At 44.6% G+C, this 144,179-nt stretch overlaps 4 protein-coding genes across 8 annotated transcripts; 3 read left to right on the top strand and 1 right to left on the bottom strand.

The window, feature by feature from the left end:
- Nucleotides 1-13,450: 13,450 nt before the first annotated feature.
- On the top strand, nt 13,451-23,410 carry pskh1 (protein serine kinase H1). Of its 4 annotated transcripts, XR_005710123.2 has the most exons (5): nt 13,451-13,668; nt 14,445-15,030; nt 15,868-16,740; nt 20,644-22,141; nt 22,803-23,410. XR_005710123.2 is itself a non-coding variant. In XM_040163603.2 (4 exons), exons 2-4 carry the CDS (start codon nt 14,962-14,964, stop codon nt 20,959-20,961), a joined length of 1,260 nt encoding a protein of 419 aa, XP_040019537.1. In that variant the 5' UTR covers nt 13,453-13,668; nt 14,445-14,961; the 3' UTR covers nt 20,962-23,410. The 4 variants fall into 4 exon arrangements, 3 of the variants coding, with proteins under 3 accessions (XP_040019537.1, XP_040019538.1, XP_040019539.1); XM_040163603.2 differs by having other exon boundaries at nt 13,453-13,668; nt 20,644-23,410; XM_040163604.2 differs by having other exon boundaries at nt 13,465-13,877; nt 20,644-23,410.
- A 612-nt stretch (nt 23,411-24,022) lies between these two features.
- mbtps1 (membrane-bound transcription factor peptidase, site 1) lies at nt 24,023-37,822 on the top strand. The gene is made up of 23 exons (XM_040163374.2): nt 24,023-24,359; nt 26,899-27,497; nt 28,224-28,490; nt 29,614-29,811; nt 29,901-30,011; nt 30,140-30,249; nt 30,616-30,732; nt 30,868-30,935; nt 31,434-31,536; nt 31,881-32,032; nt 32,743-32,904; nt 32,991-33,135; nt 33,220-33,408; nt 33,801-33,973; nt 34,071-34,186; nt 34,309-34,465; nt 35,330-35,454; nt 35,539-35,616; nt 35,707-35,847; nt 35,939-36,070; nt 36,217-36,343; nt 36,615-36,745; nt 36,863-37,822. The coding sequence occupies exons 2-23, from the start codon at nt 27,302-27,304 to the stop codon at nt 37,066-37,068; spliced, it is 3,204 nt and encodes a 1,067-aa protein (XP_040019308.2). The 5' UTR covers nt 24,023-24,359; nt 26,899-27,301; the 3' UTR covers nt 37,069-37,822.
- Nucleotides 37,823-42,274: 4,452 nt separating this feature from the next.
- slc38a8a (solute carrier family 38 member 8a) lies at nt 42,275-52,536 on the top strand. Its single transcript, XM_040163873.2, has 10 exons — nt 42,275-42,545; nt 44,310-44,508; nt 44,931-45,087; nt 46,051-46,155; nt 46,896-46,953; nt 49,917-50,031; nt 50,207-50,354; nt 50,506-50,708; nt 50,787-50,838; nt 51,393-52,536. Exons 1-10 carry the CDS (start codon nt 42,297-42,299, stop codon nt 51,493-51,495), a joined length of 1,389 nt encoding a protein of 462 aa, XP_040019807.2. The 5' UTR covers nt 42,275-42,296; the 3' UTR covers nt 51,496-52,536.
- A 5,076-nt stretch (nt 52,537-57,612) lies between these two features.
- On the bottom strand, nt 57,613-134,929 carry necab2 (N-terminal EF-hand calcium binding protein 2). 2 transcript variants are annotated; one of them, XM_078082600.1, is made up of 13 exons: nt 134,573-134,929; nt 130,811-130,835; nt 107,846-107,954; nt 105,883-105,908; nt 105,553-105,650; nt 91,794-91,930; nt 91,405-91,514; nt 84,321-84,400; nt 79,248-79,304; nt 65,253-65,365; nt 60,505-60,582; nt 59,658-59,749; nt 57,613-57,713 (listed from the first exon to the last, which is right to left on the bottom strand). In XM_078082600.1, exons 1-13 carry the CDS (start codon nt 134,897-134,899, stop codon nt 57,685-57,687), a joined length of 1,281 nt encoding a protein of 426 aa, XP_077938726.1. In that variant the 5' UTR covers nt 134,900-134,929; the 3' UTR covers nt 57,613-57,684. The 2 variants fall into 2 exon arrangements, with proteins under 2 accessions (XP_077938726.1, XP_077938727.1); XM_078082601.1 differs by lacking the exon at nt 79,248-79,304.
- Between the last annotated feature and the right edge of the window lie 9,250 nt (nt 134,930-144,179).

The following is a 144,179-nucleotide window of genomic DNA, read 5'->3' as shown; positions in this document are numbered from 1 at the left end:
ACTCCTTCTCCTCCGAAGAAAGAGGCGCTGATTGCAAATTAAGGGTACGTTACATGGAATGTCATTTATGTGACACTTTTATCCAAAGTGACTTACAATAAGTGCATTAAAGGGCAATTTCATCAAATCATTTATACATATTTTGGGTGCTTGTTCTGCCCTTTCACCACATTCCGTGGTGAGCAGGGTGCCGCTAAAGCCCAATACTGAGACTTCTCGTTTGCGTCAGATAGCAGTGTGACTGTGAGGCCATATTTAGCACACAGCCATGGCAATGCTTTGTACCAACTCGATCTCAACTAGTTTGCATCCAAATGCATGGAGATAAGAAGCCGGTGGCAATAATTCTCCAGCCGAGGTTTATTAAACCATTGCAGAAATTGTTTCTGTTTGTTTCATTTAAAAAATTCTCACTCGACACCGTTGTTAAATTATTTAACAGGACATTTAATAATACTTTACACATGTACACAGGGAAAAATCAATGTTCATCTTTAAAGAAGTGCATTTCTAAAACGTAACAATTTGTTAAAAAGTTTATTTTTTCTATATCCTGTAGAATTCATTATTTGGTTTTGTTTCATTGTTTTCCATGTACACTACTGTTCAAAGGTTTGGGGTCTCTTAGAAATGTCCTTATTTTTCAAAGAAAGGCACTTTTTTTCAATGAGAACAACATTAAATTAAGCAGAAGTACACTCTATACATTGTTAATGTGGTAAATGAATACTCAAGGTGGAAACGTTTTAATGAAATATCTTCCTAGCTGTATAGAGGCCCATTTCCCATGTGAGGGGATCTACTCACGTCAGACGAGTCTCCAAAAACCCACACACAAACCCGCAAACAAACGTGAGGAGATCCGCAAACAAATACATCAACAAATATGAATACGAATCGTAATTTTTTTATGTGTGCATTTGTAAATCCAATATATTTCTGAATTGTTCTGTTCGCATTTTTGAATCGAATACATTTGTGAATTGTTGCGTGCGCATTTGTGTCTCGGTAACGTGCGCGAGAGCATTTCAATAGCGAACGTACGAGTGTTTCATTAGTACGTGCAAGAATGTCTCAGTAGTTAAGTCCTCAATGGCCCCTCATACATTTCCAGCAGCTATCACTCCGGTGTTCTAATGGTACATTGTGTTTGCTAATCGCCTTAGAAGACTAATGGATGATTAGAAAACCCTGGTGCTATCATGTTAACACAGCCGAAAACAGTTATGCTGGTGAAAGAAGCTATAAAACTGTCTTTGCTTTGAGCTAGTTGAGTATCTGGAGCATCACATTTGTGGCGTCGGTTATACACTCAAAATGGCCAGAAATAGAGCAGTCATGTGAAACTTGCAAGTCTATTCTTGTTCTTAGAAATGAAGGCTATTCCATGCGAGAAATTGCGAAGAAAAATTCCTACAACGGTGTGAACTACTCCCTTCGGAGAGCAGCACAAACGGGCTCTAACCAGAGTAGAGGGAGAGAAGGCCCCGGTGCACAACTCAGCAGGAAGACGAGTTCATTAGAATCTCTAGTTTGAGAAATAGCCGCCTCACAGGTTCTCAACTGGCAGCGTCTTTAAATGGTACCCGCAAAGTGCCAACGTCTACAGTGGAAGAGGCGAAAATAAAAAGCCATCCAGTATCTGAGACTGGCCAACAAAAAGAAGAGATGGAAGTGGGCGCGGGATGGTCCGGGGCTGCTTTGGTGCTGGTAAAGATTTGTATAAGGTGAAAGGGATTTTAAATAAGGAAGGCTACCACTACAACAGGACATTGACCCAAAGCACACCTCCAAATTATGCAAGAACCATTTAGGGACGAAGCAGGCAGCCGGTGTGCTGTCTGAAATGGAGAGGCCAGCGCAGTCACCGGATCTCAACCCCATTGAGCTGATGTTGGAGCAGCTTGACCGTGTGGTTCTCAAGAAGTGCCCATCAACCCAATCCAACTTGTGGGCGGTGCTTCAGGAAGCGGCCGGGGGTGAAATTTCTACACATTACCTCAACAAATTAACAGCCAAAGGTCTGCGATGCTGTAATCGCTGCAAACGGAGCATTCTTTGATGAAAGCAAAGTTGTTATTTCAAATAAAAATCATTATTTCTAACCATGTCAATGTCTTATATATATGTATATATTTTTTTCTATTCGTTTTGCAACTCATTTGATAAACAAAAATGTGAGTTTTCATGGAAAACACAAAATTGTCGGGGTGACCAACTGCTTTTGAATGTTTTTATTTTACAGTAGAAAAGTGTGTAAGTGTGTGTTGTGACATTAACTGTGCTCCCAGTCCCTCCCTTGGTGTTCACACTGAGAGCCACTCGATCTCTGATCAATATTCTGTTTATTCTTTCTCTCTTGCGGGGAAAAAAACATACACACACACACACACACACAGACACACCTCTGCGGAATCGAGTAGAAATTGCGAAATTTGGAAACTTCCCATCCCCCTCCTCCTCATCTCCCTTTCCCTGTCGCCTCTTCTCTGATCTTTCTCTCCTCTCATCTGCTTCCCTTTGCCATCCTTCACCGTGTCACATGTCAACCAGATGAAAAGCTGTCAAACAATCTCCTCTGCAACAAAACACCCGAAAAAATCAAATCTGATATCTGTGCGTGATATGTAACAGCCGTGTCTTTGTCTGTGTGTGTGTTTTTCTTCTCGCGAATGGACAATTCATATACTTGCAAGCTACGGCTATTAGGATGGAGCCTCAGTAGACCAATGTAGCCATACATTCTGTCGTTTTTTTTGAAGGCGCACCTTTACAAAATGCAAATTTCAAGTGAATGAGAGTTGAATGAAGCAAGAGAGTAAGTGTATAAAAAGAGAGAACAGTTAAGGACAACGTTCGCCTCTGTGTCTGAGTGCATGTGTGTGTTTGTGTATACGATTAGCACAAGGTGGCTGTGATTAATTTCTCTCTGTAGTTCTGGCTCTAATTCCCGGCTGAGATGGGAATGGTCCCTGAAAGGGTCCCGGTGGAAATCACAGTAGGCAGGCAGCAGCTCTGAGAAACACTGATGAATTATCCATAGAGAGAAATGGGGGGGTGGGGGGGGGGGGGGTTGAGAGAGGGGGGGTGTGGGGTGGGATGCAAGCTGGGGTATAAAGTGAGCAAGTGAAGGCATGGAGGAGGTTATGCAAAGATGGAGAGGACCGAAAATGAGAGGGGAAAAATAAGTTGGGAGGGATATTAGGGAGGAAAAGGAGGAGTGAGAGAAATTTCAGAGTGGGAGGAAGAGAGACACAGTTTGCAGGCGGATGGGTGGTAAGGTAAAAGCCACAACATGTTTTCCCTCTTGGAAAATCCACACTTAGACTGCTCATCCACCCACCCGTGTGTCAGTTCTGTTGTCTGTGTGGAAACACACACTTTCCGGTTACACTTACACATCGGCTGTTCCAAACCCTCCCAGCTGTATGGGGAGTTTGGGGTCATCAACCCTGAAGTGGCAAAAAGTGGTTACGTTTCTCTGTTCATTTAGTGAGGTCGTTTTGTTTCTCACCTGCGTGCAGTGGAACCACGTTTCAAACTAACTTACAGAGAAGTCTACATGATGCTAAGTTTGGCACTTTTTAGTTCTACCATGGAAATACATTTTCGGAAACTGAATACGTAACCGATTTAAGACAACCCAACTACTTTAACACAAAAACAATTACCATTGAGCCCTGTCTACTAAAACTCATCTTTATAACCTGCTGTCATCTTTTGCATGCCGTCCCAATGTACATAGATGTACTAATCTACTGTTCATCTGACCAAATTGTTGAATGAATTAGCGTTAGCGAGCTAGTTAGCACATCCAATGTCCCTTGGCGTCTCTCGGCTGCTGGCAGACTGGTGAGTGAGGTGCGCCAATAACTCCAGCCAGCAGCTGTGCATTGAAAAAGTAGAACAGGAGGAAAAGCCACGAGCCAGTCAAAGCATCCTCAGCGGCTGCAAACAAACTCTGAACATACTGAACTTACTGAACATATTGTACAGCCAGTGGTGGAATGTAAGAATATTTACTAATGCACTTATAAGACATGCACGATGCATGTGCAATGTACTGGAGATGTTATACATTTTATTTTTTGGTATGAAGAGCAGAATATCTGCTTGGGTAGGAAGTTGCATCAAATGAACACAGACTGACATCTTCAACCCCTCCTTGGAGACATGCCACGTACCACCTTGCCTCAAGACTTCCACCATCATCCCTGTTCCCAAGAAGCCCAGGATCACAGGACTCAATGACTACAGGCCTGTCGCCCTGACCTCTGTAGTCATGAAGTCTTTTGAACGGCTAGTCCTGTCCCACCTGAAGTCCCTCACCGACCCCCTCCTGGACCCCCTGCAGTTCACCTACAGAGCCAACAGGTCTGTAGATGATGCTGTCAACATGGCTCTCTACTACATCCTCCAGCATCTGGACTCCCCAGGAACCTACGCCAGGATCCTGTTTGTGGACTTCAGCTCTGCCTTCAACACCATCATCCCGTCTCTGCTGCAGGACAAACTCTCCCAGCTGCACGTGCCCGACTCCACCTGCAAGTGGATCACTGACTTCCTGTCTGACAGGAAGCAGCACGTGAAGCTGGGGAAACATGTCTCAGCCTTTAGGACCATCAGTACTGTACACGAACAGCTGCACCTGCAGTCACCAGTCCGTCAAGCTCCTGAAGTTTGCGGATGACACCACCCTCATTGGACTGATCTCCGGTGGGGATGAGTCCGCCTACAGGTGGGAGTCTGACCATCTAGGAGACTCCCCCGTCACCACTGTGGATTCCTTCCGTTTCCTGGGCTCCGTCATCACCCAGGACCTCAAGTGGGAGCTGAACATCAGCTCCATCACCAAGAAGGCTCAGCAGAGGTTGTTCTTCCTGAGGCAGCTGAAGAAACTCAACCTGCCAAAGACGATGATGGTGCACTTTTACACGGCCATCATCGAGTCCATCCTCTGCTCCTCCATCAAAGCGTGTCATCCGCTCTGCAGAGAGGGTGATCGGCTGCAATCTGCCGTCCCTGCAGGACTTGTTCGCTTCTAGGACCCTGAAGCGAGCTAAAAAGATGGTAGCCGACCCCTCTCACCCCGGACAAAACCTGTTTGTGCCCCTTCCATCTGGCAGGAGGCTGAAGTCCATCAGGACTAAGACCTCCCGCCACACCGACAGTTTCTTCCAGTCGGCAGTCGGGCTCATTAACAGAGCCCGGTCCCCCACTGACTGACTCTGACATTCCACCGGTCACTCTCTTTCACACTGCACACGTCACTTGTCACCTTCTGTTCGCTGGTGCACTTTACTTTTTTATTTTTAAATATTTGTAACTTTAACTTTTATTCCTTTATTCTAAACTAACCCATAGCCTTATACTACTAAGCCATAGCATTATTTTATTCCTCGTGCACTGTTGTATTGTCGTCCATTGTACTGTCTGCTGTTACGCACCAACCGCCAAGTGAAATTCCTCGTATGTCTGACATATTATGGAAATAAATGTTTCCTGATTCCTGATTTGACGTGGACATTGTTGTGAAAGGCCTACATTTTGAATGTTTCATACCCCTTAAAATACTGTCTTGATAAACATCATGTTATTCTGTAAAAAAAATATGGACATGGAGGTGCAGAATGAATTGCAAGTGGGTGTGCAGCACGTATGTGTGGTGTATATAACATAAGACACCTGATAGTGATATTTATCACTTACCAGACATTATAGGAGCTCATTAAAGCACTTCATTGACCAGTTAATAGGCTCTCTGGGTATTTCTGTGTGACCTGAAGTCCTTGGTTCTCATTGAGTGCAATGTTGCTCTTCATTATTATTACATTTGAAAGTTCCAATCTTTCATCCCATGTCACATTATCGATCTGTAATGACTGCGCTAAGAGGGTGTTACCCACCCGGTTCCTTCAGTCGGCGCTCACTGCCCTCAGGTTTTAGACATTGTGCAAATTGCACAGAAGATTATTATATCATGGTCATTATGCCTGTAATGAACTTGTAAGCTGATTTTAATGTCTAATGACTGGTGCTTAGAAAAAGGGGGCACGAGCATTTACTAAAATAAAAGGGTATGAGGTATTGTTCTCCTCTGTTAAGGCTCCAGAGATGGCACTTGCTCGCCGTGGGGATATTAGGTCGATTTTGTAATAGTAGCCAGTAATTTAACAAAAGCAGTGAGCAGTATGACTGAGTGTCAGTGTTTTATTCCTGGACCTCAACATCAAATTCTTCACCAAATAATGCCTATGTGCTTTCATATTTGGAACAAAGGCCGTCTCAGAAGATGCTTTTGTGGCCCATGTCAAATCCTTGACTACAAACCATCCACTCTCTTTGCTATGTAGATGGGAATACGTCCACTAAGCTACATCACCCAAACACACAGGGTTCACATTCAGCTCAAGATGTGTTAATGCGTTTCAAGGTGGGCCAGGGGGGTCATGTCAGAATTTAACAAGAGACAGTCTTCACCGAAATTAATAAGTGCATTTGTTGAAATACCTGCCAAAAGTTGGATAAGGAAACCGTTATGACTCATATTCCTGTGACAATTCATGCAAAGCTGCAGATAATAGATGGTAAATTTAGCATTTAAAACATGAAACACATGGAAAACAAATTGCATAAGTGTGGTGTCAACCTTGTTGTTTAACTCCTAATAATGAGACGCGGACTGAGCAGGCTTCCCAGGACTATTCATCCTATAAACAACTATCATTTCTCTGACAAGCAGCATCTTAGAATAAATGAAAATCAGTGTCAATTGCCTCCAAAGGTAGAACCATAGAAATGGAATAGGAGTAGAAGGGACATCCTCATTCAGATCCACCAGCTGGATCAAATAGTTCAGGTACAGAAGGACAAGTTAGCCAACGAACCAGCCAGCCATCTGTCTGCGAAGCGGCCCACTGGCATGTGATGCCACCATGACAACTGAAAACAATTGCCATTTTCTTTTGTACTTGTCAAATCCCCAAGGGGAAATTGCGGCCTAAGCTGTCCACTGTACACATCATTCACAATTCAGAGATCAACTCACTGGTTTAACCTTGAACCCAGCATACGTTACGGCTGTGCCCACTTTCTGCTTTTGCCCATCTCATCTGTGGTATCGGGAAGTGGAGTAGCCTTCAGGTCCTAGCCGGGTTAGCTTAGCTCCCACGTTCAGCTGGTTGGTCGGCTGTGATTGCCTTAAACTCCGCTGCACTGGAACTAATCTCCAAGCTTCCTTTTCAGATGTTTATTAATGAATCCCGTCATATGTCATTGGCAAGGACATAAACCGCCATTTTCTCGGCAAAGTCAACGCAAGATGAAAGTTTCTCGCGGTAGCTTCAAGGGAGGTTAACCTTTTGCCATTTTGCCGTCTGCACAACTTTACACTTGTCTTGTATTATCACCAGGTATGAGTACAAATTGTTCAGAACTGCTTCTTCCTAGTTTAATTTCCACCCGGTAATGAGATCATGCACCCGTGCTGTCATTTCTTCACTCCGGTGGCATCAATTCCAATCAAACTTCAGCACATTTGAATTTGTACACTCTTGGAGACAGGGGGGACTTAACGACTTCACTGCAAAGAGAAACCAATTCCAAACAAATTAAATAATCATTCTCTAATTTAACATTGACCTTACGGCCCACGGTTTTCTCTCAAAGCATCGCTTCCTATGTTCATATCTTGGAGGAGTCATCCAACCTCTTATTCGCCATGGCCAGCAAGGGATCACTTCACAGCGGTACGGAGAGTAGGACCATAACTCTTTCAATGCATGGGCGTTGCGGTGCAGTGTTGTATGAAGATGTACTTCCACATCTGAACTTTATCCTTTTTAAGAGCCACATGAGCTGAATACTGACGGTGGAATATTTAACGATTTCAGTACTAGCGTTGATCTGGTGTGCACTATTGTCCAAATTGTTCCCTCTATGCTGCTTTCACCAGCTTCCATAAAAAATAACAAGCCATCGGGTGCACTGTGTACAGTACAGGAGACTCCATTGGTTACTGCTGCCGACAACTCTTTTATGTGTTGTGCATCATGTTGTGTCCCTCTTACTATTCACTGCCAATTGATTTAGCAAAGGTTTATTTTTAAATTTAAAAGAAAGTTTATTGCCGTGAACCTTCGCACGGTGCACTCCATTTTCCACCTACTCCCACTTGCCATCAATTTCCATTCAATTTTGCTGGTGCAGCGAGACTAAGATCGCTTAAAACTGAACTTCAAGAGTTCCAAAATTGATTCCTTTTGACCACTTTAACATTCAAAGTAACCTCTGCAAATAACAAAACAATGAGAAGTCAGATGATTGAACTCAGTGGGTTGTTCGAGCTTAGACTTCTGCTGAGAAACAGTGAGGAGAAAGAAATCGTTATGGTCGAGGGACGTTCAGAACATCCTGTCATGTCTGACCTCATGGTCTTTATTTTCCCATTGCTGTCTTCTTAGTATTTCAAGGATTGCCAAAAACTCTCCGACTTTAGTTACCAAGTCAAGCACACACTCCCATAAAGAATAAAATGGCTGAGCCACAGCAATACTATGCAATAGGGAATCAAATTGCTTTTACTTACATGAAATGTTGGAAGTTGTACGTTGAAGCAGAGAGTGGAGTAAATGCACCTGAGTAATGGTGGTCCTTCCCCCCAGCTGCGTCTGCTCCATCTATCTCAGTCTGCCGGTAGATCCCGCTGTGCCTGCTTCCCATCTCCTAAGCTGCGAGATAATGAATTAACATCTACCCACAAAGAGTTAAGTTCTTAATCAAAAGAGTACTTCCTCATTCACTTCTACGAAAGTATTTTTTTTTCAGGCCTTAAGTTTAACTGGGGTAACTTTTCTTTCACTTAAGGGTAATAAAGGTAGTGCTGTCTTGCCTCTGCCTGTCTTTTCCCTTTCCAGTGTTGTCATTGGACAGAAGTTGGTCCAAACTCGCTTGCATCTGTCATAATCGCTGTCTGTCCTGTCACTCCGTCAGCTGGTCTATTTTCCAATCTGTTCTTCAGTCCATCTTAACTGTCGGTTTACGACTCCATCGCCCGTCAGTCTTTCCTTCTCCATCTTGTTCATTTGACATTTTCATCACGCAGTTTGGCACCGTAATCCAATTCATATTATTCTATGATCAACTTAGATATCATTCTCAATCTGTTCTCATGTGTTGCGGCGTTCTATCTACCTCTATAAAGGGATGTGGCCAGGATTTTAGAAATGCTGTGGTCCTCTTTGCATTTTATTACTCAACACGCTGTGGTTGGGGAATATAAATTGCCCGTAGGTGTCTGAATGCAAGTGTGAATGGTTGTATGTCTCTGTGTTAGCCCTGCAATTGGCTGGCGACCAATCCAGGATGTACCCTGTCTCTCGCCTGGGATGGACTCCAGCCCCCCCCACGACCCTGTGTGCAGGATAAGAGATGTGAAGATGGATGGATGGACTCCCGTACTGGTCATTTGAACATACTCTACCTTGTTAATTGGATCAAACCATGCATGACCATACATTCATCAAACAAATGTGGTATAGGTATAGGGCGTAGACTGTATAGTAAAAGTGAATGGGTGTTCAAGGTGTAAGACGAAAACACAGACTCTACTTAAAAGCTTTAATTTGACATTTTGATGTCGATGTCTTGATTTTTCTGAACAGAATTTGATTGGCAGAGGAGTGATGTTGTGATACGTACACCTTGCAGCTCTGTTACAGCGATCCGCAGAGGGTATACCCTCCGCGATAGTCTTTCTGGCTCTAAATGGTGCCATACTGTCTGACGTAGTTTTGCAACCAGAGAGATTTCTGCCGTATGGCTACTAGAATGCAAATTTAACAGATTTTCCTTCTCAGGCTTGGAGTTTCACATTGTTTTAGCTTATCTAGCGCATCACTCTAGTTCACTCCGACTCTCATTAGCGTTGTTTCAGCAACATCAGCTGGCCAGACGTTTTCAGCAACACTCTATTTCTCCTTTTCTAGCGATCCTTGTCCTTTAGTGCATTGGCTTCTCTTTTTTCATTTCGCTGTAGTGACGGTGCTGGTTTGACAAATCGAAACAAGAAAAATCTACCTGGTCAGATGCCTCCCTTGAATATGAAGGTTTTAAGGACAATCTAAGGAGATTGAGAGGAGCAGTAACTTACGATCGGGGTAAGTTCTTCAGGTGTTCTAGGCGTGCACACACCTGCCATGATTACCTGACAATAATAGAAATACCACAGAAATGTTTTTGCAATAACTCTCCAGAAACTGATAGTTTACCTGAGGTGGTCAATAATATCCTCGCAATGGGTGTGAGGTTCTTTATGATCTTTTTTTCAGTATAGGAGACAATATTCCTCCTGGGAATTACACGTCTGTGGTAATCAATACTGGCTTCACTATGACCAGATTGTACTGACGGCATGCAGCAGTGTTTTCTTTCTGCCTCTTCTCACTTGTGGGAAGACCCCCTCCCCCCCCGCGCTGTAAAGGACGGGACTGAGAGGGTGAGAGGCAGAAATGGCAATTTCTTCCAACAACATCTGACATATAAACAGGTTTGTTTTTCGCTCATACGCCTCATAAGTGCTGCACCGGACTGCCAGTAAACACAGATACTTAAAGTTGCTCATTTTATAAACCCTCCCTTTGCTTCTGGCACACCGTAGACTTAAAAGTTAGCACACAAATGAGGGGGTGGGGGCATCAAGGGGATATTAATGGTGGACGGGACTCAGACAGAGTCAATTGGGCTTTTAATAGAGCAGGCTTCTCTTCCTCTGTATGGATAAATAATACAGGAGTCAGCAAATCTGGATCTAATAGATGATATTGACCTTTTGGGGAGAAGAGGGGAGGGGGGGGGGCACGAGGGGGTGTAAAACCGAGAGCTGAGCTGGGGAAGTGTCAATAGAAGCAGAGCGCTCAGACAAAGCGTCTTAATCCGAGTGTGACGAAGCGGTGATCAATCACTGGGATGACGATGTGGTATACGGAGCCCGAGAGGCCCTGACCTAGGATGGGCCCCCAGGGACCCCCTGTGACGCTTTCCTCCGCTCTCTTCTCTCCCTCTCCTGCACTCTCTCGTCGGCGGTATTGTGTCTTCCTTTCCTCCTCCATCTCTCTGCATCGCTTCGCCCTCTGTTCCATTTTGATTACTCTCTGCCGCCTCACACTTTCCTCCCTCCCTTCCGTTCTCCCTATATTTCTGTTGGTACCCACCATCTGTCATCCGTTGTTTCTTTTGTCACCCCCCCCCACCTTCCAATCCCACTCATTTTCACTCCCTCAATCCAATTCAAGGAGCTTTTTATTGGCGTCATAAGATGAATTTTACTGTCTTGCTGACTCTCCTTCGGGAACGGTTCTTTTTTATTCTTCTTCCTAATTCCATCTACTTTTTTTTTTTCTTCAAATGCTGCTCCGCAATACTGCAGCGCCTCACAAATAAGCCGGCCCGAGAGTCATGGTCGGAGTCCAGCGCACTTCATCACTTCACATGGGTATTGAAGTCGAGGCCGCGCGTTCTTTATTACGCTGCTTACGAACAGGCAGGGTGAAGCTGGATGCCACTCATATCAGACAGTTTTTGTGCGTGTGTTTTTTTACAAGCGTGGTGGAGGGCATGAGTGTTGGGGAAAAGCCAGCCTAATAAAATGACTTCAGATAACAGCCTTGTATTTCCAGAAGGCCTTCAAAACGGACTTTTATGTGTATAGTGACACCAAGAGGACATGTCGTGCAACCGATCGGAACACCACTACAGTGTGCAGCCAGGAACCACTGTCCTCTTCTGTGAAAGGAAAAATAGATCCAAAGCACAGATTCAAAACACGATTTGTGAAACACGTGTCCAACGACGAAGCTGCATTGACGGTGTATTTAGACAGTGAATTGAAGTGGTGAATTGAAGTTGTTTTTTTCTGTATGCAGGGTTTAAAGAAACGGATCCATCTGCTTCTCTGCTGCGGATGAACTCAGTGTATATATATGTGTATATATATATATATATATATATATATATATAAATATATATATATATATATATATATATAATGAGAGAGAGAGAGAGAGAGTTTGTATATAATTCATATTTAAAGAGTCCCGCTGTACTGTACCTGAGCTGGTATCACGCTCTCCGGACACACACACACACACATATATATGTATATATATATATATATATATATATATATATATATATATATATATATATATACTGTACCTGAGCTGGTATCACGCTCTCCGGACACATATGTGTGTGTGTGTGTCCGGAGAGCGTGATACCAGCTCAGGTACAGTATATATATATATATATATATATATATATATATATATATATATATATATATATATATATATATATATATATATATATATACACACACACATATATATATATATATATATATATATATACACACACACATATATATATATATATATATATATACACACACACATATATATATATATATACAATGAGAGAGAGAGAGAGTTTGTATATAATTCATATTTAAAGAGTCCCGCTGTACTGTACATGAGTACTGTACCTGAGCTGGTATTACGCTCAGTATTATAAGTACGGTTTGTACTTTTCCAAAGAGGAGTCAGCACTCTGTCCGAGGAGACTCTCCGTATCCAGGAAGTGACGGTGGGGACTTAATAGGGTCGAAACAAGCTGAGGGAGGTCGTCCCGTCTCTACAAAAGAAGTTGGAAGAGAAGAGGACCTCCGCCGTTTGAGAAAGAGACCGACAGAACCACACGGGAAGTTAAAAGGTTGTGACTTCAAATTAAAAGCACTCAAAGTGGGTTGTGAGAAAACAGATGTTGGAGTTATGTGGGTTATCAGCAGATGCATATTTACATTTATATATATTTTTTGTGATGTAACTGATGCATGGTGATTGGCTCAAGCCTGAGGGCTCTTGGGTACACAACAATACAATAACCGCCCCATGCATTCCCATTGAATTCCTGTGGAATTCTTGGGAGATGTTTCATTGGTTTACCACCGTAGGTCAGCTCTGCTCTCTGGTAATTTGTTCAAACTTGCTCATTCGTAAATATGCAGCACACTCAAGACCGTTAACTCTGCTGTTCGGATCCTTAAGCAGTCAGCTCCTAATCACGATCACGTTTTCAATGAATCAGAATCAACCAGATGTTAGACAGTATCAACAATACTAGACCTTATTGTGCACCACAAGTTGTGGGGCCTTAATGAAACTCTCTGCTTTGAAGCCATCACAATGCTTGATATTCCTTAAAAGATGGAAGATGGTGACACTGTAACTGAATACTTCTCACCAATATGACATTTCCGTACAAGTAAGTACTATCCTCAGCAGTATTTGTTGGTCAGATATGCGGTTTGGTTTAAGTTGTTAATTATAATAATTAAAAAAATCAGAGCTCAAGCTCTGCAAAGGAGGAAAAACAACACATCATGATCGTAACACCGCTCGTGGTTTTATTTTGAAAGCACCGGAACCCGTTGGCGTGCGTCTTTCCACTCTCCTGTGGATGTGAGACGGCGGTCTCGGGGCGAAAAAACATCGCCAGAAAAGCGACCGACAAGGAGGGGGGAGAGATTAAAAAAAAAATACATCGTTTCCCATGTTTCTCCACAGAGCCTCAATGACCCGCCGGCGGAGTGACGCGTCGCGTCGCTGACAGGTGAAGCGGCGGATTTCACTTGCTCGACTTGGGGGGATAAAGTTGTGAAACTGCGGGGGTGAAACCGGAGCGCGCCGCCGAGTGAGAGTGGGGTGAGGAGGCTGGATTTGGCAAAAAAAAAAAAGTTGGGAGTCCTGCCCTGCTCGCCGCTAGCGGGCTAGTCCGGTTAGCACGCTCGCGCGCCGCGAGCCCTCGGAACCGCTAACGAGGTGAGGAGGGTCAGCCGCTCGCGCGCTGGCAGCGTCGGGGTCAAGGGTGGAGGTCTGCGAGGAATGTCCTGCCGGAAATAACGGTCCAACGGGGTCTCGGCTGCAGAGAAAAACATTGACATGAGTAGGGCCTGGACTTTTTTTTTTCTTTCTTTCTCATTCTACCAAAACTTGAATGCAACTTTCTGGTGAAAGTTGTCCCGGGTCCTTTTAACGGGTACCGTTTTTAGCGGTGTTTCCCGTTAATGTCCCGTTGCTGTGACTGGGGTGTGTTTTAAAACATTTTGCCCTCACAGGTTTTATCAATATTGAAAAAGCAGCTCTCGATACCCGGATATAAGTGACCAATGGCAACGCGTCTCCCTCTTTTTTTTCTGAATTCTCAGAACACGTCTGAATGGCTGTGATCATATTTTGGTTTCACAATAATGGCCTCATCACACAACTACCACAGGAAACCGCAGTGTGACTTCAGTGCTGCTCATCTTGTGTTTTAGATATCCGCCTCTGTTACTGGCCCTTGGGCCTTAAAACCACCATCACTCATGTTTCATTTCTGTGTTTCAGAGCTTCGCTCCGCTGTTCTCCGGCCTCCAGTGGAGCTGCTATATCTGTATCAAGACCGCTGCTGACACTACAGCCCCCCATCCCGAAAAAAAAAAGGATCCCGGCACTTCTCCTAAAGGCGATCGCACTTTCAGCTGTTTGATAGAACCTCTGTCGCTCCCTGACACAGTAAGCCGTCTGGACATGGTGCCCTGGTAGGTACTTCCAGGGGCTCGAGGTACCCAGACCCCCACCGATCCGTGCCGCCCCGCGCAGACACACCCGCCCGCAATAAATCCAGCCGCCCTACACCCTTTAAACTGGGGTCGGGTGCATCGGGTGCTTCGGTGAGGTGCGACTGCCGATGCCGCCTCGCGGGGGGCTCGAGTGGGCGTGACCCGGCTTCATTCATGAACCCTCCGCCTGGGTGCGGCCCGGATGCTGAACGCCCGCCGTGTGTTGGATCAGCCGTTGCTGTGATGAGGCAGGTCTCCTGGCGGCCTGTGCGGCTGGCTGAGCAGTGGCCCAGGCTGATGTGATGGGGTGCAGGAACAGCAAGGTCCTCCCGGAGCCTCCAGGGGACGTTCAGTTGGACCTGGTCAAAAAGGTCAGTGGGTCGACAATGCTTCTGGTAATGGGCGGGGGGGGGGGGGGGGGGGGGGCGTTGAAAGCTCCCCTGATGCTGTTGTTTCTAGAAAGCAGCAAAAGTAGCAGTAATATGTGTGAGAAGCTGAAAGTAGAATATTATTGCTACTTAGTTTATAAAATGATTAGTGACATTGCAGCATTTGAATATTGGAAGGGTTCAAATATTTTTAGTCGTTGGAAGTTGGAGTTACATTTGGTGCCAGAGTGTCACAAGATGTTGCAATTGGAAAACCGAACAACGGACACCAATCATAAACTATTTTGATAACTGATCATCATACCGTCTCTGATATTAATTAGAAGATATTTGGGTTCTTGACTGTTGGTTGAAATGCGTCTTTTGGGGATTTGGGACATTTTTTAAATTTTTACTATTAAGAAATGTTTCAAAAGATAAATTTGTTATATCAATAAATTTACTTTTTTTCCCACCTGTTCAGGATTCATCTTTTTAAGGAACAATCCATATATTCTTCTCTCAATTGTCGTTGACTAGTTTTGTATATATCGACTGTACACATGCTAGAAATATAGGATCAAAGATCTAAAGAACCCTCAAATCTCAACAGCAATTAAATAGTGAGTAAAACCTCCCACTCAGTGTGTTTGGCCACAAAAAAAGTATGTGGTATCTGTTTCAGATTCATTCATGTAAAAGCTGATGACTATCAGCCACATATTGATCTGTCTGAGCCTTAGAAGCCTCATATTGGTCAGACTAAACAAACTATAGACTAAGAATATGTACATTGATGTCTAAGGGTTAATTATGTTTTTTTTTAATTGTATTTTTCAGGTTGATCCTCCTCAGACGGATATCTATAAGCACTTCATACGGGGCGACGGCACTAGGAGCAAGACGGGCGGGGCCTCCCCGTTTCAGGCGCAGGCCCAAGCCGCCGCTTCCGCCCAGCCCCCAAAGGACCCGTCCGATCCGTCGGACCCTCAGCGGAAGAAGGTGGCGAAATATCGAGCCAAGTTTGACCCCCGGGTCACCGCCAAGTACGACATCAAAGCGCTGATCGGCCGCGGCAGCTTCAGCCGGGTGGTCCGCGTGGAGCACAAGAGCACGCGGCAGCCGTACGCCATCAAGATGATCGAGACCCGCTACCGGGAGGGGAGGGAGGTTTGCGAGTCGGAGCTGTGCGTCCTGCGCCGCGTGCGTCACACCAACATAATCCAGCTGATGGAGGTGTTTGAGACGGCCGAGCGCGTCTACATGGTGATGGAGCTGGCCACCGGCGGGGAGCTCTTCGACCGCATCATCGCCCGCGGCTCCTTCACCGAGCGGGACGCCACGCGCGTGCTGCAGATGGTGCTGGACGGCGTCAAGTACCTGCACACCCTGGGCATCACCCACCGGGACCTGAAGCCGGAGAACCTGCTCTACTACCACCCCGGGTCCGACTCCAAGATCATCATCACCGACTTCGGCCTGGCCAGCAGCAGGAAGAAGGGGGACGAGTGTCTGATGAAGACCACCTGCGGCACGCCGGAGTACATCGCCCCCGAGATCCTGGTGAGGAAGCCCTACACCAACGCCGTGGACATGTGGGCGCTGGGGGTGATCTCGTACATCCTGCTAAGCGGAACCATGCCCTTTGAGGACGACAACCGCATGAGGCTCTACCGGCAGATCCTCAAGGGGAAGTACAGCTTCTCGGGAGAGGTGAGGAGCCATCGCTCACAAACACTTCCCCCCCGTGTTTGTTCAAGTTCAATTTTATTTATATAGCACATTTAAAAACAACCTCGGTTGAACAAAGTGCTTAACAAGCTCGAAAGGCAGCGATACAATAAAACACAGACAGAGCACAATGTACAATACAAAATATCTGACAGTAGAGAAAGAATAAAGTCAAAATATCAAAGCTCAACTTGAATTAAAAGCCAATGAATAATAGTGGGTCTTAAGCAGGGACTTGAACGTTGCAATGGTCCGAGCTGTTCTTACACGAATAGGCAAAGTATTCCAGAGGTTTGGAGCAGCCACTGAAAAGGCTCGGTCACCTCTGGTTTTTAACCTGGATCAGGCACATCGAGGAGCATCTGATTAGACGACCTCAGTGCTCTGATGTGTGGACAAGTAGGAAGGCGACAACCCATTTAAAATTTTAAAAACAATTAATACAATTTTAAATTCCATCCTGAAACAAAGGAAGCCAGTGGAGGGTGGCCAAAGCCGGTGTAATGTGGTCGCGTTTTTTAGTCCTGGTCAAAAGTCGAGCTGCTGCGTTCTGGACTAACTGCAAGCGACGAAGGGATGACTGATCCAACCCAACACGCAGTGAGTTGCAGTAGTCTAAGCGGCACGTAATGAATGCATGTATGACTCTCTCAAAGTCTTTGCGTAGCAGGTAGGGCTTGACTTTAGCCAGGAGTCTCAGCTGGAAGAAGCTAGTTTTGACAACAGAACTAATCTGTTTGTCAAGTTTAAAAGCACGATCAAAAATCACTCCCAGATTTCTGGTAAAAGGACGAATTTGGGAGCCTAAAATACTGAGAGTATCTACACAGGCACGGAGGTGTTCAGTACGTCCAAACACAACAACCTCGGTCTTACTGTCATTAAGACAGAGAAAATTCTGATCCATCCATACTTTGAGATCACTCAAGCAGTTTAACAGCGGCTTGATAGTGTCCTTATTGTTTTTTACAGGCAGGTAAATGTGTACATCATCAGCAAAACAATGGAAAGATGTTGTGTTTTTTAAAAATGGACCCTAAGGGCAGCATATACAGAGAAAACAGCATTGGTCCCAAAATGGAACCTTGGGGGACCCCACAGGACAGAGGGGCAACAGATGAAGAGCAGTTACCAATGTGGACAGAAAAACTCCTATCTGTCAAGTAGGATTCAAACCATTTTAGGGCTATACCTCTAATGCCAACACTTTGCTTGAGTCGGGATAAAAGGATAGAGTGGTTGACCGTGTCAAAGGCAGCAGGCAAATCTAAGAGCACTAAAACAGCAGAATTTCCTGAATCGACAGCTAAGAGGAGGCCGTTGTAGACTCTTAGAAGGGCCGTTTCAGTGCTGTGGCGGGGCTTAAAGCCCGACTGAAACTTTTCATGAATACTACAATCATCTAAAAATGATTTGAAGTTGATTAAAAACCACCTTCTCCAAGACCTTAGATAAAAAGGGTAATTTAGAAATAGGTCTAAAGTTAGACAAAACTAACGGATCCAGATTTTTCTTTTTTAAGAGTGGTTGCACAGCATGTTTAAACAGCTGAGAGATTGCCAAGTTAACCAAGCATAAAATACTGGACCCAACAGTGTTAAAAACCTCTTTAAGTAAGCGTGCAGGGATACTATCCAGTAGGCAGTTAGCCGGACGAAGCTGTTTGACTATGTCAGAAAGAAGGTTTAGTGAAACTGGCTCAAACTGCTGAAAGACCGCTGGGCATGAAAAAGTAACAGAGGGGCCATCGGAAGAAACGGGGGATGAAAAGCTCAGGCCAGCAATTTTATCTATGAAATGTTTCAGGAGGTTTTCACACAACAATGTGGATGGCACAGCACAGTCATTTTCACAAGGATTAATAAGTGAGTTAAACACTTTAAAAAGAACCTGAGGCCTCTGGGTGTTACTAGCAACCAGGTGAGATAGATAATGAGTTTTAGCAGATTTAACTGCTCCCTGGTATTTATGTAATACAGGAATACAATCCTCACGCCGCACGAGGCGCCGTCAACAGGTCGCTGAGTAGAAGTGTGGCTTTTTCCTGCGAGGCGACAGGGTTCGTCTAACGCGCTCTCCTCTCTCTCTCGTCGCCTCGCATCGCGCGTCCACGTATGCCTCTTCTTCCGTTTACCGCGGCGCGCTCACTCGCGTGTGTGTTTGTCGACGCGCCCTCCCTCCGGCGTAAATGACAGCTGAGCAGTTCTGTAATATTTAATAAGTGGTTACATCCTCTCGCTTGCGTTGAACTGTGCGTCTGAGCGACGGGGTCCATACTTCCTTTTATAAAAGCTAATTTTACATTACATTACAGGTCATTTAGCAGACGCTTTTATCCAAAGCGACTTACATTACACTTTAAACCCATGGCTTTTTCACATTTTTGCCCGGGGAGCAATTAGGGGTTAGGTGTCTTGCTCAGGGACACTTCGACATGGAACATGGGGCAGCCTGGACTCGAACCAACAACCTTGTGCTTCCCAGCACACCTTCTCTAACCCCTGCGCCACAACGACCCATTTCTGTTTGACAAAGGGGGAGCAGAAGAGTGACGTGGCTCACGTTGAAAACAATAAGTCACGTTCTACTGAGACACACTAGGAACACGCTGCCCTAATTCTATTGGCCAATTCTAACAGTTAATGTTCAAATGGGGAAACGGTCGCCACATTGGCATTGGTTCGGATTCTAGTGTGGAATGCTGGCCCCTCGTCTCTGACCTCTGGCTCGGCTCTTTGACGCGTTCCCCACAGAAACGTCTGTCTCTGTCGCAGCGAAATGCTCGGCCGCTGATCAGCCGCTCTGTCCGGGTGGCGTTTGGCGGCGAGCGCCTAGCAGACCTCTCTGCTGCGGCTGGAAAACGCGCTCAGCAGTGGGACCGAAACCAAGCGTAGCTGAAAGACGCAGAAATGTCCCGTAGAAGGCCAGCGGATCGGGGGCTGATCCTCTGGGGTTGACTTTACGAGTAAAGGAACATTACGTAGTCCATTGACCCGGTTTTGCAATGCAAACACTCGTGGAGTTTTCTCGTAAGCTCGGTCGTGGTGACATTTCCGCCAACGTGCATCGTGTAAGTCATGCACGGGAACTGCAATTACTTTTTAGAGCCTTTCCTCGTCTCCACAGTTATTTGTCGGCTTGCCCGCAAAGTTCTCGCTTATCTTCTGTTGATTTGTTGGCTATTTCTTTTGATCCATTACCTTTCAGTGCTCTAAATCGATTGGAAAGCAGCAGCTTGAATCTATTGTTAAATACCACTTGAACGCGTTCGTAGAGCTGACGCCGTTAGTCGATTCATCAGTAAGTCACTCCAAGTGAATTAAATGTCCTTCAATTTACCAAAGAATAATAAATAATAAAAAGACAAAATTGGCTCAAGAAAAGTTACAAATTGTTAAATAATACACATAGTATAGTTGAAACAGTAAAGTAAAGATGTGTTTGGGCCCCGCTGGTATCGCGATAGTGACTCGGTACCAGTCATTGTGCTAAATAGACCCACAGAGACGATAAGGTACATTTTGGAAAGGTTATGCTGCGGCAAAATTGCATACAATGAATAAAGTAGATCGAATGATTACAGAATGTCTTATCACATTAAGTGGAATAAATCAAACTGTTTAGTTCAGTATCTCTCTGCTGCCACCTAGTGTCCAATAGACTGAGCTGCAGCACCATTGCTCACGCGGCGTATTCATCGAATAAAAAGCTGTAGTTTTAACGCCTGTAAGTGTGATGTTGAAACATGCGTCCAAAGACACCAACACTGTGTATGTGGAGATCAACTGAATAGAAATGTCCCCCGAATGAAAAGACCGAAGCCATCAAAAAGGACATGTGCGCCATCAAAAGTGTCTTAATTGACGTCTTGTCTCCCGCCTCCAGCCGTGGCCCAGCGTGTCCAACCTGGCCAAGGACTTCGTGGAGCGGATTCTGACGGTGGACCCCAGCGAGCGGCTCACGGCGGGCCAGGCCATCAAGCACCCGTGGGTGGTCAGCATGGCCGCGTCCTCGTCCATGAAGAACCTGCAGCGCTGCATCTCCCAGAACCTGCTGAAGCGGGCGTCCTCGCGCTGCCACAGCACCAAGTCGGCGCAGTCCACCCGCTCCAGCCGCTCCACCAAGTCCAACAAGGCGCGCCGGGTGCGAGAGAAGGAGCTGCGCGAGCTCAACCGCCGCTACCAGCAGCAATACAACGGCTGAGGGGGGGGGGGGGGCAGACTTTTCCAAGAGCTTCCTGCGTGCCCATGGTGACATCATCTCTCCATCCATTCCTTCACCTGGTTTTATATCATTTTCCCCAGCAGGGTGGAGCCACCTCCACTGCTCCTTTTTTTTTTTTCCTCCCTTTTTGTTCCCTTCCGATCGCTGTGTCTCCCCATATTTATTTATTATCGTCGACGCGATTATTAGTCTCTATTCAAACGGTCACTGGATAATGGCCTTCCACGAGGATCTGTTGAACAGAGTTCTGGGTACTGGAGTTTCTCGAAGAACAAAGGGATACTTTTAGAAGTAGGGCTGCCCGCCCGCGTTCATTCCTGATTTGGAAATTGCTGTGAATTAATTATTGTACAGATTGCACGGACCACGTCTGCTGCAAGCACACTGCAACAGACTCGCACCCTTGAAGGTCATTCTTGTCCTCCTTTTAAAAAAAATTTTTTTATTTAGTCAACTCCCAAGCTTATCTCATGTTTCCATTATAGCTCATGTATTTTCTTTTTCTGAAGCTGTCCAAAGATTGTGAAGCTGCTTTGCGTTTAGATCTTCTTTGTTCTGGACATCGGGCCGCGTCTACTCGGTCATGAACGTCCTGCTGTGATCCCTCCGCCTCGTTTCTGGGAACGCGCTCACCGGTTCGGGGTCCCGCGCGTTCCACCTACTTCAGCGCACGTCGCGTCGAGTCGCACCAGCGCTTTGCAGGTTCAAACAACTAACTAGTTAATAATAACTAACCTAGTGACGGCACAAACACGGGTTTCTACCTGACTTCATCACAGCTACAACTGCTCCACAGTCACCCCCACCCGCTGAGCATGGACGAGCTCAAATAGGCTTTAAATGACATTTCAGAAAACACTTTAGTATCCATCAAATGACCAAATCTTAAAAGGAAATCTCAGGTGACGTAACGCCCGCCATCGTCAACAAAAACAACCAACCGAAACACGTTTTAAGTTTTCCTTGAAGCTTAAGGAGCGGACGGTCCGTCAGCCAGAGCGGGGATCCTCTCCTCTCCGCGTTTTTGAAACGTCGCTCGTCCTCGCAGCGGCTCCCCGAGTTCCCCACTGATTGTAGAACAGAAGCGCCTTCCTAGATGAAGTTTACCACCATCACGGCCGACATGAAGGAAACCACGGAAGATGATGAGCGTGGAGAGGTGACTCAAAAGGCCGTTATTGGTTTTAGTTCATTTTAGATTGTGAATTCTAAAACCTAGAGCTCGCAGTCTGTTTCTTCGTGCACTTACGCGTCCTTGCCTATCAAGGTTACTTTCAATATAAAAGAAATGGGACTGGTTGAGTGATTTGTGTTTCTTAATATGAAGGTATAGTTTGGAGGGCTGCGTTACAATAAAGCTTCTGAACGTATTAAACCGTTCAAGTCAAATGATTAATGAATGCCACTTCCTGTTGGGTTGTGATAGAAATGATTCATCCTCAACTCAGTCAAAATGTGATATTTGATTATTGAATAACTCCCCAAAGAAGCATTACTTTTTCTTAGAAATAGCTGAGTGTTTTTCATTTGACTAATTGTATCTGGCAAAGCACTTAACCTATACATTTAAATAGAATTGTGTTTTAAAATGGCATCCTTCTTGCGTCGCCGTGTCCCACAAAAAGCCCTTTGCTGCAGTGGGGTCTTCTCTTCTTTACTTGAGTATTTTGCTGTGATCTACCCCAGACTTATAAGATGTGTCGCTGTTGTGAAGTCTTTTTTTTTTATTTGTATTTTTACACGTACTGGAAACTTAACCGAGCCATGTCAGCTGACCTCAGTTTCTTCCTTTCTTGTTTGTCTTGTGTCCTTTTTTCTAGTTTCAGGATGCTCACGACGTCATCTTCCTCTTTCCTGTGATGAAAGTCCGATTTGACACTGCTGTTACCGGGCGCGACTCAATTGTTCATAGAAGGCTGATAATGAGGCCGACGTTAAAACTGGTGTTCTCTCATAATGTTAAAGAGGAAGACCCACCGAAATGTTGTTTTGACATCAGACACACAGTGAAGTTGTTTTCTTCACAGGGACGACGGCCGTGGTCATCTTTAAAAGACTCCTAGAGCATCTGTTTGAAATGAAACGCATTTAGCTCGTTCTTAAATATCGGCTTAAAAGAGCGACGGTCAATGAGTAACCAAACTGGTTCATGAGCAGCTTCTCAGCAAGACGGTACATTTGTTAAAAAAAAACAAAAAAAAGTGTTCCTTTTGCTTTAAAAAAAAAAAAAATCTGTGATTTCATGTAAACAGTCGTCCTCAATGAAGTTGCAAACTCATCACTGTTACCTGAAAACAGTTTTTTGTGTTTTTTTTTTTTTGTTATTGTGTCTCAATGAATGATAACACTTTGATTCCTCTACCATTAACTTTTTTTTAAACATTTTTAAACGGTGAGTTGTACGTGCCAATAAAACACTCAAACCTGACTGCGAGATCGCATTTAGATTTTGTCTTGTAGACGATTGTAGGTCACAGGAGGTGTAAGTAAATAAACTGTTTTCTATTCATGTTTAATCCATGGAAATAATGAAGAGCAAAACGCAGATAATAATAAAGGGAAAATACATTTTGAAGTCAATTTTGTATCAAACATTTGTCTCGAGGGGCTTTAGATTCTTAACAGCATACCAAATTTAGCATATACAGTAAAGTAAAGAAAAAGTGTCCTACACCATAACAGCGTACAACTTTGTTTGAGGACTGAATACTTTTCCTTGGACTCACTGTTTGATCACAGTTCATGAAAGAGGTTGAATGAGATGAGAGCCCCTAAAAAGTCCCCCATGGCTTTTAACCTTAAAGTTATGGAAGCATTTACATTTCTAAATATGCACCCGCGGCTCTGTCCCACTGCTACGGTTGTAATACACATTTGAAATTACAAAGAGTGAAGTATTTGATGTAGTACTCCTCTCCCAGTCTGCTTTCCTGGCAGTAAACAGCGCCCTCTGCTGGTAGAACTGCAGAGTGCGCGTGAAGGCTGGAGGGCCGGTGGGTTGCCAGGTTTGAAAAAGATTTTCCCAACGTGAACAAATGTGCTTTTGAAAGCGAAGAGGGACCATGATGAATAGTAACAACTTTAACTTTCCAGGAAAACACTAGGCCTTAACCCCAGCTGTCCCCTTTGCGATGTATATTATCTGAAGTGTATCGATGGGCTAACGGTTCTCCTTGGTTGAGGAGGATGAGCCAACCCGACCTGGCATCCCTTCATAACCAGACGTCAGTGGTCTGCGGCTGTAGCGTTTAGTGAGTTTGCTGCTAGCTTTTGTTTCGGTGGACAATAGAGCACCTACCGAGCACCGTTAGCCATCAACGTGTAAATACACTGAGAGTGAAGAAAACGCACATAAAACTGCGACGTTCCGAAGCTCGGTGAGTACAATCATCACACACACCGCCAGCAGATACCGTAAAAGATGCTAGCTAGCTGACGCTGTACATGTGATAAAATACACGAGCACGTCTCCTTGTTTACGTTACCAGCCGTACTACAGATAGCCGTCGTTACGTTGAGCCTCAGCGACATCGACACGTTCGTGGCTTGAAAATGACGCTCTTCCACATTCGACATTTAAACGCTGCGTCTCAGAGGCACGCGAGCATCCAGCGTGACCGTCCGTGCTGGCTTTGTTTATGGCGACAAGCTGGAGCCTTCATCTGTGGCTACTCGGCTAACGCCAGTCCGCAGCTCACTGGTTACCTGGTCAGCGCATTGGTTAGCTCAGTGCTTACCTGGTTAGCTCATTGGTTACTTGGTCAGCTCAGTGGTTAGCTGGTCAGCGCATTGGTTATCTCAGTGCTTACCTGGTTAGCTCATTGGTTACTTGGTCAGCTCAGTGGTTACCTGGTCAGCGCATTGGTTAGCTCAGTGCTTACCTGGTCGGCGCATTAGTTAGCTCAGTGCTTACCTGGTTAGCGCATTGGTTACTTGGTCAGCTCAGTGGTTGCTTGGTTATTACATTGATTACCTGGTCATCTCATTGGTTGGCTGGTCAGCTCCATGGTTACCCGGTTAGCTCATTTGTTAGCTACTTGGTTACCTGGTTAGCTCATTGGTTGCCTGGTCAGCTCATTTTGTTAGCTCGGTGGTTACCTGGTCATCTCATTGGTTGGCTGTTCAGCTCATTGGTTACCTGGTCATCTCATTGGTTACCTTTTTATATGATGAACACTGGAGACTGGAATTTATTTTAATCAACGACCTATGCGTTTGTCCTTTTGTTAGTTAATCTTTGTGATATTTATTGTGAGTTGGTGTCACTGTTTGGAGGACGGAGGGTTCCAGCTAACAAGAACGGCCCCGCGCTGATTCCTTCTGAGAGTTATTCCCCAAGCACTCTGAGCCCTTTCCCCGCTACTAATCTATATTTATCCAGAGGTGCGATGCCATTTCTGTGTCTTGGTGTGCTGTTGACCCAGCCGGTCTCTTACAGCCCTACCCGAAGCTGTGGCGCTATTTTTACAACCCCGTGAGAAGCCGTATTTGTACTGTTGTCTCAGGCAGACCAGGATCCTGGTCCTGCCCCCCCACCCCCGCCCCTCCTGTCAGCACACCAGCCAGGGGCTTCTGTTCACACCATCTGCTCGTCCATCACTTGTGTAGGTCCACACCTGCAGAATGAATCTCCTCAGCCGTTGGTGGCTGAACAGGTTTAGTAGACGTGTGACTAACAAAACACAAACAAAACAGCGACCGAAGTAAGGACGAGGATTTGAACCTTTCTTGATCAACTTTTGTTAAAGCGTTTCCTTTGCAACACTTTTTTTGGTCAGGCAGAGGAAACAAATGTATTTCTCTCAATAAACAATAAATCTTTAAAAAGCTCTCCACATGGAGAAGAGAGGAATGAACAACACGTGCTGTTTCAGCCTTTTGCACAACGAAATGATGCCATTGAAAGTTAAACTTGAAAGACCTGCTCGATTGGAGAGGAGAACCAGGTTGGCTTAAATATCTCGCGTGTAATTAAAAGACTGTTAGTGAAGTAAGCATTTGGGACCGTGCAGAATCTGGACGTGTTGCTACACTGCTAACTCTATATATTTTTCTCTTTCTTTATTAATAAGTAATTATAACAACTAGTTCCCCGGGCGGTTGGATAACGCGCACACACACACACACATACATACATAGCGGGTTTGTCAACTCAAATTCTTTAAAAACAAACTTTTGATGGGAGTGTTTGATTTGTAGTGACAGCCCGACAATAGAGTCGCACCTTTCTGGATAGAACGGAGGACACACACACACACACACACATCGCTTAATGCATACCCGAACACTCGGACCTGGAAGACGTCTTCAAGCAGTAGCGCTCGCCATGTGGTTTACAACGCTGTAAAGGCTGCACCGGTTAAATGTTACAGTTCTCAATTATCTATCGGTTATAGGTTTGGGGGTCCGCTCATTAGTGACCCCCCCCCCCCCGCGCTATAAAGGTTCACTACTTGACTATAAAATATCCTGCCCTAGAAATGTTGGAATCATTGCCAAAAGGTTTGACTGTTTGAGAAGGCTTTATATGTGTGAACATTTTCCGATGACTAATGGTTATCACACTGTAAATATTGATTGCTGGCCGCTGGTATCCGGCTCTCGTCTAAATCCTGGATGCCATCAGATGTAAATGGTTTTGCAGCGACAGCTGTGAGATGAATAGAGGATTGATTCCATTTGCTGAGGGTCACAAAAAAAATGGATTAAGCCATTAATCTGGACTGATGGGAATTAATTACATTACAGTACAGTCCGTACCAGTCAAAAGGTTGGACGTGCCTTCTCATTCAATGGTCCTCAAAACTATGAAGGAACACGTTGAGTTTATTTGCTAAACAAAGAAATCCTCCAAGAATCTTCAAATTAGCCTTTTGCTATAACGTTGAGGATTAATGATCTGTTTGTTTTTTGCAGATAAAAGCCTGACGGACCGCAGTGGAACTCGACTACATCGTCGGCAGCGCCTTCCCTCCGCCAGCGCCCCCCCCCCCCCCCCGGTCTCCCCCCGACCATCACCGCTGCTCTCCCTGGTTGCCTCCTCCGGCTCTCAACATGGCGACCGTGTTCCCACTCTGGCTGCACCACTGACCTCCACCCTGGGCCACCGCCATGGAGAGAAAACGCCGAAAGAAATTCATCTAGCTGCTCAGGCCGTTTGCAGTATGGACTCAGCGTTTGAGCTGTGGACCCGATGATGCTCCGTGCCAACCCTTGACCCCCCCCCCCCCCCCCCCCCCAACCAGGTTTCCTGCTGCTCATCGGACCGGGTCAAACTGATGGTGCGCGCTATTTCGCGTATATATATATATAACTCAAAATGATCACACTGGCGGCGTCCGTGCTTTTTGGGCTGCTGGTGGCCTTCGTGCCTCTGGTTGGTATGGAGTCAATGGGAGGAGCCAAATTGGACCCTGGCCACGCCCCTAGCGTAGAGCCCCTCCCCTCATCGTCAGGATCCAACTGCTCCGACTTAACCCTCAAACTGGAGTTCTCCACCAAGGTGGTGGAACATGGTAAGAACTAATAGAAACAGGTAGAAATGGCTTTATTTTGGTATTTTATGGATAATATAAATATGATCATATTTGTGTGGCAATGCTATCTACCTTAAAATGGTGATCCAAAGAATTAGGGGGGTCTCCGTCGAGCTTTTTTGTGTACTTTTTCTGACGGTTTTAACCTGTAACTGTCATTAAAGCTCAAAACCGTGGTGGGAAAACTGTATTCCCATTTGACACGTTGCTCTTTCCTCAAATGAATTGCCGATTTGAGTGGGGACTCTTCATCTCAACAGTCACTGCTTAAGTTCAATGGGCCAGATGCTTCACCCGCTCGTAGTCGATGAAAGTGCTGGAGGAGGAAGAGGTTTTTAACGCAGGGATGAAAATACTTAATACATGACTTTATGCACCAAACTTTTAAGATGTAGATCGATTTCATTAAAGAGCTGCGGCACAAGTAAGGTTACCCGCATCCAGTTCAATACATTGGTGCTCACGTACCAGCTCACATCCAGGACGTGGTGAAACCCGACACCACGACCCTATCTTATCTCTATCGTCCCTCTCAAGGACTTAGGAAAGGGATTCCTGACAGGAGACATTTTCTGGAGTGTTCCTCCCCTCCTGGATCCCAGCGAGCGAAGCGCTGCATCCTGCTGTAATCGCCCTCTGTGCCCAATTAAACGTTGCTCTGTCCATCGAAAAAAATAAACCATTCTGCCCTCTCCTCCTCCACAGAGTACATCATCGGCTTCACGGGGTACTTCTCGGCCAAAGCCCGCAGCCTGTACATCAGCAGCGCCCTGCGGAACGCCGCCGACGCCGACGCGCTGGAGTGGCGCATCGTCCCGAGGCAAAACCCGGCCTCCGACTTCCCCAGCGACTTCGAGCTGGTCCACATCCGCCAGGCCTCGCCCGGCAGCCTGCTGACCTTGGAGGACCACCCATACATCAAGAGGGTGACGCCGCAGCGCAAAGTCTTCCGCACGCTCAAGTACACGCCCTGTGAGTCCGCCAGCGCCGCGCCTTTTAATGTAGGAAAACACTGAGAAATCTGAAAAGACAAAAAAAAGAATTATTCTGCGAGTCTGCCACGGGCCTCTGAATGTCTCTTTGTCCTGCCGAGTCGGAGGACGCATCTGTCCCCCTCTGCTGTTTTTGCGGCATGGAAAAGGATCGAATGTCACAATGTGTTGACATACAAGTGTACGCCAACTTGTGTGTGTGTTGGGGGACGGGGAACAGAGAAGGTCTGTTTGCTGGCTCCAGGAGGGAGTAGGTTAGTCAGTGTGGTGGGCCCTCCCTGGATGGGGGGCGGGGGGGGGGCGCCCTGGATGAAAGTCTTCAGTGTGCCCTCAACTAAATAAGATGGGAATTTCCTGAGCAGAGTTTTTGATACAACAATCTTCGGTTTAATTGGATTTCTTCACTTTACTCTTTTCCTCTCAAAGTTCAGTTCAGGACATTTTCGGTATTCTTCAACCATTCATCTTCTGAGCATGTTACCATGAATGGGTTTGTTCAATTCCTATAAATACCATTCAGACTGAGGCAAGTAGCGTTTTTCTCTTCAACGTCTTCCTGCTCATTTATGTGGAAGCTGTTTGTTTAAACTTTAAGCCGTTCACGTCACTGTACATTGATTCAGCTTTTCGTAGCTGTCTCGCCTTTTCCGTTATCTCAGTTGAACTTTAGTTTGTTCTAACTTTGGCCAGAATGCTCAGCTGGGTTCAAAGGAAACGATGAAACGCTCAAAAGCCGACTCGCGTGAACCCGCCCACATTCATACTTTAACTATTGAGGTGTCCCACGCAAGCAAAGGACACGGCTCACGTTGCTAAGCGACCGCATCGCTCACGGCCATAAATAATGTTTTAAAGTGAGCTTAAAGCACAGCGCGTCAGACGCTAATGGGAATGCGACAGAGCCGAGTCACTTGTCCGATAAGTAAACAAGCGGTTGCTTTATTTAACTGAAATGCGTTAAAAATAAATTAAAGGATAAGAGAGAAGAAGTTGGTCACTGACAAAAGACGGAAGTGAGGAGAAGACTGGACCAGGGCGAAGTAATGTCCCCCCCCCCGTTGCCTTTTTAACACGACCGCTTGCGCTTTCGTCCCCCCCTCCAGCGCCCGAACCCGCCGCTCCCTGCAACGCCACCCGCTCGTGGCAGTCGTCCCGCCCCTTCCGGCGGACCAGCCTGTCGCTGGGCACGGGCTTCTGGCACGCCACCGGCCGCCACTCCAGCCGGCGCCTGCTGCGGGCCATCCCCCGCCACGTGGCCCAGATCCTGCAGGCGGACGTGCTCTGGCAGATGGGACACACCGGTCAGACCGCCAAACCGCGCCTTGTTGACTCTTCTCACGGAGGGTTAAACGTCGGCCTCAAAGTCTTTTGTTTTTTGATTTGTGCACAGGTTCTGGCGTGAAGGTGGCGGTGTTTGACACGGGCCTGAGCGAGAAGCACCCGCATTTTAAGAACGTAAAGGAGAGAACCAACTGGACTAATGAAAAAACACTGGATGATGGTGAGGAGAGAAAAAAACGAATCATTTTGCTGATGATGGTTACAAGCAGACTGGTACTGGACTGAAAGAGTGTGTGTGAGACGGTTCGTTCATGGTCCGTGTCTCGTGTCTCGTCCCCGGTTCCCCAGGTTTGGGCCACGGTACATTCGTAGCAGGAGTGATCGCCAGCATGAGGGAGTGTCAGGGCTTCGCCCCCGACTCCGAGCTGCACATCTTCAGAGTGTTCACCAACAACCAGGTACACACACAACTAGTCCGACCCACTAGGACTGTGTTTTAAAATGTCAAAGCAATACGAGTGAAAGTGTATTAAAGTGAAATGAGATGCATTTGTTGAAAAGGGGGACAGTGTTTGCAAGGAATAGTGAATATTTTGGTTTAATAACCTCGGTTAAGCTGAAAGACCAACTTTCTACCGTCATACAAAGTCAGGGCGGCTTTGTGTCATTTTCGGAGATTTGCTTTTCTGTAAATTGTTCCAGTGCGGCTTTGTGCAGTTGTTCTGTCAAATGACTGTAACGCTACTATTAGTCACTCTATAGTGACCCAAAAGCTGTATTGATAATGTATCAACATCAGATGACAGTCGCTCCCCTCCTGCCAGGTGTCGTACACATCGTGGTTCCTGGACGCTTTCAACTACGCCATCCTGAAGAAGATTGATGTTCTCAATCTCAGCATCGGGGGGCCTGACTTCATGGACCACCCCTTTGTTGATAAGGTGAAAGAGCGCAACTTCCGCCCGTACTATGCCCTCTATATGTCACATTATTGCACTCCAAGCAAAGAAAATCTAAAACGGTATTAAATGTAACCCATTCATAACGCATCACAACTTCTTCTTCTTGATTGACAGGTGTGGGAGCTCACTGCCAACAAAGTGATCATGGTGTCTGCTATTGGCAACGATGGGCCTCTATATGGGTATGCTAATCACTATAAGAACTTCTAGTTTTTGTGTTGATAAAAACAAAGACATAATGTTATATGATTCTATGCTAGTTCATATATATATATATATATATATATATATATATATATATATATGACAAAGGCCGTAAGCCTGTTCTGCGATAGTAACACTGTCGCATAATTGTCAATAGCTGCTGTTGAGCAAAGGTTAGAGAGACTCACTAAATGTTCGTGGGACAATCCATTCGAAAGGATATTTTCCTCCTTTTTTTTTTTTTATATTGTCAGTTTTTTCTGCTGTTGGTTAATTTGCATAAAAACACTTACTTTCTTGCACTTCGACCCCCCAAATGACCCCAGACGGACCGTGTTTTATGACCCTGCTGAACATCTGCTGACTCTACCGTCTCTGTAAAAGAACACTTAAGCGTTAAACGTTGGATCTGGAACGGTGAACCTTTTAGTCTTTTAGTTCCGTGCATGAATCCAACGGACGTTTCCCTCTCGCAGCACCCTGAACAACCCGGCCGACCAGATGGACGTGATCGGCGTCGGAGGGATTGACTTTGAGGACAACATCGCTCGGTTTTCCTCCAGAGGAATGACCACCTGGGTGAGTTACCCCAGGGTCACACACACACACACACACACACACACTTGGCTGACTTCTTCCCTTTGCTTAATAAACTAGTCAAACCATAGACGTTTGCTTTGGGATCTGATTGAGACTTTCTCTGATCCCGTTGGTCTCTCGGCCCCTCAACGTCTGTCAGACAGTCAGCTCTCCAACCTGAATACACCAGAAGCATTTCAGAATGTGGCCTTTTTTTAAAAGCAGTCGTCTTTTCTCCACCTTCTTGCTCTCACACTTTTTTGAGTATCACAAATTGCCTCACATCACCAATTGCCCATCATCTCGCGATCCGTGTCCCTCCTCCCACCCGCTGCCGCCTTTAGGAGCTGCCCGGGGGCTACGGCAGGGTGAAGCCAGACATCGTCACCTACGGCTCTGGCGTCCGGGGGTCGGGGATGAAGGAGGGCTGTCGCTCCCTGTCCGGCACCAGCGTGGCGTCCCCTGTGGTGGCGGGAGCCGTGACTCTGCTGGCCAGGTCAGTGTGGCTAACGGGACTGTGTTGCCTTCTAGTGACGGGAGTTGTTTTAAGTTGTTACCGGTATTGGCTTCTGATTTGATTATTGTTTTCATGGCTGTCAGCTGTTCTGTATTTTCCCCCGTGCATTTTCATCAGCACAATTGTTTCATGACACAATGCCTGCAGAACTGCAGAATATTATGCTGAATATTTCCATTGTAAAGCAGTCAAAGACGTTTTGCATTGGTGGTCTGCTGCCTGGAGGGTCACGGTAAGCTGCGGCTTGGATGAAGTCTGCAGTTTCCTGAGGCTCCTCTTTGACGACCTGCACAGCAAACGTCCAAGTGATGGTGCTGCTCTACTGTGAGGGCGTCCTAAACACATCTGAAGCCTGATGCGGTGTAATGAGGCCTTGTGCCGTGGTGCTGAACATAAGCAGGCTGTCACACGTGTCCCGAGGGAAGCGGGGTGTTGGTTCCGCCTCGACATTGGTGAAAGCCCTTTTGTTACACGGCTGTAGCTGAGCCCGTTTTGTGGAGAATAAATGTCACACCACCCTCGTCGAGAACAGCCAGTTCTTCCTTCCTTCCCCAGGAGAAAACGGCACACACGGATTCCGGCCCATCCCTCCTCTTCCCCTCCGGCGCTTTTGAGTAAAAAATAAACCTGTGGAACCTGACAGACACTCGCTCCCGAACTGACCCAGCCTCTCCTCCTCTGCCCTGCAGCACCGTCCTGAACAGGGAGCTGGTGAACCCAGCCTCCATGAAGCAGGCTCTCATCGCCTCGGCCCGCCGGCTGCCCGGGGTCAACATGTTCGAGCAGGGCCACGGCAAGCTGGACCTCATCAGAGCCTACCAGATCCTCAACAGCTACAAGCCTCAGGCCAGGTGAGGACTTGTCATGACATTTTGTCGGGCAATGGGCACAACACGTGTCATTGTTATCATTATCTTAACCTCTCGTCTCCCGCCAGCCTTTCTCCCAGCTACATCGACCTGACGGAGTCTCCGTACATGTGGCCGTACTGCTCTCAGCCCATCTACTACGGAGGGATGCCCACCATCGTCAACGTGACCATTCTCAACGGAATGGGTGTCACCGGCAGGATCGTCGACAAGGTGAGCGCCGAGAAACGGAAATATCCTCCCCAAAAACGCAGCGCCACAAACGGCTGAACCTCATTTCCTGCCTCTGCCGCTCAGCCCGTGTGGCAGCCCTACCTCCCTCAGAACGGCGACCACGTCGACGTGGCCGTCTCTTATGCGCCCGTGCTGTGGCCGTGGGCCGGCTACCTGGCCGTGTCCATCTCCGTGGCCAAGAAGGCGGCGTCGTGGGAAGGCGTCGCGCAAGGCCACGTGATGGTGACGGTGGCGTCGCCCGCGGAGAACGACGTGAGTCGCCGTGGCAACGCCACATCCTGGCTTTGTTTCTCGGCCGTGTCATGTGCGCATTGCTGCTCATGAATAACTTCTATCCGTGTTTATCCAGTTGAACCATGTAAATATTACTGCTAGCTACGTCATTATCAAGCCCACTCAATGGCGACCTGAATCTTATTCAGGTTTGAGAAGGATGTGTACTGTGTTATCAGCCTATTCGCTGGTTATTATTGATGTACTCAAAACTTGTACACCTCCACATCTGGCTGCAGCTGTTTTAATCAAATCACAATTCCATTTATGGGGGGGGATTACTCGACCTGCAACTGCACGACTTCTTCTGTGGTTCAGTGCTCCTCTCCAGTTACAACCCAGCCGTCCTGTTGACCTTTCACCCCTTGCAGTCCGAGGCGGGCGGCGAGCTGACCTCCACCGTCAAACTGCCCATCAAGGTGAAGATCGTGCCAACGCCTCCACGCAGCAAGAGGGTGCTGTGGGACCAGTACCACAACCTGCGCTACCCGCCCGGCTACTTCCCCCGAGACAACCTGCGCATGAAGAACGACCCACTAGACTGGTGTGTGTGTGTGTGTGTGTGTGTGTGTGTGTGTGTGTTTTTTCTTGAATTGTACCCGTTTTAAAAACTTGATTGTTTTTAATTCTCATTTTTCCAGGAATGGAGACCACATCCACACTAACTTCAAGGACATGTACCAGCACTTGAGGAGTATGGGATACTTTGTCGAGGTGCTCGGAGCGCCCATCACCTGCTTCGATGCCAGCCAGTACGGTGAGAGCAGAGGGACTAAAAACCCTCAGCGGTATTAGAATGCAGCTCCAGGGCCGTTTTTTTTTTCAGTTTGGTTGAGCAACGGATCACAACAGGGTTTGTTTGCTGTCATTTCCCCGCAGGCACTTTGCTGATGGTGGACAGCGAGGAGGAGTATTTCCCCGAAGAGATCACCAAGCTGAGGCGAGACATCGACAACGGCCTGTCGCTTATTGTCTTCAGCGACTGGTACAACACGTCGGTCATGAGGAAGGTCAAGTTCTATGACGAAAACACCAGGTATTTCCCCGTCTTTGGCAAAAACTGTCTGTTTACAACCTGATAAATCTTCTTGACAAGAAGAGAAACCTTCTGAGAAACCTTGACAAAAACATTGCCTATAAAAAAACTAAAACAGCCATTCAGTTCCGCCTTAATCTATGTGGACAGGGATTGTTGACATCAGTACGACTTTTGTGTGTACAACTTAAGAACTCCTGGCTGCTGCGTCCATATCACACCCAAGCTGTTCCACGTCCTCCACGAGATTACAGGAGTTAAATATGGCCTCTGTGGCTTCAAAATATAATGCGGAGTAATTTGTTTTGTAATTGGATGCCAACCGTTCATTTTCAGATGTGTGCGTTCACCGCTGCGTCTTTTGGATCCATCGAACTAGATAAAGAAAACAAAATGATGAACTCAGCGTTTTCGTTTAACGAGCGTGCCGCTATCGTTACGTCTCCTTTATGGATCTTGTGTTTTTTTTATTTTGTCCATTTTCGTCCCATAAAATCTGCAGTTATTTTGAGTCGGGTTGTATTTTATTTTTATTTCTTTATGGGGAAATGACTTTCATTTGTTTTTGTTTTTTATTGTCTTTAACCAAGTACTCTAGTGATGGTGGTGATTTCAATGCAATGCTTCGCTCTATCTACTCATTTGTAATTGTAGGTTATTCATAGGTGGGTTATTCATTAGTAAACCAATACATTTTAATCAGCTGTAGAATCCCAGTAGATCCATTCAATGCACTCCCATAGCTATAGATCTGCCCTATCCTCCCCAGCATCATCGGCCCAACAACGCTGCTGCCCGACTGACTTTGTTAGATTTCTACATTGGGAACTTTGGTTGACTTGGTTTTCTTGATGTAACCTGCAGGCAGTGGTGGATGCCGGACACAGGGGGCGCTAACGTACCGGCGCTGAACGACCTGATCTCGGTGTGGGGGATGGCCTTCAGTGACGGGCTGTACGAGGGTGACTTCACTTTGGCTGATCATGACAGTAAGACACACACACACACACACACGCAGACACACAAACCGAGCTGCTGATTGCATTATTCCTCATGCCGCCTCTGTTTCTCAGTGTACTACGCCTCAGGCTGCAGCATCGCCCGCTTCCCAGAAGACGGGATAGTGATTGCCAAGAACCTCAAGGACCAAGGTACCCGCTCAGTTTTGAGCCGAGCTAAACTCGGCGTGTTTTGTTCACATATAACACCACAGTGTGCGTGCGTGCGTGCTCTTTTCACAGGCCTGGAAGTGTTAAAGCAGGAGACGGCAGTGGTGGAGGGAGTTCCCATCCTCGGGCTGTACCAAACGCCGTCTGACGGGGGAGGTCGCATAGCCCTGTACGGTGACTCTAACTGTATCGACGACAGCCACAGGCAGAAAGGTGACGCCTCCTCTGCCCTCGGACGCGCGTCGCCTTGTCACTCTTGAGCCGATGGTGATGTCCTAACATTTGTTCTGTAACGACCTCTCAGACTGTTTCTGGCTGCTGGACGCTCTGCTGCAGTACACGTCCTACAGCATGACGCCTCCCAGCCTCAGCCACTCCCACAGCAGAGTGGCCCCTCCCACGGGCGCCGAGCGCCCACTGCCGCAGAGGCTTGAGGGTGAGGAAGGAAATTCAAACGCTACGTTGTCAGACATGATGCTACGGTTTCCTTTGTTAGCGTCTGAACTATTCCGTCTGCTTGTGAACCTTGCTGTCGCGTGTCATTGTTATCATTCAGATATGTATTTTTATCCATTTTTACAGGCAACCATCTTTACCGCTACTCCAAAGTTCTAGAAGCTCACCTCGGAGACCCCAAGCCCCGCCCACTGCCCGCCTGCCCTCACCTGTCTTGGGCGAAGCCACAGCCACTGAACGAGACAGCGCCCAGGTAGCACGCAGCATTCTCTTTTAATCCATCCATCCGTGAATGTCCATTCAGCCCAGGTGCTTTTGGTAGCGGGGATCATAATTTTAGATTTTCCGTCCCGTTGCGATCTTAGCGGCAGCGTTCATCAGCCGTTGGAATCAAAGTGAAAGTAAATCATTCTCTTGTAGTGAAGCTTCAGTTTGGCGATGGGCGTGAACGAGAATCCATCTCGCTGTCTCGCCTTCTCCCCCACTCACCTCTTGTTTCTCTCTCTTCCTGTCTTTGCTCTCAGTAACCTGTGGAAGCACCAGAAGCTCCTGTCGGTGGATCTGGACAAAGTGGCTCTACCTAACATGAGGGCGTACCGTCCCCAGGTCCGACCTTTGTCTCCTGGGGAGAGCGGCGCCTGGGACATCCCGGGAGGTAACACTCGGTTCATCCTTATTACTCTGATTCAGGATTCGTTTTAGAGCGAAACTCAAAAGAAGCATTTGTAGTTGTAGGTGGCCCTATTTGACCTGCGACCTTAACGCCCTTTAGGGATAATGCCCGGTCGCTACAACCAGGAGGTGGGCCAGACCATCCCCGTGTTCGCCTTCCTGGGAGCGATGGTCGTCCTGTCTTTTTTCGTGGTCCAGCTCACGAAGGCCAAGAGCAAACCCAAGCGCAGGAAGCCGCGCATCAAACGGCCCGCATACCTCCAGCCGCAGGCCGCCACCGCCACGGGGAAAAGCCCCACAGTCTGACTGCAGAGTGCAACTCTGGACTGCTGCCGGTGGCATCTGCGGACTGAGATGCTGTTAGACGGACAACTTGTGAGGAGTAGCAACGGCGTCGCCGTGGAACCACGGGAGGGGGGGGGGGGGGGAGGGGTCACTGCTCTGATGCCCTCCAGGCTCCGGACGTCTCTCAAGAGGCTGGAAACAGTGTTTGTTGAAGGCCGTCCGTGGCTGGTGTGTGTGTGTGTGTGTGTGTGTGTGTGCGTGTATTTGCGGACTAATGAACAGTATTACACACAGGATACACCTGGCCCTAAAAATGCCTGTTTGAGACGGACTCGTCTGCATTTCCCGCTCTTTTCTTTGACCAAACTGTCTCTTTATCAATGAAAGTGTTTTTATATTTATTGAATCTGTTCAGACCCTAACATGCATTCTGGTGAGGACAAGATATCTCATGTATACCATGCTGTATGCACTTTAGGTTGGCATACACACACACACACACACACACACACACACACACACACACAGCACACACCGAATGCAGACATTTCAAACATGAGGACCGTCCAAGTCGTCTTCTCTTACGTCAACATCCACTATTTTGTATGACCTGACCAAATCTGTTTGAAATCAGTCTTTTCATGTTTTTATATTTTCTTTACCGAACGAACTCTGGCCAGGAATTCTGTTGGTGTCCTCCTTCATGATCTAATGGTCGACAAAGTAGCATTGACAGACTTGTTCAAATATATCAATTAAAAAAAGCATTCTCAAAGTGCTTGTATATTGTTGTTTTTTGGAGCTGCATGTGTGCAAGAGTGAAGTGGCAGCTAAATGGTATCTTCGTAGAATGGTTCTTTTTTTCGAGAGAGAATTGATCGGCGACGTTTGCCCTTTTACAGACTCGTTTTCTGACAAACGAAAGCCCTTTTTGAAGGCTTTCCACGAGCATTTTAACAACCAGAGAGCTGCTCAGACGTCCTGTGACTGGACACAAGGCGAATATTGCACTTTCTCGTGGTAACGATGAAGTGCACACCCTGAAAAGGCATGTGAGCGACCTCAATGCCTTTCATCGAAACTCCGACATTGCAAAGGCAGCGTTGAGTTGAGCGTAAAGTGCACGAGGACAGCAGGAAGAGTTGCTGGTTCAACATCTTCGCCCGGTGGAATTCTGCCTCCCAAGATGATCAGATGTGTGTAGTTTTGTGTTTAAAATACAATTGAACAACAATATCTAACATGCATGGATGTCTATAAATGGCCCACAGGAAAAACATATGCCTTTCACTCATGCCAATGACTGAGCATCTGTTCAGGTGCGTAAAGAACTAGTTCAGGTATCCTTTAAGGTATCACTGGTAGACTACACCTGTTCAACTGCTTGTTAAGACAAATTGCTGATCAGTCAATGACATCACATGGCCGCAACTCAATGCATTTAGGCCTGTAGACGTAGTCAAGACGACTCGCTGAAGTTCAAACCGAGCATCCGGATGGGGAAGAAAGGGCATTTAAGTGACTTTATTTTAAACGTGGCGTGGCTGTTTGTGTCTTGTCACAAACCGCTGATCTACTGGGATTTCCAAGCACAACCATCTCTAGGGTTTAAGGAGGATGGTCGGAAAAAGAGAAAGAGAAACTATCCAGCGAGCGGCACGAAAGTGATGTGAGAGGTCGGAGGAGAAAAGGCAGACTGCTTGGAGATGATATAAAAGCACCCGTAAGTCAAAGAACTCACTCGTTACAAGCAAGGAATGCAGAATACCATCTATGGACGCACAACATGTGACACCTTGAAGAAGACAACAGCAGAAGACATACCAGGTGACGTTACTGTCAGCTAACAACAGGAAACTGGGGCTACAATTCGCACAGGCTCACCAAAATTGGACAATAAATGGATAAATAAATAAATCCCTCCATGGCACTCTGTTGGATTTAGATCTGGTGACTATGACTCATTGTCATGTTTAAGCAACCAGTTTGAGATGATGGGACCCATGGAATGAAAGACTCTGTCATGGCCAGCCGCGACCTCCAGACCCGCATCACATTGACAACCTCCGGAATGTGACCAGCAGGAAGATGGATCGGTCTCAAGGCATCAAACAAAGCAAGTTGTTGCTTTTTTTTTGTCCCCAGGAGTGGAATGAAGTCACCCAACAGCGCTTTGAAAGACGGGTGAGGAGCATGCCGAGGCGAGATCTGAACTCTGACGTATTGTCTGTGTTTAAAAATGATTACAAACTTGTTTTCTTTGGTTTATTCGAGATTGCAATACTGCATCTTTTTTGTTATTTTGTCCATTCTCTGCAAATACAAATCTCAATTTTGGGAGACATTTCATTAGTAGTTTATAATAAAACAAATTGAACGCGGATGATGGTGAAGTAGGTTGTTAAGACGATACATTCGTGACACTCATTTTAACACTTTATTGAGTTAAGAAACCTTTTGATTAAGTTCTCACCCGGGACCTACGTATATGTTTGACCTGTAACCCCTCCGTCGAGTGAGCTCGTCCTTACATACCGATTAGGTCCCTAATGCCCTTGGGGGATGACTGGTACCTCTATGTATCAAGATAAGGGCACTCACTGGTGTCTGCAGGTTTCGAAGCGGTGTTCTTGTCATTCAGCCCCTTGGAGGAGGCCCCTCAGTGGAAAGGAATCCCCCGGAAACAAATGGTCTTTTGTTCCCCAAAAGGGAGAATTATTTATATAAAAAAGCGAAAAGGTTTACAAAAATTGAATAGAAAACAATAAAAGCAGGTTAAAAAGGTTAAAAAGGCAAGATTCCCCGTCTTCGTGTGCGAGCAAGAAACAAGAAGTAAGCGCCTTTTGTGTGTTAAAACATGTTGGCTCATATACTTTTTTAGCAGAAGCAATGTGCGTCACCGGGGTTTCGTTTGCGTCGATCGCATTTTCGGTTCGGAAACTGCGGTTCGGAAGCGCTACTAAGTGTCTATACAGAAAAACAGCTTTACATATCAAACGGAAACATTCTTTTCATCTTTTTGGTCCACAAAGCAAAGCATTTTGTTTTTGTAAGCATTTTTGTTTTACACAGTATACAACACTTGTCTTTGGTGAAGGAACATTTCTATAACTTTCTGTGGCGCAATTATAGATTGAATGGATAAATTCCATTTGACTGGTGCTTTTAGCATTTGGTCGTGGGCGAAATTCAGTGATGCAGGTTGATTTCATCAGTGCGTCGGTGTGCTTGGGGGTCTGAGCTTTGGCTCCTTATCCGGGCCTAATGGGCCTGTGAATCTGTCACCCGTCCTCTTGGATGACGGCCCCAATGGACTGCTAATCTCCTTCTGAGCCTTGGGAAACTGGGAACTCACCCTGGAGCCAGCTAGCTGCGCTAACGAGATTTGGGAAAGCTGGTGGTGGGTGGAGGTCACATGCCCTCTTTCCCTCCACGGTTCCCAGATGCCAGAACGTCCTGTCAGGCCGATCTGTCCTCCCTCATCATGTGTCCTCAGTCTGTTCCTTTCCTCGTCCACTTTGTCCATTACGCTGTGTGTGTGTGTGTGTGTGTGTGTGTGTGGGCATGAAAGGCATATTGATGTCTGACAAAATGGTACAGCGCATCATCTGACTGAGTCCTCAGAAAGATGCACTTGCTATCAAGGCGGAGGCAGCGAAGGAGGTGGTGTGAGCAGTACACGCCAGCACAGACTCTTCTTTGGCTACATTTATATATATTTATCAAAACACGCTTGCAGCTCATGCTAATGTATGGGAGAAGGTTTACTGTGTACTTAAGGTCATTCGCTTAATTTCTTTCAAGAAGCTACTTTCATCCTTGAGTCTGTCACCGTTTGACTGCGGTGCAGCACATTGATTTGTGTTGCAGTTTTCGCCCCACCTTCTGTTCGTTATATTTAACTTCCCATCCTGGATTTCATAAGTTAAATAAAGCGACGTTGCTGAATTTGGCTTTGTGTGACCTAAAAATGTGTTTGTGCCTTGAAGTCAATTCTGTGCAGGACATTTACACGTTGATCCACCTCAGTTGCTGCAATACTGGAAACTATTGAGTTCCTGTGGCTTCATTCATGTCTGCTCCCACTTCCAGGCCATGCAAGCTGCAGAACAACGACTTGTGAGCAAAAAACAAACAAACAAACAACATCTTGAGGTGGATTTAAGTATTGATCACAGAGTGAGGAGTGATCAGATTGGTTTCAACACAACAAAAAGGCATCAATTGTTGATCTGATCTGTCAAACCACGTGGGACGTCTCCCTGATTCTTCTTATATCGGACTCTACCGCATGTGAGAGCCCGGCCAGTCTGGAGACCAAGGGACACAGTTTTATCCAAACATCCCATTCCCCACATTTTCTTCCCCTCCACATGCTGACATCAACAGGTTGGACATTGAGCCAGGCAGCTTAACACACACTCATTTCCACGTGTGTGCCCCCCCCCCCCCCCCCACACACACACACATGGTGTGAAATAGTTTGAGGATTTTGCTAAATTCAAAGCCTGGAATGATGTGTTTAATTAAGCAAAACCAGGCCAGACGACTGTTTTTCTAATACAGACTTCTTGCGTACACATTTTATTTATACTTTTATACTTCAGTAACTTTTTAATTCTTTTGTATATTTTTATATTTAGTAGTATGCTAAATGCTGTCTGTGGTATGCTGTCTGACAGAACACAATTTCGTTACAACAATGAACAATACAAAACTTTTAGCCCCCTTTTAATTATTGAATATTGTTGTGTTTCATTTAGCATGTGTCACGTGTGGCACAATAAATAGAAATGTACATACAAATAAATGAAATGAATAAATAAATACATTAGCTGACAAAACATGCCGATTATCATTTTCAGCATAATTTGATCAAGTTTGTGAATCAGAGAGTCCCTCTCAGCTGGACCATCTTACGTTTAGTTTCAGATGAAGTTGAAGCCTTTTTGTGATGCACAGACTCCGCTGCTTCTCTCTTACACTCTTACGTCACGTAAACGTCCCGTTGTTGTGGTTCTCCACAACTAAAAGCTCCGCGCCATCATCGCCATCTGCAGCGGCTCCATTGGGTCTACCCCGGTCCCCCCCCCTCACCCTCCCTCACCCTCTCACCCGTCCCACCACCACCGCTCCCTCCGCCCGGCTCGACCCCCCCGGGAGAGAGATCGCGAGCCCGCCCGCCCGTGTGTGCGCGTGTGCGTGCGCGCGCGCGCGCGCCGATGTACGCCCGCAGCCCGCGGGGGCGCATGTGCGCCAGTGTGTCCCAGCGTGAGTCTCCGGCCGGTCGAAGCATGGAGGAGTTAGCCAGAGAGAGCATCAGCCTGCTGGCCTCAGCCTCGGCCAAGCCCCGCGCGGACGTGGCCGCCGGGCCCCGGCTCGGCTCCATGGGGGCCATTTTCATCATGCTGAAGTCCGCCCTGGGCGCCGGGCTCCTCAACTTTCCGTGGGCCTTCGAGAGAGCCGGGGGGGTCCGCAGCGCGGTCACCGTGGAGCTGGTGGGCACTTTATTCCCTTCCATATGAGAGTAAAAGATGACTTTGCTACAGGATGTGGGATTTCCCTGCATTGCTAGATTCCTGAGAGATCTGATTTGTTTATTTTAAAAATGTAGGGCAGATGTTTCCTTTCCAAGGACTGGGGTCATTTAAGGAGATGCTGACACCTGACCGGATGGCCATGTCAGAGCACCTTTTTAATCTTTGCAGCATAATTTATTTTCGCTTATCACGCCTTTGCAATATTGACATTGACTCTAAGATTCATGATATGCAGCCTAACGTTTTCAGACTAAACCAAAACCCGTCGTGCACAACTTTCTTTTGCATTCAGCCGGTAAGCAGAGTCGTGTCTAAAACGTCCTCGCACTTCAAACAGATCCCATTTCTCACGTGGATTAGAGACACTCTGTCAGGGAACCTGCACACCACCTCTTCAGAGTTTGGCTGAGAGGAAAAACTCAATCTGAGAAGAAAGCCAAGCATTCCTCTGGTTTTTTTTTTGGTGAACTCTGATTATTGAAATCATTGCTTTATCGTCCTGGTGCCTCCATTAATTCTGTGATTCAAAACTATTACGTCCAGTGAAGACTAATACAAATAATCTCTAGATTAACTAGACTAAACTAACTAAATAATTGACAACCTCGTCATACAAGACGCCTCCATTAATCCCGTCTTGATCTGAGATGATGCACTCCGCTGCGGAATGCAAAGATTAGTACTTCTAATATATTCAATCAATGGCTCCATTAACAGTTGGCGTTTGGCTCATTATGTGTAAGAGCTTTCATCCTATAATCTCTAAAAATCCAAAAGAGAAATCCTGTTTAGTGTAGTTGGTGCTAAATGAGGTCGCCTGAGTCTAAAGTCGTCTTTTCCTCTGTACTTACCTTTTTAACAAACTACTTTATCACTGCATATTCAAATGTGTGCTTGCTGTTCTCCTCCTCCTTTTTTCCCTTCAGCCACTCCAGACGCCGTATTTGCATCCAAGCTGTCATTTCTTTGTCCATGTTTAGAGACTTGGACTGTACAGATGTTGAGCAGTCAGAACCCTGAACAATGCGTCCTCCGTCCCCCACGTTCCTCCCCGTCTCTCTGTTTGGTCGTTTCTTACTGTTTCTGGGAGCAACTCATTACTTTTTCCAATCTTAACGTCTCTCACTGGAGTTTTGTAGCTCCCTGTCTCTGTATCCCTCCTCCTTTGTCTCGGAGAAAAGGGCTTTTCCACTTGACGTACCCAAAAGGAGGCCTTTCAAATGTGTCCTGTCCCTCTTATTAGTGCTTTAGTAACGTTTTTCATTCATCAGATTAATTCCCAAAAGCTAGGTTTGCTTTTCAGACACAAAATGGCACTCATTCACACAGGCAGCAGTTGTATTAGTGAAATAAGATGAAGGGACTGGACGAGGTCAGACTGTAGACCAATAAAAACATTTTGTTGAATGAGCTACACATTTTTTCCTCTGCACAACGTCCAGTTTGAGGTGTAGCTTACTCTCTTATATTCAACAGAAAAATGAAGTGGTTGGACGCCGTGTCCTATCTGGTGGCAGACTATAACCCCTGAGGAAAAATGTGCTGCGCCAATGTTCTCATTTCTGTCAGTGGTGGTAATTAAATCACATAGTGGCACTTGCTCTTTTTTGGCAAATCACTGTTTCATTTGGACCGCGGAGCAAAAGAGTTCCTGCCTGTGCTTTGGAGGAATGAATAAGTTGTCGTCTGTGTCTCCGCTCCGCCTTCCTTCATCCCCCTCAGGCCTCCCTCGTGTTCCTGGTCAGTGGTCTGATCATTCTGGGCTACGCCTCGTCCATCAGCGGCCAGCGCACCTACCAGGCGGTGGTGAAGGAGGTTTGCGGGACGGCCATCGGACAGCTGTGTGAGATCTGCTTCGTCTTCAACCTCTTCATGATCTCCGTGGCCTTTCTGGTGATAGTGGACGACCAGCTGGAGAAGTGTGAGTAAACGTTACACACAAGCACCGCAACGTGGGTTTTTTGCTTGCCGCCCGCAATGAACGGGCGGCGAAATCGCTGCTTATTCTATTTCTTTTGTATTTCATTATGCGTAACTATAGTAGCTATATTTGTCATCGTAACGTCTAAAAAATTGGAATAACACACATATTGCATGTAAATAGTTTATTAGGTTTATGAAATAAAATGATTTAGGACTTGTCAGGGTAAGCACTGCCTATCGTTATTGGACAGTCTCTCTGAATTGAGGAGTCTTTTTCTTCCTGTCCACATCACAATGGCGTCACCAGAACACAAGACGTCTTGTCTTCCTACATTTAGGAGGGATACAGTTTGAAATAAAAAAACAATTAGGCATTTCCTCCGCTTCTTATGTCTTTTTAATAACTGTTTTCTCCGTCAGTGTGTGGCTCCCTGTACGAGCTGATAACTGATATGCCGGCGTCGGAGATGCCGCACCACTTCTACACAAACCAGCACTTTGGGCTGGTGCTGCTCTGCCTCCTCCTCATCCTGCCGCTGTCCATCCCCAGAGAGATCAGCATCCAGAAGTACATCAGGTCAGGGGTCACAAGTCCACATCCACGTGTTTGTATTTCTTTTTATTATATGTATTGTTTATTTATAATTGGATTATACTAATTTGGTCAAGATCAAAATAGGGCCTGATGTGCCCCAGACGTGGTGTTCATGGTCACCACAAGTGGTTACCTAATAACTTTGGTGACCCCTTTGCCTTTTATGGAGCTCCACCATTGGATCGCCAACACTTTGATGTATAGCAATGGAACTCAACAGCTAATGCTCGGACCAAAGTTGGGGAAGGAATCAGTCTATGATGCATATATTACTTACGTATATTTTAAACGCTCTTCTCCAGTGCCACCTACATTTCTAAATGTCTAATTATATACTAAACATCTACTAATCTAACAGGCGGGTCAACATTGAGTCCACCACCTGAAAAGCTATGAGAAGCCAAATGGTTCAGAAACTCCAAGTTTGCCTCCGAGGGATTTACAGTCTGTACACGTACGACATCCTCTGTCCCAGGAATCCTCCCATTGTTACCCGAAAAGAAGCCCTCTTAACAGTATTAAAAACCAAGAAGCACGAGGGAGAGCAACAGGATGGACAAAAGTACAATGGCTGACCTCCTATTTCCGAATAATCAGCCACCGATCCAGCTGACTTGTGCACGGATGCTCATATTGAAATGTTGGCATTTGTTCGATCTTTCCTGTGCTTTAACTACCCACCTCGCTGCAGTGACGTGGAGGTGGACTCCAGGCTGTCCACCGAGACATCACTGCTTGTTGTCCCAGTGTCTGTCATTGTGTATATCAGCACATGTGCCATGTACGCAATGGTGCCTATAGATAAATGGCAAGCCTCCCTGAAAGTACTGACCCAGTGAGGGTTGGTTTCCAGCCCTCCACCCATGCACCCAGCCGTTGCACTTTGAGCAAGTGTCTCGCTGTTTGTCTGATTCCTGTCTACTTGGTCTTTGTCCCCTCTCACAGTGGTCTTGGCACTCTGGCTGCCACCTACCTGACCATTGCCATCATCATCAAATACCACACCACGCCTTCTGTTGTGGTTCACATCTCGCCTCTCTACACCAGTGGGTATGTATGTGTTTGTGCGTGTGGAGACCAATGATGGTATTCAGGACTCGGAACTATCCGGTTTCTCTCCCGGTCAGAATCAGTCTAGTCTTCATCAGCCGGGACTCGACGTGTTTGCACACACACACCGACACACGGCTATTTACGTTGTTTAATAAAAGAACAAGGTATAGTTTTTTTTTTGTATCTTGGCTATATTGGTACGCCCCCCCCCCACCCCATATAACGATAGGGGCCAGACGAGAATAATTTTCAGTAGAAGCATGCCGCCTGTGTGTGTTTGTGTGTGCGTCGGTGGGTGGTTGCACCGAGTGAACAAAGCTCTGAGACTTTGTGGTACTGGGAATACCAGGAAATGGCGAAACTTAACAGACCGCTGCATGCAAATTGATACTTACAGCCCCCGCGTCCTACTTTTATTTGCGTAACACTATAATGTGCAGTTTGGATGAGGAGAGTAGGGGTTGAGGGAAGATTGATGGAGGAGATTGAAAAGGAACAGGACGCACTAACAGAAGTTAGTGTGTAAAACTGGTACTGGATATACTCGGGCATATGACAGGAGTTGGCTGCGGTTGTCAGCTACGCGCGTCCGTGATCGAGGGATGAACTCTGTGGTGAAGTTTTTCTAAATGCCACGGCATTATGAATGGACGGCTCGTCTCTCCGTCATCTTGTGGAATTTATGAACTCCAGAAAAAAAAAGACTGTTGTCTCTCATCCTGTCATCATGTGTGTAGGATCAGCTCCTGGTCCTCCATGTTCAGCGTCATACCGACCATCTGCTTCGGTTTCCAGGTGAGTTGATCGCATTTGAAATGTAGTCATGTAAGTCCTTATAGACCTGGTTAACAACAACATGCGGCTGTCAGGCTCGAGACCACTGAGTGTGCGTCTGTGTGTGGATAGTTTGCTAAGGTTTGATAGAAGACTGCAAAAACTCAAATACAGGCATGAACATCCCTCACCTTTCGGCGAAATTTGCCGTTTTGAAACCAAAATAGGTGACCTATGTGAATCGTGTAGATTCGATGAGTTTTTTTTTTGGCGGGGGGGGGTATTCATATTCAGTGAACTGCGAACAGGTGCGCGTGTCAGAAGGGAGCGCGAGATTCAGTGAATTGCGAACAGGGTGAGTGATGGTTTTAATATTTTCTGGCCTATCTAAGTTAAGTTACCCAGGAGCTTTGTTGACATAGACTTAGCTAACGTTAGCTACAGCTTGATGAATTGAGCCATTTAACACAGCAGGAGAGAACGCGACGTTGGCCAGCTAGCTAAAGCTCCGGTGGAAAATGATTAGCTAACGCTACCGCCTCGAAGAAAGATTCGTTCATTTTACTGAAAGAGATTCAAAGAACCGAGTCGGTAAAATGGTCGGTAATATCTCCCCCCCCCCGTCAACGAATGACTCGAAGAAAGATTCGTTCATTTTACTGAACGAGATTCAAACAACCGAGTCGGTAAAATCTCTGGGACAAAACCAGTTGAAAACCCCTGCCCTAGAGGGGTAATATCCTTCTCACCTTTTTCACCCTTGACCCGTTTTCATGCCTGCAAATTCATGCAAGTGACTCCAGCAAAGTCATTTAATCTCTATAACTATTTGACTTTAAAGATGTGTTTCAAACAAATGACAGAAAACACGTTTTATTGTTTAGTGGGGCATGTGCAGTATTACGGGGCAGTCTGTTAGAACTGACCTGTTGGCAAATACACCAAAATGTGCTCCTGTATAGAAACAAAAGCATAATTCTTCTGACAAACATCATTCAACAACCTTGTTTGTTGTTAAGTTGCAAAGTAGCTACAGCTTATGGCCGAGAAACAAACGAGCACAGTGAAGCTCCAACGAGTAAACAAACTAGAAATAAGCCGGTGAGCTTTACAAACGCTCCCGTTGCTACTTGAGGATAGCTGCTGCGCTCCAGTCCTAATGCTAAACTAAAGATGGGTACCGGCTAAATGACTTACAAAAGTTTACTTACTGTTTTGAATTTGAATTCATTATTTTGAGATAATATGTCAGTATTTGGGGATATTCTCATTTTGCCATTATATGACCGATAGGATTCAGGCTTCCATGCATTGAGACGTGTTGACTCAAAAGGCCTTTTGCTTATTCTACAGTTACACAGAATCTGATTCTAGAAAGATGCCCTGCTGTTTCTTTCTATTTTAATGTAATGTTTCAGTGCCTGCAGCAGCGCCAACATAATTATATTTGCGCTGGCTTACGGCAGACGTTTGAGAGAGAGGAGCTGGACAAATGGCAGATATTGAAGAGACATTGAGTTTTTCGGGTCACTGGATTTTGTGTTAAAGTGTAGTAAAGGTCAGCAGGCTGGGGCCTCAGCGCCCAGCTTTTTAGATTTGATAGAGTGGTAGGATACGCCATAAGCCACCGTTCTGTCAATCTAAAGCGAGACGGACCGATGTCCCAAGTTACCACGGTAACCCCTGATGGATACTGCAAGTATCTAATAAAAGGAGGAGAAAACACAAAGGGATTGCTGCATGTCCCGTCACACAGAGACATGCTTCCTCAGGGTGAGTAATTGCATTGCAAAGGGTTGAAAAGGGAGCTGATGGGATCCTGAGATGAGTGGGGGGAGGAGAAGCAGGACAGTGGAAGCAGGATATAAAGCCTGGCGATGGCAGCTGGGATCAAGTGGGGACAAGACTCTCCATCGTGACCTCTGTGATTGTTAAACTTACCCCGTTGCGCCGCTCAGAGCCCGGAGCCTCCCTTTAATTCCCTATTTTATCTCAGTTCATCATACGCCGACAGAAAGATCGTGGATGGTAAGACTTTTGGATCCTCACCCTGAACCGTGAGCTCCAAACAGATGAGAAAACCCTGTTGGACCGAGAGCCAGTCTTTTTTTTATCCCTCTGCGCAGCTGTATCTAGTCTCAGGAGTTCATCCAATCCATCCAATCCAACCAAATCCCAGAACCCATTGACTACCTGTCGATTTAGCCTCGGGGGGGTAAGGAGGTACCGGGACCGAGACTTCCTCCTCATGTCCAGGTCAATGGCCACAGTACAATTTGCTCCAGTGAGACACGAGAGTGCAGTGGACGTCTTGCGTTATTTTCATTCACACAATTCAAATGATTTTCAAATACATTTCCAATGTGGATGAAATGTTTGCTATGAATGAAATAAAAAACACAGTAGTTTTGAAACTATTTTAATAAAGACGTAATTTTAGGGCGTTTAACGGTTCAGAATTTTTTGCTCTTGAAACATCTCCGTCAAACATCGGGATTTGTTCAAATCTCTCATAAAATCTTTGAACACATAATGCGTCCAACACAATTTCTTAATAGAGCATCATAATGCGAGTCAGTGCAAGCTCTTTTAATTTGAGCTCCATTATGAGCAGGACCGTGATCGCCATGGTTACCATGAGCAGCATGACGGGAATTAGTCGCAATAAGTATCTATTTAAGTTGGTCATTCCAAATTGTTTTAATTTAGTTCCTACATTGTTTATTTTGGACTTGTACAAATTGTAAACCTTAGCTCCCGACAATGTTATGTCGAAGAATCATGTGCGGAAAATGTATTTCTTCTTTTTGTATGTCCAACTTATCCGCCTACACTGCGACCTAAAACCCAAATCTTGTCCCACTGCCTGCAGATTCTGCATTCATATTTTATATTTATATTATTCCTAGAGCTTAACTCCAACCAAACACAACAACGATGGAAATGGCCTTTAATCGCCTCGTTTGTGTGTGTGTGTGTTCCAGTGCCATGAGGCGTCCATCACCATCTACAGCAGCATGGAGAACCAGCGTCTCTCTCACTGGGTCTTCATCTCTGTGGTCTCCATGATCTTTTGTCTCGTCATCTATTCCCTCACAGGTCAGATAAGCTATCTCTCTAGCGTCTTTATTGGTTCGTTGGATTCAGAGCTAAATGGAGATGTTGGCATGCTAAACCAAGATAGTGGACGTATACATCGACATGTTAGCATCGTCATTGGGAGAACGTTGGCAGGCTTGTGTTGGTATCGAGGCTCCGCCTTTCTCCGCTGCAGGGGCTTATGGGTACCTGACATTTGGAAAGGACGTGAAGGCCGACATTCTGATGTCGTACACCGGCGACGACATTCTGATGCTCATCGCCAGGCTGCTGTTTGGAATCTCCATCATCACCATCTATCCCATCATCCTGCTGCTGGGCAGGTGAGAAGCTTGTATTTAAAGTGAATACGGTCAAACACGGTGACCTACGTCACTGCTCATCTCCTGGACTTCTCTGCCTGGGTTACAATGTTTACAGAGGACAGTATTTTAGCTGCACGATTCCAAAAACACACACGCTCCCTCGCACCAGATCAGTGATCCAGGACCCCTTGCTAGGCTGGCGGCGGCGGCGGGACGGCGCGGCGACATCAGAGTTTGAGAGTCGCAGCCGCTACGTGCTGACAGTCATGTGGATAACAGCGACGCTGCTCATCGCCACGTACGTGCCGGACATCAGCAAGGTCATCAGCGTCATCGGGGGGATCAGCGCCTTTTTCATCTTCATCTTCCCAGGTAGCACTCTGGATACACATGTTCTCCTCAACCTGTTGCACCGCCTCAGCCTTGATGCCCTGCGATGTGTTTGGACAGGACTCTGTTTGATGTTCGCCATGCAGTCGGAGCCGGTGTCATGTAAAACCAGGTGGGAGCAAACCTCAATAATTGAAATGGTACCGTATTAGAATTGTCTGGGTGATGAGACAGAGAATGATTTATTAAGACACAAAGAAGGGAGGTAGTGGAACAAGAGGCACCTGAGTTGGCGTTTAATCGGTGCGCTCTGGGTGACACCTCTGGCATGGGGACATGTGGTGAGATGGTGATGTCCGCCGGTCCATCTGTACCACTGCATACTTTGTCAATGTGTCAATCACCGTCAACCACATGAAAGGAGGTGAAGCCCCACCCTGAACGGCACCTCCGCCCCCTTGAAGGTCAAGTTCATTTGGTTTTATTTCCTATTTGACGCCAGATCACAACAGAAGTCATCTCAAGAGCAGGTCTATACATTGTTCTTGTATTAAATGAACTTAATAGCTTCAGGTTATTTATCTTATGTGATTTCTATCTCCACATGGTTGCACGTTTGTGCTCTCACACCAAAACTGAACGATCTGAAAGATGTTTACAACGTTTGCTTCATGTGTAATGTAATGTAATCATTTGTCTTATTCACTTGTACCTGCTCGTCTCCAGAGTCATCCTCACTGTGTGGGGGGTGGTGACCCTGCTCTGTGGAGCTTTCATCTTCGGCCAGAGCACCACTATCGCCGTCATGCAGGTCCTCGGGAAGATCTGAGCGTTCCCCCTCCCGCACGGATCCAGGGGTTTACATGAAGACCAGATCACCACCTCCTTTGCTCTCCCCCAGAGAGGGCGCAGTGATTCATGGTCGCAGAGTACTTGGAAAACGGACGCGTCCCCCTGATGGCCTTTACAACCACCACTAATACCACTTAAACCCAGTAAACCCCCCTCCCCCCTCCTTCAGCCTCAAGGTACGGCGCCTTCATCTGGGTTCATTGTTCCCAGGCGCAGGTGACCAGGAGCTCCGTCTTCCTCTCGCCATACTGAGATGATCTGATTGAAATCCTCAGGTATTTCTGCAGTTTGTTTATGTTGTTTATTGATCGACCATCACATTCATTTTGCGTACCAGCATTAGAGCATGTGGGTAAGATAAGGAGCTCCAACTGATGGTGGGCTGGTCGCGAAGGACACATCTGTTTTTTATGTTGTGTTTCTTGAAGAATGTATTCCACTTCAACAGTGGGCACAATGTTTAATTATAAATAGTTAAATAACGTTAAACCGACCGGAACGTTGTGCCGATATTAAATGAAAACTATTATTATGTGAGCCCTAAGCCAGTTCCCCCTAGAATATGAGCTGAAGGAGGCCTGACTGGGAAAATGTCAAAGGGCTGCTGGTATTTACTGTAGAACACAGAGACGGAGCTTCGTACGCCGACTCGTTAAAATCAAATATCCAAGTAGTCATTCCAAAGGTTAAGAAGAAGAATTAATAATTGAATAAAACGATTTTTATATGAAACCTTTGTGTAATGTGCATCTGTCGGTTAATTGATTTTTACAGGAACCGGGGAAGGCAGATTGTAAAAATAGTGTTCAAAAACAAAGCGTCAGAATTATTAATAGGGGTTAAAAATACAATGTAAGTCGCTTTGGATGAAAGCGTCAGCTAAATGACCTGTAATTAATAACAGATTGAATCTGTACATTGAATGTGTCTCACCACCATTATGATACTATTTACATTTCTCTGACAATATATGTCTACTTGCACGATGAGTGTTATTCTCCTAAATACACCTGATCATTAGCCGCGTGGTGTCGCCGTTGTTTCCCGTTTTGTTTCCTCTTGGGAGTTTCTGGCGATCCTGCATGAATCTGCACGACTTGACACACCAGAGAATCAAAAGCAGAGGATTGCCCTGCAGGATGAGTCATTTTGAGTTTGAGAACAGAAACCGTAAAATGTAATCACAGAGCTGCCAGATGCTTTCAGTGTGAAACAATGTGGATCACCCAGTCGTTAGCTTTAGTTTGATAGTTTTATTGAATTGCATCACTCTACATCATCTAGAATTTCAACAAGATATTCTTTTAAAGACCAAATATAATACTTGCATCCCTGCGTTAAGTCTCTACACTTAAGAGAAAGCAGTTGTACTGAAACACACATTGAGAATTAATATTTCATTAAACATTGCCATAAAAGTGAACGTTCATTCTTAAATGACATTCTTCTAGTCATATATATATATATCTATATCTGTATATATAGATATAGATATAGATATATATATCATATAGTTGATTTTAGTCTCTTGTCTCCTTCATAGGAATACTAGAAAAGAAAGAAGGTAAGAAATGCACAAAACCCATTGAAGAGTAGCATGGCCCTAATACTACAGCAAAGAAGCTACTGGACATTCAGTTGACATGCACTCGGTCGAAGGATAGAAACAGAACACAGCCGCAGAAGGGAAGAGTTATGGCCTCGATCGGCTCGTCAAATTCTTGATTGGCTTGGTATTGTGAGGTAACTTCCTGTTCACCGGCTTCCCTGCGGCTACGGAGGGCTGCTCCTTCTTACAGGAAGCCAGGACCGCCGCGCACCTCCTCTGCCGTTTCATCTGTTCATGGCGCAAGGGAGCGTTCAACCAAGGCTTGTTTCGCTACGTCTCAACAGCATAACTCTCCCATTGTATGACGAAGCACAGGTTGCACTGGGGCAGCGGCAGGATAGAAAAAGAACGGGTTGCACAGTCTGAAGGACATTCAGGAATGTATCAATAGGGAACAGTATTGGCATTTCTGACGGGTCACCCGCTATCCACCTCATAGACCCGGGCACAAAGCGGAGGAAAGACCCCCCCCCCCACCCCCCCACCGATTGGAGCGTGTGGGCTGCATTCAGCTGAGCACTCGAATACTTTAAAACTATGGCTATCAGTATAGTAAGTCACTGACATGTACACATCAATCCATGCAATATGGCTTCATGGTTTTATTCATAATACAGCAGCTCCTTCTGGAACACAAACAAGGACTTGGCACGGGTGTGCAAGTGGTTTTTACGTATTCTTTTTAAGAGGTGAAAGAGTAAAGGTGCACCGTGGAGCTTTTGTGTAAACAAACCAAAGTTCTATGCACATTCAGAGTGTATCTTTGTGGATCGCTTAGCTGCAGTTTAAGGTTCAGGACGGGGTTTAAACCTGTTAGAAATACGCAGTCTCTTAAATCTCTAAAACGCTGCGTCCTCAGAAACTGAAATTGCCATTTACTGTATGAATCTGAGATTTAATCCAAATCTACTGCTGACGTGGTTTAAAGGGATTAAAGGAACAGTAATTAGCACCCTGATCTTTAAACGAGAGAATGTGGTGTTGTGTAATCGGCAATGAATGTGAGTGGAAAACATCCAAAATATGTTTAGCCTGTAAATCAGAGCCAAGCAAGAGCCAAAAAGGAAGAAAAACAAAAACAACCGTTAAATCGGAGTGTGCTGTGGTGCGGATTTAAAGTGTTTAAAAGATCACAAATTTAAACCGAGCTGGAGCCACAGAAGACTTTGGAAGGAACTTCGTAAACCGAACTCTCAAGGGAGCCGTCAAGGGAGATACGGGTTCTGCTGCTGCATTCTGCACCAACCGTGGACCAATAGTGGAGGACGAGGTGACGCCGCCGCCGGGGACGAGGCCGCGTTATCGCACGCTAACCGCTGCCATCTGCATAAGGATGCGTGTAGACGGGGGGAAAGATGACGTTTAGCATTAAAGCGCCCAGTGTTTGTTGGACTAGAAGAGGTTTAGCTGCAGGTTTATCTCCTGTTTTCCCATCACATCACTCTTGATGTTGGTCATCAACCTGGTTCAGCTATTGGATGTACAAATTGTTAAATCTTGAGTCTTTTTGCCGTGTCACAATCGTGCGATTCCTCGAGATGTTTGGAGTCGAATGCATTTTTCTCCTCGTAAAACATTCACAAAGACATTTCGCTTGCTGATGCCGTTTATACGATGAAATGCGAATCCTGTTGCCTACATCATACAAACAACACCGCGCTAAAGCGCTAATAGTGGTCAGAAAGCTCCACAGGGCACCTTCAACACAGACACCGAGAGATTAGTAGACACGTTTCACAGATAAAGCCGCAACGTATTTTGCATGCCTGTTCTACCAGCCTAGTGCCGAAGCTCCGTTACAGTATAGATAATAACATTCAACACTTCCACATTCCACACAGTCCTGCCCTGCTAAATGCAGCCCAGCGCGGCGCACGATCAATATTGGTATCAGTGCAGCTGGATGGCAAGACGGCACCTTTTGAAACAATAGAGCATTCTGAGCAGAGTGATTCATCAACACACCTTTAACCAGATAAAACAGGAACGCTATGTATCTTTTAAATACTCTCATCATACTCAATAAGCTCTAATATGCAGTATCTTCATTCACAATGTTCACTCACTTCTACATTGTGCTTTCTGAGTGAGAGTTTGATTGTACTGTATTACAGTGGTGGGTTCATCGTGGAGCTTGTGTGGGTGAGGTAAAGTGAGGCGTCGGGTGGATTCAGTCCTGGGTATTTGGACTTGAATTCCACCGTAGGGTCATCCCAGGGTGAGTGGGTGGTTCTAGGTGAGATTGGTGATTAGAGAACAGAAACAATCCCAAGTCAACAGACACAGGCTTGGGTCAATGGCCAAAAAAGGAAAATGTGTCCAAAATTTAAACCGTCTTGCTTTGGTTACAGTGCTTTGGACTGAAGGCAAGAAATGCTGCTCAATCAGCATTTTTTTTTTGTGTTTTTCTGCCAATGTGAGAAGTATGCACAGGAGTCATGGATTAACACACAGCAAGTGTGTTATACTGGGAGCCAAATTACTGCCAAAGTTGAACAATATTTCAATTTTCAGACGGCCAAGGAGACCCATCGAGCGTCTGGTCATGCTGCTCCGCGTGTTTCTGTTATGACCCTCATTACCACCGTGGTGGTTGAGACACTTTGTGTCCTATCGTCGGGGGTGACGGTGGCGGCATTGTGTGTTAGTTATCGATGCTGAGGCAGTTGTAGTTCTAGCAGTTCAGATCTATCAGCTACAGTACGCTGAGCGACGTGAAGTCATTTTTCCAGTGATATGTTGTAAACTGAAAACGTTTCATGTACAGACGTAGAATGCGATGGAGAAACTCTTTGTATCAGTAACACACCAATGCACCGCTAAAACTAGTGATGCGTAATCTGATGCCAAGAGGTCCACGATTTAAGACCGCTAGTGGGCTTTTACGTCACACCAACACAAAAAAGTTACCTTTTATAAACCCTTAAAAGTTACTCTAACATGTTGTGATGTTTAAGGCTTCATATTCATGTCATTCAGATGGGTTTAAGTGTCTGATGGAACGCATCAGATTCAAAACAACCATTACGAGAAGCCACAGCGTCTAGACAGCTACTGCCACCTCGCTAAGGAGGACTTTGCACCAGAGCACTAAAAGTTGTCAATAAATACAAATAGAATTATAATAGAACAACATTGTCATACATACAATCTCCACTAGATTTACACCGCCAATTCGGACACGAAATACACAAACAGAAGGCAGAAATAAAGCAAACCTTAGCTGCATGGTAGAACAGTGAGGTGCTGCTAATATACAACTCCACTTAGTCCCTTCTGTCTCAAGGTAGCAGCAGACTCTTGTCTAAGTCATCTCACTCTCCTCCATCACCCTGCTGAGAGGGTCAACGTTACGGTTTCATGAAATAGAAGCTACATGAAGAAATACAAATAGCTAACTATGTCGATATTTATGTATGTCAATCAGAATCATCCATACACCTAAATATTTGTCAAGACTTCTTTTCATAACTAAGTGATTGAATGGTGATACGTGGATTCACAGAGATTTGGGTTCAGTGTTCCGTTGCTCATTAAACACATGTGCTGTATTTACACACGGTTAGAATTAGCATTATTCCCACATCAGCCATTGTACATAAACGTAGCCTAGTTGTCGTGAACAAGCTCAAATTGTTCAGCAAGCATTTCAAATCTAAAGTTATGACCGTAACCCCGGTTCTCTTTATAAGCGGGTCAAAAGTGATTCGGTTTAAAATGAAAAACCCCAAAACAGGGTTTTACAAAATAGGGGGTTGTCTTAAATTCAGACTACAGGCAGAATGTAACGATGGTGCCATTGGAGAATTATGTTCATGGATGTTGTATGAATGAACGTTATTGGGCAAAGTAGGTTTGCGATACTACTGTGCAGAGGCAATTATAAACTACCAATTTTGTACGTAGAGACTTAGAGAAGGTGAGCTAACTGCCTAGCTAGCTGCTAGCCTTCAAGCTAAATCGAGCGGTTCGTTTTCCTGAGGTCGGGAGCCATTGAGGTGTGTGGTCCTCATTTAGTGCAGAAGGGCTGATGTGAGAATAACGTCAGACGCGTTGGATAACCTACAAAATATGTCATCATTGGAAAACAGTGCGTGGGAGGAAATGTGGAATGAGCAGCTGACTAGATGTGCTACCTGCGGTCACCTCGAACAGGGGTGGAGAAAAGAAGCCACTTTCCAAAATGCTCTACTCAAAAACAGCTACTGCTACACGAACAACTCAACGCCAGGGTCCTTGCTACATGACAAACTCCACTTTACAGTGGCTCAAAGCTACTTGAAACATGAACGTTACACAATCCAATTTCTCGAGCCGGCGAAATTAGGAACCTCACACTGTAGAATGCACTGTTTGTTCAATTTTCACTGCAGTTGACACCATTCATTTGCACTGTGTAAACATGTACTTACAAAAAGAGTTGAGGGGTGAAAGGGTGGAGAGGGGTGGGGGTTGGGGGTGAAATGCACGGGAGGGGGGTGGGGGTTTAGGGTCAGAGGGCTTGTTAGGAGATGAGGAACGCGTGTCCTGGAGTCGTGGCGTTGGATATCTTCATGCTCAGTCCCTGTTCACACTGCACCAGGCGGCTAGAGGGGGAGAGAGAGAGAGAGAGAGGGGGGAGGAGAGGAAGCCGATTGAAAAGAGATGAGGAGGAATTTGGCAATGAGGCATAAAACAGAAATAAGTCGACGAGATGTAGATGCTCTCTGCAGAGCATCTACCACCGCAGGGTTCACAGGAGAGCTGCCTCCATGCTCAAAGACCCCACCCACCCCCAACATGGACTGTTCAAGCTTCTACCCTCAGGCAGGAGGTACAGAAGTGCCAAATGCAGGACCACCAGACTAAAAAACTCTTTTTTTCCCCCACTGCCATTAGAGCCATCGACAGCTGAGAGGACTCTATAACCTAACTCACTGGTCTGCACTTTAGCTTGTTGGGATTCACTTACTGTTACTGTACTATTAATTTGTATTGCACGCATTTCATTTAATTTGAGTTTTTCTTTTACAACCTGCTCAGTTTTGCCTCCTTACCTCATGTCTGGCTTATCCTTACCGCATTTTTATTTTAAATTCATGTACATTTATGTAAATAGTGTATTTTTATTTTTATTTAAAAATTGGTCGGCTTTCCAGAAAAGGCAAGCACAAGATTTTCAATACACAGAGCGTGTGTAACTGACAATAAAAATCTTTGAATCTTTGAGAGGCGAGACGGAGGAAAAGATTAGTTGGACTAGGAGAGAAAGTGCAAGCATCCGCCTCAAGTCACCGGCGTCGCATCCGCCACAGCGTGGACGCAGGCCAGCTGGTGCCAGGCGGCTTTCATCGTTGAGAAGCACCAAGTCGAATTGGCTGAACACTTTCCCAGGCTTATGAGAAGAATGTCATTCAGCTATTTTGTGTAATTTGATGTTTTTAAATTCTTTTCTTTTTTTCTATTCATTACTAACTTACATTCTATTTTATGATAATTGTTTTACATTCTGTGCTGAGCTTGTTAATGGATAACCTCTAACCTTAAAGGTGATAATGCACTGTAATAATAAAGTAAATAAATAAATAAAGTAATTTATCAAGAACAACATCTTCTATATATTTCTTATCTTGAATAGCTGGTGGTTTGGATTGTTTTCGTCTATTTTAAAGAAACAGTCTTAGTCACTAAGTCTTGGTCTCTGGTAGCAATATTCTCTTTGATATTTTACAAAGTAAACAATTTATGCTCAGTAAAAGAAAGGAGCCAATTGAGAATGTACTCACATCTAGTACACTAGTATAACACATGGAATCAGGCTGAATATTATTCACACAATAGCAGAATCCACGGATGCTTTTTTTTCTTAATACAAACAAAAATATTCCTTCTGATGGGAGCGATAACAGTGGGACTAACGTGGATTCTGAATATTATATCCTCCTATCACTGATTATTATGAATGTGCTATTCCCCAACCCTTTTTATCAGACGGAAACCATTCAAAATGATATCAAGCTGTGCCTCATTTAAAGCACGTCGAAAGCAGGCAATTCTATTTGAGTTGATATATTAGCCCCTCTGAGGGTAATTGTGCGTTTTACTGCCATCTACTTGTAACTGTAATACTATGCAGTTTAATTATTGTTGCCCAGTATGTGCATATACAATAACGACATATCACCTGAGCGTGAAAACAAATCCTTTTGTTTGAGTGAGTGGTGCAATGAACCACGTCCGCTCTCGCTGCGCTGTTGGCAGCTACCTGAGATGCAGCGTGTAACTTGACTGCTCCCAGAGTCCAGTTGTGAGTTCGCGACGGGCCTCAGAACGCGACTCCCTGGAGAGGATCCCTCTCTAAAATACACCGATTCCAAGACTGACGCCCTCACAATGCAACTGGCAAATGCCCGTGTGTTTTATGAATGTCTCAAACTTCTCTCACAGGCTCGACCAGGCCCATGACCAGTGGACTGAACCCAACGTTTAAAATCGCCAGACAGCTCCTTTGACTATTAGCAAAAGTTCTTCTGTAGTATTTCTCAACTGACCTGGCACGGCTACTGAGGACATTGCCTCCGGCTGGCACAGTGTATCCACCTTCACATGCTGAAAGGCTTTGTTGGGGGCCGACTGGAGGTGCCTAGAATTAGAAGGGAGGGTGAGAGAGCGCACACACACACACACACACACACATAGTTGCTCACACAACGCGTATGTCTACGAGCAAACGCATCTGCAGAGCCACGCGTCATTGCCCACCTGGCTTTAAACTGCTCGGCACGGCCCTCCGGCTTTTACTGTAGGAGTTGAAATATTTATGACAGTTGGATGCTTGGAGCAGTGGAGCAGAAGCTACGTCAGCAGCTTCTCCTCAAGCCCACCACCATTACTCAAATCATGTTGATCTGACGCAACTCAAGTGCCTCAGCAACTTTGGAGTGAGTGAAGGGCTGAAGGATGCTAATTAAGTGAGGCGGGGGGGAGTTTTCCCAACAAGCACATGAAAGTAATGGAAGAAAACTGTGCTCTCTTTATTTGGCCATTGCCAATCAATAAAAACAATGACAGGAAGAAATGGCACGCTCAGCTGGAGAAAGACTCCTCGAGGAGCCAGAGTGCTGACTAGCAAGCATTTTGAGAAAGAATAATTGTCCACACTCGTCAATGGCTTTTAATACTTTCAAGGTGCCTTAGGAATGAAACGTCTTGCAGCAACGGGCCAACATTCTCAACATTTACAGATGTGTCGTTCTGCCGGTTTTATCCCATTTGAAGTAGCACAGCAAGACTTCTACTTTAACGTTTCTTTGCTTTGTTTCACAGGTTGCAGCAATTCAAAAATCTCTCAACACTGCCGTGAGTGACGGGCATAAGCGAGGGCTCGAAAAAACTCACCTCTTCCACTCCTCCTCTCCTTCCCAGAACTCATAGACGACAAAGGATAAACCGTCCGGCAGGCGCACCGCAGTCACACTGGAGCGGAGACAGAGGAGAATGGCAATGAGTGGGTGATAGTCAGCAAGGTTACGGTTGGAGAAGTCAGATTATGACAGAATGGTAAGTAGATCAAGGGAGGAGGGGGAAGAGGTGCAGGCATACCGTAGGTGGGTGGTGGGGGGAGGATAGGCTCAACACCAAAGAAGAGAAAGGTGGAGAAGGTGCATATAAGAGAAGCAAGGTGGAGGATGTTGAGGATATGGGGACACATACGTCATGGTAGGCGCACAGAAAAGACATATCATTGAAATGAAAACACACACAAACAATAACAGTTTGGGTTTAGGGGGAAAACGATGGTGAATGCACAATATTGATGCCGCAGCACTTGACACAATGATGGGGGCTCGAAGATTGCATCCCATTTTTAAAGATGAGGCTATAATAATCTGCGGATGGGGGAGGCTTGCTGTTAATGGTCACTTCCACGAGGCACTTTAGAAAACACATTTCGCCGTAATGAACAAGGGCGCCATCTCGCCTTTCCACCGGTTGTCTTTACGATGGTCCCTTTTCACATTACCTATTGTCACTTCATCCATTCTTTACTTAAGCAATAAGGTACTCGAGGCAGTACTGTATCATCAATAATGTAGTGTTCAAGGCTTTGCCGGCCCTGCGCTGTAACATTATGGACCATAAAGTACCGCCTCGAGTACCTTATTGCTTTGCTTTTATAATATGGTTGCCAGCGACTAAATAAAAAACAGTTAGTTGCCTTTCAGCACATAATAGTTGTAGGCACCGAATGTTGTGTATCGCATTTCAGTAGTCTAGAGAAAACAGACCCCGTTCGTGTGGCTGTTGCTGTGAACAGACAAACAGGCAACATCACGTGTGTTAGCTTAGCATCAAAAGCTTGTTGATGATTAGCTTGGAGATTGACATGAATTCGTGCATCGTCTGAAAACATCCCAGGTCCCCTTGCCAGACCTGCTCATTCATTCACATTGCTCATGACGTCCACCTCTACTGAAATATGAAAGTTTACACGAAACATGTTTGCTAAGCTTGAAATGACACTTAACGGTCGCGCAGAAGCTACTTATGTTGAGTGCGCACATGGAACACTCAGCTAAATGTAAACAGGTGTACAGTACATTATGGCTCAATGCACTACACACCTTCACTAACTCTAAACCAATCACAATGCTTTATTCCGTCTACTCGTATTAGAAATATAGATATTTATTAGTTCTGAACCGAATAAATATCTCCATATAACGGTCGGTGCCGCTGACCGTCCTGCGTGTGTCTGATTCTCTCAGAACTGTCGTCTCTTTTAAATTTTTAAAGCCTTAACATCTGTCTTAAAATATTTGTTACAAGATTGCTGTGGACTACTAAAACCAGATTAATCATTGTACGGCAATGTGCCGAGTTTGTGCCAAATCTAAAAGGCCTCTCATCCGCTGCCAGTGGAAGCAGATGCCGCATGAACGTGGTGGGATTTCATTTTCATTCGACACCACAGCGAGAGCAATTGGAGCAGCTGAATCACGTAAATGGATGCTCAGGGTACCGCTTTAAACAAACACACTTTATATTGTGGTTTTCATTGTGCTAGCAGCAAAAATTGCACTAAATTGCAGAAATATCTAAATGATCCAAACGGACAAACCGGCGCAGTGTACAGATGACTACGAGCAGTAACATGCCAAACAGAAATACCCTCGTCTAAAAGGGAGTTCCTCTCTGAACCTGAGGAGGGCGCTGGAGGGGCAGGCTGCCCACCGACCCGTGAAAACGACTAGAAACAACTGGAGCTGTGTGAGCTCCGCTGGAGGATGGGATGATGGGCTTGTGCATGTAATCGGAAATTCAACCAAAAAGATAATGATCCTAAAGGCAGAGGCCAAATAAACTATGTACAAAACAGCTTGTTTGTGCATTAACAAAAAGGAAATGTACACGGCGACACAATTATTTATTTCCCTCGCCTTTAGGCACCGTGGTGCCACCGCATTTAGCAATCAACCAAGTAAGTAGCAAAAAGCAAGTGAAAAAGACGCAACTGAAAGCAAACAGCATCCCCAGAATAACGTTAGCGTGTCAACTGAAGGCCTCTTGCTATTTACTGAACACAGCCGAATCACTCACTGCTGTTTAACCCCCCAGGAGAGAAGCAGGTGTTACTTACTGCTTTCTGTCTGTTAGTAACCCGACCTTGAACTTCCTTGAAGGTTTTTGGAATTACAGAAAGGGGTGTTTGACAGTGGACGGATGACAAAGTTACTGATCCAGTAAATAGTATTCAAATTCAGTAGCATTACCAATTCTTTTCACCGATCAACGAGGTGGGCATCTATATAAAAGGTGGTGGTTTAGCAGGTTTGTAAACTGTTTACCAGGTTCACCATCCTGGTTTTGTCTGCATGCATGCATGCATGCTAACACAGTAATTAGCTTTGAATAGGAATGTTGGTTTTATTTGGTTATACCTTGTATTAACTTCTCTGCACTGTTAAATCAAGAATAGAATTTAAGGTACTTCTACTACAAGGCACTTGCTGGTAAGGCACCGTCTTATCTTAAAGAGCTGGTAACACAAGGCAGCTGCGCTCCATAGATGCTGGGTTACTTGTTGTTCCTATGGTTTTAAAAAGTAGGCTGGGGACCAGAGCCTTCAGTTATCAAGCTCCTCTTTTGTGGAACCAGGTTCCACTTTCAGTTCGGGGGGCAGATTCGGTCAGCTCTTTTAAAGTAAAACTTAAAACTTTCCTCTTTGATTCTGCCTATAGTTAGGGCTGGCTCAGGTTAGCCCGGACCAGCCCTTAGTTAAGCTGCTATAGGCTTAGACTGCCGGGGGGTTTCTTAGGACACACCGAGCTCCTCTCTCATGCTCTCGTTCTACAATAATCCACGTTTTATTAATGCACATGACTAATTCACCTTCTTTCCGGGAGTTTTTTGTGCTTTCTCCCCTAGCAGGTCTCCGTAGATCGTAGTTCCTTCTGGACCCTGGTCCTGACACCTACCGTGGCCCTGCTGACGCCTGCTGCCATCATCATCATCATCATCATTATTATTTTAGATATTAATCATATTACTGTACTCGTAAACCAACATTACCCTCTCCTAAAGTCTCTGCGCTCTCCCTCCCCACAGGCTTCTGTGGATGGTGGTTCTATCTGATGGTGGTTGCCCCTGCAGTGGTCCTGCCGTGCGCCTGGATTACTACTCACAATTACTTCATTTCTGTCATAGGAATTGCATGTATTATACATTGTTCATTCTGTACACATGGCATCCATTGTAGTCTGTCCATCCCGGGAGTGGGATCCTTCCTCTGACGTTCTCCCCAAGGTTTCTTATTCTTTCTTTTTCCCTCTTGGACTGTAAAGCCCTCTGAGGCAAATTTGTAATTTGCGATTTTGGGCTATACAAAATAAAATGAATTGAATTGAAATATATTGTAGATACTTACAGATTTCGGCTTCACGGAAATACAATAAGACAATTAGATGAAGGTCAATGCTTTAACAGCCTTAACAGGAGAGAAAACGCTTCAACAACTGCTGGGATCAGCTGTCAGTAGCTAAAATTCACAGCAGCAGAAGGTGTTTAACAACAGATGTTTAAAGATAAAGGCGTGAGAGCATTAGAGCACAACAGCACCCTGTAACCAAAAAGATTTTCTAACGTATGAAGCTCTAGATCAACTAATCATTCTCTCAGTCTCATCCTCATCCACCACCACCGGGATCGGTGTCTGGTGCTGCTTGGGGAGGATGCACCTTGATTACAAACATCCCTGTAGTGTCCAAAGACCCGGTGAAGACTATATTTAGAAGAGGCTGTTTTGGCAGCTCTTGCAGCAATTCATCTTTCAATTGTGAACACTGCTAGCTTTCCCCCCCATTGTTCTCTGGAAACGCGCTCTCGCTCGTCCAGGCTGCACGGGGATCCTGAGTGGACAGAAGATGCTCGCTGAGTCACACTTGGGATTCTGAACATGGAGCCATGTGTGGGCTTTGCAACCTAAAGGACATTTAAGTAAGTGTCTTTCCGTCCAAGGCTATTCTCGCATTGTCAAATATCTACAATGTGGAATATGGAGTAGTCAAGCCTTCTTCCTCTGCCCCTCTTGCAGACTTTTTATTCCAAAGTATAGACTGCAGTAACTGGAGGGAGAAACTGTAACACAAATAGAAGAGTTGCAGCAGAGCCACATCTTCAGAGTCTTGCCGAGGGCGTACATGCACAATATGTCTGTGGACTATGCACACAGAACATTGAGTCCGGGATCTGGAGAAATCTCCTTAGATATAAAACCGTTTCACGGCACCCTGAAGTTTTAGTCAAAGTAACGTTATAATACGCAAGCTATGAGTGTATCAGACTTAATTAACACATATTGTGTATGCTGTTAGTAAATCACCGATCCAAACCACTTGACTTTTTTTTTTTTTCTCAGATTGAGGAAGGATGATCAGGAACTACGCCGAAAAAAGCAAAACGGTGTATGTTCAAACATCAAAGAACAGAGGAGATCATATTTGAGATGGAAGTCAAAGTGAGAAAAACCCGAAAGGCCCTGACACTAAAAATGGAGCACATTAAATATTAAAAAAAGAGTAGGATTATGGTGCTGCGCTCTGCCCCAGCGGCAGCAGCAGGGCGGCTGTGAGCGTGTGCAGACTTACTGAAAGCAGTCTCTCTGAGCGGAGACATTCTTCAGATATTGCTTCAGAGCGTCACAGAAGTCGCCGAGCTTCTTCTGGGAAACCACCATCTCGTGACGAATGAGGAGCAAGGACTGCAGGGGAAGAGAGACAGAGAAGTTTAGGTTGTTTTATGGAAGTAAACAAAATTGTGTTTCATACAAAGATACAAATATTCATGTATATTGTATAAAGGTTCTTTACGAAACAAAGTAAAGGTTCACTTGACTTTTTAACTGACTTTGTATGTCTTTATCAGTTGACATTTCTCAGTTATGAGTTTGTTGGTTCAAATAAGTAAGTACTGTACCTTTTAAATGATTAAACCTAAACAACAACAAACCTGCCTCATAGAAACAAATTCCTATAGACCCGGTTGGGTTGTTGAAAGAACAAGAAATTTAACAATTTTGCAAAAGCCACTCTTTAAATATTGTGTTTACCAGAGATGAGTACTTACGAGTTTCTTGGAAACTCATCAGCACAGTTTTTCTGCATGACACAAAATGAAATAGTGACCTAATAGACTCTCGACTAGGACCAAAAGACCTCAGCTTCTCTCCCATTTCTACTTTTTCTATAGTCCCTTCCCATGCGTCGCCTACAGCAGTGTGTTTGCTTGAATCCCCTGAATCCTTTGGCCTCGGTGATCCCAGACCTTTAGCACCACAATTACGTTGAAAGAAATGACATTGCGTCGTTATCTACCTACCGCAGTGGATTTTTGATAGCATCTGCAGGTAACCAGAAGCTTTGCGATACGACTGCAAATCCTTTAAGCACCTGCGGTGAAAGAGTCGTGCGTCCCCTAAAGCTACATTTCTCCGTTACCAAATTATTCTGCAGAAATAAGCAAAATGTTCTTGATCTCACAGAGTCTTTAGGAATGTTCGGATGGGCACTTCCTGTGGAGCCACTGGTCGATTACACAAACTGTATAATGTAACTGTAGCATCTTCAGTGACCTTTGTGTTTGTCTGTGTGAGAAGAAAAAAATGATCTTAACTCAATGAGTAAGTACAGCCGCTCCCTCCCGGTGGCCCAGCAGTACGTAACAGAAGCGTCAGCGCGTGAAAGGTGCGAGCATGCGCGAACTGAAGTGGTGTGCAGTTCGGCTTCGGAGGATCATTCGGAGGATATTTATATGAATCCAATTTATAAGAAGAGGAAAGAAATTGGTGTTGATCGTTACTGTATACAGCTCAATACAGTACAATTAAAAATTAATCCGTTATGACCTACAGAACTCCTGCAGTGTTACACATTCACACACACACACACGCTGTGTTGAAATACCTACCCTAAGATAATCTCATTCTGTTACATATAAATATATCTAAATATGTATTCATTCTTTCCTGCAGTTCACTTTTCAACTGTCAGAATTTACCTTCTCGTTTCACCTACTTTCTCTCCTCCGGCCGTTTCTTCTTGCACTTCACTCATCGTGATTTAAAACAGAATCTGTAATGAGCGGACAATCCATCTCTGAGAGGCCCCCATAGGTGAAAGGTGTTTTTGCTGGCATTTTAAAGGGTGCCGGTGACAAACAATTCCACAGCAAAAACAGCACTTTGACCGAGACAGCAGGCTTTTCAAAAAGCATTTTCTGTCAGATTTAAGGCGTCTTGAATAAGGTGTTAAATTATTTGAAATGTCAATGTTATTTGAGATGAACTACAGAGAGTACTTAACAGAATCACAACTTTTAATAATTATAAAAGGAACATGCACCCAACTTAACGGTTACTCATGCTGGAAGAGATGTGTTCTCTACATCTAGTGCAGTAAGAAGTCATCATAAACACAATGAGCTGCAGAAGAGAGAGAAATGGAAGTCTGCTGATTACCAATTCAAGTGTAAACGCGATACGTATGGGTATTCCGTTGCAGAAGCCATCGGGATAGTTATTTTGATCAATCCTTAAGATAGAATGCAATGTCGTCAATAATTGAGCCTCATTGGACTGTGTGGGGATCACCTGAAGTCATAAGCAGCAAGTACACGCAAGCAGAAACCAAGCAGAGAGATCACTAACTATATATATATACATAGTGACTGAGCTGAAAAATGTGATTTAGTATCCAGCCACTTGTTCTACATTTGCTCAAACCATTTGTTAATCCATTTGACTTTGGCTTGTCTTCCTCTCTTCTTACTTTATTTTTACCTCACCTAGCGCTTTCTTCCCAACACTGATCTTCCCTTGAAGTCAAATATTCTGGTTCTCCTCTGGGCATGCAAATGTTGTTGGAATCCTATTTATCTGTATAGAAATCACTGTGGTTACTCTGTTGCTGACCCCGACTGGTTGCTGGTTCTGTTTTAATCAGTTAACCCGTGTCCTCGGATGTTATATTAAGTTCTGACAGAGACTACAGATATCATCGGGAAAGATACAATACATTCGTGGTGCATCTGTTGTCTAACTCTAAATAGCAGTGCGAGCTCTCTCTATATTTAGCAGAATATTATGCAGCTTGTTCCCATTCATCACATCTGTAGCCACTTGTGCATAAGGGTGCTGTGTCACTTTGCTTGTCTGTTTTATTAGCATTCAACAGTGTTTATCTCTTGACATCGCAGTTCATCTGCTGCCATTTACTCTAATTGGTGACACGAGGCAAAAAAAACAAACACCTGGTTGCTTGTTTGCACTGATACATGATTGCTATGATTGCAGAGGGGCGTGTCAACGGGAGGGTACCTGTGCAGCCTTATGTCTGCCGTGCAGACTAGTCGGAGACATGGACGCACACACACACACACACACACAAACCTACCAACTCAATTAGAAACACTACATTGCCCAGCAGCCTCTGCTAATCTAATCGCTCGCACTCCATTAACCATCCGGCCTCCCTGACCGAATCAGCGCGATTACATCTGCTCCCCTCTGTCCTGCAGAGGTGATGGATCTCTGGCTCCGTGTGGCCCACATTGTTAACCCCGTCCTGACTTCTTCTTACATCCTGCTCATTTATTTTCCCAACTCAAACCTGACTGAAAAACACAACTGGACATAAAACTCAAAGTGAAACTTTTAACTATATCCACCATGAAACAATAATAATTAATAAAGATTGTAAACCTCGCGTGCAATAACGTGTGACAAAATAACTTAAGTGGTCATGAACTGTCTTGATTTGGTGCGCTGGTGGGATTTGAAGGATAACGCCTCGCCTGACAGACGTCAAGGTCTTGGTTTCTGTAGAATGAAATCAAAATGTGTTCCCACATAACGGACCGAAAGCCACAATGTCTAAACCCTCCTCCTGAAATCCTTCAAAATGCAGGACATCTGAGATTAAATAAACATTATATGCGTAGTTACGATGAACCGAGGCGTGATTCACTAAACGTCTGCCGGTTTGGAGATACGCACACACTCCGGTCAGAGGGGCTCATTACTTCATGGAGTTTAAGCTCTGCATTGAGCTTTCACAGTGAATTACATAATGAACATGCATACATACATGGCTGCGTTCTAAATTGCACACTAACACACTGCAAACCACACACTGTTTTGCGTGCTGCCTACTAGATTTTTTTAGATAGATTTTTATTTTATTTTTTATTTTTTAGATACCCAATTACTAAATTCTGTTATTACCAGCAGTCAGTTCCCACTGAAGATTTCTGCTGCACATTATGAGTAAGCTCTCGTGCTTTTACACGCATCATAATTTCCTCCAAGCAAGCAGTAAATTATTTAAACCTTTTTCCTCGCAGCCGTTGAACAATCAGAAGGGACAAAAATGTATATCGGGGAGGTGGTCACACACTCAAACCTCATTTCCTGCGCACGCAAAGTCAACGTCATGGATACAAAGGTAGTGTGCGGTTGGAACGCAGTCCGTGGTGACTTAAATAGGTGAACAATTTGAACACAGTCTCACGCAGATTCATTTTTAAAACAGTCATTGCAGGCGCCAAGGTTAGAAATATCCCACCATGTGGGACAATCCACCAAATCCTTATGTGCTTTCGAGGACATATGCTGGCAAATGTAAATTAGGTAAAAGTGTGTCAAATTTGATCATTTACAAATGTATGTCATCCTCCCTCTCCGTCTCCCCCTCAAACACCTCAGTGGGGCTTTGCACTGACAACTGTACAAAATATGCAGAGATTATCACCATCTATCAAGGACACATGTGCTGTTCTGCATGTGTGAAACACGTGTGTGTTTAGCATACTTTAGTGTGGACTGTTGTCCCATTGGGTATGAAAATGAGAGGGGCAGAAAGATATGTGAATGTGTGCTGCTGAGAGAGACGGGAGGGGGTATCAGTCTGGCGTTACCATGGGAACAAGGAAATACCACATTGGGATCTTCTCTTCACACCTTCTCTCATTATCAAACCCCTCATTTCCCCACACACACCTCTTCCTCGTCTGCCCCCCCCTTGCCTCACGCTGTGCTTTATGTTTCCTTCTTCTACTATCCCCCCCCATCTTCCCCATCTGGTTTCCTCACAACTCTCTTCCTTCCTACTCATTCGCCCTTCTCCCCCTTCCCATCCTACCCACTGTGCTCAAGGATTCCCCCATTTATTCAAATAGCAAAAGCGAAAAACTCATCATGATTCATATTATTTCCCCTCGAGCTGCACTAACTAGATGGCTGACTACAGTCGGTTTACTTCACGCCGACCTGCTCTCTGCAGCAGTGGGAGAGGAATAAATACCTTATGATAAACATAAGTTGTACACTTACAGAACAACATCCCTTCTGGCCTGCAGCACCTTAGACAAGCTACGATGTTCTTTTCTTTTTAGGTTAATTGATTTGATTACGAAAAAGACTAGTGGAATGCTTAATTAGTAGTTCGGCTCAAAGTAGTAAGTATGTTTCAAGAAATGAGTACAATCATAATCATCTTAGAAATGGACTCTAAAGAGCTGTGAGTTATTGTAAACGATACGAAAAGTTTATGATAGCTGCCGTAGAAGAACCGGAGAGTTAAAGCTAGCTCAATCCTTCTTTTGTCACTTGCAGCTAAAACTACAACCTAAAAATCACATTTGACGTATTGTGCACTTTTGGTGCAATTGGCTGTATAAATTGTTGTTGTGGGTGCGAATCTATGGGAATGACAGTCCTCTGACAAGTGGCATGCAGACACCGCAATTACCTCCTAACGTCTAAAACCCACACACAAAATCAACAACAAAACAAGTTACAGCATTAGTTAATGGAGCCAGGCGCTGGTTGTAGCAGCGCTCAGATGAGATCATGAGTATTAAAATTCAATCTCTGAGCTATTGCTGCAATTGAAATGGGCCAAATTGCCTGTTGGCATTAGGGTGAACGGCTGCTTCGAACGCTTTGAGGTTTCATCATGTACTGAGGGACCGCAGGTTTGCTCATTCATCTTTAGAGCAACCACAAATGTCTATTTATGGGGCAGTTAAAGGGGATTTCTTTACCTGCAGAAATACGTAGCTTCAAATAAAATAAAAAGCTTCTTGGAAGTCGTGAAACGATACTTAATGTGCCACTCAAACCCCGCGGCCTGCATATTCATGTGTTCATGGATCATTTCTTATTAGTGGGTACACGCTGATGTCTTAGCATGCAAACGTCATAAAGAACACAGAACTGACGTGGCAGCTGCCACTGATGTCACGATAAGGACAAATTACGCCACCTTCCCTCAATCCTTCATCCCTCTCTGCCTTACTAACACATTCTCTCAGTCTGCCTCTCTCCCTCACACTCTGACACACATACAGTACATCTGATCTCCGCCAGATCCACTGATGCAAACCCGCCTGTAGAGCTGCTCTGTGAAGCTCTCTCTGCCCCACAGTTGCTTCTTTCAGACCCAATGAGCTACTTTCTGTACCATAATGACCTGCAAGTAGAGGCATAGCAACTGGAGGCTTCTTTAGAACGACTGCATGCATTTAATATATCACAATTCACTTTCTTATCCCGGAGTTACTTTGTTCCCCTATGCTCTTGAATTCTTCCCAACATCAATACGTTCATTCTGCTCCTTCTTTTCCCATCTGTCCAAATTGTTGCTCAAGTCAATGTTGACATCTTGAGATGCGTGGAGCATTCTCGGTATGAAGCTTCTCTCAGCGAGTAGCAGGAGCTCAGCGACATGTTTGACTTTACCCCTCTTTCTTCGGTTTGTTTGGGTCAGTGCGAACAACATGGAAGCTGTTTCCTGGAGCAACGACCCCAAAACACGAGCTTCTAAGCATGAAGCTGAAGTTTGAACTGGTGCTCAAGTTAGACAGTGCTTCACTGTGGTCTTAAAGTGTGCCGTGATTCCATGGGCTGATTAAAGGCACCAATTCAACAAAAATAGCTGCCTTTGTGTTGTTTATTTCAGTGCATGTTCGAGCTTTAATCCTTTCTCTTCCTCCTCTGAACCACTCAGTTGTTTTGTTGTCTTGCTGTTCCTTTTATTCCCTCTGACCTTCTGCTGCATTCAGCAGTCTTTTAAATGAATTCTTGCTGGTTGTCCAAAGGGAGCCTACCGTTTTGCTTTATTAATCGATATTGATCATAGCATAAAGGTTGTTGTTGCACGAAGAAAACCAACTTGGCTTGAATTGGAAAAAAGAAATGAAAAAGGAAAAGAAATGAAGTGGTCAGTTGGATACGAGTCTGCAACCCAACGGTCAATGAAATAAAAGAGAGAGGGAAGGCAATAAAGGCAAAGTTAAAAATATAATACAATATATATATAGAGTGAAAAAGAGAGCCCACCTCCCCACACGTACACACACACACACACACACACACACACATCTAGCAAGCTGTCAGTTTCCCCAGCTCCAGTGGACTAAACATGTGACTGCAGTGCAGAGGAGGCGTTGTGGTTGATTAAAGCACACCAAAGCAGTTATTGAATTTACAGAGACAATATCCAGCGCCAAGAACTCAAACAGTCACCCGGGGACTGAGGCCATTTAGGGACCATGTGCCACCGAGATGAGAGACACTGAAAAGATCCAGATCTCTTCTAACCAACAGAGGTGTCTTTTATGAACCAATCATACGTTTCCTTGGTGTTGCGTTTAAAGTTTATAGGTGGTAATAGCATTGCAAGTAAGTACTGGAATAATTACAGAGAATTGTGTCAATGTTTTTTTTGACTGTTACCAAACAGGACTGCTGGAAAAAATTCAGTAGACCGTTCTGTTCAAGCAATTGGACATCTGCATTCTACTATTTGCATCTTTCTATTTTATTTTCTTATTGTCAAGCAACTCTGAAGTCATTCAAAGAGACGAAGAAAGAGCATTTGTTTGGGAACTACTCAGCAGTGGATAAATCATGAGTGTCTCAGTAAGTATTTTAGTATAAGTGCAGCGGTTTAACCAAAACAAACCGCCGCATTCATCATTAGTCTTTGTACTGAAAGACGATACTGTGCAATGAGTCACCAAAATAGGCACACGAGTGCCAGCAGTGGTTTTAGTGTGAAAAGGCTTCACTGTCAATCTTTGTGAAACAGTTTGTGAAATGATCCCTCTAAATTCAGACTGATGTTTCAATATCAAAGAACACATTGAATATTGCATATTGCAATTTGAAGCTTTGGCAGCATTTGAGTCTATATGTGTGTGACAGTACGTTAATTATTGCCAAAGCATCAATGAGACCGGTCAGGCCACTGCAGAGGAATACTTTTGTTGAGAAGAACAGTGATCAATTGTAAATTCAACACAACTTACTTGTATTCCTGCATTTCAAACCAAATGCAAGCTAGAGGAGGCCGGCTGTGACCTCTCAGTGGGGGGCGGAGAGAGACATCCTCCCTCCGGGAACAATACAACAGATTTCTTTGGAAAGAATATCCTCGAAGAGGTTCTATATTGCTGTAAAGCGTTGTGGGATTATATCAATTACAGTTCTCAAATACGAATAGATATCTTTAAAAGTGATATCCCTGGTCTGACAGTTGTAAAACCTTTTGCCTGTACACATGAAAACCTGTTCTATTCTATATTTTTCTTAATTTTGACAAATCAGAAACTGTCCCCGGGTTGCTGGAGCTCTGAGCCGAATGGACCCGTGGTGTCTTTGGCATAATGGAGGAACATGAATGAGGAGCATGAATGATGCTACGGTGGTGATTTACTTGCCAAATCAAATGAGAGACATAAAAAAAAAAGAGCATCATGAAAGAAAACTAAATTTATTGGTTTAATTATACCATATTAATGCAATATTTTGTTATCACACCTGACAGATTAAACAACCGTTTCCCTGCTTCAACTTACAGGAAAAAAAATGCTTTCTTACCAGGATTTAGTTGAGACGATACCCCTCTGATACCCCTCCGATACCCCTCCGATACCCCTCTGATACCCCTCTGATACCCCTCCGATACCCTCTGATACCCCTCCGATACCCCTCCGATACCCTCCGATACCCCTCCGATACCCTCCGATACCCCTCTGATACCCCTCCGATACCCCTCCGATACCCTCTGATACCCCTCTGATACCCCTCTGATACCTCTCCGATACCCCTCCGATACCCTCTGATACCCCTCTCATGTCAGTGTTAGACCAGCTGGGCGTCAGTTAGCTTACCTGAGCATGAGGAGAGGAAACCTTTAATTACATTTGGCAGAAGTAAAGTGCCTTCCAGTTACTTTGAGCTCTGTTGGGTGACTGCCGGCTTTGGTTTAATATTTCTTTACATACAGAGTGGAATCAATCTCCTCAGCTACCTCACGGCAAGAAGGTGAATAAACGTTCCTTTGAAGTACATTGAAGCAGAGGGAAACTGTCACGTTGCGTGCTGTGTTTACTGTAAACAAACCTCTGTTCAAAATTTGACAATATATATTTTTCATGGGAAAAAAACACAATTCATGTGTAAAAAATCAGGGGGTGGAATAACAATAAGCAAAAAATCACTCTTATGTTAAAATTCCAAATGACAGAATCAACGCTTTGCTGGCTGAAATGTACCGTTGAAGTAAGACGGCAGGTATCATAAATTCACAGGTTGTCTTCGCCTTGCCTGAGTCAGCTTCCTCGCTCTTATGGATAATTCAAAGAGCATGGCCATCTGAGCGAGAGCTGCTGTGGAGTGCATGACCTGCTGATACGGTAATATTCACGGTTATAGTCTCTTGATTTATTTTTCATACGGTTCTTTCGAGCGTCCCGACTCTCAAAGTGAACCTCGGCTACTCCTCTGACCTTCCGTTTATCTACAGCTTATCTCCGCATATATTAAATATTCCATCCATATGCAGACGTTCTTACTAATTAACCCCACATTATTTTAGCCTACATGTTCCTCAGTAGCCCCTCTCACCACCATCACGTGTTAGTCTTGGCAGGCTTATATTGAAATGTTGACTTTGGTTTCCCTCACATTGCTTTTTATTCATCTGTTTGCTGGTCTGTTCTGATTTTGGAAAGAATCATCTCTTAGTCTTTGGCATGGTGTGTTAAAGTGTTAAAGGGAGTGTTACACAAAGTTTCACCCCAATGATTAGTGTGCTATAGACCAACATCATTTTAACCACAGCAAGGTTGGTTGTTGCTGTGATTGTTCTGGCGTGACTGGGTGAACCCTCGTCCCTCATGTTGTCCATGCTCTAATCTTTCACAATATGTGGTACAGTAGATGGATTTGCACGGGACATTGATGCTCCCGAGCGAAGGCATCTGAACTGAACTGTGAGGTAGGTTTAAGTTTCTGCTGTCCGGATGTCAAGGGAGAGTTCAGGACAGCAAACAGCTGAGACTTTGAGGGGGAGCAGGTACAGCCTCACTAAACTGCTCTGTTGGCTGTAGCCCCTCAGTCTTGGTGGAATAAGGTAAATGTGCTGGCTTGGAGGTCTACAACACGTCGGTCAGCTTTTGAACATCAGTGCATGTATGTGATCTCTCTTGGAAGATCAAACACGGGACAAAGAGTTCAGTGGCTGCAGCTTTGCAAGGAGGAAGTAGTCGAGTGTTGCCGTGGGATTGTTCTCTCTGCTCTGAGCGTCTTAATTTGGGGTTTCATTTAGACAAACAGCAGCGCAGAGATGCCACATGTCATGATGAAAACCCAAGGAAAGAACATCTATCTGACAGATTTGTTTGTATTAAAAACCTTTCTTCTAAGAAATTGAAACATGCTTGTGCCTTTTCTGATTCCTCGTCTTCATTTCTTTCATTTCACTTTTATTACCCTGAATTTTCCCATCTGTCCTACTCACCTCTCGCCTTTTTTTTAATGTTTCGTATGCATATTGTATTGCTCTTCTCTCTTTATCTGCTACACCTCCATAGGATCAAAAGACTGATAGGATACAGTGCATGTGATTGATTTACCTACTTTACATGACAGAAACCACAGTCGGCCACTCGCTGCAAACAAAATTCACCTGGTAATTCAACGCGACCACTGCTGCTTTAAAGTATCTCTGTATTCGGAGATTTATCCCATTGGTGACTCGTCTTTGTGTGGAGACGAGGGATTATTAAAGGGAGAGGAGATGATGGGGAATCACGTTTGAATCTTTCTGGGGAAGAAAGGAAGGTCGGGGGAAGACGGATTGAGCCGTTGGAGGAAGAGTGAAACAATGTAAAGGTGAAGAGAAGCACGACCTTGTTGAAAGTAATCTGTGTTCAGAAGCAGGAGAGGGAGTTTACTGAGGAACAGTGAGCTCAGGGGGATCAAGCAACCGTGAAAGGCGGATGATGCAAATTCGAAGCAAATTTTTCAGTAGTTTTGTATTTTGTTTGAACTTGTTTGACATTAGAAATAGATAATAACCCTTTTCTCCTGGTTTGAACAGATGGCACAACAGCCTGCAAACACGGTCTGGGATTAATCACAGAGGTGTGCCTTCAATAAATGCGAATAACTAAAAACATGACACACATGGCCACTTGAGCATTAATTGGCACCCGATTAACAAGAGGCAGTTTTTAAATTTTAAGGGCATTTCCTGATTGGATGGTAGATAGTGTACAGGCTGACAGCATATGAGAGGAGACGCCCGGATGAATGGAGCATGTGTTATGTAATATTTGCATGGAGCTCTTCTGTGTGCGCTTCCTGGAAGAGCTAATTGACTCGAGCTAGTTTTCGATCGGTGAACGGCGATCGGCGTTTCGAATCCCACCTATTCTACCTGTTCCATTCTGCAGTGGGGCGGCCGCGTCTCGGAGGTCGCCCAAGATTGGCGATTCACTCCACGTTCAAATGTCCTTGGGCTAAAGCCAGAACCCTGAAAGCTCCCAAAGGCTGTGTCATCGGTGTAGTTCAGAACATTAAGGGCAGGTGGGAAACCCTCACGGCGCCACTGTTTGTTTTGGGACAAGCTGACGTAAAAATAAGGACATCATGGATATGGATCATCATGAAGCACTTTAAAGTCCGTTATTTTTATTGGTTCCTTTTATTCATTTTCTGTTTTTTTATTTATGTATTGCCTCCTCGTCGTCGTCTTGCTTTCCCACACAAGCCTTTTTGGGAGGTTATGGAGTTGCTTCGACGTGCTTTTTTAGGAAAATCCTAAGTCATAACATGCAACTTCTCTGTCTATCAGTGCATGTAAGCAGTCTCCTAGGAAAACCTTTTCGGTGTCGGTGCCCATGACAACTGGACAATTTTGTCAAGCCACTCTCTCACTGCATGCCGCTAATGGGGAGCCATAAGTGGCCCGACCGCTGTGGGTAAATGTGCAATAAGTGATTATTATGCTGGTCTCCTGCAGGCAGAAGAATATCAGATTTTTACCTCTTTGTGATACGGATCTGGGGCCATATGTACTTTTTATCACTCTCAGCAGAAATGGCTCCAGGGAAGCGAATGTTGGTCGGTTGGTCTGCTATTTTTTACACAGACTAAACTAAGACGGTAGTCAGTCTATGGCGGCAAATCACTGTCAAAATTTGAGAGCGCAAATCAGGTTGATGCGCGCGCGTAAATTACATTACATTACATTACATGTCATTTAGCTGACGCTTTTATCCAAAGCGACGTACAATAAGTGCATTCAACCATAGGGTACAATCAAACATCCGCCAGCAAATCTCCGTCTCGCGCGAGCAAAAGTTCGTCTCGCGCGAGATATTTGCTCGCTCGCGGAGCGTGCGTCCAGCTCTCAGAACGGTCCGTTTTTGTAAAATACCTGAAAAAAAGTCTGAATCTGTGAATCTGTAAAACTTTCAATACGGATTGACTTTTTGAAAAAAAATAATAATGAGGTTGTAGTGAATGTGATATGTGATATACAAGATCTGCGCAGGCTCCTCCATAGTTCGGTAGTTATTAGATATTCAGATTCAGACTGACGGACCGGTCTGTGAGCTGGACGCATTGCTCTTAATGTGCCGGTAATGATGGTAAATGATGGTTGTAGCTGGTTGTCATCTACGGTTCACTACGATTACCGAAGGGGGGCGTTTGTTTTTTGACAAGTTATACAGTGCGGAAATGGGCTTCTATAGTTGTGTGGATGCACCACTCCAGCCAATCCAAAGACGGGGTTTGTAACCAATCAGGTGTAGAGACCATGGTGACTGGCTCCGCCTCGCGCGAGCAGAGATTAACCTCGCGAGCGAGGAAGTTCACGCTCATGTTTGAGTTCATGTTTGATTTACGCGCGCGCATCAACCTGATCTGCGCTCTCGAATTTTGACAGTAATTTGCCGCCATATCAGTCTAAGCTGGTGAATATAGTCGGCATCATAGCCAGCAAACATCAGTCTATCAGCACCATCATTATGAGTGTAAAAGCATACAGACATTATCATTTAACTGCTATGCTCACGTAGCTCATTTGACAGCTTCATTCAATTGGACCCTTTACTTTGAAGCACGGCTCTGTTTTAATAACGACTCCATATATTACATATTATTATGCTTCCGATAGAGACCACAGGCAGATATGATGATGAATAAGAGAAAGGTGCGCTAGAACGATCCACGGCCAAGAGTAAAGGCTGCTCTGAAATGGCTTGTTCTTTGTTGTTTCCTCCTGTTGAGAGGGCTAATGGTGATTTTAATTCAGAGCTCGTCTTTATTTATTTATTGACTGACCGCAGTTCCTCAATGATTGAGATTTACAAAACTTAATCATGCATGTACGACACCCAGTTGGTATAACGAGAAGACATGGAATTTATTTTCACTTGATACACTTGTTAGTTGGTGTAAATATTACTTTTTACTTTACTTCCACTTTCCGAATTTATTTAAAGTAATGGATCGAGAATCAATTTAGTGAACGACTGCACAAGCAAATCCCATCAATGAGACAACACAGTTATTTTTATTGCAGGTACTTTTCTCAAAAGTATGTTCTTTGCATTGGAGAAATGTTTTGTGGAAAGTGCATGTGAATATAATGGATCAGTATTTTATCTAACACAGACAGGCATTAACATCGGTAAGATAACATCTTGGCACACTCATATCTCGGCTTCCCTGCCGGCAGGTGTTCTGTGTGATCGCCGTCGCGGGTGAAACAATATTGGAAAACGGTGTCAAATAGTTGAAAAAGTGAAAATGGTCGGATTTATCAGTTCAATTCAAAGCACACGCATTACCACGGCTTTTCTTAAGATCCATTGATTGTTATCATGGAGAATATCACACAGCCTAAGCATGCAGCATGTTTCTAAAGCTGCTGTTTTCTCTGTGGCTGTTGGATATCGGGCGATAAGAAGAATCATTCTTCCACGGAGCACTCGAGGTTCTATAAACTGTTCTGGACAATAACAGAGATCTAGACAACGGAAAACAAAACAAGCACCTTCCCCGGGAAATCATTCAAAAGACCAGAGCCCATGGGACAGGTGGTGAGACCTGGATTATTTTTGGTGTGCTCCTGGTGTTAATTACATCACAAAGGCCCAGCCTTGTAACACAGCCTGAGCCGCTGTTGCTCTACTTGTTGGCATTTCTAGGGCAGCACTAAGGGATGCACCCGGGGCTGTGCGTGGCGGTGTAATGTACAATGCTGGTGCCTTTGGTGTCTACTTACTGCGCTGGTAGTACCATCTGTGTCTGTTAGCCTCTGGTGCAGATCAAGCCAGACAGTCTGCAACGAGAAGCACAACAACAACAACAGCGGCAACGTGTCAATCAACAAGACCAGCGACATCAACTACTGCAGCCAAAGCCCGGAGCAGACGGTGGAGGTATTAGTGGAGACGAGACATGAGAGCAGAGGGAAGGCATGAAAGAAGGTGCGTGATATCGGTTGAAAGATGAAAACAGGCCATGTAGGAGGAGGGAACGGAGAGGTGGGCGGATTCATGCAAATACGGGAAGACACGACATTTATCCATTCCTTGGTTTTTATAAAAGGTGAAAATATGACTTTAATCATTCATTTTCTAAAACAGAGTAGGCCAATGGTGCATTTTGAAGAGGATGAAGGATTGTGTAGTTGTCTCCTCCACAGTTATTTACACGTGCTCTAATAAATCCCAGTAAGCGCTGCGTGTGTGTGTCTGTCATCGAGGTGACTGATGAAGACTCAACGCAGCAGCAGCAAGAAGAGTTGAATGCCAACGAGTCGGACACAGCAGGTAAGGGAAACTAACACACACACACACACACACGCACACACGCACGCAAACTGTTAATGTAAAAAATACCAGAAACTTCTAGGATGAAAAGATTTAAGTTGAATGTGACAGACTGGTCGCAACTGAACTGAAATGGAAGGTTCTGTGTGCACAAGCGACTCTGTTCACTCAATAGAAAGTGAACTCGGGTAACTAATATGAGTAATGGCTGCATCCTTTTGAAGCTCCATTCACTGATGGTGGCTCAGCATACATGTATGAGCAGGGTACCAATAACAACAATGTGCGCATTCAGGCCGTGTCCCTTTTCCACCCGATGACGTTTAAGTTCAGTATTCACTCCACACCAACATGTGAGAAAAATGCTGAATACTGAATAGCTGGGAGCTAACATGGTGGTCTGTGGTTTGGTGCTATGCAGGTTGCAACAGCTGGTTGCCAGTAAAATACGTTCCCAACTGCAGACGTATTGTCAACCGCAACTGTTGACAATACGTGAACAGTTGCAGTTGACGGCAGACGTGTTGCCCTTGGAACTTGAACAAGAAAGCTGAAAAATGCCCCGTAGCGCTGAGGGGAACCGCAGCGTCAGCAGCGTCCGCTGTTGCGTCAATGCAAGTGAGCCACGTCCCATCACGTAGACATTTAATCAGACGAACTCACAAGATTTATGTTTGTTTCGTTATACGGATGTCGTTGATGATCAATGACCGCAGGACTTCATTTCCTATCTTTGTATTATCCAGTATTCTTTGCGTGAATTTGAATTTGAATTTGCGTAATTTGATTTCTGAAGAATTTCTGTTGCCGCCGACGTCTGTTGTTTTATCCTGTGACAGCGGCTACTAAAGAAAGAAGTTTTCACCTCTGCATGTTAAAAAAAGCTGCCGAAAAGCTTTACGGTTTTCTGTCGGTTTGTAGTCTAGTTCAAATTATGAAAGACTATTTTGCTGCAAAAAAGGAGCAGAAAGCCGTCTTATCTGCCCTTATCTCGGCGTCGCAAACACCCGATGAGCAACTAAATTCAAATTCTATCATCCTGAGAGAGCTTTGTTGAGGTGAGAAACACGTTTTCTCATCTGTGGCACACAGAGAGCAATAAATAGTGATATTCTGTAAACCGAGGGAACAAACAGAACTCCACGGGGAGGCAGGGGGGAGACGACGTGGGTGAATCAAAAAGTCAGACCAAAAGCAACATGAATTTGCCACTCTGAGGATGGTTTGCGGGGGAGCGGGATTTAGCCGGACACACTGCATCCTCACTCACACCCTGACGCTGTGTGATAATATCATTTCCTCGACCAGACTCCCCGACAGCCTTAATCCTGGCGTCGGCGCAGGTAATGCTGAGGCCAAACAGAGAGGCAAAGCCACGTTCAATATGCCTCCTCAAAGACATGTTTGGTTTTGATATGATTCCTGCGGTTGTCTGGCCTTCTGAAGATGTAATCCAGAGGAAAATGTCCATTCATTGGGTTTTCTTATGCTGAAAAAAACAAGTCTCCAAAATAAAAGTACAATGTAAACTTTCTTTGGGCTTTTCTGTGTTGTCACTGGACGGGTCATTTTGAGAGGAATTTCCTTGTTTCAGAAAGAAAATCATCTTGTAATGTAGCATCTTGGCAAGACTTATACAAGCATGAGAGGATGTATTAAAAAAAAAAAGCCATGTTGTATAACTTCTTTTTCTTCTTGGATGTTATTTAAGTTTGGCAAGTAAATGAGCATTTACGAGAGAAATGTTAATTTAGGCCCATTCACAGCAGAAGGAGGATTGATAGTGAGGTACTTGTAAAAAAAAACATTTTACTCTGAAGATAAACTGAGAATTGCATCTTTAAAATGTTTCTAGTCTACACTGAAGAGACGTGGGGGGTATTTCACATAATCTCTCTGTCTTTAAGTCAACCATAACCCTTGAAAGATGTTATCAAGGGTTATGTTATTTGCGCATGATTAAGATAATCTTTCAGAAATGCTACAATTTTCTCTCATTTTAAGTGTTACTTAAAAGGATTGACACCACTTTGATGTCCCTACGCCGAATATAAAGACGCAGCCAACAGCCAGTTACGTAGCTTAGTGTATAGAACCCGCTGGCTAAACACGTACCAGCACCTCTCAAGGTCAAAAGTTCACATAACAACAAAAAAACAAAGGAAGAAAAACAGGGACGCGGATGTGGAGGTGATTTGGGGAGTTACCGTGGAAACCAAAACGTCACGCTTCCGGGAGAATGGACATCACAGACACAGAAGGTCAGACCGCCACAGAACACGTTGCTGTTTCCACATGGAGATCTGGTGTAGCGTGACCGTCCCTCTCCAAGTTAGACTGCGTTGGATTTGTCTGCCTTGTTTGTTCCGTCCATCCCGGGAGAGGGATCCTCCTTCGCCCTTCTCCCTAAGGTTTTTGCCTTTTGCCTTTTTTTTAAATCATATTTTGGGGTGTTTTCCTGTGTGAGGGTTTCGGGACGGGCATTTTACACACTGTAAAGCCCTCTGAGGCAAATTTATAATTTGCAACTTTGGGCTACAGAAAATAAAGTGAATTGTTCAAACGCAGGAAGGTTTTTGCCCGACGTCAGGTCTGATCATCTTTCCTTTAACTCGCACAGATTCTTGTTTCATTGTTACTCATTAATAAGGGTATACAATGTTTTTTGTTCGGGTTATTTGGGCCATGATTGAAGCTGCCTTCCCGATAGCTGACTTGTCACTTTGGATTTGGCTTGTTTATGAGACGGAAAAAGAATGGAGAAATTAAAGCAACCTCATTGTCGTCTCTGCTTTCCCCTTTGCACAATTGTCAAACACCCAATTCATTACTGGCTAGTTCTCCGTCTTAAAAACAAACAAACAACTTAAATAAATCATTCCCGTGGAGATCCTGTCTTCAGTGCCTGTCTAAGTAGGTAAGGATCACACAGCCTTTTGTGCCACCGTCACTGTGAGCAGAGTAATTGAATCTCAGGAGGGCTTCAGGGTCACAGGTGATTACTGAACGATTCTTTGGTGGAAGGCGTTTCAATCACCCACCACCACCACGGAGGTCATTCGACTGAGTGAAGCAATTCAGCTTAAACCTGAACCGTTTGTGAGAAGAATATCAAATTAGCATCCGGGCAAGGGCAAGAGGTCGATTCTAAACACGCAATATAGACGATCTAATCAAACATGAGCCACTCCCTTCCATTTCATTCTTCTTCTCATACTGTATTTCTTTTCAGTGATTTCCCCTCCCTCCCTCCCCTGGCTATACTTTGGGTTTAGTTATTCTTAGCTCTTTCTGCTGAAGTGGCCCAGCTTTTTACCCGAGGACAGCCAAGTCTGCTGAGGCTCCATTAGCCTTAACATGTCCAGCACTGGCCGGGACGCAGGCAATGCAGGGGGGACGGAGGGACAACTAAATAGGGAAGGTGGGGTGAGGAGACACAGAACAGGGGAGGGATGAGGGGACAGAGGGGATAAAAATGGTGAAGGGGAGGAGAGAAGGATGAGGAGGCACGAGACGTTTGGACAAAAGGTCTTTAAATGCCTCCCCTGTCTCTGTTTTCGTCCCCTCCCTACCTCCGCCCTTTCCTCTCCATCTTGCATTGTTAGTTGACTCCTTATCCAACCCGCTGCTCCTTTACTGTCCTTGACCTTGAAATTCACTCTGCTGCTGCGGCATCGTACAATTTGGACAGTTTAGCATCTCAGATGTACAAATCCTCAACACGCTGACCACTTAGTGAAAAAGGAGATTAGTGCGAGGACAAGATCGCCGACTGGGGCTGATTCTAGTTGATAGAGCAGCGCTCGCAGTCTTCAGGATGAGCTCAGCTAAAAATCTAAAAGAGAAACCAAAAGTGCAACAGAGTTTGTTTTTCCATTGTTTCAGCAATTTATGCAGTTTATTCGTCTGTCTCTCAATACTTTCCAGTAGTATTACTATATTTCTTTTAGATGGACACTTTCGAGGCCCCTAAAATGTTTAAAACCAGGTAAAACAGAAATGCTCGGTGGACTTATTAATATTTAAAAGCGTCACACATTAACATACGCATTGACTTGCTCTTACTGATGATTCATTTCTTCAAATGGGAAAAATATTCCTCTGTAATTTCTACCGCTTCGCTTTAATCAGAAGCGAGAGTTGATCGTGTACAGCTCGGGACGCTGCGTGCGAGTGTGTGTGTCTCCATGGTGATGAGGGAACCAGTCTCTTGTTGTCTCTCACTGACGTCTTCTTATTGGTTTTGGACGACAATAAGTGATCGATTGCACAGAGAAAACAATATCCTCCACAATTTCGATACAAAGGCAACAGTTAACCAAATCAAATCATTGTCATCTGTTTTCCCTTTGTTCACAATAAGAAAAATGTTGTACACTGCCAACCTAAAAAGGCTTTAATTACAGTTGATGTTGGGAATGTGGTGCTTATCGTTAGTTAGAGGTTCATGGCAATCAATGTTAGTCAACGAAATGTCCTCACAAGCCACCAAAACAAGCACAAGTGTGCGCGTGTGTTCCTACCTTGTTCTCCAGGCGTCCAATCAGCTCAGCCAGCCGGTTGATCTGAGTGTCCAGACCCTCTTTCCTCACCTCTACTGCGCCTGCAACACACAAACAAACAACACACACAACCTAAACACGCGGAGCCAACCGGTGCATTGAGCTGCATGGGCCATTTCTGCGCAGCGATTACATTTGCTCAGACGTGAGCGCGGTGGCGTTGTCTTTGTCTTACAGTTGACAAACTGGCACCGAGCAGGTACCGTGCAGTACCTGAACGATCATACCACATGATGCTACGCTATCTTTGCTCTTTCCTCTTCACTGCTCTGTGATTTCATTTATTTTTCTCCATCATGAATATTTCATGTAAAGTGGGAGGCTGATAAATAGACAATTATATCTGTTTATCGGAGGGAACTTGGACGGTTAAAGGAATAGATGAATGGGAAGCCCGCTTCTTTGAGGTGCTCTCGTATTCCACTGGGCTCTTTGTAATTATCTTTGGTCTTTTAGCGATATTTCACTTTGGCACTTTGGCAGTGTTTACTTTGTTGCAATGAAAGCCGCCAATGAGGTAATGTGCATTGATGCTTTTTAATACTTTACTATAGATGTATACGCAGGATGAAATCAAGCTGTTTTAAACAGCATTTTTGTCACGGTGTGGTTTTATTTCCTGTCTTATTTTGTAGTTTTCTGCTTCTTGTCTCCCCGGGTAACTTCACTTCCTTCCTTGTCCTGTCATCCCCTGTGATTGTCTGATTGTTTCCACCTGTGTCCAATCACCTGCACCTCCCTAGTGTATTTAAGCAGTGTGTGTCTCCTGTCACTTGTCACGTCATTGTCAATCATCCTGCCTGCCTTTTTGCCCTGTGTGTGTGTGTGTGTGTGTGTGTGGCCTATTGACTATTAAAGTCTTCTTTTGTTAATCGAACTCTGCATTTGAGTCCTGCCTTCCTACCCAACCTTGACAATTTTATAAACACAGCATGTTATTTATTCATTCTAAAGAACTAGGATTTCAGTCAAAATAAATTGGACGAAAGATGAACGTCATGGTTCTCGTTTTAGTCTTATCGATTCGAAATGTAAAATTAAACCGCGTTGCCACCACGTCGTTCACGCCACTCTCTTCACCTTCTCGTGCCCTCATTTCCTCTCTCCTCGCTTGGTTCCTCACTGCCCTCCTGCGCTCGCCCCTGGGTTGCCATCCTCTTTCACCCCCCCGATGGCCCCTCACAGCTAATTGGAGCGTCGGCTGCACCGCTCTTCATTAAAAGCTTTAACAGCCAGTCAATTAGGAGCTTCCTCCCTGCACCGCAAACACTCGCGTCGACTCAGCCTGTAACCATGGAGACGGTCGGAGATAAAAGCCCAGTGGTCATTCAGACAGACTTAGAAAGTTAAGTGTCTAGTTCAATTATAGAAGTGTGGGAGGAATTACAGCAACGAGGTGAGGGGGGTCTCTATAGGCTTTCTCCTCAATTAAACCTGATTTGAGTTAATCAACATTCACCCAATTTAACTTCCTGTTGCGTGCGCCGGTATTCAAATGTGTTCACACGAATCATTACACTAACACGCTAAAGTTCACAAATGTTTGTTCGACCCTGCTTACGTCTGTTGTTGTTTTTAAGTATGTTTGGCACAAGTTGCTGCGCGCTGGAGGCCCAATGGCTGCACCGTGTCATCTCTGGTCCCCCCCCCCCCCCCCATATGGATGTTTCTGATTTTAAATACGTGCACCAACATCAACACTGTGCTATACAAACACTTAATTGTTCTGTCTGTACGTAACATATTTCACTATTACATATTTATTTGTGGTTTATTGATATTTCATCACTATTTATAATAGTTTTTCATCTCGTTTTAACTTTTCGCTGCTGTGATCCTGTGAATTTCTCCGCTGCGGGACTAATAAAGGATTATCTTATCTTTAATGTTATTTGCTCGGCATAGCAGCATTCACCCTTCGAGGTGGTAACGGTTTGATTTGGTTTAATTTGGTTTATTTGCAAATGATTAGAGGCTGTTAGCCATGCTACCCTTTTGTGAATGTATATTTGAAATGGCTTCTAAACTATATTTTTCAAGATATCACAGAATACAGTAATATTAGACAATTCTTTGCAACGTGTCTTATTTGTCAAGCCTAGCAGCAGTTACTTGAAATGCATGACAAACAGTAATTGTATAACTTTATATTCACACTATCAAAGCTTTTGTAGCATCTATAAATATGAATGTTCTGCCTGTTGACAGGTTTGAGTTTGGGCCGTCCAAAACCGATTGCAATATGTCCAAAATGTAGAGATTCAATGTGGATGCAAAGTAATCTGCAATACGTGGAGCTGAATAAAAAAATATTTAAGAAAAACAAATCAAAATGCATCATCTCAGTGGTTCACAATATTCAGTACTTCATACCGATGGTATTATAATAATCAACGGTATAACTACAAGGACGGTGTTAAAAAAAGAGCGCTTATTTATAAATGAACAGTGTATTATATGTTCTATTGGTGCTTGCATGACGACCGTCGCGGCAGAGTGGACCGCTTATGGTGCCTCCATCTCAGTCACATAACGTCAGGCAGAGCTGCATGTGCACACGCAAACACTATTTGTGAAAAATGACCTAAATGTCAATTTGCGCTTGCAGGGATATACCTGCGAAATGTTAAAGGAAACGTACAAAAGGACATGCACACATTCTGGGTGTACGGGTGCACATGATCTCACACACACACTTGGACCGACACACAGGCTTGTGCCTGAGAGAGCAACGAGATAATAAACTGCAGATAATTCACGTTAAAAACTCTTCAGCAAAGTGTCACTGTGTGTTAAACAACATGGCACAAGCTGCTCGACTTGGTGCTGGAGGATATTTTTAGCTCCCGTATTCCCCTCCCCTTCGCTCTTTTGTTTCTTATCCCTTTAGTCGCCTCCCATTCATTGCTTTTTCTCCTCTGCTGCAACTGCCCCCCCCCCCGCCACACCTCTGCCCGTCTCCCTGCAAAGACTCAGATCAATTCGCAGTGAAAACAAACATACTGCTCTGTGAAACGCAGAAATAACAAAAGTGCATTGTAGACTCCTCGGCGTGCATGCCGCCATGTGCGGGGGAGAAGCATGAGGGAGGGAAACAATGCCTCAGGAGTGCAGAGTAATTGATGTGTGATGGGGGAGGTTAAGGTGTAGGACAGGGAGACAGGGTTTGAGAGTCATCCATCAATCGACTTGTTCCGACTCGAGGCAAAGCGCAGCCGACATCATGGTCTCCTGCAGGCTACAGTGGTCACAGTAGAGAGGGGGGGGGGCGCTTCATCCGATACGCCGGGGGAAATACGGAAAGATATTTCTCACAGTCGATACTACTGATAAAGCGATTAATCGATAGTAAATTGAGACATTACTAGTTCAGGTTTCTTCACGGTGACTTTGAGCTGCAGGAGTCCATTGTCTTTGCTTCTGCAACGTGAAACATGCCGGATTAATTCGCTTTAGCGTCTCTAGAGTTTATCAGATGGAAACATTAACAACAACGTGATCGGAATTCTACACGGACATTAATGAACCCATATCTCTGTTTTGGGCAGAGTGAGTTGCCAGCAACAACATCATCTTCTATTCTGAATCTTGGGGGCATGTGTGTAAACTAAAGCCTACAGCGCAGTGAGTCTAGCGGTCCCACTTTTAAATTTTAACAACAAAAAAAAACACGACTAAATGCCTTTATTCCGAACACGGAAGCTGCACAGAGAGCGGAAACCAGCCAGGAAAGTCCTGAGATCAGGCGCCGCTTCCCCCTTCGGGAAGAGCGGGTGTGAGACTGTAAATGTGGGGAGCACTCGTGCTGGAAACACATGGCGCCATAAATATTTCCACGGCAGCGGCTGCAGTGCGTCGTCGCTCAGAGGCCTTCTCTGACACGCCGTGAGCGCAAATGTATCCCACGTCGCCGGCGACCGACGGCTGGGCCAAAAGAGGAAGAACGGGGCCGTCGGTTGGAGCTGTCGTCTCTGAACGGCGCTTCAAAGAGATATTTTTGCGCGTTTACCTGATCTTCTTTAACATTTTGATGCAGGGCAGGAGGAAAGAAATGAAGAGAAGCCGGGGTGCAATAGTTCATTGTTTTTGTGCAACATTTGCTTCAAAACAGTTGATGTAATGTAAATATCTTGCACTAATTAGTTCATGGTGAGTTTCTCAGTGGTCAGCAAAAACATTACCTGTGTACACCTGTATTCTTTAGTGGCATGCACCTTTTCGGCTAAACTCTTTTGAAATTCTATGTGTATTGAAATCGTCTGTCATACAGTACATGACACGATGCTTTAAACATTCACATTATATAGGAATAAAAATGAAAAGCACGCAAATCCTTCATTAACAACGACGTTTTAACAGTAAAGCAAAAGCTTTGTTATTTAAATAAAATCAATTGAGTAGCTTTTCTCTCCAGTTTGGTTTATGTGAAATAATTTTATTTGACCATTCAGGTGGAGGTGCAATGCTGTATTTTGAAAATGTGCAAAATGCAAAAAGAAAACAATTTTGAAATCAGAATAAGAAGATGTTTACTTGGACTGTGTCAGTGTATCACACAATCGCATACAGTATTTTTCCTGGGGGACACGTTATTACACGGCGGCGCTCTAGTCTGGTTTTATTGGACTGCTTCGTCACTGTCAGGGGCCTTTGTCATCTCGTGCCCATATCTCTCTGCCAACGTACCTGGATCAGGGTCATGGCCATATATCTTATATCCTGGAGAGAGCAATTTAAAAAGGAGAGACTACCAGACTACAAGGAAAATGTATTTTCTTCCCCAGACAGTTTACTCAATAATTAAGCAGGAACAGAACGCTTGAGGGTCTAAAGCAACCACCAAGGACGGTCCCTTAAAGATATGGTATATATAGTAGACATTAGTTCAACATTAAGTAAAATAATAAACGGTTACAAATCATGTCACACTTTGTTTCGAACGTATTGAGTTGTGAGCTTTGAGTGCGTTTGCAGGCGAGCTGCACGGCTCCCTGTTCCTGGTCCAAGCCTCGGTCACACCGGTGAATAGTTTCATACGTTGAGCAGACAAGACAATGATGTTCATCTTCTTAACATCCAAAATGAAGTAGAATAAAAGCTTGTTTTTGATTTGCATGTTATGGTTTAACACTTAATCCAGGCTAAAATACACTTTGGCGATTATAGAACACGTACACACGAAATGCAGTGTTTATTTCCTCTGTTCCTATTTAATCCTGCTTCAGAACTAAGAATTTATACAGTCAAGATTGATATTGCAGACAGATTTTCTAATCAGGTCTCCTTTGTTGCTCATTGATCCCATTTGTGTTTAAGCTTAATGCGACTATTATTGGCCGTGAAACATGTTACTATTGCTTAGCTCGTTTCAGGACATTGGACAGCGGTGTGTGTGCGTTTCTCAGCCTGCTTGCTTTTTGTAAATAGAACTTTTCCACCTCCCTAGTTTGATTTTAGCGAAACGTTCATGAACTAAAAATATATCTAGCACGTCGATAGTGGTACGTTCTTAAGTGAGTGCTGAAATCCATCCATCCATCCATCCATTGTCAAACCGCTTATCCTGCACACAGGGTCACGGGGGGGCTGGAGTCCATCCCAGCCAACTTCGGGCTGAAATGTAGTTTTTAATTTGATTTAATTTTTTTTAATATTAAGGAATGATTTCTTTAACACATTTTCCGTCTCTGCGGCGTGTTTCACACATCTTTTGTCCGTGTGTCTTATGAATGACGACCCGTTTAGAGCAATACGATAAAGAGTAAACTGTTCAAAGCAGTGTGGGAATAAAGAGCCATCTCTGCCATGCCCAAACCTGTCCGACGGCAACACAAGATCCGTTCTTGGTAGCTGTTAGAAACGCTCTCCCCACTTAAATGCAGCCCATAAATGACTAAATCTTATCGAGGCGTCCCACTCTTGTAAATCTAATTTGTGGCGTGAGTGCAATGCGTATTGGTATCTCTAACGTTTGTCACAGCGTGTGAGTACTTTTTTAAACTTGCTGTCCGTTGACAACACGTCACACTTCCCCTGAGACCACAGGCACCTTTAACTGACACACGTCAATAGCGTTTAAGGAGCGATTGATTGGCTTTGCCCGGGGAAGCTTCGCCGCACTAATGCTTTGAGTCAGCTGTAGTATTTTGTTTGCCGTGTGAAGTTTGTGTTGCATTGTGGCGATTTCATGTCCTGACAACTTTTCGAAGTGTCACTTCTTCAGCGAGCGATTTGTTCGAGTGGGCGAGTGTCAAAAGTGTCAAGGCGAGGCGTGCGCGACCGAGTGAACTACCAGCTGGTGGAGCGAGGACGACTGTGACAGCTTGAAAGCGAGCGAGGGAGAGAGAGAGGGAGAGAGAGAGGGAGGGAGAGAGAGAGAGAGAGGATGATTAGCAGCGAAAGAGGACGAGATATAAAGAGCAAGAATAATGAGGGTCCTTCACATCCTGATGGGAATTGCCAGCCTAAAATCTTTTAGTTACTGCTATGCTCCCCAACCCACACACAACCCACACACACACACATATACACCCACCCACACATACACACAGACGCACGCGCACTCCATTAAAAATCAGCATTACATTGCAGAAAATGTGAGTGTTAAGTGCTGACTGGACTCATATACATCCTTAAAGGTTTGACCTGAACATCTACATTCTCCCTTTATCTTCACTCCCCCCCCCCCTTCTCCCCCCTCCCTCCTTATCTGCACCGACTTGTCCGCTTTTGGACATTTGCATCAAACCTGTGCATGTGGCTGTTTGAGGGCTTTCACAATGGAGAGTCAATTATGTAGGGATGAGAATGCGTGTGTGTGTGTGTGTGCGTGTGTGTTTGTGTGTGTGTGTGTGTGTGCATGAATGTGGATGAATAAATGCTGAAAAGCAGACGAGTTTAAGCTCACTCAATATAGTACAGTATATAGTAGAGTATAGTACAGGAAAAGCGGGTGCGCCCCCCCCCCCCAAACCATGGAGTCAGAAGCGCTGCTGCAGTGTGTGTGTGTATGTGTGTGTGTGTGTGTCTCCTGTGTGTTTGTCACCTGAGGCAGTGTTGATGGTTCCGGCGCTGACTCTGTTGTTGGGGGGATAGTCGGGGACGGCGTTCTCGTTGCGCCTCTCTGACATCCGTGGACTCACTTTGGCAGGCAGACTGACAAAAAGAGAAATGAAAAGCGAGAAAAATAGAGAATTAGATTATGAGAAAACCTTTGTTAAATATTTCAATGGAAAGATGGTTGGACGGAGAAATAAAATGTAGAAGAGGGAGAAAGTGTGATGAAAATACAATTAACAAGAGAGAGTGTGTGTGTGTGTGTGTGTGTGTGTGTGTGTGTGTGTGTGAGAACATTTTATACACTTCCAGGTTTCACACACACACACATATTTTTACACTCAGTAGCCTGACGCACCGACACCCCCATTGGCTCACCGTGATTGGGTGTGCTGCTCGTCGATGGCGTCCACGGCACTCTCCACGGAGCTCAGGAGAGACTGGATCTGATTGGATGATTCCTTCAGAAGGAAACGGGTCACAAACTGCTCCACGTTGCTTCCTTTCTCGTAAACCTGGGCACATTTAATTGTTTGGAAAAAAAAAGAAGTAAATAATTCTGCTCTGTCAGGACTTTAATAAGCTTTTGGTCTGGCCCAAAGCCCGGCCTGGGAAATTGATATTTGGTTTTATGGTTTCGTTTCAGTTTTAAGAAGAATTAACACAAAGCCAGACTGAACTGTCAGCATTGTAAGAACAAAATACAAACTAGAAATCAATGAACTCTTTAGATGTCAGCCTCAGTCACTGCTGCACACAACACAAAGACAAAGTGAAGCCAGCATTCAGCTCAAAGCGTATTGACCCGTAGGTGATCAATCACTGCAATGGACCTGTTTAAACTTGGCACAAGTGCTGCAATGAAAACTTAAGAGGAAATCTATTCAAAGTTTGTTAACCTGAGCACTTCCTCAAAGAGTGGCATGAAAAAAGGAAGAAAAAGGAGAGGACATTCCAGTGAGTGGGTAAGAACACGGTGAACTGTCAGAGGAGCCGGCGGATTCAAAATAAGACCGGAGCTGTCGCTTTTACTCTTATGACCTTATCGCTGCCACCTTTTTAATTATTCAGGGATTTGACTGTTTGCTAAACACCTTCCCCCGATCGTGGGCTTTCCAACCGCAGCTTAGCAACCGTAAAATTACACACAGCCAGGCCTATCGAGCTTTCTCCTGGTTTTTGAACGGTGTAACACACGTCGGTGAAAAACACAAATTCTATTAGGATTGTGCGCCTTTATAAGCCTGTCCAAAATGAAAAACACGAGCAAAATGACTGGACTTTATCCATCGCATAGACAACCTTTAAAGCAGGGGTCTCAAACTCGTTTCAGGTGCCAGATGCAGCCCACTTCGACCGAACGCGGGCCAAACCATTACGGTCGACGGGGGGTGGGGGAGCCTGGCGCTGCTGAGGGTCCGACCGGCGAACGGTACGGCACTTTGACTGCCGGGAACCTCGGCGTGACACTCGAACAGCCGACTCTCCCTGACTCCCAACATCAGGCAGGTCTCCTTGCTGCCGCCATTCGACCTCTGCAGCTCATCCAGAACGCAGCAGCTCGACTGGTCTTTAACCTTCCCAAATTCTCCCACACTACTCCACTCCTCCGCTCTCTTCACTGGCTACCGGTGGCCGCCCGCATCCAGTTCAATACACTGGTGCTCACCTACCATGCTGTGAATGGATCGGGTCCAGCTTACATCCAGGACATGGTCAAACCCGACATCCCGACCCGGACTCTCCGCTCTGCATCTGCTAAACTGCTCGTCCCTCCCTCACTGAGAGCAAAACACTCGACTAGATCACGACTCTTTGCTGTCCTTGCTCCTAAATGGCGGAACGAGCTCTCTGAGGACACCAGGACCGCAGAGAGCCTTCACATCTTCCGCCGCAAACTAAAGACACACCTCTTCAGACTCTACCTCGAGTAAAAAGGATTAGAAATGGTAGCACATAAGATTGTACTTGTAATGGCTCTTATCTATAGCGAGTTGTAAATCATTCAATCAATCAGCTTATTTAACGAACTTGCCCTTTCTTGTTTGGTGGAAATGCACTTATTGTAAGTCGCTTTGAATAGAAGCGTCAGCTAAATGACATGCAATGTAACGTAGTTCCACAACTGCCGATTGCTACGACAAACTGAACCTTTAAGTGTCACGTGTCGCTCTCTGGTGCAGACTCGTAGACAGAGAGACCTCGCGATCAAGTCCAGTCCACGATTGACTCCAGAGAGCCGAGTCAGTCGCTCATGTCAGCTTTACAGCGGAGGGGGACAGTGCTGCGATTCTCAGGGACAGTTAAGGTTGCTGTGCGCTGGGCCATTCTCGGCCGCACTGTGCTGCACGGATCAAAGAGAAAACCTTCTACGAGACGCAGAGTCACACAGGCCAACATCACCGTTTACATGCAAGCACCGGCACGCAAACCCTCGAACGAACAAGCAGACTTTTATAGGAGAGTCTCATCAGAGCTTGTGTCACGGCAATGTGCTGGATGGAGTGGTAATATATTTAAAGTGTAGGTATTGGTCGAGTCAATCAGCTGGGCGAATACTGCGGTACTCAGATCTCTGTGAAACGCAGCTGATTTAAACGGGCGAATGTGCGTGTTCTCATGCAGTACATGCGTGTGCGTGCCCGCGTGTGCATGATCGCCGACCAACTGATTAATGTGTGATTGCTTATGCGCCTTGACTGAGAGATTAGATTACTTTGATTTGATTTTAATGAGGATTACGCCACTGGTGTAACGCCGCCATGTTGCATTGCAGAAATGCATGCAAACAAGAGACAAAAAACAAATGTACCTGTGAAATCTAAACTAGATTAGCTAGCCCTGTGCAACTTCTAAAATGTATTGGGTCCCTAAAACGTTGACATTAAAATACAATAGTAGAATTAAGCATGTTGGCCTCAAATGCATGACTGAAAAGAAGGTAAATAGGACTTGTTAGCCAGTGTCGTTAGCCAGTTTGGCGGCCGTAGCTCCACAACACGCCACATGAGGCCAGTATTTTTGCTTGTCAGGATCCAAAGAACGAAATCTAGGAAAGGGAGACAGATAAGAAAAATACTACAAATATTTACGATGTCTACAGAGGGATCGTCCGTCAGACGAGGCCTCAAAATCCAGTAATAAAGTATCACCCAACACACTTTACTGAAGTGCTTCGTCGGCCAAGTGCAGTCGAACACTTGACCCGCAGCAGCAGATCAGCCACACCGCATGAGTCTGACTAAAAAGTGCAGTTAGTTGTTTTTTTAGTTGTGGTGAAATTATAGATCCTATTGTGGAAATGTGCTCCACAGTTCGCTCTCTTCTTCTCCGTCCTTCCCGTATGTGCCCATAACTCTCTTGCTCTGCCTGGCGTGCCGCACAGGCCCGACTACAAAACCCGGTATAGAAAAAGCTCTGATCTATAATTCACACAGATCAGTGACCTGGGCGGGGAAATACCATCTCTCTTTCTCTGCTGGCTCCCAGAACACAGTCTGGTGATGAGCTACAGCGTGCCGTACCGCCACATCGATTGAAGGAAGGAGGAATGTGTGCGTGTGTGGATGGTGAGTGGTTTCTGTGCAAAGATTGATCTCCTACTTTTTGCACATCCAGTACAAAGTTAAATATTGTCCATGTGTATATTTTCACAAAGCTTCACTAAAGCATTGGTTTTAAATAGCGAAAGCAGACAGCCAGCTGCAATATGGCCTGTAGCTAATGGCTTGGATTTTGTTTTTCAAATAGTTTTACATTTTTTTATCACAGGCCGGAGGTGAGGTGATGGGATAATGATAGCTGAGCTATTTGTTCTGGTAGGACTGATTGAGCCCGTATGGCCACTCAACCCGTGAGTGTGTGTGTGGATTGTTTGCATTTGTTTCAGATTTTGTGCTTTTCCAGAGATGAACAACAATTGCCCTCATTATCCTCCACCTTCGGATCTGCGTGTGAGTGTATAGTAAAGTGTTCCCCCGCAACACACACAGACGCACTGTTTTCTGTCTTAGGGTGGTGGTGGCTGATTGCAGGGAGCTGTAGGTGGTAATCAGTGATTACAGAGGTTTGTCTAGTTAGGGGGAAATTGTTCCATCTTAAGTGCCTCAGATGGAGATAGTGACAAGGATTTGGCAGATAGAAGATGGACCATGCAGTCCAAACTGGCCATATATTGATCATTTACACAGGCATCTTATCAGAACAATACCAACAACGTTATATTTGTGTGAAAATGACACATAAATAAAATGATTATGATCATCAAACCAAAATATATTCCTATCCATGTGAAGTCAGCGTTGTTGTTAAAAAAACACTAGAATAAAAGAATATCATACAGGCCTTGATTTGATTTTAAAGTAGACTGTGCCAACTGTTGATCAACAGCTTTGTTCCTATACTTCTGCATCTAATTGTGTACACAATGAATCACAGTGACCTGCTGTACGTGTCAGTATAGTGACCCAGTAATCGGTAATCATGGGATGCTGCATATTTCCACTGCAAGTGGCTCTTTCCTTCTTGTATAACCCTGATGAATGACTCTGATCATATAATTAGGACTGTCACAACAGCCTTCCCTAGGGACCAGGGAAAGTGCTGGAGAGCCAAGCTGGGGGCGTTTAGAAGGTTACAAGCGGACCATCACTGACAGGTGGAAGAAGGGTTTGTATTGATCCACCAATAAACTCCTTTTACCCTCAGCTTAACCTGAAGGAGTTCCATCAGTCCCACTGGAGGGAAAGCATTTCACTTCAAAAAATAGACAACTCCATTCAAAAATCCATTTCTCAAGCTGAGCTGAGATGTCACTCTGGTGTCTGACGTCACTCCACGTGCATTGAAAACAACTCTTGGTCGGTGGCACCGGCATCCTTTGGCGTCTTCATGCGATCTACCTGCCTTTCAACTCACTCTATTGCAACCCTAGGGGAGCAATAAGAACTACAACTAGGTTACAAGTTCTCCTCAGAGTCTAATGTGATCCAGTGCCCAGGTGAGATTCTTGGCCGTAGGGTTTATATGTCAACGTGCATTGTGCTTTGGGAGCAGAGATTCGCACATATTCTTTAGGCGACAAGATCTCTGAAACGTTTAGCACCCATCCAGCACTTCTCCCTCTCCCCGTTTGCAGATTTTGAGTAGAGGTGGCTGTCGCGCCACTAGATAGGTGGCCGACGTAATGCGAAGGCAACGTCCCGTGAGAAATTGTGCAGGGCTGTAACTGTCTCGGGATGAGAGGTGTGACTGGGACGTCCAACGAGAAACGGTAGGAGTATCTAATCATTTTCAACGAGTTCTCGACAGTTTGAACAGTGCAAGCGCCTCTTCTCACAAACGGTTACACCATCAAATCCTTGGTGAATAACATTTTAGTACGTTGGTGACAACAACTCTGAAAACTTATTGCAGCAGCAACTAATTGTTCCATTGCCATTGCTACTTGCATTTTGCTGATATTGCATTCCCCTACTGAGCCGACGGACCGATTCCATTCAAATGAATGAAAGGGATGTATTAATTCACGCAGGGCTTCTTTTGGTCTGACCACATTGAAAGAAGTGCTGCATGACCTGCTTTTAATGTAGAAATAGGTGTTTACCCGTGTGGCATTGCAGCATGACATCAAAAACTATCTAACGTTTTCCGTCAGTCCGCTTGACTTGCGGAAGATAGTTTGTCTGTTTATGGTCTGAGCACTATGGACCAATCACATTCATGCAGGGTTTGATCGCATGCAGGTGAAGTGTGGAGAGCACAAAATTGTATCCATTTTGCTTCAATCTCAGAACAGATATCTGTGTCTAAATACAGATGTATAATCGTTCCTAGACATTGTCCCTTAACTCCATTCTCTGGTCTCAAGCTTTTAAAACAGACTACATGCTTTAGGATGTCTTTACCTATTCAGATAGGAAGCTGCAGATATCTGATAGAGACCGATAGTCAATGTGTCCTGTCATAGATGTGAGGAGGAGGAGGAGAAGAAGAAGAATTCACCTCTGTCTTCTGCTCATGCACTTTCTTTCAACCGGTCTTCAAACAGCATCAAGCAGAACAACGCCCACGTTTCATCCTTGTGAGGTGTTTTCTCCGATGGTTTTCTGAGCTGCGCATTGTTAGTTTTTTATTGAGTTCCATTGGTTTGATCTTTTGTTCGACATGGCAACCGATTCAACGTTTTTTAGTGTCGCAGCAATCGTGGGCCGTAAGAAGCTGTGTTTGTTTTCAGCAGTGGTGTTTCTTTGTTCATCTCACCTTGCAAAGTATCAGCTTTTATTTTGCGGGGTCTCCTCAGAGCCGGCGTTGTTTCGCTCCAGCAGGACTCTACCTGCTGGGATAACTGAGCATTGATGTGTTGGGTAACACAAGTGCAGCGCTCTCCCTGGCTGGCCCGCTACCTCTGAAACCCCCCACAACCCTGCCTCAGCTTCACACAGCCAATTAAAATGGTATCCTAGCAACCCCAGTCAATATGTCTCCAAGCAACGCCATTTTAGCAGTATGCAGGAAAAGATATCTGAGCGGCAGACCTCTCACACTGAAGAAGATATTGCTGTCTAATGGCTTTTCTCTCTTCCCCCCTGCCTTGGTATCCCTCTGTAACCACGCACTCTCTTATAGTCTCATAGCTTTGTTAAGTCTGTGTGTGTGCACGCGCGCACACACACACACACACACACACACACACACACAGCCTGTTTCCTTTGGATATTATTCTCGTCTTCCCTAACCTTTTACTATCCTCTTAGATGAAGACATCCCAGCTGCAGCTCTCACTGTTCAGCCTCATGTACCCACTGCCGGTTTGTGTGTTATATACCTTGACTGGACATGCTTTGTTGCTAACTATACTGTATATGGGACGATACAGTTACCAACAAAGCATGTGAGAGAGACATCTTCCAGTCCATTAGCAGGAGACTAAGCAGGAAACTCTCTTAATCTATTCTTGCTTGGATTTTGTGGCTGATGTTTGGGGCAAAACTACCTTAGGATCAAGCACAACAAGTGAACAATCCTTTGTCGGCTACTGGTTCTGAAGATGTGTAATGAGAGCTGCACTTGGGAGCAAGATCGGATCCGGCATTGAATTAAAAGTCGCTGGATGCTATAAAAAGGTCAGCTAATGTTAGCAGCTCTGTCCCGCTTCTTGGATTGGTGAAAGTTTAAATTCCATCAACCTAAGTCAGCACCAAAGAAGAAGGCGTTTGGTGTGTCAAACTACGCAGTCGGTGAGACACTTTTCCAGTAAATCGTAGGTACAATTAAGTTCAACAATGGGATCTAAGCAGCGTTTCCAACCTATGCAACAACAACAATGTTTTGCCTAATTAGCAAATCAAATTCAACAAACCAATCGGGGATGCGGCCTGGATGCGGTTGGCGAGTGTCATGTTAAAGTGTCTTGTAAACAACCAGCTGAGAATCTCGCCTCCACTGAGGCGAACAGAGCAGCACCGTGCTGCAGAGACCGGGCTTAAGTGAGCCAAGTAACAGGAATAGCAACAGCAACTTGCCATTATTTGTGTTTGCGGTCTGGATTGAAAATGGCTCTAAAAGGGTGGCTGATACATTTCCAGGTTCATTGCAGATTTAAGTGGTAGAACTGGTTAAAAGCTGGCGGAGGGCCGGAGTTTGTCTGGCAACAGAAAGTGAGCCCCATTAATCGTATTCACAAACATACACTCTCTTCAGATATCATGCCAGCCTCATTGGCCTGAAGACACACAACAAATGGCAGGCGAGGCAAGGAGGATGATGGCGTTGGGAGGAGGGAGAGACGGCGCTCGAGGAAGAGGAGTTACTCATTCTCTCTCCTACAGTCCTCTGCATTATTCATGCTTTGGGTGTTACCTCCTCAGTCAACGCAGTTGACAACACAACACACACACTGCCAGTTCTGTTTCTCTCACACCGCCAAATACACACTCAAGCACAAATTATAAATGTCCACATCATTAATAGTTGTAGGAGAGACACAGAGGAAGCAGTCAGACAGGCAGTTGTATACATGCTGGATTGGAAGCTCACAAGGTCAAGCTGCACTTTGAACACAGGGGTCAGCTGTGTGCGCGTACAACATACCCTTGTTGTTTTTTGTCAGAGGAGCCGACGAGAAACAGGGTTGTGAGGTCAAAGTACTGGCTGGTTTCACAGCAGTTTAACGGATGGAGATGAAAGTGTTTAATGAACCAGAGACAAATGCGGAGCTTTGTTTTTGACCTCCCTCACCTCTTTCTCTTGCCTCTACTCTGCTCTAACATATTGCCTCTCCTCATGCTTTACCCGTTCTGTGATTTCTGTTTTCCTTCTCTCTATTTTCCCCTTTCTATTATTTCTCTCTCCAACCCGGACATCACTTCCTCTCCATTCCCTTTCTTCTCTTCTCCAATCTACCTCATCAATCTTCGTCCTTCGCTCTCCTCATGCTGCTCGCAGGTTATTGTGTGACTGAGACCCACCCTCCTCCTAACCCGTGGTCCCCTTCCCCTTAATCTTCATGGAGAAGAGAAGGTGAGGAGGCTCGGGGCTTGTGTAGACAATAGAGCTGAGAGATGAAAGCAGAGAAGATGAGAGAAAGGAGAGCCGAGATGGGAGAATGGGCGGAGGAGTTGGATGACAAGCAGCTAAAGCGCTCATGGAGGGTCAGTCACCGGCGCGAAACAATTTCCTGAAAAGATTTCAGAAAAAAAAGACAAGCTTAACAAGATTTCAGTCAGAGAGAAACCGTGCGAGTGCGAGACCGTGTGTGTGTGTGTGTGTGTGTGTGTGTGTTCTCGCTCGGTGACGGCCGGAAAAAAAAGTGCTAATGAGAGCGGCTCATTAAACGGCGCATTTATACACAAAAGACAGGACAAGAGATTTAATGAATCCTCCGGATTTTCTTTCTGTCACTTGCTTCAATTCTCATCCCCAACAATTTCTACACACACACACACACAATCACACACACTATCTCCTCATGGGAGCGGACATTATTTATCTCCACCTGCTGGAGAGCCAATTAAAATAGTTTTCTGGACACCTTTCTGATTCTAACAGTGCCATGAACAGCTTTCACACACAGCAAACGGAGTTAGTTGAACCACAGGTTTTCAACTGCATGCATTACATATTAGTCAACGTTGTGTAAATCATGACATTTAGGGGGGATTTCTCAAAAAAGCCACTAAAAGTTCCCTTTTAAACTTTTCTTCGCGACACGTAACTGTTGATGGCCATCATCTTTGATCTGGTTCACAAAATTAGGCCTTGCTCCTGGAAATGAGTTCATGCCAAAAGAACTTTCAGTATATTGCGAAAGACGTTGGAGACGGCAAGTGGAGCTCACGGTCAGTCCTGCATGTCACGCCGGGTGCCCACTCCCTGCGTGGGACCTGCTTGCAAACAATTGATGGAGAGCTGAGCGATGTCTTAACAAGCTGCTTCAAGGTAGACCGACATCAACTCAACCGTCTCCAAGGCAACTGTCCCCAAAATGTCCTGCCTCCTGTCTTCATCGGTACCAGTAAGACTCTTGAGGGATGCTACGGAGAGACACGGTTTGAACATTGTTTTCAGTGAGAAAGTAAAACTAGAGGTAGCTAAAGGCAACAAACTTTCTTACAAATTATCTGACTTTGTTTCTGTCCAACATCAGTCCATTCAAATTAATTGTACTCAAACAATACAATACAATTGCACTATATCTCACACCGTAAAAAATGGCGTATCGCGGTTGATGTGTACGCACTGTGACGGCCACACATTCTGTCAACGCTGTCCATAGACGGGTGGTGCTGAATCTGAGACTGAAGCTGTCCAGGCACACAACGTACACATCGTAGGGCAGACAGACTTTGCAATGAATCGTTTTGTCATCTAACGTAACTTGTTGGATTTTCCAAAACCAAAGACCCTCCAAACGGACTCAGCTCGTCTCCTGGTCTCTCGTTGTTCCTCCTGTATCGCTCTTTTCCGTGTTTTCATGTAGCAACAGAGTTACTTGTTGTTGTGAGCTGTACCCAGCATGCAGGTCGGCAGGGTCATTTTTATAAATGTACAATTATTAGTGTTACAAATTGTTTATGTGTCACAAGCTGTTATGATGTGATGTTTTACCCTGTTAAAGAGTCTTTGTTGTGGGTTTTTTATGGTTGTTATAAAGTTATAACTATGACTCTATGTCGACACACGTAAGACAAATAGCTCAGACCGCTCGCCGCTCCTCGATTAACGTGTTAAAGTAAATTCTGCCGCCTGCCGAAGAGCCACGTCAGTTGTTATGGTCCAACACCGGTATGAACATTAGGTGAAAAAGACATACTGTACACATACCGTTTGAACTGGTTCACCGCCCAGACCTAACCCTAAAAGAGTCTTGTATGAAATAAATGGAGAACTCCAAAACCTGAATGCCTGAAAGTAAAAAAACACAACTTTAAAGGGGACATATACTCAAAATTCCACTTGTTTAGTGCTTCTACAGGTTAATGTGTGTATTTGGCATGTCTACCGACCCCAAAACTAAAGTAACAAAACAACTCCTGCGATGTCTTATGGTTGTTGTACGTCAGAAGCATTGAAAATCCGGAGAGGGGGAGCTGTCACTTGATTACTTCATGAACAGCTTAGTGAATCTGATGAGCCTCTTAAGATGGGCAGCCGACGACAACGTGCACTAAATGATACCTTTTACAGTCAAAATGATACATACTGCATGAAGTGAATGGAAATGTCTGACGCTCCCTGTGCGTTGCGATGTATTGACGTCATGAATGCAGCAGGTGCAACGCAGAAGAGCGGCATTAGGCACGAGAGCGTACCATTTATCTACCGTGTGACAGAATTTATTAATTGTAGAAAATGAAGACGAAGAGAATCAAACAATGTCCCGTCATTCACTAACAAAATGAAGTCACGCGTCTGCAGTCTGCGAATAATTTGCGCATTTTAAAATTCCATGACTTTTCCAGGTTTTTCACGACCGTAGGAAGCCTGTAATATGTTACAATCCAGTAGAGTCTGTAATTGTATATAAATGAAATGAAAAGGTTTTGGCAAGGCTTCTGAACCCTGACAGAGCCAATACTGCTGGCGTATAAATTTAATTTTAATTATCTGGAGACCCATTTCATCTTTGCCCCTGGGTACCAGCCAAGCTTTAAAGAACAACCCCTCACCCACCCAGACACACACACACACACACACACACTTCTGTGCAGTACTGTAGTTAAGAGCACAGTACAGAGTCTGCCCACCTATCCCACTCAGTCTTCCTCTCTGTGTATCCATTTAAATGAAAGGGAAGCTAATCAATTCTCACTGGGCTCTGAAAGGCCACGGCTCCGGCCTTCTGCTCAAGCTAATATCACGCTCTGTCTTTTAGCTCTACCCACTCCACCTCCTCACACCTGTGTCAGTTCTCTCAAGCTTTACATTGTACATACTTTCTGATTACCTTTCTATATCTTGTTGTATAGACTAAGGGTTTATTTCCCGTATTTGAACTAGGCAGGATGGGGTAGGAGAAAAAAGACAGGGAGGGCTGCAATACATAAGGATGGGGGGTTGAATAACGAAACCAGCTGTGCAGTAGAGAAAGACAGTAGGTGAAGACAAAGAGGAGGAAAAAGATAAAGGATTTGGCCGCCGGGGGCCCCCCCGGCTTGGCCTGCCGGGTGACTCTGCTAGTGTGAGAATTACAGAAAGACACAATATCAAAGTGGGCAGATTCTGGCCACTTACCTAAAATGAGTTTGACGTCCCTGTTTTAAAAGCTTATCAGGACAGGATTCTAAAACTTATCATGGCTTCAAACACTCAATCTTTCAGTAGGTGACCATTATAAATGATAGTGTTGAACACGACAAAGCACTCTATCGGCAATGTGTGCTTACCTACATAACACATCAGTGGTATCCTCACTCACTGAGAGACCGGCTCCGTCGGAAGGAATGAGCTAACGGTTGCTCCATGCAGAGCTCCTGCAGATCCACTTAGCACATTGAGAGCTCCAGTGGTGGGTGTCAGAGCAGTCGGTGCTAGACGGAGGTAGTATACAAATCAACCACATTCGGTTCATTTTTATGTATCAGAGAAATCACATAAGCTTTTGTAAAATAAAAAAAACTGTGATTTATAAAAAAGTGTTCAATAAATACTTCGGAATATGGATACTACAGTGGACTAGAGTTGGACTAACCGGGGTTGTGTCAAAGCTCAAAGAAAAAGCTCCTATTTGGTTACACATTTTGGATTTAAACCAAACTCTAATCACTGGTGTTGTTCAAGATGTAAGCTATTGTGTTGAGTAGACTCTTAGCATAAGACTGTGGGGGAATTACATGTTCTTCTGCTAAGCCGCGATGCAGTTTACAGTGTATTTATAGGGCTGTTATTGTGAAAGAGCGCATGGAAGGATGGAGGCTTGGAAGCAGTGACGGCGCTGCCATCTTGGTTCAGACTACGTTGATCTACAGATATTTCACAGATACCTACCATCATCAAACAATATGTTTTTCTTGATAAACGGTGTGATAGAAACAAAGACAGTTTAGCTTAGCTCTTTCTCTCCCTCCCTTTCTCCCCCACGATCCCCTCTCTCTCTTTGCAATAAAATCTTTAATAGCCGTGAAATGTGAAACACCTTCATCGATATTCGACTCGTCAGCAAGTTCTGTGATCCGTTGCTGTTTTTTGTTTTCTCCACACTGCCCACAACAGACAATGTAAGGATATCAAAGTCCCAAAGACAACACATTGTGTGTGTGTGTGTGTGCGTGTGCGTGTGTGTGTGTGTGTGTGTTACCAAGGAAAGGACATCATGGATGAGAGTAAGAAGACAATGATTTAGAAACAGCAATATAACAAGAGAGGCTGTCGACAGATTGAAGCAGCTGTTATCTAGAATAACAGGTTAAGTGTTCTCTAGAGAACGATATATGCAAAGCCAACGTAACGTGGCACGGAAGCACCACGTCGTCCCGTTTTGACGTGAGGAACGTAACTCTGCAGCTCCGCTGCTGCGGTTTACTCGTCATCCAGCTGATCCGTTAACCTTGTTAGCTTGCTAATAACAGCAGTAGCCTACAGCAGTTAGCAAGACTAAAGACACGTTTTTATTTACTCGCCTTTTTTTGGACCATTCATTTTTCAATCTGTGTCTCATATTTCGTGCTTTTTCCCCATATTGGTTATTGTTGACAAATATTTTTGTGTGTGTTGTGGTTTTTAATGCTGTCATATACGGTAGTCTAGTGCACTTGCGCATATACTTGTTATGCCTGTAAAGGGAGACACACGGTGATCCATTAAACCAGCGCGGCTAACTAAGAAGCCTCTAATGCATTTATTTACAAATGCCATTTTAAATTCATCAGAGCACTTGGTTATTTTGTAGCTGCAAATAGATGTGGTGCACTACAATGGATTAAATGAATAAGCTTCAAGTGAACATGGGTGTGTCCTGTTAAATTTTCCGATTTGTATTTCCTTTATATTTTATAAATTATTATTACGTTCAAGGAGCAAGGTGTACTGTAAATACTGTAAGTATTTTTGCAATGCGAATTTGCAGTTTTGTTTTAGAATAAATGGTTGGAAGTGAAAGCTTTTTAATGCTGTTTTTTAAAAGTATAGATTTTTAAAATAATCGTTAGTTGCATCCCTAAATCAATATGCTCTTAAAAGATCTTAAAACTGCAATCACTGATTTTGGCCGGATGTTCACCAGCAAGTTGCCGGCCGCCTGGCAAAGAATAACGAGTTATCTACAGCTTTGTCACTGACAACAGTGATGATAAATGCCATTAGAGGGAACCGATTCATTAAACGTTTGGGGCCGGACCGCTCAACAGAGTGCTGAAAGTCGCTGGAAAGCTCCACAGCCATGAGGGGAGCTGCAGATTCATCAGTGGTGGAGCGACCCGAGCTTGTTCTACAGAAGTGAGATCTAGCACACCAACGGTTATCGCCGCAAGCATAACATTCATCTTCGAATGAATAAAACAAATAAAGCAAAGGCAAATTCACAAATGAAATAAAAAGGAAAAGTGACAGACATTCGCCAACTGGACACAGAATAATGATTCGTCCCCAGAAAATGTTTTGCTGGAACTTTGGAGGAGGTTTGCTTCACACGCACTCTTACCTTTTTGGTGAAGTCCATGGCTTTGAGGATGGAAAGGTTGAGGGTTTCCAGTGAGGCCAGGACTCCCTCGTAGTCCCCCATGTGCTTGGCAAAGTAGTCTGTGCACACACATACACGCACAAATTCAAGATTCACACAACTTTGCGAGTGTGTGACTTTATTGTCCCAAAATGATTTGCAGTGGTTGGCCCAATATGTGTGAATTAATATCACATTTCAACAAATAATAATCGCATTCATCTGATGAGTACTTTTTAAATAAATGATCACAAAAATGAGGGCAGTGGCTGTGAAGTGTGTGTGTGTGTTGTTATGTGTGTGTCCACTTACCACAGAGTTCCTTTGTGTCAACATTACTATTACATTCCACAGAGGAGCAGCAGAAGAGAGGGAAGGAAGGAAGGAAAGTAAGAAGGGAGGAAAAGGGGCAGAGAAGAGCAGGGTCAGAAACAGAGGAAAAGCTCTTTGCATGCAGTCCCAAAATCCCAAAGTCCCCCTTACACACACTCACACAGAGACACACACATACGCAGATGTGGAGTTGGGGAGCGATCTAACAAGACCCTGACAGGAGTTTGACTAGATCCACTTCCATCAAGGCAGTGAGTTCTTCACTTGACGTTCAAAAGACTCGCCAGGAGAGAGAAAGAGAAAGAAGGGGGAGAAAGAAAGGGGGAGAAGAAGTAACAAAAGGAACACGACAAAGACGCTTTGAGATGTAACTCATGATGGGAAACAGTGGAGGAAAGACTTTGAATGTTAAAACAATACCGTGAATGAGGTTGAAGAATAACTTTCCAATGATATTTGCGACATGATCCAAATGGTGGATCCAGATCCATTTTGACAGTACAAGCAAACCAGTAACTAATAACCATCGCGCCACAAAGCCAGATCAACCTGGAGGGGGTCCTTGCCATTTTACCAGGCCTCTACTTATAAACCTATACTTAACCTTTATTTCTCAACGTCACACCTGCAGAGTTCTTCGGAACGGCATCTTGCGCCGCTGTGATGTAAAGAACGGACAAAAGGAAACAAGCCTTTGTTGAGCAAAGATATACGAGTCCTTATTGGGGAACTGGTCAGATTGAAGATCCCTCAACTCATTAGATCTCCACACATAAGAATACAGATGTAAAGGGAGGATTTGAAGCCACAAAGGGATAAAGGTTGAGGATCGAAACGAAGGAGAGCCGGAGAAAAGTCCACGCAAACGGAGGCAGAGCTGCAGACGGGAAGAAAACCCCAGACAGTGACAGAGACAGATGGACTAAAGACTGGAAGCGGGACAGCGCTTCGTCTCTGCCCGCCCCGGCCCTCCTCTCCATCCATCAACTTCCTGCTTCAACAGGAAACGCTTAGGCCGTCACTTCATCTTTTTCTCTGCCCGATCAATAACCTAATCTGCTGCTACATGATAACGCTGAGGCTCCACTGTAAAGGAGAAGGAACTTCTCTGCCTGCGCACGCGCTGCGGTGGAGAAGATTCATAACCATCTGCTGGATGACGGGCAAGTTGCTTTCCCAATTTGAAAAAAACACAAATAGGCCCAAAGGATCCGCTGGTGTCCTGCTCGGCTTCATTTGCGTTTCAGGATCCTGCAGGTTGCCGAGGTGGGAATGAACAGAGTGACTCTTTTCATTACCAGCTCCCACCGTGTCAGCACACTTCTCCTGATTGCAGGCTTGGTGAGCCGATTGGCTGGCTGGTTATAAAAGGGGCCAATAAATCGATGTAATGGAAGCCAATTAAAAGGCAGCATCCTGAGGACCAGTGGTACCTGTGATAGGGAGGTTAAGGTCCTGGAGAATCGGGACGACTGGCTTGTGAGCACATGGTGAGAGAAAGGATGTTTTCACTCGTCTTAACGATTATATATTCTCTCCATGGGGATTTTTTTTAGGACATGTCTGTTTCCTATCAAAAGGGTCAGCTCCTGTAGAGAACGTTTGCCTGACGTTCTTTGCAAAAAGGGCTTTGAGAACAGAATGTGACATTTACTGGCTGTAGGACCAATTAAGTAAGTTTGACTCACACACACACACACACACACACACACACACACTGCTGAGAGTGTTCAGCAGGTCTCTCCTCTTTTTCATAATTAAAAGGGAGATGTGATCAGAAACAAAAGTCACGGTGGAGTGAGCACATAAAACACCTCGACACGCGTGAAAAAGTGCACAATCAGTATGCACGTTTATTTCATGCGGCTATACACAACCGCCTGTCATGCACCCAACCGACTGCACACACACACACACACAGAAGTGGCGTAGGAGTGCTGACCTGGTGTTATCAGAGTCGATGGTGTGAAACAGCTTCTCCAGTTCTTCCTCGTTCAGGGTGCCATCGGAGAAGAAAGCCTGAAACTCATCCAGAGAAAGCTTCCCATCATCTGCAGGAGAGTAAGACACGCACAAACACACACACAAATAATTGTGAAAAACAATGCAGTAGGAAGCAACCTTTTCTGTTTGCCAAAAACGCCAGGTTAGTCAATATCGATGTGGGTAAATTGCCAGTACTTGTGTCTCAGTCTGTCTTTACAGTGACAAAATGCCTCAAGCGAACTGTGAGAACACATGATGCATGAAGCTTCTTCTCACATGCTATTTAATCTCTTTCAAGCCTTTACATTTGAGAACTCTTTAAGCTTGTGTGGCCTTGGTATTGATTTGCATCTCATACCATTTACCCTTTTATTGTATGAGTTGCATACCTCAGATACACAGAAATGTCCCTGGTTTGTGACCTTGCACCATGTGACTATTTAAAAGAAATCCATCCTTTATGTAGCTAGGGTTTGTAGTGTAAGTTAGGGTTTGTAGTGATGATTGTGATGTTTTTTTTACTTTTTGCAACATGTAGGGTTTTCTGTACCAGGTCTTCAGACACACACACACACGCACACGCACAAGCGCTCAGTGGGTTCCCAGCTTTCGCCGCTTTCTGAAGCGGCTGTGAAATCAATCCGGCATGCGCTGTAGTCTGCTGCGAACCTTTAGCCGTATCCCTGCTGTCTGTCTGTCTCTGCACTTTGCTCAGCGCACAGTGCCGATTATGTCCACAGGCCTTAGGGAGAAGCATCGATAACCAACAAGCTCTCAGAATAATGCCGGATTTATGCTTGTGTTATGTCGTTTGCAGCGCTGCAAGCCTGTGTTCCCAGGATGCTTCACTCCCTCAATGGGGTGGAAGAAAGTCCATCTCTGGTGTATTGATTTCTGCTTCCTTCCACTGTAAAATGAGTCCTTGATTTTTTTTTCTTTTTTCACTTGAGGAGAAAGAAGTTAATGCTTCAGAATCTCTGGTTGACATTTCTCTGTTTGCGCCTTTGATCGCATCCAACACTTCTCTACATTCAACATCACTGAGAGGTTAAAACACAACGAGTCCACTAGAATTTCACGACGGTTTACTGTACACAATATCAAAATAGTTGTAGGTGTGGATGGCTTTGGTGTGAGTTATTGGCCGTTGAGATTTGAACCTTTGCTCAAATATAATGGAACCGCAGGGGCCTTGTTTTTTCACTTCTCAAAATGGCAAAAATTGTAACCCGGTAACCAAAGATAATCCACAGACTTTGTTATGAGCGGTTTGATGCGGGAAATGTTTTCTTTCTACTGTACTACACACACCAACCGTATCCTCGCACAACGGAAATCGCTCGTTCATCAAAGGACAAGACGCTTGTGGCGGGTAATGGCGTCCTCCATGCTCGCCTCCTTGAGTGCTGTGATGCGGTCGGCGGGTTTAGTTCTCAGGAAATAATCTAGAGGATTATCGGGGTCATGTAACTGTGGTCAATGTGGAGCCATTATCGTCTCTTTTACGACATCTCATTCGGTGTTACATTCATACTGGTAGTTTTCTGCAGCAGTCTACTGTACTTTCAATGCACACAAACTGAAACGATTCCAGGATGTTGGAGTTGGACCAAGTATGAAAATCATTTAATATTAGAAACCTCATATTAAGAGGCTCACATAATCAACGATTCTCCGTAACCCTTCATAACCAATCCAACCAACCAACCAACCAAGGGTTAGGGTTAGGAGGGGCTGTCCTTGGCGACATACTCCATCCTGCTTGTTTCTGACTGTCTGTCTCACCACATGATGCAGAGCTAGATATCAAATATTTATTCCTTTCCCTCAAAGTGCATTTGTCCTTGAGCGTTGCTGACTGGATGCAGCAGGTTGAGCTGAGGGACCACTGCAGAGCGCCCGGAAACCACAGGGGCAACAGGGACAACCGCAGCCGTGCAAAAAATGGGTTGCATTCAAATAAGCTGCTCTTATGTCGGCCTCCACGATCCCCCCTGCTGGTTCTCAGTTACGGGATTTGGGGGCCAGCTTATGTTATATAATATGTCTGATATTATTTTATTAAAAAATAATAATTTTCTATTACTCTTTTCTTTTTTATTCTGCTGGAAAATGTCTTTGTTTTCTCTCTCTGATTGCGTCTGACATGCATCCGGATAAGAGACAGAGCTGGCTGGAGTTTTGGACCACTAAGGAGAAATTCCATCAGATGATTTTATAAATAGAACTCCACAATCATAGCCAGCCAAACCTTTATTTTGGCGTCTTTCAGCTCCTCGTTAGACACTTGCCACATTGTTTTTCTGTTGTGATGCCAGGTAAAGGAAATGGACGCTTGGTATAACCTTTCTCCCAACAGGAGGCCCCTCTGTTTGAGGGTGCCAGCACCGGCCCCCAATCTGCTTCTCTGCCCGGGCTCCACTGTCCATCATAACTCTGCGGCCATGACTGTTTCTAACCTGCTTGCCCCTGGCGCAGAGGCACTGGTGTTTAATTCAGCGGTGACCCAATTTGCTGCATGCAGCCAGCTAGCCTGGTTAGACCCCTCAGAGGCAAGGCGATTTTATTTGTATAGCACATTTCAACAACAAGGCAATTCAAAGTGCTTCACATCCAAACATGAAGCAAGGAGATTTACAAATAGTTAAGAACATTGATATATTTAAACATAAAATAAATTAAAAGGATAAAAAAGAAAAGAGTCTGGATTTAAAGGAGCTGAGGGACTCTCTGAGGGACTTTCTGAGACTTTCTTCCAGATATGTGAAGCAGAAAAACTGAACGCTGCTTCTCAATGTTTAGTTCTGACTCTGGAAACAGAAAGTAGACCAGTCCCAGGCGACCCGAGGGTTCGTAGCGGTTCACAAGGTATCAGCAGATCAGAAATGTACTTTGGCCCTAAACCGTTCAGTGCTTTATAAACTAGCAGCAGGATTTTGAAGTCAATCCTTTGTTTAACAGGAAGCCAGAGAACTGGAGTGATGTGATCCACTTTCCTGGATCTCTGAGGTGTTCTCTAGTAACACACCAGGGGTCCGTTTCAAGAAGCTGGTTTAGTGGAAACTCAGAATTGGTTAACCCTGAGATGAGGGAAACTCCGGCTTGTCTGTTTTAGAAAGGGAGGTAACTAAAGCTCAGGGTCAGTCACCATGGTAACTGAGCCTGGAGCAACTCTAAACAGCTGTTCTGAATCCGAAAACTCAGAGTTTCACATCTCAGGGTAAATCAACTCAGAGTTTAGGCTTTGACTCAGAGTTTGTCAAACCTCCTACTTGAAACGGACCCCAGCATTGCAGCAACACACAAAAACATAAACACACACACACACACACACACACACACACAGAGACCGGCACGCTGTTCAAGCAAGAAGCATGAAAAACTCCACAATTACACGTCCAACAAAAAACTACCACTTTAATAATCCCACTGTAATGGTTGATTGTGTTATTTTCTGTCACACGTTGGCCTCTTACAGGCGCATGTGTTTGTGTTCTGCTGCTTGCTTGCTCTACCTTGGGAAACAAGTACCGGGCATCATAGTCAGCTAATGGTGAGCATACATGGCCCATTATCGCAGGTCCTTAAGCCGTCGATTCACCCCTGCAACTCCTTTAAGAAAAACCCATTATAAATGAAGCAACAACAACCCTGACAACCGCTCTGCTCGCTGACCCTCATAAATTGGCAACAGAGGAAGCAATGCAACAGGCGAGAGCATCCTTTTCCCTTGAGAATGAGTTGCCACAGATTGGGTCTGTTGGCTGAAGTCACCATTGTTTTAGAGTCCAAAATAGGCCAAATAGGAAAAAATATGCAAATTGACCAAGCTATCCGTTTCTGATATTTATATAGTAAGTACATAGTAATAATATAGTACAAAAAAAGTAATACTTTTTGTTATCCACAAATGTGTAAGAAATGGGAGAAGGGATGGGAGAGGAATTATTTAGATGTGTGTGTGTGTGTGTGTGTGTGTGTACCAATGTATGTACCAAGAGTGAAGTCAATAGTCACTAAAACTGGTCCTAAAACATCCTCGGGTGAAGTCCCATTCCCAGAGTCTTCTTTACTCTCCCGTAGAGCTAATGCAATACCACAATTAAATTATGGAAATCACACGGCCCTGCATGGACACAGGGTGCTGTGTACTGAAGGGCTTAGGCAGAGAAGCTGTTGGCTGTCTCTGCCTTTCATTGCTGTTCTTGTTCACTCTCCGAACTAAGCTCGTTGTCACATTTACCCACTTTAAAGACTGTGGCCGCCGGCTGCTTTGCGTACAACGTAATACACTCATGCAAATCCGTGCCCCAATTAATTCACATCTATTCATCAGCTGGGGATTGTCTGATTAAATTATGAATCAACGAATACAAAATGACTGCAGACCTGACAGAGCGTTGGATTTTTGTAAGAGAAGCATAATGAAATCCGCGCTGAATAAGCCGCAGATTGAACAAAACCCTGCTTCATCGCCTCGTAATGTCCCGTCAATAAAAGGCGCAGAGGAGGAGCCATAAACAGCATGGCATTTTCTGTCCTCGTTATGTTCATCAAAGTTCCTAATTTTGTGAATGGCGCACAGGAAATGAAGCAACTGAAATCCTCCTTGTTCAGCCGATCAGGGAGAAAAGCTTGTCTACATAAATGGGGTCACAAATTACAGCTGCCTGTACGTGCACTTGATTTAAGAGCAATTCAGGACCTGATTTACCTTTGATAAACCTGACAAGCTGTTGTATTAAAAAAGAACGGTCTCTGCTTTCACCGCTTTGTTTCCTGATGTGTCTATGAGCATGCATTATTACAAGCTGTGGAAGTAGTCTTTTTTGAAATATGAACAATTGCTTGGTATGTCAACTATTAGAACCCAATCACATCACATTCATCACGCAATTAACCAGGCGACACGCGCAGGCCCCGTAATCCTTCAGTAAGGCTGTGAATGCTGCAGTTTTTTTGTCCTATGTGTTTCTACATAAATGAGAATTGAGACCAAAAAAATCCAGCCTCCTCATTCACTTCAGTAAGATCACAGCTCTTAACCTGATGCAAAAAAAAGAGAGGAAGCAAAAAAAGTTGATCCGCATTAACATCGGCAATTGAGACAGAGGTGTAAATTACTGATGCCATGGTAACGAGTGTGGTTAGCCAACGTGATGCAGCTTAGCTACACTGCCTTGACATGGAGGTGGTTGTACTGTTAGTTGAGCTAGTTAGCATCATGACGCCAACGTTCCGAATAAAATAAAATAAATATTGTAAATATGATACATTTGAGTGATGATGAATGCAGTTTATTTAACAGCCACCTCAATGTGATTTTTTAATCTTTTTTATATGAGTACATTCTTACTGAGCTTTTCTAGTCTTTTGACCAATCGATTATCTGCCGATGCTCGGATTAAAGCACAAACCTGCTGTACCAGTGATCCACAGTCACCAATAAAAGATTTGATGAGGGCTTTAGAAAAGATTCAGACTAGCGGACTTAATACTTGACAAAAAGGCCATTAATCCCAAACCGTATGAGACATCATCATCATTAGACAAGCGACATTAGTCTTCGATTTAAGAATAATGAATAAAAAGCTGCTCGTGCATTGATGCGACACCGCTCTGCAGCCCGTGTTTTCCCTTGTTTTGAGTTTGTTTGTGTTAACAGTATTTTGCGGGTCTAATCCTCTCCGGCTCTTTTACAGACTTATGATATCATTCACATTGGGTCACGCTATCACAGACATCTCTAGTCCGGTCATTTTCCGAAATGACAAAGGGTGTCAGTTAATTGGCTTTATTTGCAAATCCCCTAGACATGCAAATAGTGTTTTTATCAGTGAACTATTTATAGGCCACCGCGTGATCACATGTCCCAAGTTACATAAATTCAGAGGTGTGTGAGCAAGCACTGCATGTGTAAACGCCATTTTCTGGTTCTGCACGCCTCGCGGCAGCTACTTTGAGCTTGACTTCGTCCAACCTCCCCCCCTTTTCTGTGAAGAGAGACTAATCCCCGGTCTGGAATAATGCCAGCGTTTCTACACCAGCGAGTGGCGCCTCTGTTTGACAAGCGCAGAGGGAGGTCAAGTCTTCTGGACCATCAGGACGGTACGGAAAGGGTTGGAGGGTGAGCACACTCGGGTGGAGACGTCAGGATTAACACAAGATATTCACTAATAGAGAACTTGACCGCCTGGTGTCAGTGTGTGTGTGTGTGTGTGTGTGTGTGAAGGAGAAAGGAAGCGATACAGAGCGCGTGAGGATACGGTCAGAGCGATGGACCAACTGCTTTCTCTTTTCTCAGTGATGAGAAGCAATTAGCGCTTCCTTCTCCCTGCTGGGCTCCACGTCCTGCACGCCGCTGGACGCTGCCTTGCCTGCACGTCTGTTTTGTTGCTAAAGAAGACATTGGCTCTTGCTTCTCCCTCTCCAGCGCCTCTTAGGCGTCCGTTTTGCTGTTTATCATTAATTTGGGGCGCTTACATGATGGGTTGTCATAGCAACAAGAAGAGGGGAATGTGCTTTTTGGCACAGCGTTACGCCATTTCTCTCTCCCGTTTACACCATTAGCACACACACACACACACACACACTTTTCTTGGTTTCCCCCTTTTCTCTCCAACTTCTTTGTTTTCTGCTTTTATAACAACTTCTAATATCCTTCTTTTATATTTCTTGTCCTTTTCTGTCCCTCTCTCGACTACTTCCACAATCACAATCACCTGCTTTGTCAATGAGAGAAAGAGATTTTTTCTACGAGCTCGTAATTCCCTCTTTGTTGAAATGATCTCTCTAATAATTCGTATCAGCCGGCTGTTTGGCTGCCAGTGAGCTGGTTCATCTGATTTATGAGGAGCAGGAGTGATTCTTACTGAGCTGTCAGCTCTAGTCATTTCTCACAATCCATCAGTCCAGCCCACCTGGAACACACACACACACACACACACATAGATTGGCAGCTCACTAAGTACCCCTTCAAGACCTCAAGCAGCATTCTCTAGAGAAAAAAAAGTTGTGTCTTTCTTTTAAACTAATCAGCTTCTTCTACCGTTAAGAGGAGCCTCTTGACGACTCTGCTGAAGTGTCCTTGAGCAACACACTGGATTAAAGTGTAGCGCCCAGTGCTGTAGTGGTAAAATTAGAGGTGGGCAAACTCTGAATTTTGTGCTCATACAGAACTCGACGCGATGCGAAGCAACGCAACACAAAGCGTTGCGACTCTGTAAGGCTGTCCTGGCTATATTGCATTATGTTATCAGTAAAAGTCATATACAATCAATGACACAATGCGTCAACACAACACAACAAGACAATTGCAGATTAAGAACTATGTACATACGGAGTCTCCTTTTTACAGTAGTGCCCAGAGGGCCTTCTTGTCCTCCACGTCAGGTCCTGCCTTGCACAGAGGAGCCATGAACCCCAGAACACGCGTTCTGGGGTTCATGGCTCCTCTGTGCTTCTCTCTCTCTATTCGACCTGGTGTTTCTCCTCTCCCTGTGCTCTCTGCATCATTGCCTGTCCTCTCACTGCCTGAAAAAATATGTTGAATTTAAGAGTTAACCAGTTAAGCAGCCTGTCAATTACACTGACAACATAAGTTAAAGGAGCACTCATGTACTACCTATGCCATCATAAATAGCCTATACAGCATGTTTTGTTTTCACATTGAGAAGTGACTTGTTTTCTAATCTACGCGTCACCAGGCATTTTTTTGTCCTTTTACCGCGCACGACCAGCGAACACTACCCCCCCGTCGGTCTTTCCGCCCGCAACGACTACTACCCCCCCCCCCCCCCCCCCCGTTGGACCTTCTCGACCGGTCCGCGAAATATTGTCTGTCATTGTCACACCTCCTGGATCCTGATTGGTCGCTGCTGCAGCCGCAAGGCACTGATTGGATGCTCACAGACCGTAATACAGCGCAGATGAAAATGATTCAGACTACGTCGTTTTTATGTTCAACAATAGGAAACATAGTCTTAGCTGTTTTAAAATTACACCAAGTTTATTTCGGATTATTCCAACGGAAGAATACAAGGCGCAGGGAACTTTGAGGTGCGTAAACGCCACTTAGAGGTGGGTAAACGCTATTTATAGGTGCGTAAATGCTATTTCCAAAATTCTAGAGGTGCGTAAACAGCGTTTACGTGCGTTTACCCTCCACTACAGCCCTGGTAGCGCTGTTACTGACTGGAGTCTTTGCCAGTACGAACCGATGCTCGTCTACAGTGACTGAGCTGCTCGGTGTTCCTGGTTTACACCACACCGTCAAATGAACCTTTACTGACCCTCCGTGCAGACAACACTATACACTTTGCCATTTAAAACCAAACCAAAATGCCTGGTTTAGTTCAAAGGGTATGATTTATATTTTTGCCTTTTTATTCTTGTTATTATCTACCCAAGATCTTCTTTGCTGCCAGTATTTTGCACTGCCTTGCCATTTGCAAATGCCCTCATTATTTCAGTCTAAGCTTGTCGTGCTGTTGGCCACTTAAAGTTCACAGGAGGTGTCTGACCTCCAAATGGATTACAGAGGAACCTCAACCACAGCTTATTTGGGGCCCTAACAAAAAACACACAGAAAGGCCATTGCAAATTCAGCATTATAGGACCCTAGTTTACTGAGCTTGACAGAGAAAGGACGCATTTTGAATTGGTGTCTGGTTCATAAAACGTTTAAAGGCTCGGCCCCTCCTCCACCATGTGACATTGCACTCGCTTTTTTATTTGTGTGCAGCTTTGTATTAAATATTAACCCTGCACATTTGTTATTGTGTTCTCTTTGTGTTGACCTGTCAAAGGCCTACACATGGGAATAAGCTGGTACGGTGCATCAAAGGGGGACATTTTCGCTTTTAGACATTGCATGGTCCCTTGTAGATTTTTAATATAGATGATTCCATTACTCAAACTGAATGTATGTCAGATTCCAATGAGCAGCATTAACCCCTTCAAAGGGATCATCGGAATCTTGCTGGTTCGTGCATTTAAAAGGTTGATTAAGGTTTATAAAGTAACACAAAATCAATGCATTTCTTTTTATTAGAAACGATGCAACAAAATCTTTCAATAAAAGTTGCAAAGATGGTCGACAGTACAGAAAATATGCTGTGAACACTTTTTGGGTCCCTGTCAAGAGCTCAACAACAAAAGTTTATAGTCCCTTTGTTCCAAAGTGCCTGTCCATCACAACTGGGATCATTTCAGTTTCTGCCCCAAGAGCTCGTTGAGTCAATTAGGCGTTAAAGAGCTTCACAATCTGTTAGATCCAACAACGAGAAAGCTTGTTGAAATATTTAGGTAAACACGAATATCCTGCGTGTGCGAAATCAAAAGTCGCATCGACGTTCCTCCCAATTTGTAATAAAAACAGAGAAGTGGTTCATGACTCTTCTTAACGAGGAGGATATGATGTTCCCCACGTCTCCTCGGAGACGGATGGCTCTCTGGGGTAAACAATACCACGTCTGTCTGTCTGCATGAAGAGACGAGCCACAGTGGATGATCATCACTCACACGTATCTATTTTCTGTCGCAGCGGAGAGTAGAATGATATGTAATCATCATCAATCTGCTGGCTGAACATGATAATGTTATTATTAGAGGAGTAGAAGATGTGCGCGTGTGTGTGTGTGTGTGTGTGTGTCTATCCTAATGATAAGTAATCCTAGTTGATGGCAGATAATAGCACCGTGTCAGGATTGTGAGGATGATGCATTCAGGTACCTGCCTTTGCCGCGGATCGTGTTGGTTGTTAATGGTAGATAATAGAGCGCCAGTGCACCATCATTGTCGTCTCTCTTCGTGCTCAACAGCAACAGCGGCTCGGAAAATCAGCTCTAACTTTAAAGTGTAATTTTAAACCGAGCGCTTTGAATGCCAGGAGATGAGAATAGTTGTTGCCTCTGACGACAAAGGAATCTTTCCCATGTGCCCTGACTTCAAAATCATGCTTTCCTCCCCCCTGTTTTGTATTTTATGTTTAATTCAAATTGATTTAAAAAAATACATTTTATTAGAATATTAGAAGAATATTTCCTTTCTGTTTCGCTGGCTTGAGGATGAATCATGTATATCTGTATTGTCTGTTGACAAATGACCTGTAGCATGACGGTTTCATGAAAGAAGTCTCATATTTTCAGCTCTTTTCACTTTATTGCTTGACAGTATTCTCAAAGGCCCTGGACGCATTATATTTATGGATGAAAATGTAATAAATATGCATAAACACTCGCTGCCGCGATTTCGGTTAGGATGTCATCGTGGGCAAAAGGCATTAATCACCTGCTGAGTCGATCCAAGCAGAGCTCAGAGCTCGAGACGTTGGCACACAGCAGCCTTCTCATAACCAGCTGCCGCTTGTCGCTCACGGTCACATTTCAGCAAAATGCAACCGGATGTTTGAGGCGACGCAGAGCTGCACAACGGCGACAATTACGCTTAACCAAGGGCTGGAAAAGGCCCTTGGAAAGTTTCACATGGCCGGTGCTTGTTGTCATAGCATTCGCCGCGTGACGAATAATAGAGGTGTCAAAATCGTTTGACAGGAAGAAATAAAAGAAATGGAAGACATAAAAAAAAAAGTGAGCGACTGGACTCAGTGTGAGGGACAAATGGATGGATGGAGTCTCTGGGCCTCTGTAAGCCTTCCCTCCTCCTCTCCAATTTTTCTACCCTATGCAACTCACTATCCACTCCCTCCTTTCTTACACAGAACTTCTAATATCAAAAAAATTATTTTAATTTCCACAGGGAAAATGTTTCAATTTCTCTCCCTCTCCTTTATTAATTTTCTCTCAGCGTTCAAATGACAAAAACACGCACACCAACACACACTCCCAAGAGTGTGGATACGTTTCAACCTCATACAGACACACAATCCTTTATACTGACAGCTAATATTCTCTATTCTCTTATACCCTCCTGTGTGGGTCATCTGAAAATTCAATTTCTGGCCATTAGCTGTTCTTCGTCCACTCTTCCTGGCAGAGGAAGAAATGTGCCCTGCATAAATGGCCAACATGCTGATCTGTCGTAGCATCTCATCCGCGGTTGGACTGAGCACAGGAACAGTGTACAAACGATGGGAGGAATTCAAATGTGTCGCTTTCGCTCATGTGCCTATTACTGCTCAGGGTCACCGGGGACCGGATGATATCCCAAAATGCAATGGTTTTTCACGGAGCACAATGGGTTGCTTCGCATTTTTCAAACAATGGGGGAAAAGCTCATTGGAAATTTGACATCTCTGTGATGAAAAAACAAACCCGTGCCAGCTGCATACAGAGAGGACCCGATCGGAGATTTAAACCCAGGTCGTTCTCGCTGAGAGGCGGCGCCGCAAAACAGCTGAGCCGAGCTACAATTAGAATTTGTGAAAACCCCTCTCTCTCTCTGCGATGTGACGCGGGCGTGTGACAGATGTTGAACTCGGTGCCAGCTGCGATGTGAATGGAAAATCTAACTCGACAGTAAATCAGTGAAGTGTATCGATGATATGGGAGCAGTTTTTATGTGGTACAGTTAATACATGTTGCTACCATGGCTGAACAAAAAAAGCTAGCGAAATAGCTCATAATCAACGTTGATATAGGATGAATGTTCAATACACCGCTTCAGAATAAACCTACCCCGGAAATCTAAAAGAACAGAGTGTCACTCGGCTCAGTGTTTCCAGAGTGGGCAAAACCTGAAAGCAGATGTTGGTCTTCAGTACCTAACGTACTGAAGACCAACATCTGCCTACAGTTTGTAAAAAGACAACTTCAGACGAAGAAGACTTCAACCAAGTGAACCAGTCTTGTTGAGGAATTTATTTAGGGGGTCGGTGTCATGGCAACAGCAGCCCGTAAGGCCTCATGGGAGGAACACAGAAGGATGGTGTAACCAGGGGCAACAGGGTGGTAACTAGGGTTACTGTTGCGTTGATGTGAGCAGAGGTGAACTACCCTGATCATCTAAACTCCTCCTTCAGGTGCAGCCCTCCTTTGGTCTGTTTGGACTCATTATCGCTACAGGCTCAATCATAAGTTGGCTGGTAAATATGATCTAAATGCATGTGCATTGTGAGATGTGTAGTCACAGCCATGAGCAGTTAAAGTACTTGTCTCAAAATAGCACAGATATGTTTTTAAAAGTTTGGAAAGAAAAATGCAGTCCCAGTTTGACTCTGCTCCATCCTGGCTGATTCCCGGAAGGGAGTAATTATGCACATGACACACACACACACACACACACACAGTCACACCTGGCGAGGGCACCGTGTTAATTATTAGGCACGTAAATGTCATGTCTGAAATACCCCTGGTGCTTTCAGGCTCAAAACAGAAGACCCCCACCCCCATTCTTCTCCTGATTGGCAGCTCATTAAGAGTGAAAAAGTCAGGAATTAGCAAACGGCTGCTTGATTCTCTCCCAATATGAAGCTCGAGGAAGAACAAACACCGAGCAGCCTCGCCAACAATCATCAGCACTGCCAATCATCTGCGGCTGCTGCGTTCGCCATGGTAACCCCCACAGCTTCCTGATGCTGAGGGCGCCTCACTTTTCAAAAGCTGCGCCGGGTACTTACCGTGCTAATAGCGGTGCAATTCAGCGGGCAAGCAAATTTCATAGAGAGATAATAGTCGCCTGCATCGTCCGATGTCGCAACCTTCATTACTTTTCTCCACTCGCAGCATCAAGCAATGCTTAAAATATAACTTGAGGATGAAAAGTGGGATGGAAAACAATGCAGACGGATTTCATTCTCTTCAGTTTGGACCGATCAGAACCTTCCTTATTGTCCATGATAGCAACAAGCAAACTAACAGTGCGATTAAAATAGACTGAGGACAAACAGACTTCTTTTGGTCTTTTTGGAGACTTTTGGTCCAATTTCAAAATTTGTGTTGTGAATTGGTAAGCTGGGAAGCCAATTTTGGTATTTGGTCTAACTTGGGCTGTATTCTTCCAATTAACGGCCTTAAATATCCAAATAAATACATTTAAAAGAACACATAATCTGGCACATTCAGAACAAATTGCTTCGTCTGCTTCTTGCTGTGCACCTTCTGCACCAAAGCCACTGTGTTTCAACTACCTGCGAAGCTCTGACCTCGTCACTTTGTTTTGTCTACGTCTGAAGGTGATCTTTGTGTGTGGGTGTGGGGGGGGGCGAGTGGCTGAACAAGTCACATCGGTGAAGCAATGATTGCCAGACGTACTTCCAGCACTGAAGGGGAGACTCTGATTGACCTGATCAGGCCAATCAGAGTCTCCACTCAGGCTTTTGTTCCTGAGAAATATCTTTTTAGATTTCAATATTTCCTTTCCCTATGACATCAATCGAAATGAGAGGACTTTCTTCAGACCTGTGAGCTGAATCTGTAAAGGAAATTGTGAGGCCGTCTAACAACCGGTGGAGAAAGGCTCGTTGACGCAAATGCATTTCAAGGTTGTGTGCTGTCAACACTTGGGTTGAGTGCTTTCTGGTTAGTTTGGTAAGTCTATGATTAAGACACGCGCAGTGTTTATAAGCTTGTTTACTCCATAAACAACACATGCGGCATATTATTTGCTTTTTTTTATGCTTGTCTACAACACAGGCCTTTTCACTTGAATTGATTTCATGAACTCAGCAGTGAATGCAGCCTCTGCGCTGATCTTTGAATAGGACTGTTTTCGCGACGAGGCACATTTACAAAGAAAATGTAAAATGTGCATGTTGCCTCATTTAAAATCACCCAGATAACGCAGTCAAGGGAGGATTTCACCGTTGGCGGGGGCTTTGTTATTCACACCATTTCTTTGTGTCTTATTTCTGCAGGTTTAGCGGACGCAGGAGCCACAGCAATCCTGTCCTGATTTCGCCCGTGAGAGCTTTATGTGCTTTGGAGAGGAGATCAGTCGCCAAAGGAACGGATGGAGGGAGGAAAGCGAGTTTAGAACCGGCTGTGTTCCAAAACGCCGATGGAAAAAGGAGCGGGACACACAGCGAGGGAACCAGGGGAACCGGGAGCTTGTGGAGTTGGGAGGGGAAGGGGGGGTGCACAGAAGAGAAAGAGAAGGGTGCCACGTGCCAACACATCCCCAAGCTTTGCTTCAGGAGCGCTGTCAAATTTGCCACCACCGGGGTGGGGGGGTTTGGGGGAGGTGGGGGCGACTTGCCACACGAGCACCGAGGCCCTTTAAAAAGTGTTTGTGCGCCTTGCGCTGCAGAGGGAATTTATACTAAAGACTAAAATAATGTAAATAGAAAGGAAAGTCGACTCTTTCTGTCAAAGAAACTAAATTATATTAATATTTCAATATCTACACGTTCAAATGAACTTCCTGCAAAGTTCAGATATTTGGAATCTTTTGAAATCAACAGATAAAATACATCCTGTTCTACTTTATTTCTATTTCAAAATGCTGTCCTCACCTCTTCTATACTAATATTGCTCATGGAATAAAACAGTTGCATCAATTTCTGCAATTTTTATGCCCTCCAAATACGTGGAGCGAGCGAGACGAAAAGAGGAGGGATTGATTTGGACCAAGTGCAGGGCAGAGAAGCAGCAGGTGAGGCAGACGTCTTCAAAGGGCGTCTTAACTCCCGGCCTTTGATCCAAATCCAGACAACCAAGACGGTGAACAAAGAGAGCCCAATCCTCTCAGGTCTCCTCCCTCGCTCTTTCTTCTGCAGGCAACCAAAAGGAACCCGCACCCAATCTTTTAACTCCTCACTTCCTTCACATCACATCCCTCCAACAGTAACTCCTACACACCATGCTGTTGCGTGCGTCTATACAATTGCCACCGGAAACGCATTTTGTTGACCGACTGCTTGTTTTACTGCAAAAAGGAGGAGTTTGACATTTGACGCTGAGTTTAGCTTAGCTTAAGTACTGGAAGCAAAGGCTCACTGATTAGCACGCTGTACCAGTGTCCTTTTACAAGCGCTCTGTGGTATGATCTTTATGTTCAGCTTAGCCAATGACAATCACTCTCACCCAAAAGACAGAAGAGCCTTTTTTATCTTCTTGTCTACACGTGCATGCTTTGAAAGCAGCGTGTTAGCATATGAGAAATATCCTGCAAATATACAGTTTTTTGCAGTTTGTGGAGTATGAATGACAAAAGTGTGGATTTTGAAAAATGTGGTGATTGAATGCATTTTGTCTGAAAGCAATGAAAAGTTATTCACAGTCCGTGTGTCGCTGAATGTGTGAAGAGTTTTGAAAATGTGGTTTGAGTATTGAACAAAACTGTAAATTCACTCATCTTCATCAGGATGGTTTCTGTCTGTAGAGGATTTACAGATATTGTTGAATCAATTGTAAATGTATTTTTTTCTTCCTGCTGCATATTATGGGCATGGTGTTGGTAATCTGATGTATGAATTCATTTCAAGTCTTTCCAGATTTTCAAGTAGTGATGATATTTAAGTATTTAGCCTATATTTTAGTTTAGGTATTAAAGCAATAAGGTACTTGAGGCGGTACTTTATCGTCCAAAGTACTGCCTCAAGTACCTTATTGCTTTTTTAATACGGTAACCAGCGAAATTATATAATAGTATATTACTATATACTATACTATAATAGTACGTAAATAGCTGCCTTTCAGCACAAAATAGTATTAGCCACCAAATGTTGTGTACCGCATTTCAGTAGCCTAGAGAAAAAAATTGTCCCCCGTACGTGCATGAAAACAGCATCGGGTCTCCTTGCAAGGTCTTTGCAGCATCTCATTCATTGACATCGCTCATGACACCTTAATTGGTTGTGAAAGCTCGCATTGCCCGAAAATGATCGTTTGTAGGATTTCTAGTCTTTTTCGGCAATCGCCGCCGAGCTAAAAGCTGAAATATGGAACGCTCGGGTCAATGTGACAAGGTACTGTACGTTATCGCTCAGTAATGCACCCCTCGTGACTCACTCTCAACCAATCAGAGCGCTGGATTTCATCTACCCGCATTATAATAATGGATAATGGATACATCTCAACAATATGCTCATTATCATATCAAGAGCACTGATTATTATTATCCGTAGTGAAAGAGCAGTGTGATACTCGGATGCTGTTATGTGGGCCAAGACTTGATACGACTAGTGATGTTGGCGGTTCGTGTTATTCAATTATTCTTTGAGAGTATATACTTTTGGAGAGCGCAGCACACATGCATTCATTTGCCTCCTAAAAAGAGAGCAGGTCGAGCACACACACACTTCTTTTATCTGTCAATGCCTCAAACACCAGACGCACACTTTGAGGGGCAAAAGCCAACGTGTGTAAAGCTGATTAAAGCTGCAATAAAAAGAAACAGACTTTCTATTTCTCTCTGTAGGGTGTTTGTCTCTGTAGGCTGATGAAAACACTAACAAGCCAATTGCAATTTCAGTTTTAATGAAGTCTTCTCTAAACAACTAGCCACCCGTCCACAACCCTGCGACAACAACACACGTGAGATGCTGAGGGAAAACCTTCCACTACCTCTGACTTTCTCTGCGGCGACACTCACTTTGAACGTGTTTATGACCGATCACACAATTATGCTGTGTTGTTATCAAGATTTATTCGGTCAGACTAGTTTGCGGAGCACAAGATGATTGTACAATGAGATAGAGGCCGGATTTCCCAACTCTCCCTTTGTGTCCTGCGGCTAAAACCACTTCACCGTCATACCGAGCGAACACCCTCCCTCTCGCTTTGTCTCCCTTGTCTCCTGCACCCCGGGGCTCGTTAGCGACGGCGTAGGTGAGTAAAGACCGAAGGTAATTAGATACACGTGACACTTTTCTGACTGGCGGGCTGACTGATGAGCCGTGTGCGCTGGTAGACGAGCTCAATGTTTTCGGATTATTCCCCAGGGTGAGAATTCCAGATACAGCTTGGAGTGCAGTCATCGAGTCATTTTGCTCTTCTTTATTGTGATTTTCCCGCAAAACCGTCCGGCCAATCGTGAGTTTCATGAATTTTTTTTGTACGTTTTTATAGATTCTGAATCATTTGCTTCCACTACTTGCAATTAAACTATTTATGCGTTAGTCTGCTTCTTCCACGGTTTTGTTTACATACGTAACTTTAACATCTACATCAGTGGTTGCCAAATCTTTTCTGTAAAGTACCACTATGATGATATAGGAACATAGGGACTCCCAAACGGGTTGTAGCTTATTTCTTTTAAATAAATGGCATTATAATATACAAACTCTATCAAATTAGATTGAGTACATATTACTTCACTTTTCCACATAAGTACATTTTTCCTTGACCATGTTCTCATTTTTTAAGTCTTCTCATGGGTGCACCACCAGCTCGAGGGTGTCTGTAACCCTCCGTCCGTAGCGAGTACCGAGTGATTGACCCTCTGCCAATTCTGCAAAGATTAGAATGAAATCACTATTATGCATTTTCACTTTAAGGGAACAGCTTGAATTAAACTCTCATCATCTAACCTAATGCAAAAGAGGAAATAAAGTCAAAACTATTCCTTTACACTTCAAAGTGTGAATTGAACTTAAAAACTACGTTTTAGGAAATAGGGCCTTAATCCCGTCCTCTTTTTAAGACCTGCGCACCAGTGGATCAGCTGGCTCCTGTTGAATTAACCATGAAGTAAATGCTCCCTTACGGGCCTTGGTGCCGTTTGTCTGCACTGTCTAATCTCACCCCCGTCTCTCCCTCAAGTCGGCTCCCTTTCTGTTCTTTTCATCCTCCCTCTCCTCCTATATTTATGAACCTGCTGCTTTAACACATACACACACTATCAATGAACCGACTTCTGTAAGTGATGATTACATAATATAGTGCGAAAAAACAAAAGGAGTTCCTCTGGCAAGCAAAGTAGATTACTTAATGTCGTTAGGTGCTCTGCTACACATTCACAGTTCTGACAGAGGTCATGAGAACACAATACTTTGGTACCATGTCGATGCCAAAATTCTGATGATGCTACATTTCGTCAGGAGGAAAAGTGCAACGTCTGTTGACATCAGCCCGGTTAGCAGCTGGTGGACAGAATAACAAACAATAACGGAGCCTGCAATGAGTTTCATTGTGATGGTCAATGGTCTTTTCAGCCATAAAACGACAATACACCCGATCCATTTTTTGACGCTTTCAGTCTTGACGCGTGAGGGCAGTAACTGCAGAACAATACATGCTTTCACGTCAGACACCACGAAAGTCTGGAGTAATGGACGCCATTAAATACAGCAGTGTGCAAATATTGTTGACTGAGATCTGTTTTATGAGTCTCCATTAATGAACAGAAGCCTCATGATCACAGAAAATCAAATAAATTGGGCAGAGAAATCGATAACACATCCCATCATTTCGAAGTTCTGACGTAGTATCATGACAGATGTTTTTCTCCTATTCCTGCCAAAATATTTAAGTGGGGAAACAATTTGAGCGAGAATTGTTTCAAAGTCTTTCTCTTCAGCTTTCATGGAGGTAAATGCTAAGTAAATGTTAACTGTCAGTGCCTAACTGTGGGGAAAGACAAGGGGGATAAACAGCTCATTCTCAATCCCCAACACTGACATCTCTCTCCTCAATTTCTTGTCGATGGCTGTCAGGCAAGAGAAAAACAGAGTAGCGTGAGCTACGCACCCGTGGCAGAACAGGAGAAGAAACAGAGAACCAGGATGAGACGAGGATCGAGGACCTGACAGATCGACGGCTGCTCTGAAGGGCGGAAGAGGGGTGCGTGGCTAAGAGCCTTCGGGGGCACCAAATAACCGAAAATCACATTCATTATTGAAACAGTGATGAGCTGTTTGGCAAGAAGAGCAGCAGCTGCACCCTCTTATTTGCTTTTCAGCTGTACGGTTGTAGTTATTTCGAGTCGCGACAGCATGGATAAACAAGCCTCCCAAAACTCCGTCTGCTTTCGTTCTTCATGTCAAACAATGTGACGATAATTAGCAGATGGCTAATGAGTCACGCGGCAAGAAGCTAAATAAATAAATAAAAGCCACACGCTAACTGATGGGAAAACAGATGAGACATTTCTTTGTCCCTGGTTGTATCAGTGTCAAGTTGTCGAAGATGTCATCGGGAAAATGAGGCAAAGGCTCAGTTAAAGGTGTCAACTATGGCGGACACACACACACACACACACACACATATACAGGTGTCACAACTCACTTTCTAATAGACATTCAAGAGACTTCGGACATTGGGCACTGTACAAATGTATATGCATTTTGCCGTTATTTATTGTCTTGTGTGTCTTTGCTCTATTCTCTCCTCTGATCTCGGCGCTTCAGAGGGCGGAGCTTAAACTGGCTCCTTTGCAGTCCGCCAGCTAGAGATTTCCTGCAGACGAACATGCACGCAGGGCCTATGCGGCGGTGTTGGTCTTCTGACCAGCCTCAAAGAAAACCTGATTTTTTTTTCTCTTCTCGTACGTAAGGTGGGTCGCACTGATACTGGTACTGGAAAGATGCAAATTCATCATGTCGTCCGTTGAAAAAGGCCTGTTGCATTATCAGACCCCAATCTCATGGGTAAATTAAGTTTGGTGACCTCAGAGTATTCACTGCATTATAATACATCACAATTTTTTTTTAAAGTCCAAAACAATTAAAGGGAAAAGTATGAACACAACAAAGCAATAAATCATGATTAATGAATTTCAAAATGTGAAATTAATCCGTTTTTTTTAACTATTCATGGCTCTAGTTTTTAGGGATTCAAGATGTTGCTGATGTTGTTAGAGGGTTTTTTTTGCAATTGAAATGCAAATAAAACTTTCATTCAGTCAGCATTTACAGAAGGCAATCCAATTAAAATAAAACAAGTCATTATTTCACCACACTTCAATTCTCCCTGCATAGATGGTGTTAAAACTCTTTGACATGCCGGTATTAGAAGTGCTGCAGTGCAAAACAGCACACAATGCAAACAGCAAGTGATGTTCAATGATGCAACTGTTTCAGTGAATTACTGGCTGCGGAATTGCTTCACCTGCCGCATAACAATGTCTTTGAGTCAGCTGTAACAACCACAAAAAAAACTCACACAGAACGTGCACTTATACTTGCACATATAAATACAAAAAAGGTCATGCATACTAATGTACTTATATTACACACTAGCATACCAGGGTGGCAGGTTGGTTTCTGGGGCTTCAGCCGGAGATGTTTTGCCAAAAAACGGGATCTTTTAGGGTGTTATGACCGCAGAGTATTGCTGTATGGTATACAAATACTAGAAAGGTATTACAAAATGACGAAATACCACATTCTATCGGTAGCGGTACTTTAATTAGACATTAATAACTTGTGTTTAGGCTAAGCCCCAAATGTTTAAAACGCCTTAGACCGACCCTGAAACACACCTAAGGCCTAAAGTAAACTGATGAATGAATAATGTGCGCACACACACACACACACACACACACACCCTGGCTTGCCGTTTCAGCAGCTTAGGGACAGAACGGCCAGCCTAGAAATCAGTGCAAGGAATGCAGAGGTTGAACTTGGCCAATTAAACCCAAACAACCAATGAGTTGTCACACTTTTTCTTTGCTCCTTTTTGTCACTTCACCCGGCTCCTACGTCTCTTTCTCTCCGTCAGCCTCCACCCCCTTTTTAGACACTGCCACCTCCTGCCTCTCCTTCTGTCAGTGCCTCCCCCTCCCTCCACCTTCTTGTCTCTTAACAAATTCTTTCCCAGTAAGCGCCCCATGCTCTCGCTCATTAAAACAGTTCCCAGTAGTCTCTCAGGAGAGAGGAGGAGGATAAAAATAACCCTTCTTCAGCTTCTCTTCGCTGGTTCTGTCTTTCACGCCTGCGTTCCATACATCAAATAACTGTTTCCTCATAATAACCATCGTTTCTTCTTCTTCTCTCTTTGTTCCTCGCTGACTCTCAGTCGCTCCTTACTCTTGTTCTGATGCTTCTCCTCCAACCGCACACACCTGCCTTTTTAAAATGCCGTTTGCAGCAGCAATGGAGTTGTTGAATCCCCCCCAAGAGACCGTTACAAAGAAACAAACAGTGCTACGTCGAGCATTGCTCACTCACACAACCACACACACACAGTACGATCGGAAAGTCATTCCCAAGCTCAATTAGGAAACGTTTAAAAATTAAGAAATACACATACTTCCTCGTTTAAAACTGTTTACTATAAAACATGTTACCGAAAAACTGACACAAAGCCAGTAGGCCGTCAGACTGACGTGAACGGTGGGCGCTGTCTATGGTGCTGATTTGTTCTGCGACGTCAAAACATAACAACCACAGGTCAGTGGAAAGCTAATGCACGGCATTCAAAGCACAATGAGCAATATGCACACGTTAAGCTGATAGAGGTGGCTCAGTTGACGGCGCAGCCAGAGAGAGAGAGACATAGAGAGAGAGAGAGAGAGAGAGAGAGAGCATTTTACTCAACCTATTTGAAGGGGAGAAAAGCTCAAAAACCACTTCGCAGTTGAAAGCACCAAAATGTCATTATCAACCATATACTTTATCTCAATATCTGAATAGTTGAGCTTCTCGGTAGGAAATCTATTAAAAGGCTGACAGGCTGCGAAGCCTCTACATCGAAGTCGTGCTCAGCCCAGCTAGTGCGGGATGGCACGTCATCGAACAAATGGTTATACTCCAATAATCAACTTCTAAAGTTCCTCTACCTGTGTGTAAATTCTGTGGAAGGGTGAACATCGGGACAAATGGACATTTAGAACTGCTCAATGCTATTTCAGCTACTGTTAAAATGATTTCAAAATGAAACGCAAATATTGTCGCTGTCCACATGTTTAGGGTAGTTTCAGGTTATTTCACTCAATGTTTAAGGGAACGTGGACAAAAGTATGACTGCAAGAAAGTTTTTCATCCTTCCCAAAATAACTTTTTTTTAGGGTTGCTGTTTCAGTTTCGGTACAGATGGAACCAAAACAGTTTTGGTTGAAAATGAAAACTACAGTCTGACCTCCAGCAGAATTGCCACATCTTAATAAAATCAGCATTAAATCAACATGCATTAATGTTCGGTATATGCTCTCCTTGAATACATTTTTTCCAAACAGAACTTAAGAGGCGCCAAAGACGAAAGAAAAACACACACACACACACACACACACAAGCGGAAGCACTAGAAGAGCAAATGACCATCTGGCTGCTATGAAAACACAGCTTTTCATCCCGTTTCCTCATTAGTTAAATTATTTTTAGTCAACGACAGTGATGGGGGAGGAAAGCAGGAGAGGAGGGAAAGGATGAGTGAGAGGAAAGAGGAACATGTAAAAGGGAGCAGAAAGAGAGAGAGAGTAGCAGTTTGTGCAATGCCAACGAGTATAAACAAATCACTCATTGGCAAAGCAACACAGTGATCTAAACTTGCCCCTTTTGAAAGATAAGGACAAAATGCCCAAAATATAGTACAATGCAGCAGACACACAGCGATGAACGCTCACTAGTTTTCAAAAGGCTTCAAAGACCGTAAACCACGGGTCTCTGCTGAAACACCATCACCTGTCTGGGCCCAAATTATTGCCAAACAAGTTGTTTTGTTAGATGTGAATGTTTTCCCTGGGAAGCAAAAACTGGAGGTGCAAATGGTAAAAAACTGTACTGAACAATTAGAGAGCATCTGCCAAGTCCAACAAGGCTTTTAGTGAAAACCTTTTGTTAAAGCAGACATTTGGACTTGTCAACTGCTGGAGAAGCACTGGGCCAACTCATCACAACAGAGTCGAATGCAGCCAGTATTGTTTTTATATGAGGCATCCCTGTGTGAATAGTAAGGACGGCTCCAAGAAGAAAGCATTGGGATTTTTTTCAATCTACATCCAAATCTCCATCAAAATAGACATGAAGAAGGGGCGGAAGATCAAGTGGGACATAAACCACTTGAAGTCCTCCCATGAGAAAATCAATGTTGACAAACCCTAAACAGTAACAATCATATTATACGAACATAATTAATTCACTCACCATCTTTGTCAGCTCTTCTGAATATCTGTGAATAGAAAGCAAGAAGGTGCAATCAGTGTCATTGGAGGTATCGGCCGGCAGCTGAAGGACGTATGAACAGGAAGAGTGTAGAATAAGAGAGCCTTAACAGGAGGGCAGTATTTATCGCTTTATCTATAGCTGAACAAAGGGTGTGCACATCTTTGTCAATGGCGACCCATAGTTTACAACCTATTTTGCTGGCTCTACTGCAAATTGCCTCCATGGTTTTTCTAAGGTTACACCTGCAACTATGTAAACTGGGCCGGTATTTGTCAGACAATTCGTCCAGGGTTCAAAACCTGGGACCACTGGAACCCAGAGAGCAGATGATGCCACCAGAGGCATACCAGTCTGCCAGTTTTCATTGTTGGATGGATCCATCCCCCATGCTCTCTATCACATAGTGGAATTCCGTATTAAGGACAGTAGCATAAGGATTAAGTTGTCGAATCGGCGTATAAAACAATTATGTACACGAATCTAAGCTGCTGATCAGCCAACAGAGTCACGATTACCCTTCGTGGACGCGCGCACCACATGGCGTCCGCGCAGGAACACGCGCTAATTTACAGCTTGGGTGAAACATCCTCTTTTCCTGTGGATTTGAAAGTTGCACGTCTCCTACTTTCATGCCGGTTCCAGAGTACTTTGTTCACTGTTTCTATTGTCTACTGCCGGCAACAGCACAGCGACAGAGAGATGGGGGCAGGAGGGTGATGCATGGAGTCACTCTGTGTTTCTAGTGATTTGTTCCACGAATCCATCTTGGCGAGAATCTGATTTAGACATAATACGGCTTGTTTTACACACATAACACCTTTTAAAAAAGGTTCATTCATTTTGAAATTGAGATTTTCCTTCTTCTTATCAGGTTGCTGAAACCATGGTAAGTATTTAAGGTAAGTTGTTGAGGAAGTGTTATCATGAGCCGTTGGAGGCTTAGAATATTGCGGAAAATGCTCAATTCAATTCCACTTTGACTTTTTTTGTACTCTAGCCTCCGTCTGAGCAGTTGTCTGTCACTTTAAGGTGGGAGGTGGGAGTCAGGATGGGGGTTAGGTCTTGGGCTGGGGGAAGGATGGAGATGAACCACATTGGGTTGGGCTTAGGTTCAAGGAAGTAAGTTTAGGATTGGTTTTGAAGCAACTTCCCATTATATAAAATGAGAAAATTTCTAGGATATAAAAAATATGTTTAACGGGTTCGATTTGTAGGTTTCTTGGTCCAAGGTTGCTTCCATTCCTGGAAGCCCCAATGCAGTGCTGCAGAGATGCATGCTGAGCAGGTCTTCTGGATGCCTTGTTCTCAGGCAAAAGGGAATCAAGTATGTTTTCATTCTTATGTTTTTTTATTTAGTTTGAGCTTTTTTCAGGGACATTCAACAATAAAAGAACGATAAAGGAAAGGGGAGGAAGGATTTCCCCACAGTAGTACTGCTGTTTATTTGCAATTAATCTTTTCCTGTATGTTGTAGAAATGTACGGTTGAAGGATCATTCAATTTCACAGCATACTGGCACATTTGCTTTGAATTATCTTTTAAAAATCATTCATTTCATAACTCATTTTAAAAGATGGTTCATAAAATAAAAGTCAGTGCAGCAATCAGAGGGTTCCTAACGTTTCGGCCCAACAGCCTTCTTCGGAGGAATGCATGAGGGAGAATGACAGTATGTGTAGAAAAAAGATGGAGGAGGAGTTTGAAGAAAGCTTCTGGTTGGTTTAAAACCTTCATCCCACCTGGATGTAGTCTCCAGAATATAAAAACATGCAACACTTAATATTATTATCAATAAATATTATTGTCTCAATGCAAAATTGGCAAAGTTGGTTATTGCTGTTTAAACTAACAATCTCTGACTCTCACATCAAGCTAGACTGAGATTAATGATCAATAATGAACAATTTCCATAATTTACAGTTTGACCCTTAAAGCAGCACTGTACACAATTCGGTACGGCCGCCAGCGCTGACGGTACGCCGAAGTCGTCGGCTCCCCTGCTGCACCGGAGGGTCTACTCAAGGAAAACAGCCAAGTCTGGAGCTGCTGGAGACAGACAAGCTCGGAGAGGAGGGAAATGTTGCGTTGCGAGGAGGCTGTGTGTGTGTGTGTGTGTCTGAGAGAGAGAGAGAGAGAGAGAGAGAGAGAGGCAGCAAACAGTGACAGAGGGAGGGAGATTGTTGCATCCATCTCCTAACCTTATTAAGAATGGATGTTTTCTTGGCCTGGTTGAGGAGTGGAGGAAGATGTGATCCCCGAGAAGAAAAGGAGGCAAGGCGGGAACGGAGGAGAGGAGAGGGGGAGGGGAGGTGGTGGAGGGGGGGGGGGGTGAAAGGAGTTTAAAGAATGGAAAGAAAGGTGTATGGTCTAAGATGAAGGAAGCAGGATGTGATTAGAAACAAGCAAGTCGAGAGGGTCTAATGAGCAGGATGCTGCCCGGAGGCACACACTCACACACACACACACACACACACACACACACACACACACACACACACACACACACCTGCAGCGATCATTTAATCCCTTTGGTGTGGATTTCTCCAAGTGATAATAATGCTGGGGTTACTAATATCAGAGAAGAAATTTCAATTTCAAAGTTTAAAGCAGGAAGTGTGCCGGAGAGGAAATGCCACAAACGTGGGGTGTCAGTGGGTGTTTAGCTTCAAATGTCACACCGAATGCTTCAGTGAAAATGTAACCCAGTGGAAAACAACGAGTTTGAGGTTAATTCTAAGAATAATCTCCCGTTAATTGTTTCATTTACAAATTGTCCTTAAACGTGTGTGTTTATTGTTTGACATTGTTGTTTTAATTAAAAATAAGTCTTCCATCTCCCCCCTGCCTGTGACCAAAACACTTCCATGGTAGAACTGAGCAAGACCAGAAGAAAAAACATGGGTCACACATCGGAAGCAGGTCAAAGAGCCATTTTGGATCCCGACTTAAACATTAGGGAGCCCTTGTGTTTTGCGTCCGCCTCTGGGGAGGTATAAGAGGAAACTAGGTTACCCCCCCCCCCACACACACACACACAACCCCTTTACACGCTCTGCATTTATTCGGTTACTAGGATGCATTGGCCCTGTGGTTATTAATGACTTTCCTCTGTAGCCCTTCTTTGTCAAACTATTCCGGCCGCGGTCCTACTCCAATTACTACTACATCATTAAATCATTAAAAGAGAAATCAATTCAATCTCCATAGAGCAGATGAAACTGGGCGGTGGGGGGAAAATAACCATATGCGCGAGGTGACCCAGATCGACATGGCGCGCTGCGTAACTTCTCACACAGAAAGGCTGCACCTTTGGAGATCTATCCGCCGACTAAAACAAGGTCGGGGTCCTGTTACAACTCGATATAAAACATATATATCACAGTGAGAAGTTATCATGAATAATTAAAAAACCGAGGATTCTGTGATGCTGCTTTTTTTTGTCCTTTCGCTGAGCGGTGAGATGCGCGTCGGACTTTCTTCACAGCAAACTAGGACCTAAAGCAGCGATGCGCTGCGCTGTTCTGGATTTACGATGACTTCTGCGTGGGAAAAGGAGCGCCGACTTCGGGCCAAGTTTAAGGGCGGATTGGTTTAACGTATGCAACATTTTTGTTTTGGACCGGTGCGTAAGTGCGCACAGCACCGGTGCCCTTACGCACTGCTCGCCGGACGCCTCCATCGCCCCCCGCGACACCCTCCCATCTAACCCCGCGAGGCTGACCGCAGCCTCCCGATACTCACATCCAAAATCACGGAAATGCCTCTCCGCGGCTCGGGGGCGAAGAACTGCTCCTGAGCCACGGCCACGTCCTCCTTGCTGGAGGCGTACTCCCGGCTGGAGATGTTCTTGTTGTCGCTCATTTTGGTGACGATCCAGCGGACGAGCCCGTCGATTCCACCGGGCTGGGCTCCGCTGTTTCCGGACTGCGCTGCCGTCGCGGACTCGCTGTCCTGACCGGCTACGGGGTTCGGCTGCTCGCGGCTTTCCTGCGCTCGAAGTTTGGCTTGTTCTTTGTTGAGCAGTTTGTGGACTCCGTCCCTACAGTAGCGCGCTGCCTGCTCACACATCCTTTTTGCTGCGGAGCGCTCATGCTGCGCTCTATGGGGGGGGTGCAGCCCCCCCCCCAACAAGCTCCCCAGTTACATCACAGCACCCAACTCAACAACACACCCACTCATAGTTCCCTCCTGCCTCCGATATTGATATTATAACGAGCAATGGTCATTATATTTTCATGGTTGGAGAATTTATAGTGACTTTTAAGCACAAACTGGTATTTATTCTTTCTCATATTGAATATTATTTCATATTTATATAAAGTATAAAGGAAAATACCTCTCAGAGACCTCTCAGTGTGTGTCCTGTGGGTCATAAGAGGAGTGTCTATTGAACTGTCAGTTCAGCTCCTCATTATAGTTTTATGTGTGTGTGTGTGTGTGTGTGTGTGTGTGTGTGTGTGTGTGTGTGTGTGTGTGTGTGTGTGTGCGTGTGTGTGTGTGTGTGTGTGTGTGTGTGTGGTGTGAGGGGGGCGGGGGGGGGGGGGGGGGGTGACATATCTAACCTTTGGTAATGAGTGTCTCCAGCTCGTGCCCTTTCAGCAGAGCGTTTAGTCATGCCTGCCGTGTGCCTATTGTCCAACACAAGAGCGCTTTGAAAAAATTAACTTCATGTGGGAAGTTGACACTTTAACAAGACACAAAAAAATGAATAAAGATAATGATGTGTCATGGATTCAATCCCCGAGGCACTAGATTTGGTGAACTCCCTTGACATGACTGCCCCCATGTGGACGGAGTGTACAATGACAGGCATTAGACAGGTGTCCTCAGCAGGTTTTTATCGTTCAGTATTTACCAACACAAATGTGACAAACGGAAATAATTATTCTGCGCAAATAAATGTCTCCAATGACATTGGAGCTCAGGCATTGAACAAATCATTTGTCAACACATTCAGCTGGAGCATCATGAAACCATTCCAACTTAGAGGCTTCAGTTAAAATCGTTTGTATCGGAGGGCGCCTGGAGATGATCCACCTGCCAAACCGCGGCCCCGCAGAGCCTCCTGAAGGGGCCACAAAAAGTATTTTGGTCTTATCCCGCGAGAATGGCGTGCACCTCTTTCACTGTGAAACCAGGGTCGTCCAACTAGAAACAGGGCAAGCGATGGGAAATCCATCGCACATATATTACAATGTTTAAGACATTATTTCAAGAAGCTGGAGGTCTGCGTGTGAGAGCCAGACTGCAGCACTCTCTTTACTGCAACCGTCCCAGGATCAATTGGTCAAAGCTTGCTTCACTGCCAACCCTGACTATTTTCCATTGATTTTAACACTTTAATTTGCTTTTTGCACAATGATAAAATGCAATGAATCACTTCCATTGTCAGCGAAACCAGTGCTCCTTTGAAAATATCATGTTTGAAAGCTTTAATTGTCCTCTTCAATCTGGTTATGTCACGGTTTCGGTTCATGTCCCGTTTTATTTTGTAGTTTCTTGCCTCTTTTACATTACATTACATGTCATTTAGCAGACGCTTTTATCCAAAGCGACTTACATTACACTTTAAACCCGTCGCTTTTTCACATTTTTGCCCGGGGAGCAATTAGGGGTTAGGTGTCTTGCTCAGGAACACTTCGACATGAAACACGGGGCAGCCTGGAAACGAACCACCAACCTTGTGGTTGCACAACTTCTCTAACCCCTGTGCCACGACAACCCTCTTGTCGCCCTGGGTAACTTCACTTCCTGCCTTGTCCTCTCATCCCCTGTGATTGTCTGATTGTTTCCTCCTGTGTCCAATCACCTGCACCTCCCTAGTGTATTTAAGCCGTGTGTGTCTCTTATCACTTGTTCAATGTTTGGGATGTTCCTGGTTCCCGTCTGCATTTTTGCCCCTTGGCCCGTTTTGGCTTTGAAGTCTGTATTTTGAGTCCTACCATCTCCCTGCACCCTGACAGGTTATTTCCCTTGTTAATATCTTCCCATTATCTTTACCTGATGAGAGAAGAGATGGACTGCATAAGAATATATTCTTGCAGGGGGTGGCCAATTTGTGACCAGTTTTGATGAAGGGGCTTAAACAACGGCAGCCCACACTTTTAATGTATTTCAAATAGTATGTTTTAATGAGGCCGCCTGTACAATGTTACAGATTCGGGGTCATCGTGTTTTTCTTCTGAGACAGTTGATTGTTTTTTCTCTATTCATTATGAATAATAGGTTGACCTGCTTATATTCTTTAAGGTTGTTTTCGCCAAACAAAACTAGATTCTTCTAAATTGGTGGTATGCCATAAACATTGAAGTTTTCCGCAGTTCGCCTAAAGAGGGAATTCCTTCTGCTGGAAGTTCAGTATCGCGTCTGAAGATATCAGATGACTACTGATGATAATGCTAACTAGACGGAAACTTGCTCCTTGGTATAATACAGTATAACCCTCAAGCCTGCAAATTAAAGGTGAAAGCATTGACTGTAGAAACCCTCGCCAAGAGGAGCAGATTCCGGTAAATCAAAGGTTATTAGACACTCGTCCAACAAGACAGGGTTCTGTGTTAAATGTTCTATTCAAATACCAGACACCAGAACCAGGTTGAGGGTGTGATTAAAGCATATGTTTCTCCACACTGACGGAAACCAATTAAACCAAAGATGAGATAAACGCAGTACCAAGGCCATCGTTGTCGACATCCACATGAATATTAAAATCCCGGAATATTTGAGTATTATTATGACGGAGGTGTCGCTTCATTAAAGTTGATATATTCTCCATCCAACAGCCAGGTTTCAGTAAGACAAAATGGATCAACGTGGTGATCTGATATTAATTCATTTACTAAAACGGCTTTAGATGACAGATCCAATGTTTAAAGTACCACCTTTAACTGTCTATTACTGTCTATTTTGCTGCACGGTTGGTCTGGTATTTTGTTAAACTCCTTGAATGTTTACTTTAGCTTTAAATAATTGAATTACCCGTGGGGCAGGCACATTCTCAAGGGTTTATTACTGTTTGGGTGGGTAGCTGCTCGGATGCTCTCTGCTTCCTGGTCTGAACTCTGGGTCATGGATTTGGCCCACGAAGAAACTGGCTCAGATTTGTTGAAATGAGATCCGCGCCATCCGAAGTGGGATGGATACGGTCACTCCTAATCAGACCAGGCGTCCCCAAAACGTCTTCCAGTGATCAATGAACCCCACACTGTTTACTATGGATAGCTGTTCCAGTGACATTCTGCTGCAACATATTTAGATGGAATTATTTTGTAGTTGGTCAAGGAAGACCGCGTGGGCCGTTAGGCAGCACAACTGTTATAGACACTCAAAGTTTTAAAGGACTTGTGTTGGTTGATATGGTTAATTCCATGTATTTACTTTGAGGAATGTGCTCATTGATTAGGGTACATTTCAGTTCTTTACCTGTGTGGTAAAGTAAAGTTTAAGGTCAAGCTACTTTAAGGAACTTTGACCTAGCATTGATTTTGATGGGTTTCATCACGATAATCCTCCTCCTGGCTATATCCATGGACCACGGCCCCAATCAGAGATTCACCTCACAGCCTAAACCGGCAGGAGCCTTGAATGGCCAGCAGGGGGTGTAACAGTCGCGCAACCTGCAGCGAATGCTGACGAGGGTTAACAGTATCTCAACATTACCTTTTGGACTGAATGACTCCTGTAGGCGAGCCGGGAGAGGACAACATTGAGTTTTGTTCGTGGGGACTACTCTTTATGAGTGTGTGTGTGTGTGTGTGTGTGTTCCCAACCCTTGGATCCGGCGGTAAAAGACAGATTGAAAGGGCTGTGATTGACCAGAACCATTTGTTTTGTCACCTTCTGACCCAACATCAGAGATCCCATGCAATGTAAGAGAAAAGCATAGTATTTTGGAGGCACTTCACGTGTTTAATCTCTGTTCCAGTCTTGACTCAGTTCTTCCCTTTGTTTTCATTGAAGAGAATACCATTTCCATCCAGTTGCCGCTGATTAGCTAAAGTTGCAAAGCAGCACTTTGCATACACAGCCTCTAGGCGGTCACGCTGTTATCACGACGCCATGACAACGACGCCGTGACAACGATAAGACAAAAACGAGAACCGACAAGTGAAACCTCTTTTACACAGAATGCACACCTGAATTTTACTGCATGTTTCTATACCAGATAGTGTACTAATACATAAACTGCATAAATACAAGAAAAACATTGTGGGTAAATGGACCAGAAATCTTGCTACCAGGATGTAAACCAATAGCTGGTCAGACCAGAGATTGTTAATTATGTCCCCACCCCCTCCCCGAGGAGTAACCACACCCAAGCAGCTGGCTTATCATATTCAATCATGACATCATATTCTTATTTTAAATACACCCAGAATATAAAAGAGAAATGTGCCTTTCAAAGATTAAGATGCATCATACAGGAGTTCACAAAGTTTGTGTTTTCGGTCCCCTGAGCAGCCTTGGAGTGATTTCCACTGAAGCCGGCCTCAATGGGTTTGACCCCACAGGACTCATAAAGCTTGAGCTGGTTCTGAGGCTTCTGGGACTGTTGCTGGTCTTCAGTCTGTGTTGTGGGCTAAAGCAGTTGTATATATTTACTTTGGTCTTCATTTCCCAATGTTTCCTCAGCACTGTGCACTTCACTGCACTGCAGTTGTGTCCTGTCTAACTATGGAAGAGTAAAAATGCCTGATTACAAGCAGAATGCTGCTTAGTACTGTAATCACGGTCTTTTATTGTTGACTACTCAGCCGTTCCTGTGAAGTGATTGCTGATTAAACGCCTTTTTAATCTGCACATTGAAAGCACGGAAAATCATTACTGGTCTGTCCATCACGAGACACTTCTCTCACTTCTAATCTCCTGCAAACTCCTCCAATCAGAACACAAACGGTTCCCGCACGAGCGTTGATGTGTGCGTGCGCTGTGTTTTATTCTCACCAGTGTTGTGTTCAAAAATGAAGAAGCGCCGGACGGACAAAAGGCATCACAGATCGAAAGGTTAAAATCAAATGTATTTAATAAAGGGGATGGTGTTGTGGTAAAAAGAACATCTCAGCTGAGGAGCCGCTGGTCTCAGCAGCCAACAAGCCCCAGGTCAGTCCTTTTGACCATCCCTAGTGCCCGTTTGTTGTCTCCACCAGCGAACTCGAGAACAATGGTGGCCTACAGGTATTTATAACAATCCTTAAAAGTGTGAAAGTTAGTGTCCACACGCCTGGGAGTGGTCTTCTGGTGAGTTCAATGTAACTCGGATTTCGAATGACCCTCAGTCAATATTCAATACAATCATAACTGTATATCGGTGTTCTATTACAGTTGCAGAATTACAGTGGTTTTACAATATTGTCATTACTTTATTGATTACACATTTTCAGAATCATGGCTGTATTCTGTTGTGCACTATATGCATTTTATTTATGAACCGGGTCGTCAGTTTTTCTAATATCCTACACCAGCCTCCTCAGGCTTCTTCCCAGCATTACCCGCGGCAGCACTGTTGTAGAGTTGCCTTGCAGTCAGGCTAATAGTAATAGAAGTGGTAGAAAGAAACACGTTCTCATCAATCCCAGGTTACTGGGCATTCAAAGCAGTGTAGCATGCATGCTAAATTGTACTAAAGCCAGAGGAGGGAACAAATTTGGGTAATCGTTTTAAATTTAATCAAAATGATTTTTTTATGACTTAAGAACAGGTAAAGAAAGTGAAAAGAATAAGGTTTGCCTGGATAATTTCTCTGAGGTAACTAATGTAATTGCCTGGAATGATTTTAGACAAGGCTCTATATTAAGTTCCAAGGCCCTTTCATTCGATTAATATATGAAGATAATCTACTGTTCACCGCTGCGGTTGCGTGCAGCCGGACCCTCGTGCGACACACACGCATGTGGAGGCCATTGCTCTGCAGACGGGGGTCATCGCTATAGGTGCCCCCGTCCCTCAGCTTCCCTCTATGGTCGTCTCGGCTGAAAGAACAAGCGCTACTAAAACATGCAGTTCCTGTGGAAATTACAGTGAATTACACTCGCCTCAGGATACTTTCCAGTTCTGTATCTAAAACGGAGTGCTCGCGTAATTCAGCTGGTTTCCCACTCAGAAGTGTGTATTTCTTCCGCTTTGCCGTTTCCCTTCTCGTATGTGTCACCCATCATGGCTTCTTCGTCATCCAGGCCTGAATTGGACTAAAACCAATATGCACGCGTTGTATGTCGACACCTTAAGGTGCATGACTTCAGTGCTCAATGATCATGCTCCTCAAGGTACCGGCAGCTGGGAGCGCTGCTCCTGGAAGTTCCACAGAACAAAGACATACTCATCCAGTATTTATTAACATAACTCTTTGAATAGACAAACGCAGTTCTTCTTTCAGACCAGTGAGTGTTATGCAATGATAATCCACTGTAGCATTGTACCTTGATCATGGAAAGTTTAATGCTCAGGAGAACCCAAGGGAGCGCAATGTCGAGTGTGAAGTCGTTTAGGTGAAGGTTCTTCGAAAAGGGCTAAGTTGTTGCAGTGCTTATCTGTCCAATCCTTGTCTGCAAAGGAAATATTTTCATTTTCATTTCAATCACGGGGAAATGTCAGAGCAACTATGAATAAATACGGAGGTGACGAGCAGAAAACTGCAATTGCCGTGTGTCTACTCACTTGAAAAATCAATGCACAGATAAGAAGCAGGGAAAACCCAGTGGACTTGTAACCGGTGGTATTTAAATAAGGAGGGACGTCTTGAAGTTAACTATAATTTATTAAACCGGCATACATTTGAAATACTCTAAAATCTTTGTGGCATGCCGTAGGATAGGGGATGCCGAGATCCGATGAGGCACATCCCCCCCCCTTGGATTCCAGACACTGGTGGTGGTGATAGAGAATAAGATCCTATGATACTTCTGGTTTGCTGCTGTTTGAAAGCGTCCGTGGTGGTGCATCTGGTGCACCCTGAAATGACAACTGACAGCAACTAGTCCTAAACAAACAGCTTGTCCTCGACTCAAATGCAACACACATAAGATTCCAGGGATCGTTGACTTTTGTTATGAAGTGAGGAGGGTGTGGAGCTGAGCTGTGACAGAAAGAGGTCGGCTACTAAGAGCACGGAGTAGTGGTACTGCCATGAAAGAAAGAACATGTATTTGGGTCATGCATCAAACACTATGTACAGTTTCTTAATACATATTCATTAAGAATTTAATCAGGAAACAACAATAACATGAATTCATGAGTTGTGTTATTCAATATTATGTTGAACCAAGCAACTGACCCTGACTAGGCGGTTAAAGATGAACTGGAATATTATGTTGACTCTGTTTTGTTTCATCTAGAGTCTCCTATTCTTCCCATTCTTAACTACTATATTGGCCCAATAGGAACCTACATTACACCAAGTTTGGAATAAGTGCTGAACATAGGGTTGTCATTGCACAAAATTGTTTAGGAAAAGAAGACCTAGGTCTCTAACTGTGAGGGCTTGGTAGCCTTAGTTGTTTGTCTATTACAGAGGATTGTCACGGTGTGGTTCACTTCATGTTATATTTTGTAGTTTTCTGCCACTTGTGTCCCCGGGTAACTTCACTTCCTGCCTTGTCCCGTTGTCCCCTGTGATTGTCTAATAGTTTCCACCTGTGTCCAATCACCTGCACCTCCCTTGTGTATTTAAGCCGTGTGTCTCCTGTGTCACTTGTCGCGTCATTGTCTTTTGCCACGCATGTCCTTGTCCTGTCTTTTGTCTTGGATGCCCATAGTTTCATGCCTGAGTGTTTTTGCCCCTTGGATTTTGGACCTTTTGACTATTAAAGTCTTTTTGTATTGGAAAAGTCTGCGTTTGAGTCCTGCCTTCCACCCCCAACCCTGACAGAGGATGCTCCATCCTCCTCTGTCTTCTTAACTGTCCTGGCCTGCACCACTGAAAGTATTTGTATTACTATGTATTTGTTGTTTAACCGTAGCATTTGCACATTCTTCCCAAAATGTCATTGCTTTATCATTTCATCCTATGGGGGAAATTGGTATAGTTAGTCTGTCCTAGTTGTGTGAATTCTTGCGTTACGGACAAAAATGGGTTTTGTGGTGCCGCAGTGACCTTTGACCACCAAATTCTAATGACTTCTTTTAGTTCAAGTGGCCGTTTATTTGTTGGCCTAGCGACCTGTCCGTTAGCCAAAGGATTTGAAGAAATTCCCCTCAAGTGTGCCTGGGAAATGGTGTCACAGGGATTGCCTCCTACGCCTAAAGCTAAGCTATAAGGAACGATAATCTATGACACCACATAATTACCACTTGTTACATCATATTTCCATTTGGGCATTTTGGGTTGTGTGCATGCATACAACCGCAAGGTGGGAACTGCAGTTTTGGGCTCAGAGCACCAGCCTAATAGTAGTTGAAAAACATATTCCACTGCAAATGTTCATCCTAGTTGCCTTGTTGGGTGAAGATTTGGTCACGTCTGGGTGTATGAAAGGATGCCTTTGCACGCTCAGGTTTTGTGGCAAGTTCAGGCCGATCCTTGGGAACATTCCCTCTCCAGTTAGCGTGATGACCAAGTCCATAGGAAGCCACTTGCAGCTTAAGCTGCTTCTCAAACACCTCGGGGATTCCTTGGAGGGAGAGCACATGCACACAACGGAACCCTGACACACTATAAAAAAAAACAACGTTACGTTTGAGCCTGTTGATTTATGTCAACAAATATCATAAAAGATGATGTTAAAGAAAATAAGGTGCTGCTGTAAAAAAAAAAGACTTTGTTTGGCCATTAAACAACAAGACAACCGATTCATAAATATTGTCCAAATCCTCAATGCAACACAGGGAGGGAGGGAGGGAGAGAGAGAGCGAGAGAGAGCGGCAGCATGAGAGAAAAGATAAGTGAAAGAATAGTGCTGAACAGACAAGAAGGTCACAGAACTGTTCTGCTGAATCACTCATTTCAACTAAATCAGAGATCAATACGCCCTTGTTTTGACTATCAATGATAACTGATCTGGAGGGCTCGCATACATAAAGAGGCATTGGAAGTGCAAAAGACCAGTGGGAAAAACTTTGCAGTGACATTCAAAGTTAATTTGATTTCCTCAAATCCGTTTTTGTAGTGGATATAAAAAAGAAAAAAACCAAAACATTACATGTTTATATATATATATATATATATATATATACACATATATACATATACACATATATACATATATACATATATATATATATATATATATATATATGTATATATATACATATATATACATATATATGTATATATGTATGTATATATATATATTTTTTTTTTCATTAACAAATACAAATGACATTTTAAAGGGTATAGCTTGTTGGGTTAACAATC

The sequence above is a fragment of the Gasterosteus aculeatus genome, chromosome X (genome assembly GCF_964276395.1).
Source record: "Gasterosteus aculeatus chromosome X, fGasAcu3.hap1.1, whole genome shotgun sequence".
Lineage (NCBI taxonomy): Eukaryota > Metazoa > Chordata > Actinopteri > Perciformes > Gasterosteidae > Gasterosteus > Gasterosteus aculeatus.
The sequence above is the reverse complement of the archived record's forward strand: the minus strand, read 5'-3'. Positions and strand labels throughout refer to the sequence as shown.

Coding starts and splice junctions, on each gene's coding strand:
- slc38a8a (XM_040163873.2), top strand. CDS start 42,297: ATGTGCGCCAGTGTGTCCCAGCGTGAGTCTCCGGCCGGTCGAAGCATG. Junction 42,546..44,309: donor GCGCGGTCACCGTGGAGCTG/GTGGGCACTTTA, acceptor CATCCCCCTCAG/GCCTCCCTCGTGTTCCTGGT. Junction 46,954..49,916: donor CCATCTGCTTCGGTTTCCAG/GTGAGTTGATCG, acceptor TGTGTGTTCCAG/TGCCATGAGGCGTCCATCAC.
- necab2 (XM_078082600.1), bottom strand. CDS start 134,899: ATGTGTGAGCAGGCAGCGCGCTACTGTAGGGACGGAGTCCACAAACTG. Junction 130,836..134,572: donor GCATTTCCGTGATTTTGGAT/GTGAGTATCGGG, acceptor TTCTATTCACAG/ATATTCAGAAGAGCTGACAA. Junction 79,305..84,320: donor TTGGACGCCTGGAGAACAAG/GTAGGAACACAC, acceptor TTCTCGTTGCAG/ACTGTCTGGCTTGATCTGCA.
- mbtps1 (XM_040163374.2), top strand. CDS start 27,302: ATGATCACACTGGCGGCGTCCGTGCTTTTTGGGCTGCTGGTGGCCTTC. Junction 27,498..28,223: donor CACCAAGGTGGTGGAACATG/GTAAGAACTAAT, acceptor CCTCCTCCACAG/AGTACATCATCGGCTTCACG. Junction 31,537..31,880: donor CCAGAGGAATGACCACCTGG/GTGAGTTACCCC, acceptor TGCCGCCTTTAG/GAGCTGCCCGGGGGCTACGG.
- pskh1 (XM_040163603.2), top strand. CDS start 14,962: ATGGGGTGCAGGAACAGCAAGGTCCTCCCGGAGCCTCCAGGGGACGTT. Junction 15,031..15,867: donor AGTTGGACCTGGTCAAAAAG/GTCAGTGGGTCG, acceptor TGTATTTTTCAG/GTTGATCCTCCTCAGACGGA. Junction 16,741..20,643: donor AGTACAGCTTCTCGGGAGAG/GTGAGGAGCCAT, acceptor TCCCGCCTCCAG/CCGTGGCCCAGCGTGTCCAA.